Here is a 138301-nt window from a genome sequence, read left to right as displayed (position 1 = left end):
GAAACAAAACATTTAATTTACATAACATACATTGACACTTAAAACAACAAACTGTGGAATACTTCCAAGCCAGTCTCAAATTGTTTAAGAGACAGCAGACATTCATGAGACAATCATTATGGTCGCTTTGAAAGCCTCTTAATAAGTTGCATGGGAGGATTTCTTCCCAAAAAGGGCCTGCCCTAGAGTGTGGGGGGACCGACTCAATGCTAATATAGGATTGTGTTGCATATTAAACTTTTTTGGGAAGACCGACAGTGGACCGTGAACTGTGAACGGTGAACCCTAGACCGCAGTCACAAACATCTGAACCTGCGTTGCTCTGATCTGCACCGCTGTAGGGGCCCTGTCTGTTGTTCCAATCCGCACCAAACACTGTTCAGGGGTCCAACATGAGAATAGTCACACCACTGGGGCCACATCAAACATGGCACAAAGTGGTCACGGGTCTGCCATGAAAATAGTCACACAAAAAAAAGGGAAAAAAAGAAAAAGGAAATCACACCTGGGGCACTACAGCGGTGTTTGAAATTTCAAATGGCCATAACTCATTGACCATTACTCTGATCAGCGCAATATAGGGCTGGGTTTTTAGGCCACATACAGTAGCAGCCTGACAATCTAGTTTTATACAATAGCCGCGTGATGGGGGTCCTCTCTCTCAATCTCAATATAGGCCTACACTTTATAGATAGTTTAGATAAACCACAGGACTTAATGGACTACTTTATTCAAGGTTTTCTCTTTTTCCCATACACAACTGGAAACTGCTTGTGCTGAACAGGCTGTGTAAAAAACAGCATGTAGGCCCTCTATTTGTATTATTATTTTCAACCACAGACAGGTACAGAATAATCGGGTATTGTGTAGACTATCTGTGTTTGGTCGGAAACATTAAGACGTGTGCCAATTCCCTGCTAGGCGACACCCACGTACAGGACGGCTCCTACGCATCCAGTGTGTCTCTGCCCACAGGAGGAAATTGTCCAGAAACAGGCGAGCTGAGAAACAACTCGCATCTAATTGTCCGGAGGAATTATGACACCTTTGTCTTTCTGATGGTGTGTTGTTCAGGCAGGCCAAGGATCAAGTGTTTTGTCTGTCAAGTCACAAGTGTCAGTAATGATGATGAGCAAAGAAGAGAAGCCCCAGCAGATGGACTGTCCCAGACCTACTCCGCCGGGAGGCAAGATGACCACAAGAACTCTAAAGTGTTGTCGCTGCAGCAACCACACCCTGATGAAGGGACACAAGGGTGTCCCTTCATCAGGGTTTCTGTGTCCAAAATGCAAACCGATCTCACAGAGACAAAGAGTTCATTCAGCCCAGGTAACACTTTATTGTTCTACCCTTGTTTTCATTTCCTTGATTCTGTCTAGTGTTCTGTCATGTATTTGCTTTTCCTACAATGAGGGCTATACTTTGGGGAATTACAATGCCAGTTTGTGTTTACATCCTAAATTGTAATCCAGACATGCAGACACAACAGCATTGCTTGAGTCCACTTATATGGATTTATATTAATTTGGGATTTTCACGTCCTCCTATGGGGCCTAACAATTATGTCATCATACTTGAAAATGAGTAGGCATATGCCTATAATGTTAATGGTAACAATAGCAAAGCTATTGCAAAGTTGTAAACCACTTGGGATATTGTCAATCAACTGATGAATTGTAAAGTGTTGCAAGCGCTATGCTCAGTTTATACACAAACAATACAGTTGATTCAGCTATTTAGATATGTGATATTGTAGTAGCAGGAAAGGTAACACACACCAAAGGTTGTGGTGAGGTGCTGACACCCAGAAACATAAAGACAGGGGAAAGGTGTTGCAGACCCTGTGTGACGGGCGGCCCTGCACCTCTGCCTCCACTGCCTCAGTGAAGCAGGCCATCAGAGCTGGGTGAGGGGTTTTGGGAAGGTATATAAAGACTTCTTACAATCTCTCATGCTCTCTCCCTTTGAAGCAGTTCCTTAAACCTTTTTTATTTTTTACACAGAACACACACCATACATACATCCATAAACTCCATGCAGACATGACTGATTACTGACTTGCTCACATCTCATATACCAGTTTATGTTTTGATTATTGCACATTGTAGTTAATATAGATCAATAAGTTTAAATGTTTGACTTGTGTGTGTGGACTCCCTTGTTTTGCCATGTATTTCCTAGTGCATGACACCTGGCTCTATAATGGACACTTTTTCCCTCTCTTTAGACACATAATGTCAGCTCTATCTTTATTGAGTTTGCAAACTATTAAATGTTTAGTCATGCCAGTTTCTCTGATGACAGGCACGTTTATTAAAAGACAGCATGTGACTTTCTGTCAGCCATAAACAGTACTACTCAGAATATGTGAAATTATAAAACAGTCGTCTTTCTTTATTATTATTTTTTTTACAATAGTTTTATCGACATTTTCAACTTAAAAGAAAATCCAATCATGTTTTTTTTTAAATATCATACAACAAACAAATGCAAGGATTTTGCAAAACTGTGGTCTTTCTTGAACTCCATTCATAATGCCAGGTTGCCGTCCACCGCTTGATTAGACCTGTGACTCTGACTGGATCCGACGTGGCTGCCAAGAATGAAGTCTCAAACTGCTTGTTCCCTGGGGTGGGACACTTCCCCACAACTCACAGCATCTCAAACGCCAGCCTCTTTTCTCCCTCTGTCTCAGGTGAGCACTCACTCATAAAAACTACAATACTCACTCACTAATAGTCAGTCACTCTCATCATCACCTCATCATGCCACATGAGTATCTCTCGTCACCCCACTGTCAGCATGCATAAAAGTGTGTGTTTGGACAATTTCTTTTCAAGCATTATTTCAGATTGTCACAATGTCACGTGACCTTGCAATAGAACAATTATTATTAAATATTTAACAAGATGAACAATGCTCTGTAAATAGTGTTTCACCACTTAAACCCTATTATGCCTCAATGACCAGGTCCTGGTCTGCAATCTCTGGAAAATAGCAGATCTACAAGCTCACAACATGTTGCAATTTGACACAAATGTTTATCTATTTTGAAATACCCATGTCGATGCTAGGAGGACATGCAGGCATATACCCAAAATTGGATGCCAAACAATTCGTTTTATCAGGCTTAGGGTTGGAGCTTTAATCACAATGTAATGTATTAGTGAGTACTGGCAACTGTTCCCAGGCCAGTATGAATGGATGAGTAATGAAAGGGTAGGCACAGTGCACACATTCTAAACCTTTTACATTTCAAGGACTCCCAGTTGGATACAATTTGTTTTTAATCTCTGGCACAATAATGTACACTTGCAAAGCCCTCGGTGTACTGTTAATTTAACTCAGAGAGTGTCAAAATGGAACCTATTCCTCTACGTTCCATTTACACGCTCTCAGAGGTGTAGACCCACGAGGGTCCATTTGGTGGTCCACGTTGAGGAGCAGGGAGTGGTTCCAGTCTGACAGTCCTGGTTGTGACAGGCCAGACGTTTCCTGGCCCTCCTGTGATAGCTTCTTGGCACAGCAGGCATGGAGGTACATGTGAGAGAGAGACACACTGTTCTCTGCTGCTCTGATAGCATTGCGGGACTTCAATACTGACCCGGTCAAGGTTGTCAACATGTGCGTGCGTGAATACGTGCACCCGCAAAGGGGAGTTACCATACCTTAATTGGTTCTTGTAACCAAAGAAATTATAGCAACTGAAAGGGGAGTTGAGCACTGCAGCGACTCCATGATGACAAGTAGCAGGCTGAGGACAGCTGTTTTCATTATGTTTCTGTTCCATGGCCCTTGTTATCTCTTTCATGATGGGAAGAGAGTCCTTTTGATTTGGAAAGCGAAACAAAAAAAGAAAATGAAGGAAACTTTTTATTCATCTTGCAATTGTGTTGCTAATCAGCTGTTGTCTTGTGTGCAGGGAGTCGCTTCACACCTCGTGGCAGGCCTTCCGATAGTGGCCGGAGTCAGCTGACTGAGCCATCCGCAGACCTGCTGACCTACAGCTTCCACCAGCCACCCCAATACACACACATCTGGCAGCAGCACCAGGTATAACCAAATATCCAGATGGTGAATTATCAGGTCTAATTGAACTTACGTTCTAACTCATATAGTCTTCATCCTGCTGGTATAGCATTGTTCAAGGTTGGTATGAAAAAACGTTTTTGGGAAGTTGCTGACCCGCTTAGTGCAGGGAGTCTGTGTTTTACTTGACTTGTTTCAGGAGATGAACAAACCAGTGTGGGGGTGGAGAATGGCATGGTACTGCTTTAAGCTGGGTTACAATGTAATAACTCGTTTTACGTTGTAAGGGTTAGCAGCTGATTTAGTTGGCCACCCCTCTGGCACACTGTGGCACAATGTGTATTTTAATCTGGTCAGTTTCATTTCAGTATGGCTTAGGAAGCTTACTTACTTATTGATCTTGTTCAAGAAAGTGGTACTTAGTTAACTTTTGTTTAAAGTCACCTATACTTGGTGAGTAGGATTTATGTGCAATATTCTCCCTGGGCAAAATACAGTATATAGTTGACTATAGAGCAGTGGCCTAAAAACAATTATAATGAGATGTCTGGCCCTTAAATTTCTCCCGGATGGAGTATGTCAGCTGAAGTCCTTTGTGGTGTCTTTCAGGAGCTGGACAGAGTGACAGGCGAGAGAGACAATGTCCTGCCCAGCATCCAGAGCTTTTTGTCGAAATCTCAACAGATGGCAAGAGACACAGCAAAGCTGCCTTTTCCAGCCATGTACCAAGGATTTGGAACCTACATAGCAGACTGGCAACCTCTGTCGATGGCTTCAAGAGGCAGCTAAAGACCCATTTTTATGACCTTGCATTTAACTGACCTTATTTTAACTATTGTCTTACTTCTACCACTGACCAGATTTGAACATATATACCTCTGTTTTTAACCCTTGTTTCTTCTTTTAATTGTTATTTGTATGTAAAGCACTTTGAACTGCACTTGTGTCTGAAAGGTGCTCTATATAGCTTATTATTATTATTATTATTATTATTATTATTATTACAGCCAGGGGAGACCGTGGTTTGTCCAATACTCAGAGCTCTACAGCCAGGAGAGACCTCCTGTCCAGCGCTCAGAGCTCTACAACTGAGAGAGACCTTCTCCTGTCCAGCGCTCAGAGCTCTACAGCTGAGAGAGACCTTCTCCTGTCCAGCGCTCAGAGCTCTACAGCTGAGAGAGACCTTCTCCTGTCCAGCACTCAGAGCTCTACAGCTGAGAGAGACCTTCTCCTGTCCAGCGCTCAGAGTTCTAGAGCTGAGAGGGGAAGTATCCTATACAAAGCTCTGTCCCTTACAGTTATGAGGGACAATCCCGTGTCCAGAACTATGAGTTCTACAAGGAACATGGAGAAACTGGTAAGAGAAATATGATCTCTCTATGTCTCTCGGTATCATCCTGCTTCTCTACATACTTGACCTCCATGTGATCTATGATCCATGTATTGTGCGTGCGTGCGTGCGTGCGTGCGTGCGTGCGTGCGTGTGTGTGTGTGTGTCTATAGCAGATAACCATACCCAATAGTGACAGCCATCTATCCAGTCACAGCTTCTCCCCTCAAGACCACGGGCAAAGGGCTGTCTCTCCGTCTGTCTTTTCCCTGGTTGAGAATAGCAACAGCACTGAGACTAATAAGGCAGACTGTGAGTCACATGCACACACACTGTATTCTGAATTCGATATAACCATTGTTATATAGAGTGTTTAGTAGTGTACTGTAGTTGTCTCTCAAGCGTGTTATTAAACAGAAAATAAAATGTTTAGGTCGGGATACCAATTTTATCCATGCATTTGGGGGATATATCCTGACCTTTGAATGTATTTGCAGGGAGCATGAAGGTTGACAGTTATGAAGTTGTGTGGATTCTTCCCTGAAATATTAAATAATATAATAATAATAATAATAATAATAATAATAATAATAATAATAATAATAATAATAATAATAATAATAATAATAATAATAATAATAATAACAGCTGGAATAAAGCTAGGGAATAGAGAGAGAGAAATAGACAGAAAGTGAGAGAGAGAAGAAATAATAATTGAGACATGCAGAGCCAGATGTGTCCCATCATTGGAAAGTGAAAGGGGCTTTATTAGTAGACTTCGTGTTGCTAATCATCTGTTGTCTTGTGTCCAGGGAGTGGCTCTCTACACCAACATCCAACCCCTAATCATCTGTTGTCTTGTGTCCAGGGAGTGGCTCTACACCAACATCCAACCTAGCCTGGATCCAGCCCAAAGACCCCGCCCACTCTCTTAGAGGACTAAAGCTACAGTCTGATAATCAGGCTACATCCAACCCCCCAAGCAGCATCCAGAGACAGACTGAGTCCTCTGCAGGCCTGATGGGCAACTCCCAATGCAACCTCGGCTATCAGCCGTCCCAATACTCTGCCTACTACTTAAACATGCATAACTGGCAGCAGTACCAGGTAACTTAGAACACAGCTGGTTCCCAAACACTGGGTCGAGATCAAAAAAGGAAAAAATAAAATTAAGAAGTAAGATATGTGGTGCGAAGCGACACGTCGAAACTGATAAATTTTCTGCTGACATTATGCCGATCTGTATTGTAAGACATATACTGTAAGACATTGGAGGGATTTTGTGTTTATTTATTTGCACACAAAAAGTCTGAGGGGGTATGTTGTGCCCCCTCTGTTTCTATGGGCATGACACCACTGGTCTGTATGGAATATCAAAAATCAAAATGACTCCAGAGATCATGGAAAATAGTTTGTGTGAGTGAAATCTTAAACTTACACTGTGTGAACCTTTTGTGTGTGTGTGTGTGTGTGTGCGCGCGTGTGTGTATACGTACAAAGCAGATGCCGAACAGTGATGGCCATCTATCGGGTCACAACATGTCCCGTCAGGAGGAGCACTATGGCCCAGACGCAGACCTCAATCAGTCCCTGAGCTCTGTCCTGGGCTGGCCGCCCCCAATGCCTCTCTACACGCTGCAGGATGTCAGCAGCTGCACCTGCACTGAGACCAAGGCAGGCAGTGAGTAACACACGCCTGCTGTGTACCTCATTTGTCACCTATAGCTCTCAATCTGGCAAGGTGGACCAACCGATGTCCTTCACTGTGGGAGAACCTGGGAGTCAGCTTGTCCTACATTGACAGACTAATCTTGTGTAGAGTTTGTCGAGACAGATGTGCACCATCATAATACCTCTTGGAAAGTGAATGGGACTTTAGTAGACTTCGTGGTAGACTTCGTGTTGCTAATCAGCTGTTGTCCTGTGTCCAGGGAGTGGCTCTACACCAACTTCCAACCCCTCAAGCAGCATCCAGAGACAGACTGAGTCCTCTGCAGACCTGATGGGCAACTCCCAATGCAACCTCAGCTATCAGCCGTCCCAATACTCTGCCTACTACTTAAACATGCATAACTGGCAGCAGTACCAGGTAACCTAGAACACAGCTGGTTCCCAAACACTGGGTCGAGACCCATTTGTGGTTCACGGACCAATTTTGATGGATCACGACTCCAGTAAAAATCCCATTTCCTTTCCTACATTTAAACAATATAGGCTATTTTTCAAACGTTTTTTTTTTGTTTTCAAAAAATGAAAAATGTATTTATAAAATAATAATAATAATTAAGGTAAATAGTGAAAATAGCTGATCTACAAGCTTGCGCAACGCGGTGCAAAGCGACATGTCAAAACTGATAACATTTTCTGCTGACATATGCCGACATCTATGTATGACATATACTGTATTCAAAGACATTGGAGGGATTTTGTGTTTATTAATTTTTTTGCCCCCCAAAAGTCTGAGGGGGTACGTTGTGCCCCCTCTGTTTCTATGGGCATGACACCACTGGACTGTATGGAATATAAAAAATCAAAATGACTCCAGAGATCATGTATAACAGTCTGTGTGAGTGAAATCTTAAAATTACACTGTGAACATTGTGTGTGTGTGTGCGTGCGTGTGAGTGCTTGCGTGCGTGCGTGCGTGCGTGCGTGTGAGTGCGTGCGTGCGTGCGTGTGAGTGCGTGCGTGCGTGCGTGTGAGCGCGTGAGTGCGTGCGTGCGTGCGTGCGTGCGTGCGTGCGTGCGTGCGTGCGTGCGTGCGTGCGTGCGTGCGTGCGTGCGTGCGTGTGTGCGTGCGTGCGTGCGTGTGTGCGTGCCCGCATCTATCGGGTCACAACATGTCCCGTCAGGAGGAGCACAAGCATGACCCAGACGCAGACCTCAATCAGTCCCTGAGCTCGCTGGGCTGGCCGCCCCCAATGCCTCTCTTCATTCCGCAGGATCATGTCAGCAGCTGCACTGAGACCAAGACCAAGGCAGGCTGTGAGTAACACACGCCCACTGTGTACCTTTGTCACCTATAGCTGTCAATCTAGCAAGGTGGACCAACCGATGTCCTTCACTGTGGGAGGACCTGGGAGTCACCTTGTCCCACATATTGACAGACTAATCTTGTGTAGAGTTTGACGAGACAGACAGAGGTCTGGCTACGTGTGAAATTATTATTGACAGTTTCTCCTACCACTGCCATGGCGAGGAGAGATCAATAGTTTATATAACTGTGATCATTTGACAGTGGTGATGTACAGTACTGTATGCAAGTATTATAAGGTAACAGTTTGCTGGTTGCTATTAAGTATCAATTGTCTCCTATATGGCTACTTTGGTCCTTCTACTAAAGCTGAGCCTGACCCTACAGTGACAACCCAACCAGACCCATCATCACATTCCAAAGTTGTTTATGCTACTGCTGGTGAGGGAACATTTATAGTTCATATTTTATTTTATACATGTCATTGAGGGGCGCTATAGCCCCTGCTTGGCTTTTGAAATTATGTCATATGGCAGCCAAGTCTATGGACTTTTAATGTTTGTTCAGGGCACTGACACGACGACGTGAGACGTCATGTGCAAGTATACACTTCACACAAGTGTGATTTTTATTTTTATTCCATGTGTGACTATACTGATTTCATAGCTGAATGCCAGTATTAGAATGTCAAGGACCCCCAAAATGTATATGTATTTTGGTGAAAATATTATACAAGAATATAAGAGAAGATTTGTGTTAAAGACATTTTCAATATTCAAACCATTTAAAACACACACATTTTCAAGAGTATATGAACTAGTCTAGAGTTAAAGTGGCTAAACTGAATGTGGTGCTTTATTAACAAATTTTGGTGGCGACCACTTTGAGAACAACTGTTATAACCACTGTTATAAGGTAACCTTTTTTTGGCGATTATCATCAATTATTGAATCTTAAATATGTCTATACTTCCATACAGTAGGTCCTTCTACTCAAGCTGAGCCAGTGACAATCCAACCGGAACCATTATCACATTCCAAAGTTGTTCGTGCCCCTGCCGGTGAGTGAAAATGTATGCTCCATTTACACTACAATTTTTGTGTAAACTAAGCCCTATTTTAGATAACTCCATACATATCACACAAACAAATATAGGTTCTTCAGCAGTTCTTCTTTGGTCTGGTTGAGGTGCTATAACTCCTCTGCTGTACAAAGAACCTGTTAACCTGTTAATCTATTCCCTATTCTTGTGGCAAATGTTCGGCAAAAATGTGTTTGTCTTGATATTGAACAAAGGTTCAATCACAACCTTTAAATAAATAAAAGGCACAAGGGGTGATGGGCAAATAAACTTAGATTTCTGTATAGAAATACCAGAAATGTATATTTGAAAACAAAGGTGTGTGTGTGTGTGTGTGTGTGTGTGTGTGTGTGTGTGTGTGTGCGTGCGTGCGTGCGTGCGTGCGTGCGTGCGTGCGTGCGTGAGTGCGTGCGTGTATGAATAAAAATTAATGAGCTATTCTGGCCTAGTCTTGTTTATTATTATTCTTTTTAGCACTTTCAAGAAGTTAAGAATTAGGAATGGTTAAATGAAAAGAAAACAATTATAGCTGGGGTACATTTATGAAATTAAAATGGAGTCTATTTGATTGAACAATGCCTTTTCCTTCAGTGAGAAACACTAGAGGCATCCTGTGCAGATACATGAAGGCACTTCAAGCGTTCCAAGACAGACATTCCATGAAGAACGTGTTCGACGACATTGGTGTTGACCGGAGGAGCATCACCAGAACGTCTCCAGTTGCTGAGCTGAAGATTGCAGCTCCGGAAGTGTTCAAGACCGTGCGTCCCTGGAACGAGAAGGTGGAGAAGCTGTCCACTTTTGTGGACAGATGTCGGTCAGCAATGACTGCAGAGATCAAAGACAGGATCGCAAAGATGAAATGTGGTCATGAGCTGCTACCCTTTGACAGCTAATTCACTGTGAATGTGCAGGCCTGTGTTTAGGCCTGTGTGTAGGCCTGTGTTTGATTACATACAGCCATCAGACATAGCCATCACATTTTTTTCTCCCATGAAAATAACTCGAATTGAAACTTTAAATGAGACCAAGCTTGAAACATGCCTTTACATTTCTTTTTAATTTCTTTTTTAAATATTTTTTTATTAGATTTTCAACATTATAAACATTTTATTTCCCCACACCTTCCCCCCAGCATAATTACAAATTATTTCTATGTCATGATGTCATTCTGTACTGTCAGTTTCCACACACACACACACACACACAAAAAGAAAACAATATAATAAGTAGGCCTACATATATAAGTATACACAATAGCAAAAAATACAGAAAATGAAAAGGAAGATACAGCTTCGGAATAAAGAGCAAATGCACAGTTATACATAATTTTCCTACATTTTATACCCCTATGCAACACTTAGGCCTGGATCACAAGAGGAAATCGCTATGGTACCCTATACCAGACACAAAAGAGATTCACATTTCAATAATGTATTAAGTTATTGATGCGTTAAATTATCAATTAATTAATTTACCAATTAATCAACTCATCAATTTGTTATCGTAGCTTCATTTTTTTTATATTTCTTATATTGTTAATAATGTTCCCCCCATATTCTGTTTCCCTTTGACATTATACATGATTTTTTTTCTGATGTGCTTGAGATGCTCAAGGAATCAAGGATGAGAGACAATCGATACTCTTAATAATGACAGCAGCAAAACAAATTATATTAACCAATTGGAACGCAAATCAAGTGCCCACACTCAAACAATGGTGGAGAGAATTATTATCATACAGCACACAGCTGTGCCTGTGTGCATTCTGGGGTCTAGTGGTACCTCTTTTTGAAATATCTCAGATGTATATTTATGGATATTATTCCAAAAACTGTGTATTAAGTGTGTACATGTGCACTTCCAAAACATGTGTATGAGGTCCCCATTATCTCTGTGGCATCATGGGCATGTAGGTGGTGTGTTAGGGCTAAATCGATGCATCCTCTCTGGCGTGTAATACACACAATGGAGTATTTTAAATTATATGTAAGTCTATGTTTAGTATTGACCAGAGTCTTCGTGATCTCTGTAAAAGATCTTTCAACGTATATTGATATCCAACAACGTTTTCCCATTTCTGTTTGTGCCTTGACAATTTGTAATCTTTACTCCATGTCCTCATCCAAATGGTGTGCCTTCCATATTTATATACATAATGATGTGAAATACATGCATATGCATCTACATATGCATGTAGATGGTCTGGAATAAAGAAGTCAATATAACCTAACCAATATAACCACAGGTAAGAATATTTTACTCATTTTTATTCATGCTGCTGAGGGGGTTCTGTTACATAATAGTAAAAGATATGTCATTATATGACAAAATATTTAACTGATTGAATATGTGATGTGTCGAACAACATGTATTATAAGTTATAAAGTATAGATCCATACAGGTGGGTTGCGCACATCTAGTTCCTTGCTATAGTGCTGGACACAAAATGACAATATGAAAATATAAAAGTCTGCACATAACTTTGGTGGTTTATTTTAAACCACTGAGGTTTAGGTTTTCCATACAGGGTACACAATATTGTCGTGTACCCTGTAATGAAGACAGTGTTTTAAAATAAACACTGAGGAGAAAAGCTGTGTGCAGACTTTTATCTTTTCATCAAGTCAGAATAAAATGTCATTATATCAGAGATATTAGGCTATTTTCTACACAAAATCCATGGACCATTATATAAAATTCCAGTTGAGCAAAAGTATTACCATTAAATTATCCTTCTGCCCAAAAATACAAATTAAAGTCTTATAGATTTCATCATCTCATCTCTCCTGTTAAAGATTATATATGTTGTTGATTTGACTGGCTCCCCCCTCTTTCTTTAAAAGAGAGTCTGAGGTTTGTTTTACCCTCCTTTGAAAAATAAGCAGAGACATTCACAAAACAATTGCGATGACATCAAATCCTTTTAATTATTTCTTCACACATATATCATATGTCTGCTCTGCTGTGTGTGGGCGTGGTCACTTCATGCCTTTCACGTTCCGTTTCATCATGGACTGGAGAACACCCATGCCACCAATTTGATGCAGGAATCGTGGGTCCATCAACCTGGCCAACTGGTTCATGTCTATTCTGCCTTTGTTGAGACATTTGAATTTGTCTGCATGTTTGACAAACTGGGAGTACTTAGTCAGTAGCTCCTGAACAGCACTGGTCGCAACCCCTGCCCCCCGAGCAACCCTTTGGATCCTGTTGGGCTCTTTGTTGAAGAGCTTAGAACCAGTCTTGTCATCCAACTCTTGGTCACTCATACTGTCCATGATGGTCATATATTTCTTCATTGCAATCTCCGGATCATTTCCTTTGCTGTCAAAATTTGGAATCATTTGCGAAACCTGGGGAATTGAGCTGGACTCAATCAACATCTCAAACGCTTCGTACATGTTCCGTATAGTTGACGGACCATGTGTCAGAATGTTCACGTCCAGTTTCAATTCTTTACATTTGTCGACCAGTCCTTCGATGTCTCCCATTCCCAGCAGTTTTTTGATGAAGGCTTGTGGTTTAAAAGGCTCAAAATCATCTATGTGTTCCCCTGTTCCAATAAAGATGATTGGACTCTTAGTGGCAGCAACAGCACTGAGGGCCCCTCCTCCTTTAGCGTGTCCGTCCAGTTTAGTAACGATGACTGAGGCCACGTCTACTTTATCTTTAAAAGCTTTTGCCTGAGATTCACAGGCCTGGCCAATAGATGCGTCCATCACATACACTATGTTGTCTGGTTGCACAGCGTTGGAAACTTGCAGCATCTCTTCAAACAGAGATTCGTCTTGTTTGTGTCGTCCACTTGTGTCAACAATGATGATCTCAAAGTTCTCTGATTTAAACCTCTCTACTCCCTCTGCTGCAATGACGACCGGATCCACCTCTGTGTAACTTCCATAGAAAGGAATTCTGGCTTTTGTAGCATTCTGTTTCAACTGATCAAAGGCACCGGCTCTGTAGGTGTCAGCACAGATCAAGCAGGTCTTCCAGCCTTTTCTTTTGTAGAAGTATGCCATCTTAGAGCAGGTCGTAGTTTTCCCACTGCCCTGCAGACCAACAAACATGATGACGTTGTTCTTCCTTTTGGTTGGATTCCAAGCATTCACGCCTGGATCGACCAGCTGAACCAATTCTTTGAACACAGCACATTGGATCATCTTTTTCTTGTTCAGACCAGGAGGTATCTCTTCCAGGACAATGGCAGACTTGACATTCTCTCTTAGCCGTTTGACAAGTTTAATGTTGACATCAGCCTCTAACAAGGCAGCGCAAACCTCCTTCAACATGGAGTTTAACACATCCTCATTGATAACAATGGCATTACTTAGATACCTCAGTGCAGAGGTGATCTTCTGCCCCAGATCGGCTAAAACCATGGTGATGTACGGTAGGCTTAAGTCTCGTTGGAATGGTATTGGAATGGTGGTCTCTGTGATAGTCGTGCTGGAGAAATAATGGAGAGGTAGTTATAGACTCTTTTATACTGCCCTTGTCATCACAATGATGTCACGCTTTGTCAGACAGCTAGGGGCATGGGCATATTTGTCTAACCTGAATGTGTTGGCATGACATCAGCAAACAAATCAGTCATCTCTATATGGGGGCAAAGGGGGCATGCCCATATATGGGCATATACTCATGACATCAGGGGTCTCCATATATGGGCATGCATGGGCATATTTGTCTAACCTCAATGTGTTGGCATGACATCAGCAAACAAATCAGTCATCTCCATATGGGGGCAAAGGGGGCATGCCCATATATGGGCATATACTCATGACATCAGGGGTCTCCATATATGGGCATGCATGGGCATATTATGTCTAACCTCAACATGTTGGAAAGTCATCAGCAAACAAACTAGTCATCTCCATATATGAGGACAAAGGGGGCATGCCCATATATGGGAATATACTCATGACATCAGGGACCTCCATATATGGGCATATTGGTCTAACCTCAATGTGTTGGAGTGGCATCAGCAAACAAATCAGTCATCTCCACATGGTGACAAAGGGGGCATGCCCATATAGATATGGGCATACTACGCATGACATCAGGGATCTCCATATATGGGTCCCTGTTAGCCCGGTTGCTGCGAAACTGTGCACACACACTCGTTGGATGCCAAAGCCTTCTGTGCAGACTGTTTCGGCATGTTATCGCGCCACCATGAGGCCGATTTTTGCACACATTTGTTATATTGTTCCTACAGATTTTGTCCAATCATCACGCAAATCAGTAAGCTACACACACAGTATCTCTTCTCTATATAGTCATGTGATCAACACGAATCTGTCCAATTTTCCCTATGCCATCCCGACTTGACTATAAGTTTGGCTTCCAAAGTTTGCATTAAGATAGACAGGCGCGCAAGCAGACAGACAGACTGTTAGGCCATGCAGTAAATCTAGGGAGGACCTGGGAGTCAGCTTGTCCTACATTGACAGACTAATCTTGTGTAGAGTTTGACGAGACAGGCAGAGGTCTGGCTACGTGTGACATTATTATTGACAGTTTGACAGGAGTTTCTCCTACCAGCCATGGCGAGGAGAGATCAATAGTTCATATAACTGTGATCATTTGACAGTGTTTTCTGGTTGCTATTAGGTATTAATTGTCACCTATATGGCTGCTTTGGTCCTTCTACTAAAGCTGAGCCTGACCCTACAGTGACAACCCAACCAGACCCATCATCACATTCCCAAGTTGTTTATTCTTCTGCTGGTGAGGGAACATTTATAGTTCATATTTTATTACATGTCATTGAGGGGCGCTAGCCCCTCCAATGCTTGGCTTTTGCAATTATGTCATATGGCAGCCAAGTCTATGGCGTCTTAATGTTTGTTTAGAACACTTTTAACAAAAATCGAATGGCAGCCAAGTCTATGGACTTTTAATGTTTGTTTTAGGGCACTGACACGACGACGTGATAAATAATACATGATAATGATTAAATAGACAACATACAATTAATTACATATATAGCCTGTTGCGGTTTGGAACACTGTTGCCACCTTGTGGATGCATAAAGACAAGATATTTTACATGTTAGGATATTCATGTTGTCAAACGTGAACTTAATTTGTTCTTAAGACTTTCCCTTTGCTTTTTCACAGCCGCCTGTTCCCAGCAGTTACCAGCAGCCTGTCGCTTCATTGACCTTCAGTCAGTTATTGGAGGCCCCATTGACTGACCATGAGTTGTCCACCATCAGCATGGAAGAGTTTGGCCCTACTGTACTGGACTCTCCAGCTCCAGCACCTCCTCCTATTCTCTTGTATTATTTATTTCTCAATCTCACCACGGAGTAACCTTGCGTCTCGGAGGACAGTCAAGACGGGCAGTGTCAGTAGACCAATCACAGGCAGGCGGGGCGTTACCATGCCTATGCTCGGACACAAAGGAATACTTTACTTCATGGGAATAGCTTTCACCCTGGTGCACGTTATTAGGAGTCTGCCTATAAGCCAGTTCCATAGGGCCAGGAGAGTTTGCAGTTCAGATCAGAGTTATCAAAGGCAAATCAGAAGCTGATTTAACTAATAGATTTCTTACAAGGGGGTACAAACCTGAATGGATTGACACAGCAGCTAAACGTTTTGAGTCTGTCACACAGGAGGAATGTTTGAAACCCACTACACGCACTAAACCAAAAGATAATTCCCCTTTCTGTATTACTAGATACTCCTCTATGGGCTTTGAATTCAGAAGGATCCTACACAAACACTGGCATATCATTCAGACTGATCCTAAACTTAAACAAGTTTTCAAAGAACCCCCTAAGTTGGTTTTTAGACGCTCCCCTAATCTAAGAGACCAACTTGTCCATTCTTACACTCCCCCGACTACTAGTCGTACTTTTCTTTCAGACATACCTCCTGGCAATTACAAATGTTCTAATTGTGCTCAATGCAGCTTCACGTCCAAAAGCAAATGCTTTACACATCCCCACAGTGGCAAAGAGATGGCAATAAGAGGTGCCATCACATGTTCCACCACTGTTGTTGTTTATCTTATCAAATGCCCCTGTGGCTTAGCCTATGTTGGCAAAACTAGCAGAGCCCTTCGCACACGTATCAGTGAACATAGAAGTAATATCAGATGTGGCGACGAGCGAAATCCAGTCGCAGCCCATTTTTAAAAAATGGGGCACAATATCTCCACTTTAAAATACTGGAGCATTGAAAAAGTAGAGAGACCCCCTCGGGGTGGTGACCACAATGGACTCCTACTTCAACGTGAAGCTTTTTACATTTATACACTCAACACTATGAATAAGGAATTTGATGTCAAACCATTTCTGGGTTAATTAATTATTTATTTTTATGTTTTATCCTTTTAACTTGTGTGTATACTGTTGTTATTGCCATTTTTGTTGTCCTCTATGCTATGTCCTCATTATTATTTTGTACTGTAATTACAGTACCCTACTATACATTTTACTATTATATTATGGTCTCATCCTGTAGGCAGTATTTTTTATCATTTGCAATGTTTTTTATTGGTTTGCAGCTTACTTTTAACTTTGTCTGCACCTTTACACTTTCCTTTTGGGTTCTAAAGAGTTGGCCTTAGAGCCACTATTTTCAATATATATAGTCCTTAGCTTGACATGCCCTATATACTGATTGCAGCCTCATCCTTTCAGATGTGGTGGGCGTGTCTTGCTTGATTTTCCTCATTGCAACAGAGCTTGTTCCTTGTTGACCTGCTGGTGTATATAATACGCCTCTTGATGTTGTGTATTCATACCTGACGAAGACCCACAAAAACGTTGTTTATAAATAAATAATAATAATAATAATAACTTTATTTATATAGCACTTTTCTGGACGGAGTCACAAAGTGCTGTACAACACAATCAATAAAAGCAGGAAAATCGAACAAAATTAGATAGATGCAACATAGCAAATCAACAACTTACAGTCAGCTGGCCAACAGTAGAAAGCATATTTTAAAGATGCAATATAAAAAACAATGTAATAGATAAAAATAGATAATACCTGAAAAAACATTTAACGGGGCAGGGGGGGGGAATGCTTTTCTGAACAAATAAGTTTTGAGAAGAGATTTAAAAGATGTGGGGAAGGGTATTCCAAATTTTAGGGGCACGGATGGAGAAGGCTCGTTCTCCCTTGTTTACACGATGGAATTTCTCAGGAACCTTTAGGAGAGCCCCGTCTGAAGACCTAAGGGTGCGGGGAGGGTTATAGGGGTGTAGGAGATCAACAAGATATTGGGGTGCCTGGCCCATTTGTACCTTAAATGTTAATAAAAGGATTTTAAAGTCAATTCTAAAAACAACAGGAAGCCAGTGAAGTGTAGCCAGGATCGGAGTGATGTGGTCCCGTCTCCTGGTGTTTGTCAGGAGTCTGGCGGCAGCATTTTGGACAAGTTGTAAGCGGGAAATTGATTTATGGGTTAGGCCTGTGCATAGTGCATTACAATAGTCTAAGCGTGATGTGATGAATGCACGGATAACTTTTTCTAGGTCGGGAACTGTTAAAAATGGCTTGATTTTAGCTATGCTTCTTAATTGGAAGAAGCATGCTTGCACCGTTTTTTTTATTTGGATGTCAAAGCTAAGACCTGAGTCAATGAAAACCCCAAGGTTTTTGGCTACCGGTGTGATGTTCATAGCCATGTCTGCTAGGCTGTTTTTTAGAATGTCGGTGTCGCTTGGAGGGCCAAAGAGAACTATTTCGGTTTTATTTGCGTTGAGCTGGAGAACATTTTGGGACATCCAACTGTTTATGTCCAGGAGGCATGCCTTAAGGGCGACTAGACTGTCAGGGGAAGGGGACTTTATGGGGACATATATTTGGGTGTCGTCTGCATAGCAATGGAAAGTGAGGTTATGTTTATGGATAATGACGCCTAAGGAGAGCATGTAAACTGAAAACAGTAGGGGACCAAGTATGGAGCCCTGGGGGACACCACAGGTAAGTGGGGCTATGGAGGAGGAGGCATCTCCGGACGTGACAGAAAAAGACCTATTTGCCAGGTAGGATCGGAGAAGTTCCAGGGCTGTTCCCTGCAAACCAACCCATGTCTGCAGGCGGTTGAGTAAGATGGGGTGGTCCACCGTGTCAAAGGCAGCACTCAAATCCAACAGAACCAGTACTGCACAATCTCCGGTATCAGTGGTGAGGAGTATGTCATTGGTGACCTTTATGAGTGCTGTCTCTGTGCTATGATGGGCTCTGAAACCTGAGTTATTATTGTTCATGAAAGTTGTTAACTGGGAGCATATGACCTTTTCTAGAACTTTCGACAGAAATGGCAGTTTGGAGATGGGCCTGTAGTTTTGTAGCTCAGAAGGATCCAGGTTAGGCTTCTTTAAGAGGGGTTGTACTATGGCGTGTTTGAAGGCGGCGGGGAAAGTAGCAGTGGATAGGGAGGCATTTATAATGGCAAGGATGTGGGGTGAGACTGTGGTGAGCACTTCTTTGAGCAGTTTGGTTGGTATAGGGTCCAATTGTGAAGTGGAGGATTTCATTGAAAGAATAATATCTCCTAATGTGTGAGATGTGACGGGTTGAAAGTTATGTAGATAAACTGAGATGGTTGGAGTGGTGGGGGAGGTGTTATTGTTGGGGGTTATTTGGGTTCTTATTGTGTGGATCTTATCTATGAAATAATTGAGAAAGTCCTCACATTTTTCTTGGGATAGTTGAGTATTAAGAGTAGGGGCCGGATTTGTGACTGAGTCTATTACTTTAAATAGTGATCTGGGGTTATGGCTGTTGTTATTGACAATGTTAGAGAAGTATTTCTCTCTTGCAACCCTAATAGCGGATTGATAGTCCTCCATTAGGGATTTCAGGATCTCAAGGGAGACGTGCAAGTTGTCTGCTTTCCATTTTCTTTCCGCTTTTCTGCAGCGCCTCTTCAAAAGGCGGGTCTCGTCGTTTAGCCAGGGTGTCCCTGTTGTACGAGACTTAACTGCCTTGCGGGGTGCGATGCAGTCAAGAATGGCTAGGGAAGTGTTATTAAAATAATCGATCAGCGCAGCTGGATCATGGGGAAAGGAGTTAACTGTTGGGGAAGTTGCGGAGGACTGGAATAATTCTGAAAATGTGGAGGCTGTTGTAGAATCAATGACGCGTACCAGATGAGCTGGGTGATGGACGGTTGAGCTGGAGGGGGCAATCTGGATTTCGAAAACAATGGCTTTATGGTCTGATGGAGGGAAGTCTGTGATTTTGAGGATGGAAGGAGACACACCCAAGGACAGACCAAGGTCAAGGGTGTGTCCCTTATTGTGAGTGGGTTCATTTATAGATTGGATAAAGAATTTTCCTGGGAGCAGTGAATCAGTGTGCGGACATCCCTTCCTTTTTATTCTCTCACAAACAACCATAGTGAGATGGGTGAAAATACATACAATACAAAATACGAATTACAGGTTCCCAAACTCATATATTGGCATATATGTTCATATATTTAAAAGGACACCATAGCACCACCATTCATGCTTCATGAAAATTCATTGTGAGTAATACATTTTGGCTGCGGTGCCCTCTGACTGTTGCTCCAAAGGTCCACATTTGAAAAATGTACACCTCCACTGGTTTACAAATATATCAAAATGATGACGGAGGCAAAAAGGAAATAAAAGAAGGGCATGAGATGACAGCAGAGGCGGATCAGATCAGGCTCGTCTCCAAGCAGGAAGAAGAGATGGGGGATGTATACAAAGAAGAGGAGTGGAAGTACGAGGGAGGCCACCACTCTCATCAACTTTGAGTCTTTCCCTGAAGTGAAGAATGATCTGATGGTTCCAGACGAATAAGTAGAAGTCCATGTTCATCTCATCACCCTGCCCTGTCAAAGGCAGCACTCAAATCCAACAGAACCAGTACTGCACAATCTCCGGTATCAGTGGTGAGAAGTATGTCATTGGTGACCTTTATGAGTGCTGTCTCTGTGCTATGATGGGCTCTGAAACCTGACTGAAATTTTTCAAATAAGTTATTATTGTTCATGAAAGTTGTTAACTGGGAGCATATGACTTTCTAGAACTTTCGACAGAAATGGCAGTTTGGAGATGGGCCTGTAGTTTTGTAGCTCAGAAGGATCCAGGTTAGGCTTCTTTAAGAGGGGTTGTACTATGGCGTGTTTGAAGGCGGCGGGGAAAGTAGCAGTGGATAGGGAGGCATTTATAATGGCAAGGATGTGGGGTGAGACTGTGGTGAGCACTTCTTTGAGCAGTTTGGTTGGTATAGGGTCCAATTGTGAAGTGGAGGATTTCATTGAAAGAATAATATCTCCTAATGTGTGAGATGTGACGGGTTGAAAGTTATGTAGATAAACTGAGATGGTTGGAGCGGTGGGGGAGGTGTTATTGTTGGGGGTTATTTGGGTTCTTATTGTGTGGATCTTATCTATGAAATAATTGAGAAAGTCCTCACATTTTTCCTGGGATAGTTGAGTATTAAGAGTAGGGGCCGGATTTGTGACGGAGTCTATTACTTTAAATAGTGATCTGGGGTTATGGCTGTTGTTATTGACAATGTTAGATCAGTATTTCTCTCTTGCAACCCTAATAGCGGATCGATAGTCCTCCATTAGGGATTTCAGGATCTCAAGGGAGACGTGCAAGTTGTCTGCTTTCCATTTTCTTTCCGCTTTTCTGCAGCGCCTCTTCAAAAGGTGGGTCTCGTCGTTTAGCCAGGGTGTCCCTGTTGTACGAGACTTAACTGCCTTGCGGGGTGCGATGCAGTCAAGAATGGCTAGGGAAGTGTTATTAAAATAATCGATCAGTGCAGCTGGATCATGGGGAAAGGAGTTAACTGTTGGGGAAGTTGCGGAGGACTGGAATAATTCTGAAAATTTGGAGGCTGTTGTAGAATCAATGACGCGTACCAGATGAGCTGGGTGATGGACGGTTGAGCTGGAGGGGGCAATCTGGATTTCGAAAACAATGGCTTTATGGTCTGATGGCGGGAAGTCTGTGATTTTGAGGATGGAAGGAGACACACCCAAGGACAGAACAAGGTCAAGGGTGTGTCCCTTATTGTGAGTGGGTTCATTTATAGATTGGATAAAGAATTTTCCTGGGAGCAGTGAATCAGTGTGCGGACATCCCTTCCTTTTTATTCTCACAAACAACCATAGTGAGATGGGTGAAAATACATACAATACAAAATACGAATTACAGGTTCCCAAACTCATATATTGGCATATATGTTCATATATTTAAAAGGACACCATAGCACCACCATTCATGCTTCATGAAAATTCATTGTGAGTAATACATTTTGGCTGCGGTGCCCTCTGACTGTAGCTCCAAAGGTCCACATTTGAAAAATGTACACCTCCACTGGTTTACAAATATATCAAAATGATGACGGAGGCGAAAAGGAAATAAAAGAAGGGCATGAGATGACAGCAGAGGCAGATCAGATCAGGCTCGTCTCCAAGCAGGAAGAAGAGATGGGGGATGTATACAAAGAAGAGGAGTGGAAGTACGAGGGAGGCCACCACTCTCATCAACTTTCTGAGTCTTTCCCTGAAGTGAAGAATGATCTGATGGTTCCAGACGAAGAAGTAGAAGTCCATGTTCATCTCATCACCCTGCCCTGTCAAAGGCAGCACTCAAATCCAACAGAACCAGTACTGCACAATCTCCGGTATCAGTGGTGAGAAGTATGTCATTGGTGACCTTTATGAGTGCTGTCTCTGTGCTATGATGGGCTCTGAAACCTGACTGAAATTTTTCAAATAAGTTATTATTGTTCATGAAAGTTGTTAACTGGGAGCATATGACCTTTTCTAGAACTTTCGACAGAAATGGCAGTTTGGAGATGGGCCTGTAGTTTTGTAGCTCAGAAGGATCCAGGTTAGGCTTCTTTAAGAGGGGTTGTACTATGGCATGTTTGAAGGCGGCGGGGAAAGTAGCAGTGGATAGGGAGGCATTTATAATGGCAAGGATGTGGGGTGAGACTGTGGTGAGCACTTTTTTGAGCAGTTTGGTTGGTATAGGGTCCAATTGTGAAGTGGAGGATTTCATTGAAAGAATAATATCTCCTAATGTGTGAGATGTGACGGGTTGAAAGTTATGTAGATAAACTGAGATGGTTGGAGCGGTGGGGGAGGTGTTATTGTTGGGGGTTATTTGGGTTCTTATTGTGTGGATCTTATCTATGAAATAATTGAGAAAGTCCTCACATTTTTCCTGGGAAAGTTGAGTATTAAGAGTAGGGGCCGGATTTGTGACTGAGTCTATTACTTTAAATAGTGATCTGGGGTTATGGCTGTTGTTATTGACAATGTTAGAGGAGTATTTCTCTCTTGCAACCCTAATAGCGGATTGATAGTCCTCCATTAGGGATTTCAGGATCTCAAGGGAGACATTCAAGTTGTCTGCTTTCCATTTTCTTTCCGCTTTTCTGCAGCGCCTCTTCAAAAGGCGGGTCTCGTCGTTTAGCCAGGGTGTCCCTGTTGTACGAGACTTAACTGCCTTGCGGGGTGCGATGCAGTCAAGAATGGCTAGGGAAGTGTTATTAAAATAATCGATCAGCGCAGCTGGATCATGGGGAAAGGAGTTAACTGTTGGGAAAGTTGCGGAGGACTGGAATAATTCTGAAAATGTGGAGGCTGTTGTAGAATCAATGACGCGTACCAGATGAGCTGGGTGATGGACGGTTGAGCTGGAGGGGGCAATCTGGATTTCGAAAACAATGGCTTTATGGTCTGATGGCGGGAAGTCTGTGATTTTGAGGATGGAAGGAGACACACCCAAGGACAGAACAAGGTCAAGGGTGTGTCCCTTATTGTGAGTGGGTTCATTTATAGATTGGATAAAGAATTTTCCTGGGAGCAGTGAATCAGTGTGCGGACATCCCTTCCTTTTTATTCTCTCACAAACAACCATAGTGAGATGGGTGAAAATACATACAATACAAAATACGAATTACAGGTTCCCAAACTCATATATTGGCATATATGTTCATATATTTAAAAGGACACCATAGCACCACCATTCATGCTTCATGAAAATTCATTGTGAGTAATACATTTTGGCTGCGGTGCCCTCTGACTGTTGCTCCAAAGGTCCACATTTGAAAAATTTACACCTCCACTGGTTTACAAATATATCAAAATGATGACGGAGGCGAAAAGGAAATAAAAGAAGGGCATGAGATCACAGCAGAGGCGGATCAGATCAGGCTCGTCTCCAAGCAGGAAGAAGAGATGGGGGATGTATACAAAGAAGAGGAGTGGAAGTACGAGGGAGGCCACCACTCTCATCAACTTTCTGAGTCTTTCCCTGAAGTGAAGAATGATCTGATGGTTCCAGACGAAGAAGTAGAAGTCCATGTTCATCTCATCACCCTGCCCTGTCAAAGGCAGCACTCAAATCCAACAGAACCAGTACTGCACAATCTCCGGTATCAGTGGTGAGAAGTATGTCATTGGTGACCTTTATGAGTGCTGTCTCTGTGCTATGATGGGCTCTGAAACCTGACTGAAATTTTTCAAATAAGTTATTATTGTTCATGAAAGTTGTTAACTGGGAGCATATGACCTTTTCTAGAACTTTCGACAGAAATGGCAGTTTGGAGATGGGCCTGTAGTTTTGTAGCTCAGAAGGATCCAGGTTAGGCTTCTTTAAGAGGGGTTGTACTATGGCGTGTTTGAAGGCGGCGGGGAAAGTAGCAGTGGATAGGGAGGCATTTATAATGGCAAGGATGTGGGGTGAGACTGTGGTGAGCACTTCTTTGAGCAGTTTGGTTGGTATAGGGTCCAATTGTGAAGTGGAGGATTTAATTGAAAGAATAATATCTCCTAATGTGTGAGATGTGACGGGTTGAAAGTTATGTAGATAAACTGAGATGGTTGGAGCGGTGGGGGAGGTGTTATTTTTGGGGGTTATTTGGGTTCTTATTGTGTGGATCTTATCTATGAAATAATTGAGAAAGTCCTCACATTTCTCCTGGGATAGTTGAGTATTAAGAGTAGGGGCCGGATTTGTGACTGAGTCTATTACTTTAAATAGTGATCTGGGGTTATGGCTGTTGTTATTGACAATGTTAGAGAAGTATTTCTCTCTTGCAACCCTAATAGCGGATTGATAGTCCTCCATTAGGGATTTCAGGATCTCAAGGGAGACGTGCAAGTTGTCTGCTTTCCATTTTCTTTCCGCTTTTCTTCATTGTGAGTAATACATTTTGGCTGCGGTGCCCTCTGACTGTTGCTCCAAAGGTCCACATTTGAAAAATGTACACCTCCACTGGTTTACAAATATATCAAAATGATGACGGAGGCGAAAAGGACATAAAAGAAGGGCATGAGATGACAGCAGAGGCGGATCAGATCAGGCTCGTCTCCAAGCAGGAAGAAGAGATGGGGGATGTATACAAAGAAGAGGAGTGGAAGTACGAGGGAGGCCACCACTCTCATCAACTTTCGGAGTCTTTCCCTGAAGTGAAGAATGATCTGATGGTTCCAGACGAAGAAGTAGAAGTCCATGTTCATCTCATCACCCTGCCCATCACCCTGGCCATCACCATCACCCTGCCCATCACCATCACCCTGCCCATCACCATCACCCTGCCCATCACCCTGCGCATCAGCCTGGCCATGCCCATCACCCTGGCCGTGCCCAGCACCATTATCCTCTGCACCTCCATTGCCACCATTGAAGTGAATTGCCTGAATGGGGAAGAACAGAGTAAGATGAGTTGAACCACCTTCTTTATCTAGAAAACTGTGTTGTCATGTGACCTTATATCTAGTAAGCATCCATATTTTTACACCTGGCTGTGAAGCACATGGGGATTGGGAAAGTAGAAAACATTCTTTTACACAAAACAAATGTTTTTGTCGGTCAGATTTCAGATTTCGATTAGGTAAAATGACCAAAATTACCCAGTTCTAAAATGTAATATCATACATGTTGGTGGTTTGACAATGGATAGAACCACCATGTGAATAATTTAGCAAAGAAATTGTCTGAAGTATTATTCTGGTGATTGTTTGAGGGGCACTAGCCCCTCCTATGCCCAGCTTTGAGAATTACCTGTGGTGGTGGATTGTTGCAGTGGAACAGGGCCTTAAAAAGACAATACACAAACATTTGTTATAGTAGTTCATTCAGTAGCCTACGTTGAAAAGATTTGCGGGTTATTCTTTTTTTGTCTGTGTATATCTACCATCACAAATTACCTGTTGTGTCCACAGTAGTCACCCCCTTCCTAATTTTTTTGGGTGGTTCTGGATATAGGGGACCTATTAATTGACAAACATAAGATTGACAAATGCAATAAATGACTGGGTTATCAGAATTTGAACATTATGTGTAATGTTAAAAGAAAAAAGGAAACTCAGCTGATTACCTTCAACACAATCGCTGAATTTTATTTTTTTTATTACACGCGTGATTTTCCGCTGTGTCTCCATGTTCTGCAAATTGAAAAATAATTAACCTCTGATCATCATTCATGGATATTCTATACAAACTGATAAAACAAATGGCATGCAATAGCATGCATTTCCTAAATAGGTTTAAAAATCTGCATTTAAAGAAATGTGAAAGTTGCACTGTGACCCACTACAGACAAAAGCTGAAAATGTCTCAAATACATATTGAAATTGAGCTTGATTAGTTGTAAAGGCCCAGCCAAGAAAAGGGGACTTTACTGAACTTGATTTGCGATTCAGTCACTCATGACATTGTAATTGATAACATTTCACAGCGTATTCCTTTTTGGAATCATTTTTATCTGTGAAATCATAGAGAAGCCATTTCCAGTGTTCTTTTTCTCATGTATTAGTGTGCTATGTTCTATCACGATCACTAATTTATACATAATGTTGTTGTTAGTACTTTGACATGCTGTAATGTTTGGAGAACGGCGTCGGCGATGTCATACCTCCGTTTTACTATTATTGCTTTAACAGACAGTGATTGCAGGTGGGCTGCCAGTTTAGTCTGCCTTGCAAATAAGGTGGGTGTCTGCTGGGGTCTTTAATTTAGCCATATAAACTGTTCTGTGCCAATACTGGTCCGCTGCGCTGCTCGGATGAATGACCAATGTGTTCATCAGCTACTAGGCCCTTAGCCATCGGTGCAGGCTCATAGATTTCCGGTATTTTTGTCCATGATTATTTTCAACACTGACAAGTGTCCTTTGCTGCAGTTATGTTCTGCTGTGTTGCTCATTGGTTGACTGGTTGAGCCCAATTTTCCCAAACTTCTAACGTGCAGCTGAAAGGAATATTTCACTTTAAATAAACAATTGGTCATTGTATTGTCTACAACGGTTTATGTGAACATCCACCCTGAGAGTAATATTTAGATATTTGATATTCATTTTAGTGCCTCACCCCATTCCTATACAAACCAATTGTAAATAAAAACTATAATTCAATTTGAAAAACAATTAAGAACACAAGCACGTCACGTATACGTAGGGCAGTATGAGTCACCATAAATAGCACAGGTATACGATTAATTAAATTGGATAAAATAGAGTTTGAAGTTGCAATGGGTTTGTATACCGTAGTTAAAATTAATATGAACTAAATAATTAATCAAGCAACTTAAAATTTGTCTGGGGTGTTCACATAAGCCAGAGTAGATGACCAAACGTTTTTTAAGTGAAAAATACCTTTAATAGTTCAATTTACTTTGCACTTGGCCATTTAGTCAATGCTGTGCAGAAGCGGAAAAATGGCAAATCCTTCAGAATGTGCAATGCAAACTGCCTTCCTTAGCAATTGTTTCTTATCAAGCAGTCGTTGTCGTGCTTGATCCATCCGTCTGTCCACGTATGTAATGTTGAGCAGCTTGGACTTGCATGGTTTATCAAACAGATCATTAGCAGCATCCAGTGTGATGACATCAGCCACCAGCTTGCCATCGCCCCTCTTCTCCCTCACAAAAGCAATCTCATTTTCCAGGATGAAGCAACTGTCTCGAGTTCTAGCTGAGACATAGTACATCTTGAGAGATTTTTTTTTGTTTGGCTTTGCATGCTCCTCTTCTGCAATTCTTTTAGTGACCTGTGCAATTGGATTTTGGCCACTTCGAACCATTCTTTTGATCGACTGCAAATGGTTCTCAAAGGGAAAAGCTGAAATGTCATTCAAGGAGCATTTGAAACGCAACACGTCTTCATGCAGGTGCAACAAGCTGTGGATGTTGTACACACAAAAGGTGTCGCCATAAAACTCAGCAGAGTTCTCTACAAAGTGCTGCAGAAGTTCCCGGGAGTACTGCAGATATGCTTCTCTTTGCTCCAGATCTGACTCAAGCAGGATGGACATACCAACTGTCAGACACAAGAAGTGGTGATACTGGTCCTCTGACAGTATGTTTTTCAGCACAACTGGGCCTGTGTAAAGGAACTGCCGAAATTCTGTGGCTTTCCACCGATCAAGATCCACTAGAGACCTTGGTTGACGGCATTTCTCCTCTGAGTGCCAATAATCTGCGGGATAGTTCGTCTCTTGATCTTTTGGGCAATTTACACTGATCAGGACCTCTTATCAGATAAATCAAGCCTCTTTACTGCACCAAGGCAAACCACATGCATGTAGTCCAGCACAAACTGGCTGACACACCCAACTCCAGCTGTAATGAGGGGTGTAGCTTTTTTTTGGTGGACTATGTATTCAACCTTGCTAAATTTTTCATCTGTTCTTCTTTCACATGTAGTGTGGTCCGTGTAGACCATCCTGTTGTCTACACGACAGGCCAAAACATTGCAGCGTTCGCATGCCTCATACGCATTGTGACCTTTGACACACTTTACAAAAGCTCTTGCGGGAGAGTCACAGATGAAACTGTTAACCTTGAATTGGATCCCTTCGTGGTCAATGCCTTTTTCTTGAAGGTCTACTAACTCCTGAACAAAATCTTGTAGATACTCCTCTACTGGTTCTGGTTTTGTACTCCCATAAAATAGAGCAACGACAAAAGGGTCAGACTTGTGAAATTTTGCCAAAATTGGCCAAAACTGTTTCAGGCTTGATTTGAACAGGGGAACTCCATCAATATTTATGTCCAACATGACAGATCCAGTGAAAGTGGGGCATTGCTCAAGGTACCTGTGGATGCCTGACTCAAGTCCATAATAAATAGTCCCCATCACACTTCTTAATGCTGTCTACAGAACGTGGAGTCTGCAAAAGTGTGCGGACATCTTTTGGCAAAATGTGGCCGTGTTTGCGGAGGATCGCTAGCATCTTATTCGTACTGTTGTGCGTCTGATTTGTTTCAGTGGCCCATGATGCCAAATCCTGTCTAAGACTAAACTGTTCCTCTTCGGATGGTGAATCTACATCAACAAGTTCCGTTTCTTCGTCACTTGTATCTGGGGTCTCTGTGTATCCATAGTCCTCCTGTCTATCCGGCGCTTCATCCAGACTTGTATTGAACGATATACTTTGTAATGTCTCATCTCCATGCTGGCCAGATTGAGTTGCACCACCCTCCTCCTGCGCGTCCCGCATATCCTGTGTTTCAACATTCTCCTGTGACACGTCTTCATCACTTTCAAATTGTTCTAAAAAGGCATCCGTTCTAGTGCGTTTTCTCCTCCAATCCTTTAAGTAGTTAGCCATCTTAAACTTGGCTTGAAAAAAAAAACAATATTAAAGATACAAAATTGCTGGAGATTTATAGTTCTATGGCATCTGTTTTAGTTGCACTCTATTGATTGGACAGTATTGATTTCATATACTAAAAATAAATTGTTCGTCAACTGAGGAAAACTGATTAAAATTAAATGAATAAAAAATAAGCCACGACTGAATCTATGATTAAATATATAGGCCTAGCCAATATCAAGAAATAAAAACTAGACTAAAATGAGAGAATAGTGGAGAACTAAAAGACAAGTCATATAATGCATGGTTCTGGTTGCATGCTGAAAATGGCAGATCTACAAGCTCACGTTTTGAGAGACTGTAGATCTGATATTTTGAAATACACATTTTTCAAATAACACCATACCACACATAATGAAAAAAACAAAAACAAATGCAATTCCCATGCTTAGACACAGGTAGCCAGCCAGCCACCCAGGAACACAAAGCTACTTAAGTGGTTGCACCACTTAAAAACTACATAGGCCTACAAAAATTGTCAATGGGCTGTATGCATAATGTACTTCCTTCACAGGTCTTACCGATTATATTTAAACCTCTGATCCCTATAGTGTACAGTGGTTCTCAAACTTTTTAATTCCAATGAATCCATAACTCTGAGAATGTACAAAAAAAATAACCAAATGGACCAGTTTTGGTTCCGTTTGCACACTCTCAAGACTTACACATGAGCACAGGCCCATTTTGAACCCACTTTGACCAGAATGGAACAAAGCTGTCATTAGTATCAATAACATTGACTCTGTTTGCCCAGAATGGAACAGAGCCTTAATTAGTATAATTAACAGACTTTGTGTGACTATAATGGGCAGAGCCTTAATTAATATCAATAACACCTGTTCCATCAGGGCTATTAAGTAATAAGCCAGTCAATACAAGCTAAAAAGGGGCATGACCCAAAATAAATTTCAATATTAATCGCTCAAGCTGTTTAAAAAAAAAGATCCTTAGGGTCATACAAATAACATTAAAAATAGATTGTGGATCAAGGTAAAGCTAAATTAGGCCATAGGCACTTGCCCAAATGTGCTGACCATTACATTTGTGAGGACGACTATGGACGTTTTTAGCCCAAAGATATATTATATAATAATTAATTTTTAATATGTTATTTGGATGACCCTCACCCTAGGGATCAGGAAAAAAAACCTTTAACGATTACAATTGCAATTTATTTTGGGTCAAAACTTGGCTATATGTTCTCTCAATCCATCATTTATTTTCTTTCATTCCAATTAGGCCCCATCGCCCATGTGACTCACAATTATTATTTTTAGAAAACTACTGTAGGTAGTAAAAGTATTCTTAAACTTTGAAAAACATTTATTTTTACTAACTAACTAAGAGTTAATGGACCACTGATTATTCTGGCATCTAAACGGGCATTTCATGTAAATTAATCTTTTTGTTGTGCTCCATATCCAAGCATGCTGCATGCTTCATTAACATTACACGTGTGGACGTCTAATTAGCAAACATGCAGTGCGAAGTGACCCATTTGAATTATGCTTGAGTCACAAGGACATTTATTTTCTTCCAAATTAGATCAATCAAGTAGTAATTCAAACGTAATTCAAAGTAATTCAAGAAGGCCTAACTGCAGGCGCTGGTGGAAAGACCATAGCAAGCAAATCAGTTTTTACCAATTTTACCAGCTAAGCTAGTTTACCAGCTAGCTGGTAAAATACTAACGGATTAATCACAGTAAAATGAACAAAGACGATGACAAAACAACTTTTCAATAACCACATCCGTTAGCACTCACCTATGGTGTACAGTCTTGGTTGATGTGAAGTACTTATCTGTGTTATTTTAACTTCAAAGCTCCCGACGATACTTCTTCTGCTTGTCTGACTGTTACATAGAGTATATGGTCTGTTAGCGGTAGCACGCTGACGCTGGACGCCCGCGCATGCGCAGTAGAGACGCCAGTTTACACCAACAGGAAACATATGTTACGCAAACTTCATGCCTAGCAGCCAATGGGGGTGACTTGGAGGTGGGACTTCCGGGACTAGGGAGTGAGTGCCACTCTATGAGTGAGTGACGTGCGCTGTGTGGAATGTGGTTGTGTTGGTGTTCTACAAGATTGATTGATTGATTGAAGAATTTATTAACAGTTTGCAGAATTACAGTACATTTCAAGCACAAACTCAATACAAAGGCTGTTAACTGCATGTGAGTGGACGACCCAATTAAGCATTACACTTGTTTCCAATAGGGTCCACCATGTTCAAATCATCAAAACATTTAGAGACGTACAAATAGACACTTCTATAGACAGAACAGGAATTCATCATAAAGGAGGTAAAAAGGGAAAATAAATATATACAGTGAGGGGAAAAAGGGGGGGGCGGTGGGGGGGGATTCAGATTTTACGGGGGCCAGTTTCGAATTGCAGCCATCCGTAGGTGCCCTTTGAGAGCGGTTTTGAAGGAGTCAAGGGATTCGCATGTCTTAATGACAGTTGGTAGGGCGTTCCACATTTTGGTGGCATAGGAGCGAAAATAATTTAGTCCCTTGTTTGTGCCGAATCTGGGTTGTACATGGTTCGTTGCACTCCCTCTGGTGTTGTGGGTGTGGACTTCGTTAACATTAAGGAAGTATCTAGACAGGTACATGGGTATCTTGGTGGTGTATCGAATCTTGTGGACCAGACCCATTGCAAGATGCTGTACTCTGTCGTCGACCCTAAGCCATTCCAGCCTGTCGAAGTGGGCAGGGGTGAGGTGGGTTCGGGGGGCTAGATCAAGTAGGAGCCTGACCAGTTTGTTTTGGGAAGTCTGGAGCCTGGTTTTAAGGGCCTTTGAGGTGCTGTGGTACCAGGAGGTGCATGCATAGTCAAAGAAACACTGTACAAGGGCTCCTGTTAAGGTCTTCAAGGTGTTTTTGTTGACCAGTGAGGAGATCCTGTAGAGGAATCTTGTTCTATGGTTGACTTTTTTGATTACGTTGGTGACCATTTTAGCACCGGAAAGATTAGCCTCCAGGATGGAACGTAGGTAGGTAATTTCATCTTTACGTGTGATAACATTGTCACCCACTCTAACCAAGAAGCCATTTGCCTTGCTGAGATTACTAATAGAGCCAAAGAGAATGGATTCAGTTTTTCCCAGGTGTAAAGATAGTTTGTTATCAGCGAGCCAGGTGCAGATTCTACCGAGTTCAGAGCTGAGGGCATTTTCAACCTGCAGTTTGTCCCTGTCCGAGACCAGCAGTGCTGAGTCATCTGCGAACAGGAACAAGTTGCAGTCACAAGCTGAAGTCATGTCGTTTACATATATTAGGAACAGTAGAGGCCCTAGTATGCTTCCTTGTGGAACGCCACAGCTCACTGGGAGGGGGGGGGGGGGACAGTGTTCCGTTCACTTCCACCATCTGTTCTCTCCCCTCCAGGTAGGATTGCATCCAGCTCACTGATGTGCTATCGAAACCAATTGCTTTTAGCTTGTTAACCAGTATGGAGTGGTTCACGGTGTCAAAAGCCTTTTGGAGGTCCAGCATGACCATGCCGCAGTATTTGCCAGCGTCCACCTCTTGTTTGATGTGGTCGCTCAAATAGAGAAGGCATGTGTCAGTGGAGTGGGATGTTCTGAAGCCAGATTGGAACTCGTACAATAATTTATTAGTGGCAAGATACTTTTCAACCTGTTCATAGACTATTTTTTCCATTACTTTCGAGATGGAACTAAGAATAGAAATAGAAGTTAGGAGGAGCACAAACGTTGCTATTGTACTGTCCGTAAATAAGTAATAAAGAGAGAATCCTATCCTGTGCATTACGTCTCTGCCTCCGGTTCCTGGGATCGGGAAAAAGCATCATAAATATAAAAAACATAACTTGTATTGTCTTAGAAATAGACGTCGATAACATGTCTAAATGGAAGCTAAACGTAAACTTATCTTATGTTGATCAAATAGCTATTAAAATGTTTTTATACAATATGTGGAGATAAGTTATGGAACTTTACAGTTGTTTCTTTAATCAAAATGTATTGAAAAAGGAATTAAATGCAATAGTCTAAAATTGGAATAAGAAAATACGGTTAATATACGTTTTGAAATATACGTATAAAACGTGGCTAAATATAAACTAAAGCTAATTATAGATTAATGACTCTTAAAATGATCTTAGGCAATAGTTGGAGATCAGTTGTGCAACGTACGGTTGTTTTTTTAAACATATTTATTGAATAATGGATTACATTAACTAGGTCTAAAAGAAAATGGACAGTATTAGACCCAATCTAGATGGGCTAATCCAAGTGCGGAAATTAGACAGACGTCTAAAATACGGATAGTGCTCAGTGGGATGTTATGTCATGCCTCAATACTAGCATTGCAAATTTGAGATTGGGAAAAACTTTTCCTTCTTGTTTCTAGCTTCTTAGTTGGGACAGCAGTGAATCTTCACTAATAACTTATATCCTAACTAATGTACTTGTGTTCCTTCCCACAGATAAAATATCCACCGTTTTCAAAACAAAAAGGCACCTTCTTACACAGGCACAGCTACAGTACTCACCATTAAACACATCTGCTCCAACCCAGATTTGGGGGCCAGGACAAGACCTTCTATCTCTCATGTCTGTCTAGAAGGACAATGTATTGAACCATTCCAGGGCAGACCGAAAAAAACCCCATCAGAATCAGGTTGCAAAAAAGGTAATACAAATGGAAAGGCTGATATCTCCAGCTGACAGAAACACAGGTGTTTACACAGAACATGTCCTTTTTATTTTACATGTCTTAATTCCTTAAAACCATAAACACAGTATTGAATAACTTGAAGAATTATATTACATCTTGAAGAAACATCTTATAGTACATAGTCATCCGATTGTATTTCTGTTCAAAGTGAAAAATATAATCCACAATGGGAACAAAACGGTTCTTTCAATTGCAGTTGAAATGTGAAAATGCCTCATGGCCATCACCATTTTCCTCCTTTCAGAAACACTCCATTGAGTTTCACTAATGTTGCTGTACTATTGTCATTATTTCCAATTCCAAATTTTCACAAATATTTGTCATAAAGAGCATAATAAGGGAGAAACAAAGGGGTAGGGCGTTGTAGACTGCCTCGTTGAGGAGTGATACAGATTGAGGAAAGAAGCTGTCCTGGAGTCAGGTGTACAGACGAGGGACCGGCCTGACATCTTAATGAGCCTGTAATCCTTTTACAGAGGTTACAGAGGTAGGCATTACCATCCAACTGGGTGAGTTGGTGCCATAATGTATGCAATAACATCTTTCTTTGTCATCTTTGTATATCCGTTTATTGTTGGAGAGACGTGTGTGTTTTGAAATGTCAAACACGTTTATTTTTCGTCCCAAGGAACAATGGAAGACTATCTGAAGATAGAGAAGATCGGAGAGGGTAACTGTTTTGGATGTTTACTGTTTATTTTGATTCTCAACTGTCCCTAGCAACACATTTACACGGTCATTTAGACTTATTTAGAATTGAAACTGCTGTTACAGCCACAGCCTAGGGGAACTGGACTGCAACATGAATGCGATGGACCCCTCTTAAAACCTCTCGAATGAACCACCAGCAAACAGGAGCACAGTCTTTCCACAGGTTTTATTTCATCTTTAGGAAGGGGGGAATCTGAGCAGCAAAACAACATAAACCCAACACTAACTATTCTAACCCCAACTAAACTGTCCGGAATCAACAAAGGAAAATACAATCACAATACAATCAAATACAAATCACTACCCTAACTCCTACTCAACAAAACATCAGAAAACGGGGCCCCAAAATAAAGACCCCCCCCCCCCACTCTTAGCAATACCCGACTGGTTAGATCATTGTGATTGTTATCTTATCATTAGGTGATACACAGTGGCACTAGAGGAATACATTATAGAGCACAGGGTGAGTAGTGCATTTGCTGGTAGTCCACATGAGAGTGAAGAGAGGACGCCTGGCACTGAACAGTAGCCTGGCTAATAAGCCAGACTAATATCACACAACACTGTCGCGGTATATTAGTCTGGGCTGGCTCCACTTGGATTTCATTTCCCGGGGGGCGGGTTCAAACATTTTATCTTTGACGCAATTGGTCAGAGCTACTGTCAGTCAAAGGTCTCAAGCATTGAACGTCACTGTACCAAAGCCCGCCCATATTGCATACCGTGTCCCGATTGGTCCGACCTGTTCGCGGTTGTAGGAAAGAGGCGTGCTACTGAGCCTCGCCAGACCGTAATCCGCTGGTAGGCAAAAAAAAATTGCCAACGGCTGATTCGGTCTGGTTTATTAACCAGGCTAACTGAACAGAGGTGGCCTTTTATCCTCCTCCACCACCCGCCGAAGACCAATCACCGCCTCCAGGCTCCAAGTCGCCACCTACTTTCCAAAGCAGTCACTTAACTCTCTCACTCTCTGCCCACCTCCACAGACACACCTGGCACACATCACTCTCTCATCAAGCCACCACATACCAGGGAAAAGAAGGTTATATTGGAGTAAGGAATATTGATATTCCAACCTCCCATACACATATAGACCCGGGGTCGTAACACCTCCCCCCTCAAGACTGAGCATTTCTGCCCCAACAGAAAGGCCCAATCCTTTACAATCTACACATCATAACACCTCGAAAGTGCATCAGCCATCACATTTTCCACCCCTTTTTTATGATGGATCTCGATATTAAAATCCTGCAACTCCAAAGACCAGCGCATCAGGCGCTGGTTGTGGTTACGCATCTGTGCCAGAAATACTAGCGGGTTATGATCCGTGTACACATGTACTGGCACTGACGCAGAACCGACATATACCTCAAAATGTCGCAGAGCCATAACCAATGCCAACGCTTCCTTCTCAATAGTACTATAATTAACTTGGTGCTTATCGAATTTCTTAGAAAAAAAACACACAGGGTGGTCAACGCCTCCAGCATCCTCCTGCAGCAACACAGCCCCCGCGCCCAGACCACTAGCATCCACTTCTAGTTTAAAAGCTCTCTCAAAATCAGGGGATGCAAGGACTGGAGTGCTACAAAGAAGTGCCTTTGCAGCCTCAAACGATTTTGTCTCCGTGGCATTACACTACTTATTAAACAATGTGAATGAAATGAAATGAAATGATTACTATATTTACCCAGGGTATCTGGGCTAAGCTCAAGAACTTGTTTCCAGCCAGGCCCTGCTCATAGAACACATTTCATAGTAGTGGTTCAATGCCTTGTTCAAGGGCACTTCAGCGGTGGTAATTTGAACGTGTCGGACCACTGATTCGAACTGGCGACCTTCCGGTATCAAGACCGCTCCGCTATCCGTTCGGCCACCGCTGCCACTAATGCGTTTTACATGTGCAAATTCCACATGCGACTGGGCACCAGCTTTTCTACTTTCCCTAAACTTCAACCTATATAGTACAGGAAATCTATGGAAAATACAGGATCAACCTCTAACTAATTGCAAAAAAAAACGAACTCAGCTGATTTTGCATCTTCAATATATCCTGAATAACAGAAAAAAAAGTTGCCTGGAATTGTCTGAGGGGAAAGTGTTGAAAATAGCCTGTACAGTGTGGCCACCATTGACATCCTATTATAAGGTAATATTTTCTAAATGTCCTATGCTTTAAGTAGCATGTGACATGTCAAACTAGGGGGTTTTCATGATGCTGAATCCATTCCAAGCATTAGTTTTGCATAAAAACACTCATTGGGCTAAATCTGGCCATAGCAACTTGCCCAAAAGTGCTGACCTCATTACATTTTGGCAAGTTGCTATGGCCAAATTTAGCCCAATGAGTGTTTTTATGCAAAACTAATGCTTGGAATGGCTTCAGCATCATGACAACAACCTAGTTTGATATGTCACATGCTACTTAAAGCATAAGGAAATTTAGAAAATATTGCCTTATAATAGGATGTCAATGGTGGCCATACTGTACAGGCCATTTTCAACACTTTCCCCTCAGACAATTCCAGGCAACTTTCTTTCTGTTATTCAGGATATATTGAAGATGCAAAATCAGTTGAGTTTGTTTTTTTTGCAATTAGTTAGAGGTCAAATTACATTATTACTGGACTAATATGCTTCAGGGATGAGCTGATAGGCGCGAAGCACAGTTTCCTTCACTATTTCATAGTCTAAGCCCTGCTCCAACGACAGGCTGTTACACACTTCCTGTGCTTTTCCTACAAATTTACTTTGGACCAAAATAGCCCATACCTCTCGTGACCAGCGCAAAGCACTTGCAACTCTTTCAAACGCACTGAAATACGCGTCTACCTCCGCTTCTCGAAACGGTGAGACCAGTGCAACGTGTCTGCTAATATTCAAGCTATGTTGAGGGGAGGAGGTCGCTCCCTGGGCAAGGGTGGATGTTGATGCTGACTCAAGTTCTAACGCACGCACTTTCAGAAGTAGCGTCTCTTTCTCCAACTCCTTGCTTTTCACTTCCATCTCTTTAATACGGAGCACCAGTTCAAGCTCCGCAGCCGACATGCCTAACCATAGATGTGCCTAACGGGGTAATACCGGGCAATACCGGATCTTTTATTGGTGTAGGAGGCTCTTGCTCCTTATTCTCCACATCCTCCGCACCCCCACCCGATACGGGCAGCACCCCCTTCTCCCCCAGCTTGGTTATGAGATGCTGCTTTATGTCTGCTTTCTTTTCACTTACAGACACACTCCAGCCATAATGCTTTGCCACCTCAACCAGGTCACATTTTCGCAGTTGTTCTACCTTTTGCCATGAGGGACTTTTCACAAATTCACTTGCCCTACCCTCCATCATGAAAAATAAAAAAGCAGGTAACCAAGCGATGAGAAACAAACACACGCACGGCCTATACATCACCTGCACCGCCGACACGAACCACAAGATGGCAGTAGACGAGCCCCCAATTCCTGTTACAGCCACAGCCTAGGGGAACTGGACTGCAACATGAATGCGATGGACCCCTCTTAAAACCTCTCGAATGAACCACCAGCAAACAGGAGCACAGTCTTTCCACGGGTTTTATTTCATCTTTAGGAAGGGGGGAATCTGAGCAGCAAAACAACATAAACCCAACACTAACTATTCTAACCCTAACTAAACTGTCCGGAATCAACAAAGGAAAATACAATCACTACCCTAACTCCTACTCAACAAAACATCAGAAAACGGGGCCCCAAAATAAAGACCCCCCGCCCACCCTTAGCAATACCCGACTGGTTAGATCATTGTGATTGTTATCTTATCATTAGGTGATACACAGTGGCACTAGAGGAATACATTATAGAGCACAGGGTGAGTAGTGCATTTGCTGGTAGTCCACATGAGAGTGAAGCGAGGACGCCTGGCACTGAACAGAGGTGGCCTTTTATCCTCCTCCACCACCCGCCGAAGACCAATCACCGCCTCCAGGCTCCAAGTCGCCACCTACTTTCCAAAGCAGTCACTTAACTCTCTCACTCTCTGCCCACCTCCACAGACACACCTGGCACACATCACTCTCTCATCAAGCCACCACATACCAGGGAAAAGAAGGTTATATTGGAGTAAGGAATATTGATATTCCAACCTCCCATACACATATAGACCCGGGGTCGTAACACTGCTAATAATGATTATTATTATTAAATTGGTTTTATTGGTTTTTTCTAGACATACCTACATACACCACTAGACTACACATGAGCATATAACACCTTGAGAAATAAAAAAAATAAAGGTAGCTGTAATGTATTTTGTTGTTTATGAGGGACACATCATGCTTATTTTATGTTTCGAAGTGCTTTTCTCTGACATGTTGCTCAAGGGCAGAATCTGTTCTTAGTAGTAGCCTATTTTAGGGCAGTCTCCACCATTTGACCTAACATTTGATGCTTTGTGTGTATATACAACCATTTAAAGGTGTCGGTGTGGCATCCATTCCAGACTGCTGCATGTTCTGATGCAGGAATCCTGTTTCTACCTCATCTTTGAGTTTCTGTCCATGGATCTGAAGATTCTTGGGGGAGAATCTCCTCCTTTGTTAACAAGAGAGCTCTCAGGACTTATTCAGCCATTATTTGACGAAGCTTCAAATCTACCAGAACAAACTAATCCGACTCCTTCTAGGCATAGGGCCCATGAACCACCTATATGCAACACATTTTGGACAGAGTCAAGCAGTTGAAAATGGGACTGACATTCAAAATTGTAAATACAGCTCTGCCCTCTATGCCCTCTCTCTCTACGTCGTCCTCAGACAAGCCCTCCATCGGCGTCTCCAGTCATCTTGGTTCTCCATACATCTGGCCAGCTCATTTGTGCTTTCTGCACCAGCATCTTTCTTTAGTACGTCCACATAGGTAGGTGTGGGACGTCCTCTCGATCAATGCCCGTGTGTTGGTTCCCACAGTACAAGCTTTTTGGCCGGGAGTTATGAAATGGTCCTTACGTTCCGTAACATAATCAATTACTTCTGTAGCTTTAGCAGATTTCAGCTTCAACACTGAGCTAAAAATCTAATAAGTCCTTTAAGTAGCCTGGTCTAGATCAGTGGTTTTCAAGTTAACCCTTCATGGATCAGGGCCCACTTGAACAACTTGAAGGCGTTCGCGGCCCCACTCATCTGACCACTTAACACGTCAAGAGGTCATGGGCATGTTTAGTATAGATTGTGTTCCAGCTTGGATCAATGTAGGCTACTTAAAACTATATTTTATATAAATATTTTTACATTATGAAATCCATGTCCATTAATGCTTGTATTCTCTATCTGGTCGACAACTGACTGACTGTTCTTGCCTTAGTCACAAATCCTTTCCCACGATTTTACAAACTTCCAGGGACACTGTATACAAATTAGGACGCCATGTGTTTGATATTTCTGTTTATTTTCAATATACATTTCATTTGAAAAATATAAATTCTAAAATAAACCATTTCACCTGTTCTATAAAGTCACAAAAAGTTAATTCAAATGGTATAATTATTTCATATACTAATATTAACCTTTAGTTTCTCATATTTTATGTTATATAATTTTGTCCAACATGCTTATGCAATTCACTTGGAACTTGCAACTTCCAGAAAATATATCCCAGACATAAGTCACACTTTTCTGTTTGTGGCTAAAACATTGATGTTCATAAGAGTATAAATTACATCTTTTATGCTGATGTTTTGATATCTGACCCCCAGATATCTGAAAAACAAAAAAACAACGAACAATAATAATCACAATGATCATGATGGTGAAAGGAACGTCTTGCATTTTGGTGTGTTCCAACATGCAACTATGTACATGATTTACAGGTGAAAGAAGGGGGCAAATTGTATACAGCATTCATTTTGCTCTCACTTCATACTAGGGGTGCAACATTTATTTACTATTTGATTTAATCGATTATAAAAAAAAGAACTGATAACCGATAATTTAATAAAATAATCTATTTATAATCTATCCTTACTTTGGACACAAAAATAATTGAAATAGCGGTAATATTTTTGCAAGTGTGTTAACAATTTGCTTAAGTGGTTAATCGATTAGTTGATATATTGTTTTTATATACAAACACACTTTTTGATTATTCAATTAATCGAAGAAATCAATAGAATAGCTACGATAATTATCAACAGTTTCAGCCCTATATGAATTAAGAGCAAATGGGCTGCTACTGTATGCACACACCCACACCATTTTGGAAAGAACTTGGGCCTCTTCCCTACTTCCTTCACAGGTGTTACCGTTGATACTAATGAAGGCTCTGTTCCAATCTGGTCAAACAGAGCAGCGTTCTGCTGTTGGCTCACTCGAAACACTGCTACACCAGTGACCAGTGGGTCTCAAAGTGTCCTTGAGTGGGTTCCAAATGTCCCCGTATAAGTGTACAATGTGTACAATCTCAGAGTTATGGGGGTCCTTGAAATTTTAAATAAATGTAAAAGTCTGAGAACCACTGCACACTAAATAGAACAGACTCTTAATTAATATCATCGGTAACACCTTAGAATATACTCTAAGGGTAACACCTGTGAAGGAAGTAGGGAAGCAGCCCGGAAGTAGGAAGTTATTCTGTGTGCATAGAGCCCATTGGCTGCTGTGTGAATGTGGTCTGAAGATCATACAGAGAGTTCTTAGTGGTGCTGAGCAAAGTGTACACATTCAAATGTGTTTGGCCACACCCCTGAAAGAAGAAGGCATGTTACACAAAAATCTATAAATAAATTAATCTTTTATATCATCGTTGTTGGGCGGAAACCTTGTTATGTCCAAAAGGAAAAAGACGAAAAAGGAGAGAAAAAAGGGGGGGAAAAATAAATAGCCTGTGAGTCAATGGATTTAAAGTTTGGTTATTATATATTTATAAAAGCCACAGACTGTATTTGTGTATTTTCTTTGTGAATATGTTTATTTAAACTGTACAATGATATATAGATATGTGAAGGTTGTTCTAGGTGAGTATGTGAATACAATACAGCATGTATTTATACAGTCACTACTGGTAAATGTTTATATGTACACTTGTGTGTGTGTGTGTGTGTGTGTGTGTGTGTGTGTGTGTGTGTCGTAAAAAAAATACACAACCAAGTATAAAATACAACATTGATTCATGAAAACAAAAAACAAGATGACAAATATGGAGATACAAGGTTTCTGCCCGACAGTGACCATATCCAAGTGTGAAAGTGCATTTGTGTGGCTTTTAGGAGGAAGGTTGTCACGACACCAAACACATAGCCAAAGCACGAGAGCCATTTCCTCAATTTGCAATACAGACCATTCCAAAACACTTGCAACCACAACTGTACATCTTGAGGTGAAATGAATGTGGACAGCAATGGGGGTCGAACTCTTTCGCGTGGTTGTGGATAGGCCACAGTGGGACATGCAAGTTAACAGTACACAGTACAATGCAGTGTTCATTTAACTCTGAGTGCACACACGGAACCAAAAGGACGCATGAGAGTCCATTTGGTTCCATTTGTGAGTTACAAATACATAAATTAACACTTATTATGTGGATTTTTTACTGTGAAGTAAAAACATAAGCAAATCTGGAGGAGCACATTATGGAAGAAAAAAAACATAACAGAAGAGGACAGGTGATGCACATTGTCACATTCAGCAATTCCCAACAGCATTCCATATCATAACTGTGACACAAGGATTAAGGATTGCTGACTTGCCTGAAATAGTGACACTGTCCGATTCAAAGAATCTGACATGGATTTGATATTATTCCTAACCTTTTGTCAGATTCACATGGAATTCAGTCTAGAATTCTCTTATAAGCCACTTAGGTAAATCATTTTGTGCAGCACAAGCAATTTACATGATACATATGCATTCCTAGCAGGGTTCAATTTTGTAAAACAAAAACAAGAAGAAGAATATATACAGTAAATACATAAAAAACAGAGGCAGGGCCTTTTCTATTTTCACTCTTTTTGCATTATTGATTTGGACAAAGTTTGACAAGGTTTTCCAAAATGGGGACATCAGAGTTAGTGTAATGAAGTATTTCATTATTGTGATATTATCAAACATAAATGTCTAACGTATCAGACAGTCTACATTAACCACAATGAAATGCATGTATTTAGTGGGACTAGAAGCAAGGATAAAACATAATGTCCACACCGGCCATAAAAACGGACCAGAGGGGGGCATATCAAACACAGTGGCATGGAACCCCATCCCTCCAGTGGCATGGAACCCCATCCCTCCAGTGGCATGGAACCCCATCCCTCCAGTGGCATGGAACCCCATCCCCCCAGTGGCATGGAACCCCATCCCCCCAGTGGCATGGAACCCCATCCCTCCAGTGGCATGGAACCCCATCCCTCCAGTGGCATGGAACCCCATCCCCCCAGTGGCATGGAACCCCATCCCCCCAGTGGCATGGAACCCCATCCCCCCAGTGGCATGGAACCCCATCCCTCCAGTGGCATGGAACCCCATCACTCCAGCGAATCCAACCCTGATTCCTAGTATTGTGAAGTTTGGCTGAAGACCATGGGACGGTTACGTAATAGGACTGTATTCTATTCATCAAACAAACACACAACAAGAACAAAGGATAACCAAAAAAATATGCAAAAAAAACACACACAAAAAAACATTGCCGTGTATGATTTTAGTTTAACAAGTAATAAAAGCTTTAGAAACTTAAAGAAAGATTCACAAAGAATATACATTGTTTCAATTTTAAAAACAAAATGAAAAAAGATAATGACCTCCCAACCAGACAACATGCTGTGTTAATTAACTGTTAATTAACTAGCAACATTAATAGATACACTATTTTGTACATTTCTATCTCTTTAGTAATACAACAAATGTCCTGAAATAAAAGTACTTGAAAAGTAAAGGACAGGCAGTAGTAGCGATATCAAAAACCTCATGCTGCATCAAAAATCAACATGTAGCATTTCTTTATTTTTCATATAAGCCTTTAATCTAGAACAAGAGGTAGACCTACAAAAATTATTACTTTCCTGCTACAGGAAAATGTAATTAATTACAATAATAAAATCTTATATAAAAATTCAAACAGAGTATTCTATACTCTGTATGCAGTTAAAGTATGATTGGAAAACCAGTCAGATTTAAAAAAGGAGTGCTCGTTTTCTTCGAGTTCACCTCCTGCGGGGCGAGGCGGGGTGTGGCAGCAGCCCCCCCGTCTCTGAGGTACTGGGACTAGGGGGGGACCTATCGGGATATAACTCGGACGACGCTAAGTCGGTTGAAGGTGACTTCACAAGGCTCGAAACATCGACTCACTCGACTAAGCTCGCTCGGAGGTGCATCTCGCGGCTCAAGTCGCCTTCAGACGGCGCACCTCCGTCGGTGAAAACGAGTGCACCTTTTTCAATCTGACTGGTTTTCTAATAATACTGTGACATACTGTGTGTGTGTGTGTATGTATATATATATATATATATATATATATATGTATATACACACACACTGTATATATTATACCAGGGAGGGGAATCCATAGGAGACCCGGGTTCGAATCCCGGGTGTTACACATGCATGGTCAGAGATGGCTGCAGCATTTTCTATCAATCTGTGATATGTGGGAGACATTGCATAGAACAGCAGTAAGGATCCTATATCCAGTGTTTAAGTAAGCAAGATAACGTAGATGGTGAGGAAGAGAGGAAAAAAGCAGGCTTCCTTTATTGGAAAAAAAAAATCTCTTCATTATTATTATTCCTTTATACCTGTCCTTTCAATCACTATTTACTCTTTGTTGACACTAGTTCAGAACAATGTCTTTGTGATCATGGAAGAAATGAAGAAACTCTTGTTATGTGGTTCACAATCTGCCAGGCAGGGAGGAGGCAGTATATGTGTGTGTGTACATGTACATGTATGTGTGTGTACATGTACATGTACGTGTGTGTGTGTGTGTGTGTGTGTGTGTGTGCGTGTGTGCGTGCGTGCGTGCGTGTGTGCGTGCGTGCGTGGGGGGGTCAGGGGGCTTCACTACAGAGAGGTCTCGGACCCTCTGCCCTTCCAGAGGAACCTGTGGTCATCATTACTGTCGGGGTCCATGTCTATTCTAATCTGAGGCACAGATTTCAATGGACTCAGCTCAGGGCTGGAAAACAAAGGAGAAATATTGTTACCACATATTGCAGTCAAACACAGGATGTTAGAGTTGGCTTTAAATGGTGACCATTCATGATCATTATACTAGTGATTCTCAAACGTTTCAATTTCAAGGACCCCCAGGTTGATATGCATCAGTCCGCCTTGAGTCCCCTCCTTGAGTCTTAATCTGTCTCTGCTAGGGACTGCTCGTTAGGAGCACCTTATCGATCAGGCTTATGGTGCATTCACATGGAATCAGGCAAGCGGTAGACGGCAAACGGCAAAACCTGTTGGATGGCACGGAACGGTAAAAAGATTTGAATGCCGTCTGCCGTTACCGTCGTGGGTTCTGGCTGCCGGGCTGATGTGCCGTCCTGTTCCGTTTACCGTCCTGCTCTCGTCCACTAAAATGACTTCTGGTTTGCTGTCTACCGCTTGCCTGATCCCATGTGAATGCAGCATTATTGTAGGAAACGTTGAAGAAAGGTATATTTGTTCGCAATCCTTAAAAACAGGCTTCTTGTTTGGGAAACACCGACCAAGTACATCAATAAGAGGTGGTTGTCGACCCCAGGTGTACAGTAGGCCTATGTACTGCATGTCGCTCTGTCCACCAGAGGGTGCTGAAAACTTGCATGGTTCTACAACACTGTCAGAACACTAGAACAGACGTTCTCCAAGTGTAAGAAAAGGTTACAGGGTGTTCTAGGCGGTCCCCAGCAAAATGATGAACAGTTTAATTTCACTATTATTATTTAGAGAATGGATGACTATTCAGATCATCTGTTTAACCCTGTATTCAGAAAAGAATAAGAAGAAATGAAGGGCTTAGCTACAAGCTCACAACGTGTCATGTGATGAGCTGTGACCTTGCAGATCGGCTATTTCTGAAAATGTTTGGAAATGTTTTAGATAATTTGATTAATCAACAACGTTCTGATAGGAAAATAATCAGCCTTAAACTTTAGCTATATAAGAGACCATGGATGATGAGTACAAGATGTTTTATGTTTAGTTCCTTTTGTCTGAATGCAATAAACATACTTATGTTTCTACACTGCCAGGAGATCAAGTTGTGAGATTATAGGATAAATACAATCTAAATATATCCGTAAAAATCACTTTGACACGCTATGTGAAGTCCATACTGAATATACGGTAATATCAGGATGTAATCTGAGCTCTTAATCTTAGCTAAGTATATTATTTTAAGATGTCATGCCATATACACCCCTACACTTATGTTCGTATGCATGCATAGACAAAAGCATTTACTCCTGGAACTTAATTATTATTAATAACTACCGGTATAATACATTAACAACCTTGTATGTACAAAACTGTTCATTTCAATGGAAAAATAAGCTGTGTGTCACAAGCTCTTATTCATACTTTCCATTGGTTCAATATTTATAAAAGCCACAGACAGACTTAACCACTTTCAATGTAACGTTCAAAAAGTTTCAAATTAGTAGCAAAAATAGCAGATCTACCACCTCATGACGTGTCATGATGCGGCGCGTCACAAAACGTTTTCTGCCCGAGAGTGACGACATGTGGTCTAAATGCACATGAAGTGAGTGTGTATGGCCAAAACAAAGTTTAAAAACATGCTTGAGCAATAGGGTGGCCTGTCCCCAGGTCCAATACACTAGTCCCCAGGTCCAACACACTAGTCCCCAGGTCCAACACACTAGTCCCCAGGTACAACACACTAGTCCCCAGGTCCAATATAGTCCCCAGGTCCAACACACTAGTCCCCAGGTCCAACACACTAGTCCCCAGGTCCAACACACTAGTCCCCAGGTCCAACACACTAGTCCACAGGTCCAACACACTAGTCCCCAGGTCCAATACACTAGTCCCCAGGTCCAACACACTAGTCCCCAGGTCCAACACACTAGTCCCCAGGTCCAACACACTAGTCCCCAGGTCCAATATAGTCCCCAGGTCCAACACACTAGTCCCCAGGTCCAACACACTAGTCCCCAGGTCCAACACACTAGTCCACAGGTCCAACACACTAGTCCCCAGGTCCAACACACTATGCAGGTCTCACCTGGACAAGCAGTGATCCTGGTAGTAGTGGAGCTGCTCAGCACGATGTGTGTCTGTCGAGGAAGGATAGGGGCTTCTCTCCTGTGGATAGAATGACAAATGTGACTTCCATGCATCAGTGCTTCTCAAAGTGGGGTCCACGGACCCCCAGCCAGGTGTCCTTGGGGGGTTCCAGGGGGTCCCCAGCGAAATGTATTAATGCAGCATCACAATCATTTTAACCACTATATCCACACTGTACTGTACTCTATCTACACTTCTCTTTTCTATAATAGCTGCCTGTGCCTAACAGAGTTAGAAATATCCTTATTATTATTAATTTCTACAAAATCTGGTAGCCACCTCGTAGCAGCAGAGTAGTAGTTAGCCAGAGAAAGAGATATTATTAATGAACTAAACACAGTATGAAGATACACAGCAAATTCCTGTGTTAATTCAACTCAGAGTTAAATTAAAACTCAGGATTTTGTGTATATCTCAGATACACTGTAATAAGAAGAGTCCCTTGTAAAAAATGGGAAAATATATTAAAAAAAGGCTATCGACAACACAACACTGCAGGTCGGTGAACAGAGAAAGAATGTTAGTGACACATCAAACGGTTTCAAAAGGGATCAGAGAAATCATGAATGAGATGAACCGACAATATTCATTCAAATGCAGAGTCAGGAACACAGTGTAGGCCTGATATAAAAGGAAGGAAAAAGAGAAGAGAGAGAGAGAGAAAGAGAGAGAAGGAGGGGAGAAATAAACCCTGTTAGTATCATGCAGTTAAAGGCAAGCGGTGAAGGAAAGAGTCAAAGAGTCACTGGCCATCGAGGTGGAACAGAGCCACCACACGGCCAGCGAGAACAGGAAGGGAGGAAGAGGAGGAGCTTGAAGGTGGCTCCTCCATTGCGCAGAGGCCGGCGGCGCGCGTCTACTCACTGTCGGACGCCTTATCACCTAAGAAGGGCTCTTGCTCCATCATGTCCATGGGGATTTTAATGCTGGCCGCTTTCTCATTGTAAGGGTAGTCAGACTGTTGGGGAAGACAGCAGAGAACAGAGATGTACGGTACTGTACACGACACGTGCTGGACCTGGGTGTAGCCAGTGGCACATTCCAAGGTGCCTTCATTTATACACCTCTTTTACACTGGCCTCACAGTTCTCGGACAGGGTCTGTACTGTAAATATTAGGGGTTCGCTATTTTCTGCACATCACCATTGTATAACCCTGTATAATGCAGGGCTCAAGTGGTTAATCGATTTCATCAATTATACAATAAATTGTCAATTCATACATAAGAAATCCAAACTATTTTCAGTTTTGGTTTTGCCGGTTAGAGGTCTAAATCAATTTCAATATATTTGGGGTTATTTGCTCAGCCCTGTGCGATGCAAACTCCATACAGAAAGACCCTAGCAGAACTGTATTTACACCAAATGTACACTCAAAATCATCAGAATAGATGCAATCATTCCATCCTCATCATCGCAAACAACCTGTAAAATCCAAGTAGGGTTTATAGTATACGTTCAACAGGTGCTTATTGACCATAATTCACACAGCGGCCATGTTTCTCTTACATCACACTTGAGTGAATTATGGTCAATTATTAGACCAATGGATCCCAACATCATGGGGTCCTGTTTGGAGGCAGTGCAACATTTTATAACTTGCATTTTTAGGTAACCTTTTTTCATTCACTGGAAAAGTGACACAAAATGGTTTCCACTGTGTGCTTGTGTGCACGTTTGGGGGTACCAAGGAGAAAAGGTTAGGAACCACTGAATGAGACATTATGGCATGAGAGGTTTCACATCATATGGTGTTCTTACATCGTCCACGTCGCTGTCTATGCTTCCCCTCTTTTTGTTCTTCTTCTGCTTATCGTCCTCCTTCTTCTTCTTGTCCTTCTCTGGGATGACGTCGTCCAGAAAGCTCAGCTCCTTTTGGGAGAACATCCAGTCCATGGCCTTCCTCACCGCCACCAGAGCGAGGATCTGAACAGAGACAACAGAACAGAAACCTTTTTTACACTTTTTGGGGTTTTCTTTTCGTAAATTTGATACCTACTTCATCGTGCAAGAGCAGATCTATAGCAGTTCTACAAGTTCACAACACCCCACAATGTGAAATCTGCTATTTAACTATTTTTGTATTCTTTGTATTTATTTTTTAACAGTTTCGAAAAAACATTTTGCCGATAGCGGCATGACCAAAATAGAGATTAACTAGAAAAAGTGCCCTTCTGGGCACAGGTCTCCACCAGGAGGATAGGACTGTGTGAGATGTTTGGCAAAATGTTTAGGATTAATATAAACATGTTTTTGAGGCATTTTGTTCCAAAAATGTGTTTTGCAAAAATCAACCTGTTGGTGGCGCTATAACAGGCCAATGTGAAAAGGGTGGGATATATTCCTCAGCCTAGTAAGAAAATGTGTGAAAGATTTCACGTAAATTGCATGCTGCGTTCATGATTTGAGGCTTTTGTTCAAAACGGGGCAATCTTGCAAACTGTGAAAGCTAATTATAGCCAATTAGGATGGAATATGAAATATGGGACAGATCCGACTTGAGCACATGACCATAGAGATAGTGTGTAACGATTTGTGAGATTTTTGGACAGAATCTGGAGGAGTAATATCAAAAAATGTGTTTTACAAAAGTCGGCCTCCTGGTGGCGCTATAAAAGGCAGATGCGGAAAATGCAGGTCAACGGTTTGTCCTTGGCCTCTAGGGAGTATGCATGCAACGTTTCACGCAGATCGGTGCAGTTTCAGGTAAAAATGTGAAAAGCTGCCTCATGGTGGCGCTATAACAGGCCGTTCTGGAAAATGTGGGGCAGAGGTTCATCGTTGGCATCCAGGGAGTGTGTGTGCAAAGTTTGGCACCGGGTTAACGGTGCCGGAGATTAGCTGGTAACAGACGGACGGAAGGAAGGACGGAAGGAAGGACGGACGCACACACGCACACACACACACACACGGACGGAGTGCAAAACATACTCTCTCCCCATGCCTTCGGCCTGGTGGAGACAATAACTATTTAAATTGTTGATTATAGATTAGTGTTTTATAATCATATCAATTAAATCGTTATACCCCTACCTGTAAAACACTGAAGGTCAGGAAGCACCTCCAACAATTATTGTCCTACATGCAACGACTCTTAAACATATTAAAAGCTTCTTGAAAATGTTAACATTGAATTAGAAAGATTAAGCTTTTCTGTCGCATTCTGGATAAATTCAATCTTTTTAATAAATTAAAATAACACATTTGTTATTGCAGCTCTAAAGGTTTAGGCTGGAATCAATATTGGCAACAGACCTGTCAGTGCTGAATAAAGGACCAAGTGATGACTCAATATGAGAATGCAAATTATATGGACCAATTATATGAGAATTTCAATTTTGCCAGAGTTAAATTAGAATAAATAATTAACTAAAGAGGACACCTTATTAATAAGATTGTTGGGCTTCACTGGGAAGGTGAAGCACAAGGAAAAAAGGAACCTCACAAGTTAGGAAATTGATACAGAAAACCTACTATTTTTAGACCACTGCAAAAGCAGACTATTGACAAGAATGTTTACAATGGTGTCAAATGTAGTATTGAAATGATACTGACCATAAATTATCCTGTCCCTGACCCATAAATATGCAAAAGATTATTACCACCGTCATTGGTCCATGTATCATATCAGCACACGGAGGACACAAGATAATGTTTAACAAGTGTAATATGATTAACAGAGCGTACGTCACTGCCCTGGATGATCACGCCGGCGCCCCACACGTCATTCGTGCCCCGACCATCCAAGCCGCACACTTCACGCTAGCGTGAGGTGACGGGCCTTGGATGATCATACCGGCACCGTTAATGGCATCCCCTGCCCCTGGCCATCTAAGCCATTTAAGTCCTGGTGACCTTAGACGACCATGCTGGCTTCCCCCATGTCTTCCATGCCATGGCTGTTTATGCCGTACGTCCCATGCTCGCATGCGACGTACCCATAAACGACCATACTCCACGTCTATTCAATAAACCGTCTAACCGTTCTTATGTCTGATGCTTGGTCTTTCCTTGTGAAATGGGGCTTACTGTTTATCGGGTTCTCATGCTTTATATGAGAATTATTGAAAATGGCCTATCTACAAACCCATTGTTTTAAATTAGTACCATGACAATGTTTTATTTGATTTCATTTTCATATTTGAAAGATACTTGAATGAACACATATAATGAGATGCCCAAAATAGGAACACCAGGGTTAATGTGGTTAAAACAGCTATCGTGTGTGTGTGTGTGTGTGTGTGTGTGTGTGTGTGTGTGTGTGTGTGTGTGTGTGTGTGTGTGTGTGTGTGTGTGTGTGTGTGTGTGTGTGTGTGTGTGTGTGTGTGTGTGTGTGTGTGTGTGTGTGTGTACATGTATAATTAATTACTATAGATGTTCCTTACCATGACTGGGAATATAATGGCAGCCACGGTGGACTTGAGGATCCAGAGCATAGCAAGGCATAAGACCTGGATGAAGGTGAAGAGGTGGACCTTCCTAAGGGGAACGTGACGCAGATACACCAGGTCTGGCTGATGCTTGGCAGGCATCATCATCAGCATGATGCGGTCCATGAACTAGAGGAAAAGGGGAAAAGCACATACAGTAAGCATGAAACAATGGAGTAACAATGGACTAACTCAAACTAAAATTAACTAAAATTAAATTGAATTGCAAATCATTATCCTATATCTGATGCCATGCATTTTTTCCACCAGCTTTTCTTTCAGCTTTGATGAATCAAGGCTTTCCTCATAATACCTTGAAAGACTAAAACTAAATAAAACGTATCAAACGTATAATGTATAAAATCTAGTAAATTCCTAATTTCTTTAAAAAAAAAACGATGTCAAAACTTTAGTTGAACTGTTGAACTTGAGGGTAGTGTTAAGACCTCTCTGGTTTCTCTGGTGTCCTATACTGTCTATAGCGTGGTTTACAAGTAAGCCCCAGACAGGGAAATGGTTTTCACACTTCAGCTTTGGCTGCAACAGACACTAGCACTAAAAAATAAACCTTTTTGCACCATTGAATCCTCAGAGGCCTTCTTTTAGTTCCCACTTACAAAGAGGCAGGGGAGAATCATTCAAAAACATGCAGCATTCATTTCTAGGGTTGTTGCTGTCGATAATATTCTTAGCAATTAATCCTTTTCAATTAATCAAATAATCGAGAAGCATGTATCATATATGTATGCATGTTTTTTATATCAAGGTCACAGCGCGTAAAGATGCATTGTGAATGTTTAGATCCCTCTTTTCACTTATATTATTAATCAATTAATTTATTAAATTATCAATATATTTTACTATAATTAAACCAATTCGTTTAATAACTTTCGCAGAATGCCTATTATAACGAATAGAGTGCCGAAGTCCTGATGTCACTCGCTCATCCCCTGGTTCCAAGGATTTTGCGGATGTTTTCCTCTATGGAGAATAACATTGGGTCATCTTAAGAATTGTGATCCAAAAAACTGTCTCAACGATATTGTCGGGGAGGTGTCTCTGTATCGTCAGTCACTGATATTTGATACAGTCTGTTTCTAGCAAAAGTTTAACTAATTCTTCAGCAGTAACATTAGCGTTTTCTCTCAGTCAGTTGATTCTTCATATCCATATGAGTGAAACCGCTGGGAAGTTTATTTTTCAACACAGTTTTTATATGAGGCGATCTATGGGGATTATAATACAAATACAAATAAATAAATACACAAACCCGTGGACTTATCGCCTTCTAGCGATATTGACGTCAGACTTCGGTGCTCTATAGGGACGCTACAGTTATGTGGTTAATATAATGGAGTCTAACCAGGTGAGCACTTCCACTAAAGCCAGAAGTCTGAGGACAGCGTTCAGCACCATGGCCAGTGTCGGTTCCTTGGTCAAGTGCTATCACTAATCAGTTTGACTTGATGACACCTGCACTCTGGCTGACAAGCTGCTCACAGCTGCACTGAATTGGTTCTGATGAAGCTTCTAATATGTAATTTATATTATATTTATATTAGTGGTCAGCGTTTCTCGTACTAGCATACTCAGACACTAGCTGGGAGGGATTTCGTTAAGTTTGTGCACTTGGTGACTAGTTTTAGATTATTCAAAATAACATACTAAAAATGAAGGAACAAATTACTTCTGGAAAGGCATAATTTTCAAGATGGCATCCACGATGGTCCACGATTGCTAGTGGGAGCTTAAAAGGCCTATAAACTGGGATTTAATATGTGAAAACAATTATGCACTTGGTAACTAGTTTTAGAATTTTGGCATGGTGTTAGGTATGGGCATAATGTTTTCAAAAACCATCATAAATAAGTTGGGCTCGCCCCCTAGTGGTCGGTTTGCAAATAATCCAATAGCCTACTAGATACAGTAGGTCAGCTATGGTTGAAACCCAAAATAATTGATAGAAAAGATACAAACCCATTGTAACTCAAACTCCATTTTAACCATGATAGACTCATTGAAAACACCCATCCTTTTTTCTGGAGACTGATATAGTCCTTCTAATACGTAAAGTGCCCGTGTTTTTTCAATTATTTTTAATTAATTATTTTATTATTTTTAGAAAAAAATAAAGATCCATAAAAACATCCCAAAAAATTATTAAAAATAAATTAAAAAAGTAATTGAAAGAAAAACACGGGCACCTCACGTACTGTATTAGGATATCTAACTACTGAATCGAGCAACTTAAAAACTGTCTGGGGTGTTGAAAGTGAAATAATATCCCTTTAATGAAATGCCACCCCGTTGCCACCCTGCCTTTACAATGCAAATGTCAACATGGCCACCGTGTGAATATAATATCATTTTGACCTCCCTCTTCCCGCTATTGTAAAAAGGAAAGAAAAAAACAACCACTGAATAAGCTGTCGGAACTGCCTTTGTGTTGACTATCTGTGTTGGTAACAATTAGTCTTCTACCTGTACTCCATTGAGAGACGCCACTCCCATGTAGAGGAATACTCCATACAGCACAGGCATAGGGATGAACTGGAAGGCAAAGAAATGGCTCAGCATTTGTCACAGTAATATTTGGGCTACAATAACATGTACTTAGTTAAAAAGCATCTATTGAAATGATAAGAGATGCGTTCACTTTCAAAATGCGTAAGTCGAGTGTCACATATCGTCCAAACATTTAAACACTTGACCCATTTTAGGCTACCTACAGATAGGCCTACTGTAATTGGATGAGGAGATGTCCGCACACTGTTTAGTAGCTCCCAATGCAATTTTATTTAGTTAAGGATGACAACGTTTCAACCCCAACTGGGTCTTCGTCAGGTATGACGTATCTTCTTGTTCAGCACCTGAAAGTTTTTTTTAGAGATGTGCGTACTTTCTTTTGGACTGTACTTTCTACTGTAATTGGTTCTCACTAATGGCCCCATTTATGTCTACTCATTCACTGTCTCAGAGGGAGGCTGTGGACAGTTCAGAAACCTGCCTACCAGTGACATCATCGGTAGGCAGATTTGGTCGTTTCAAACAAGATTTGAAACATCAAACTTAACAAAAGATATATTTAATGCAATAGCTTATATGTCAGTGTGCTAATTTTCCAGGAAGAGGGCAGGTTTATGAAATGTTCATGCATAGGCTATCCCACCAATGAGATGCAGAGTGAGTAGACAGAAATCTTATAATGAGCATTAGGGAGGACCAATTATATGATATAGGTTGAAAATAGGTGAAGTGCTCCTTTAACACATCCATTTCCCCCCAAGCCTTACCTTGAGAATAGGAGACATGAAGACAGACAATCCTGTCAGAAGGAAGACCACCACCCCAGTGACCCTCTGCTCTCTAGAACGACAGAAAAACAAAGTACAAATTATATATGCGTCTTTAACAGTCAATGACAAACCTTTCCACCTAGTGGACAGTGACACTGGCAGTAATGGTGTACATTTACAGTACTATATTTCTAGGAAATCACCAGTACCCCCGGGAGTAAAACATAATATGTTTCATATCATGTATCATTATAATTTTCTTTCTTTTCTTTTTTTTTAAAATAATTTTTATCCCACGACTTTCTTTCTTTTCAATACAGCAATACATTGTCATCAAAAAGGAAATGTACTTTTGAATACTTGTGTATTTATAAATGCAATTGCCCCACAATTCCACCCCAGTACTTTAACTCAAGTACAAACCTGCTCATACAGTATTATGTTATAGCTGGTTAATTCTCAATGAGCCTCAGCCTACAGTAAGACACAAGCAAGCGTGCCTCCTGGTGTTGCTCTGTGTCTTACCAATGTATGTAATGTTGGAGGGCAACTATTCCTGTGTTGAACATGTTGGGGGAAATGTTAATGTTTGACAAAGGTTCATTAAGCTACAGTGACATTTACAGATCTTCAGCCAGTATGCGGGCAAAGCGAAGACAAGCACTGCAGCTGTTCCAGACTCTGTACACCAGGGGTTTCCAAACTTTTCTGAAACAGGGCCCACTTGATAATCTGGAGAGCATTTTGAGCATGATTAGTTTTAATCAATCAATTGTGTTCCGCTTGGATCAATGGAATTATCATCCTATTCATGTTTTGACAATATTATTTGGGGGCCCACTTGCAATCTACCCACCAGTGAGTGGGCCCTGGCCCACAGGTTGGGAATCTACACCATACTGTCCTCATTCCCTCCAGCAGAACATGAGAGGTTGTTGGTTCAGCTTACAGCTGCAACAATCAGGAGGCTCATCAGGTGGCTCGTAAACAAACCAAAAATATATTTTAAAAGTGTCTTTGCAAGTGTATGCATGTGCAGTAACTTGCAGTAATTTAGTGTTTTAATTTAATTATGCAAGTACCGGTAATACATTTAATCCAATAAAGTCCTACATACTTATTCATACGAGGAATAGCAAACATATCTGCCACTGTATTTTCACAATTTCAGAAAGTTTTCTTTGTTGTTCTTTTTAAGCCCAAAATAGGGATGCCATGGTTAATGGAGTTAACTTATTCAATTCAAATTACTTAATTTAGCTTTTCATTAGTTTTTCATGAGCAGAGGATCTTATGCATGTGTCTCTACTTATGATCTTGGACTGCTACTGCTACTAATCTCTTATGATGGTGACAGGGTCAGTTTAACTCATATTCAACATGGGGACTGATGGATAGACTAATAATTTCCTCCCTTTATATTTCACCCTAAAATGTAAGCCAGGTTATCAGCAGGAGGAACACTCTCAAAACAAACAGAGCCATGTGAGAGAGGGAAGCCAAGACAAGGGCTGGATAGACAGAAAGCCCACACTGCAGTGTTAACTCATAAGGTATATTATTACACTCTTTTTGTTTTGTTTTTAAAATATTTGGGGGTTTTTCTGACTTTTATGCGGAGGACACAGGAAAACACAGGAAACAGGAACCCCGGAATGGTTTCCCCCCGCCGCGCGCAAGCATGGCCACTGGTGAAAACAGCCCAAACTGCGCTTTGGTTTATAAACAGAGGGGCAGTAGTTGTGAACGTAGTGAACGTACCTGCCACGATTGTGAACAGACGCTGAGCTACTGTACGCCCTCTGCACCCTCGCCTCTTCTGACCACGTTATTACACACCAGAGCTGTTGGGGGGCGGGGCACTTGTGTGCTAGCAGCAGCCACTACCGGGCTCCGGTCAACTCTGGTCAACTCAACTGTCATTGCATCTCTGTATGTATTTATAATTGTATTTTACCGACGGCACGGGTGGGCAGCCGTGGGTCCCAAATGCCTGCGTCTGCGTCACGCTAGTGACTCCCCCTGGCTCAGTCCCATGTACCGTATATTGTCTCCTGCTATTGTCTCTTACCTCACACCCAGGAATTTAGGCTGCTCTCCAGGGGCTGATGTCTCCGTCTCCATTTTCAGACTGTCGATGTGAGCTATGGAGATGACGGTGGCGGCCACGTACCACGGCAGACCCATGAAAGAGCACACTATCATCAGAATAGCCACCCAGAACAGGTCCAGGTGGTATCCTGCCCCTTTCTGAAACACACCACAAACACACACAAGTGGACAGTTGGTTTGGGTGCATCTTGCTCAGGCATGGATATAAAATACTGCATAAACAATAATGCAATTAAAAATTAGGAATTTAGAAGACGCTCTTATGCAGAGCCACTTATACAAACATTTATTGAACTTTAGTCAATAAACAAGGTAAACAAGCACGTGAATAGAGAACCGGTAGGGCCTCAAAGAGACTGATTCCTAAGTGGTAACAAACCTAACATCTGTCTTAAAAAACATGCTATCTAAAAAGCATTCTGTACATTTTAAACTATACGATGCGAGGTAATCAAGGAGCTTGTGTAGAGATCCCGCATAACTAGCTCTTCTTGTACGCTCATTAGGGCTGGGATCCTTTAGGGTTTTAACGGTTACGGTTCCTTAATGATTCCCTCTTAACAGTCCGATCCTTAACGATTCCTATAAGGGGTTACAATGGACCCTTACAGGTCTGTAACTCTGAGAGTTTACAAATGGAGCCAAATGGACCTGTACCATTTGTAGAGTTATGGTGGTCCATGAGAACCAGCAGTATTAATTGTACAGCAGACGTGAAGTCCACATATCAGCTCTGACAGTGTGATAAAACCGGTTCCTCCGATTCCTCCGGTTCCGGAAACCCAACCCTAACCCTCATACGGAGCATACATTAATCATTAGAACGTTGCGTTGTGGAAGAACACACACCCTCAGTTTGTGTTCCTTTCTGTTGACGATCACAGCGGTAATCTGTTGGTCCATGAAGAGCAGGATGGTGACCAGCAAGGCAGGCAGAGCTGACGCTAGGTAAACCCACCAGGGGTTAATTCCTCCAAACGGGGGAACGAACCAGCCCCGGTTAGGACTTGTCGGCTATAGGCGTGGAACACACATCGATATGGTTAGTGGATCAACGAGATGGAAGGAATTAAGGGCTGATTTATACTACCAAAAAGTAGTATTACGTATCTACAAGTGCATCTAGACATGATATTTCCTTCATGGTGTCGATGTTATCAAATCACATGCATCATGTCTTTTGCGCATACTAAAATCCACTGTGTCAATTAAACTTGTAACCAAATGGAACCACAAGGGACATTTGTACTCGCTCAGACTCACAAATGGATCACTGAGGATTGTACTGTGCAGCTGAATAAAATAAATAACACAGCTAAAAGTATTTGTACCGTTCATCCAATCACACACAAACACATTTTCCTTTCTTTTCAACAAGTAGAGAAAACCTTGGGCATTAGTTTTCGTCTACAGTTCATGAAACATTTTAATGTAGACACAAGTTATAATTATGGAATCAATATTATTCCACAGCAAATAATGTGTAGACACTGACCTTGAATTCAGTTGGCACAATGAGTTTAGGGGTGTCCACTCCTATGAGGATATCAACACCACAGAAGATAAGAATGGCCAAGATAATGGCAAAGTCACTGATGAGCTTCCTCACCTAGAAAAAAAAAGACCAACCCATAATTATATGTGTTACATTTTGTGTATGTAATATTCATAATACAAATCATACAGTACTAAACATAATTTTATTTTAGAAATTTTAAATCCTGTCCCAACAAAGAGAGGTAAGCTTGAGCTTATGAGCTTCAGGCAACTAGTACTACTGTTTTTAAATCCTGTCCCAACAAAGAGAGGTAATTGCAACTGTAAGCTTGAGCTTATGAGCTTCAGGCAACTAGTACTACTGTTTTTAAATCCTGTCCCAACAAAGAGAGGTAATTGCAACTGTAAGCTTGAGCTTATGAGCTTCAGGCAACTAGTACTACTGTTTACAATCGATGACTAATCTCTGCAGATGTATTCATTCAAATAAATCCTGGATTGCAGCTTGTTTTTGCTGTTTTCTTTTTTCTTTTTTTGAGTTTGTCTTGTCTTCATCATGACAAAATCATGATTCTGTAATTCATTGTTTTAAATGATGATGTCTGCATTATCATTAAATAAATCTTTAAAAAAAAATAGTTCAACTAGCCGATCTACATCTACATGTTGTGAGCTTGTAGATCAGCTATTTGAACTACTTTAAAAGTAAAAAAAAAAAAAAAAAAAAAAGGCAAAATAAGTTAGGGATAAGGGTTAAGATATAGCCCTTAATGTATAACTACTGTGCCTCTGTAGTTTTTTGCAACGTGTTAATAAAGTATTCAAGTAAGAAAACAGATTTGTCCTTACAGTGGTGGGGAAGAAACTGCTGAACTTGAACTTCTTCAGACACATGGAGGTAGTGTAGGTGCCGAAGAACAGGATGAAGGACATCAGGGCGATGTCGGGGACAAAGTGACAGGCCTGGCCCACCAGCTCGCCTCCGTACTTCACACATTCATGCTTGGTCAGAGATGACCATGAGGCATTCTCCGGCTGTAACAAAAAACAAGCAGCAAGCAATAACGCATTGGGCCAATAGGGGTCACTGAAGAGTAATGAGGTAGGTCTTTATTTGACCTTACTGGTATTAGAACAGCGTTTCACAAACTTCTCACCCAATATAGAAATGTATCTCTCCCCAGAAATGTAATTACATAAGCTCACAACGTGTTGCAATAGAACAGCTATTTTCACTATTTTTGAACATTCTGAAGGGGGGGGGGGGGGGGGTCCAAATACGATTGTGGGGCCCTTGACATGAACATGTTGCAACAGAACCACGGAGCAATAGAAGGACTTACTAAATCAGTGTTGTTCCAGAACCAGACCGAGGTTCCTTCCAGAGGATCACCAATGACGTCTGTACTGTTCTCTGTAAAAAAAAACACACAACAGACAACAGCTCTTAGCACACACTGTACGACCCTATGACAACAGTACACACGAAACAAGACACACTCTAATAATAGCACGGCTTCCGTGTGGTACAGTCATCATGTTGATATGAATAATGTAACGGTCCCCACTCCTTTGGGGTATTTGTTTTGGTCACATGTAGATTTGCAAATACGTGGAATTTGTCCATTGGATTTAACCCATCCTAACTATTAGGAACAATTGCCATTTACTACAGCACCCATTTAAGTGTGTTGCTTGGGGACACTTTGACACATAGACCAGGGCCAGGGGGCAAACTGGAGACACCTCTGGCTCTCAGACGGTCTCCTTACTCATTCAGCTATGGCCTCCATATTGCTATGATGCCATGCTGACCAAATATGCTGTGTATTAGTTATTTGCAGAGGAAATCTTGAAAAAACAAGAAGGTGGCCGCACACGCCAATAGCCAGAGTGCCAATATTTTATTAGGACGTAGCAGGTAAGACAAATGAATCCAACGTTTCGGCGGTTAAGCCTTCATCAGGGAATGTGTCTTACCTGCTATGTCCTAATAAAATATTTGCACTCTGGCTATTGGCGTGTGCGGCCACCTTCTTGTTTTTTCAAGATTTCCTCTGCAGTTCTCTCCCGTGTGCCGGCACCGCTACAAGGACTTTGGTGTGCGTTAGCATCTTTGTACAGAGTGTATTAGTTATTTGCCTCGCCATTGACTTTCAGTATAAATGTAAGTAAATGAAAGAAGAAAAAATATATTTTGAGGTTTGGAGATTTCCCTGTTATTTGCCATTCCGTTAACTTCCAGAAGGCTATACGGAGTTGGAACAACAGATGTTCAGGAGGCGGAGGAACAACACACCCTGATCCTGCCTTTCACACCACTCTCCAGTCTCCACACCAATATACCTAACCTTATTTATACCCGCCCAAAACCACCCAGAATCCTCTATGCTTTTCGTATCCGCCCCTGTCACCACCTCAGCCGCGTTCCCTGCCACTCCATCCCGTTTTCTCTCCTGCTCTCTCCCCATCACTCCCCCTCCTTCCACAGGTTCCTGCAGGGGCGTCGAGTCCATGCGTGCCGCGAGACAATCGCCACACGGGTGCAGTACTTAGTTTAGACAGTTATTGGTTTAGACTAGTCATTGGTTAGACCAGTCATTAGTCCTACAACTACAACCTATCTCAAACCCTCACCCTAAACCTAACCTCCCACGGGGCAGCACACCTAAACCTAACCTTAACCCATGTCTAACCAATGGCTAGTCTAAATAAAATCCCTTAAACTATCTCAATGGTGTGTTCATTCCGACTAGTGAAGTATTGTTCAATAATATGTTTATTGATTCTTCTTCATCAAACAACATTTAAGAACATTACATTACAGTCAGCCGGTGTGCTTGGTGGAGGGGAAAGGAACTGGTTGGAATAACGTTCCTTCCACGCACTACGTCCTACCGGGTAAACTCCCTCACTCACTCCTCATGCATTGAAGGAAGCATGAGCTCAGTTCGTGGCTCTCCCCAGGTTGCCAGAGGGAGAGTAGCGCCCAGTATTACAGCTTAGGCAATTGGCGTGAAAAATTGGGTGAAAAAATGGTTTACAAAATCATGGGATAAGAATTTAGAAAAATATATATATTTGAAACCATCAATTTAACTTGTACAAATGTACAAATGTATGTTGCTTTACTCAGTTTACTGTATATGTACCAATGTACAAAGAAAGCTATTCCAGTGTGAAATTTGATTTGATTTGATTTTAAGAGCATTTAGTTTAATATACATTTTTAAACCTGAAATGTTTGTGATATAATTGTATATGTAGCTTGATTATCTGATTTACTACCCAGAGTATATCAAGGACTGGGTTCATGCCTGATCTTTTGACTTTGCTGTTTCACTAGCAGGGTGGTTTGTTGTGTCAGATGCTCCCCAGTCCCCACACCACAAGAGGCCACTGATGACTTTTTCACAAACTCAATATTTAAAGACTCAGCTCAGTGGTCAGCAGCCTTTCAGAGTTTACTCTGCACTGGCATGTTGACAGCTGTCCTCTCCCCTAGTTCACTACGTGTGTGTGTGTGTGTGTGTGTGTGTGTGTGTGTGTGTGTGTGTGTGTGTGTGTGTGTGTGTGTGTGTGTGTGTGTGTGTGTGTGTGTGTGTGTGCGTGCGTGCGTGCGTGCGTGCGTGCGTGCGTGCGTGCGTGCGTGCGTGCGTGCGTGCGTGCGTGCGTGCGTGCGTGTGCTAAGAGACCCTTTGGTTATACAGATAAAGAAAGAAAAAACAGGTGCGCTTCCTCAGGAAACTGCCCTTTGGTTAAGGCAGTGGGTGCTCAGCTTTGAAAATAACTTAAAGACCCAGTGAAATAAAAGACCATATCCGTGGTCATCATATGAACATACAGTATAACAATCATCATCATCATTTTTCGACCGCGGTCGATATCATGGATTCCACAATGCTACGCCAGACTTCCCGGTCCTTCATTGCCACTGCCAGTAACTGCCTACTGAAGCACCGGTCCTTCATTGCCACCCCCAGTTCCTGCCTACTGAAGCATGTGTCCCTAGCGATGACATCAGGGAACGACAGCTTTCTACCTCTGGTCCGCCCTGAGGCAGGACTGCAGAGAAGAAGGGAAGATTGTCAGCTCTGTAGCAGTGGCCGGCAAACTGCGCTCTTCTGGATCGGACCAGTGAAGAAACACGGGGAAGGTTGCCGTATATTAGATTAGTCGATGGGTGGCTCTTCTAAGACAGATTTTGCGCTCTCATTAGAAGGCGGGTGTAAATGCCATCCAACAATGGATGCCAAAACATTTTCATTTTTGTGTATTTTACTATTTTTATATCAAAAGTCCATAAAAATGTACTTCCTTTGAACGAAAACGTGCTGTGTGATGATGACATGTCGATGCTCACATGCATATTAATGAATCTTGATTTCATTCACCGGTTTGATTCCCATTGCTGTGTCGTCCTCCAAACACAGGTGGTTTTGATTACAGAAATACTTTTTAATCTCATTCAAGATGACATCCAGACAGTGTATTTCTCGTTTTAAACTTAATCATCACGCTAAAATATCTGAAAACATTGTAGGTTAGAACTAATCCATGAGCTTTGCTGCACGTCTCTATGTCACTTTGTAAACAAACACTCTGCATGAGCGTGCATGTGTCCGTGCATGAGATGGAGCTACGTCCCATAGCCTGAAGGTATGGGACACTCTGATTGGTCCAGAGTGTTCAGACCTGGCGTTTGAGGCTGAAACTTCAAAATATAATGACCAAATTAACCATTTCACCCCGTCTTTAACTCATAAACCAACTAAGAGAGCAGACTTTTTAGTCTTCTCTGAATTAGGCTACTGCCTCAAATAAACATGAGAAATTGCATCAGCCAGTCTTGCATCTTTTATTTTGGAGTGCCGCTTTTGCCTTTGGTTACAGTTTGCAGCAAAACTTGTAGATAAGCTATAAGAGACGTTTTGGTTGTACCGTTTGTGGCAAATTAAAGCTTGTAAATTGACCCACACAGAAGAAATCCCTTTACCTGTACTTTTTGTGGTAAAAGCTTTCAAACTTTCTCTATTTTCCTGCCTTGATCTCGTTAGCTCCGCGCGGCGTGTGTGTGTATGTGTGTTTCTGAAGCAGCAGGGGTATAAAAGTGATCCTAGGGTCTAAGTTTGTGGGTCCCCCAAACTTGACATTTCACCATTGCATCAAACCAATGGCTTTGAGACGCATCTGGAAGGGCTGGCTCTGTTTCATCACTTATTCCACTTAGGACAGACAGGCTGTTGTAAAACCCAATTACTGTCATAAAATTCCCTGATCTGGATCAAAGAAGTGCCAGGGCCAGGCCTGAGCCACGTCAAACCACTTAAACCCTATGAAGTTTTGCTTTTGTTTGTTCTGCTACCTTTAGGGTACATGCTGTTTTTCAGCAACGCCATGCACAATCATCCATATTAAAACCTTGGAGCTGACCACTACAACCAGTCTCATAGTGTTGGCCACTAAGCAGCTCTTGGGGATACAGTGCCTTGCTCAAGAGCACTTCAGCTGCAGTGGTGTGCACTGTAGCTGAAGTGCAAAAAAGGGCACCTTGTACAGCGCGTGGAACCGGCCGGTTGCCTTAATAGTGTGAGATTTATAGATTTTGGGGCCTAAATAATATATTAGAAGCTTTTTATCAAGAATTGATCAATGTCACCATGGTCCACATACTGTACAGTACTGTACACTGTAAAAAAATAAATAAAAATAAAAATCTAGTGTCTATCTGTGCATGCCACTGTTCAGCTGTGTAGGGGTATAGGGATGAGTGGTGCATGGTCATGCGGCACTGGGGTATCAACCCTGGAACCCTGGCAACAACCACAACCATTTAGGCCACCACTGCCCTAATTGACCATAGGCTACACTAAATAGCTTCGCCGAAAATGGTTGATCCACAAGCTCACAATGCATTACGTTGCAATGTATTGTGGGGCTTGTAGATGCGCTATTTTCGGCGAATGTTCCCCCAACAATAGGGATGCCAGGTTGTGGCTAAAAGATTTGCGGTCTTACCTAAAATGGCCGGGGCCATACAGAGGCAGTCATAACTCGTCACGAGGTCCTCCCTAAAGTCTGGATTGATGGGGTAGTGGTGAGAGAGTTTGATCATCTTCTTGAAGGCATCGTAGATGAATATGAAGCTGATGAGCGAGGAGAAACCTTCCTCCGTGAAGCGGGTGAAGTACTGCACCAGGAAGCTGGCGTCGGTGGCCACCAGAACCAGGCAGAAGAAGGCTGACCACAGGCCAATCCACAGACGGAACTCCATGTAGTCATACTGATTGTCTCTTTAGGAGCAAGCAGAAAACGTCATCTACTGTTAAGCCTCAAAATGTCTTCTAAATCATTTTAAAAACAGTTTTTTAAAATAATGTATGTTGCTATATCAGTGGTTCTTAAACTGTTTCATGTCAAAGAGCCCCAAAATTATATGTATTTAGCCGTGCACTCCCATGTCAAAATATATTGTTCCATGGACCTCCAGAAGCAAAGATTCGAGTAAAAGGTATTCAAAGGTTTGCACACATTTTTATGATTTTTCAAACGCGATATGAACTTGTATATTTGCTATTTTTGATTAGCCAAATAAATATAAAATGACACAGATGCTTTCCCACTTTTAATGTTTAAAGGCCATATATATATATACAGTATATACAGTATGGTGCCCGGCTGTAGAGCACTGAGTCAGTAACGATGGAAGTTGGAGATCCATGCCCCACCCGGCTATGGAATACCCGTTGTACCCGTGTCAGAGTACCCATATATGGAGATTGCTGTATCTGTCTCTCTGTGTCCCTTTATTCCTATATATGGAGTTCTGTGTCAGGCATGCCCAAATATGAAGTGTTGTGATGTCAGAACAGGCCAGCTCCATATATGGAGATATAGGGGTGATCAGGTACAAAGACCGGGCAGAGGCTTTTGTGCGACAACGGGCACTCCACTCCCTGTGGTGGTGTGGAACGTGTGTCGAATTTGAAGTCGGTGGGGTGAACGGATTTCGAGTTATGTGGATTACAGACGTACAGTAGACACATCATGTATAGATAGTTTTTCTTGGAAAAATGACATTATGGGAAATTTCACCCACTTTTTTACCTGTAAAACTGTGATGTGACAATAAAACGAAATGATTCTGATTCTAGTTATTTTAGAAAGTCGTTTAAAAGTCGTTCTAGCTCAACACAAGCCGACACCACAACTATAACAAGACAATGGTGAATCTGCATGAATCATATACTTTTAGTTAATAAATAATGCAGCAGCCTCCTGCAAACATACGTACTTGCTGAAATTGAAGAGCAGCCTTTCAAAGACCAGAACTGGGCCTGTGCTACTGAGGATGGTGAGAGGCTGTCCACCCAGAAGGCAGAAGAGACCACCAGCTATCGCAGTTCCCAAGAAGCTCTCCAACACTCCCTGCACACATAGAGGGACATTATTCCATCACATGCAAACCGCAATGGTGATCACTGTAAAGCCCTGTACCTTTTTCTCCACCATTTGGTTGTGCTGCTGAGCAGAGGATTCATTTTTTAAGCTTGGCTGGTGGCAGACATTCAACACAAAAGTCCCTTAGTGACCACTATAACGAGTGAGGGACTATTATTTCCTTAACTAATGCCGAAGAGTGAAGACATTATTTTGGCTTGCAAACATTTGCTTGATGTTTTGTTCAGTTTTCAAAAGCAAATTATGATTTGCTAGCTTGCACTATATTTAACTCTTACATGGAGAAAGCATTACCCATTTCCAGAAGGGAGTATACAAAGATCCCAGGAATGACCAGGAACCACACAGAAACATTGTTCCCTAACCTAATCTACAAGATGGGACACCGTCGTACGATGGAGTATAGATTAGGCATAACCTGAAATATAATCAGCCATTATCAAACATGTCAGATACACGACTGACCTGCATGTTATCTGTAGCATCTCCCAGCAGACCACCAAAGGTGATGGCATTTGTCACCGTTCCCAGGTAAATAAACAAAATGGTTGACAGGGCTTGGATGTGAAATGCATCTGTGAAGTCACTGACAAAAAACGGTATTTTCCTTTTGATATCAAGTATGAGACCACCGCAAAACCTGGAATGACAGAAGCAGACAACACATTTTGTTTATCAACATCCTGCAACAGCATAGACCACAAGAACACAAAAAGAGCCTTCCGAAATATAAAGTGATGTTTTCCATAGTTACAGGGCTGAAGATTATTTTCTTTACGATTATTCAGATTTTTTGTATTTCTTTTATACATTTTGTTATTGTACGTCACCGAATTGATTAACCTCTTAAGGAGTATTTTATACTTTGTTGCACATTGTTTTAAAAAAGAATGATTTTTTTTTAACTTTCCGCCTGTAATGACATAGGGTTATTACAATTATGTATCAATAATTGTATTAAATGATTGATTATTTTTTAAATCCATCCATCCATCCATCTTCCGGACCGGATAACCACTTATCCGGTCCAGTCGCGGGGAAACAGTTCCAGGAGAAAGCTCCAGACTTCCATCTCCAGAGCAACATTAGCAAGGTCTCCTCCCAGTGGGACAGTATATCAGTATGTTTAGTTTGATGTCATACAGTCATACCTGCCAGTCTTCTTTAACTCGTCTCCTATTTCATGACCCCCTCCACCCCCTCCATCATGTGGCATGTCACCATTCATCTGTGAGCTGTCACCCCCCTTCTTTCTGAAACACACACACACACACACACACACACACACACACACACACACACACACGGTTTATAGAAGGGAGCTGTTTCACCATCGATTACATACTGTAGATATAGATTACTACATTACTGTAGCTACTGTAATTAAGTAGTGGGTTCTGGTTCTGGTGATTGATAGAGAGATAACTAAACATGAATGTTCTTGAATGTCCTCACACTGAACGAATATCACAACTGTTACGTGTCATCACCCTAAACATGAATGTTCTTGAATGTCCTCACACTGAACCAATATCACAACTGTTACGTGTCATCACCCTAAACAAAAATCTTTGATCGGCTATTATTTTGAAATGGCCGGAATGTATTATAGGGCTGAAGTTGCTAATGCATGTTTTGTAATAATAATCAACATCTACAAAGTAACTAGTAACTAAAGTTTTCAAATAATTGTAGTGGAGTAAACAATAATAATAATATTTGTGTATGTAGTCGAGTAGACGTAAAATAATACTGAAAATTGGAAATACTACAGTAAAGTAAAAAATACCTCAAAATTGTAGTTAAGTACAGTACTTGAGTAAATGTACTTTACACCACTGGTCAAACAAAAACATAGAACTGCAGATGACAACATAAGAGCCACGTGTGACTATACAAAGAGGCGCTCTGTGTGTCCATGAATAAAGACCTTTTGTCAGCGGAGGGAACGGATTTTGGAGGTTCTATCCTGATGGCAGGGTCCCACTCTCCAGGGGGCAGCACAATCACCTCGTCCAGGAACTCATCGATGCCGGCCAGCAGGTCATGTCGATCCCTGGCCTTATACGCTATGTCATGGAAGACCTTAACGGAGACAGATGGAAGCACAGCATTGTATTAATGGCCTCTCAACTGTGGTCAATCCACTTCTAATCCAATGCAATGTGAAAGGGCAATTCGTTTTATATTGGCAAGCCAAGTCTTTTCCCCCCCTTTTTTCACATATTGAAAATGAAGAGGCCCTCGATCCAGACAGATCGTCTGTCCAGTCCTGAAATTGTCACTTTTATCTGCACAAGGGAAGACAATCAAGTGAGACAATTCTTTTAGTACATTCTACATTGTAATGCTTAATCTACTCTTAATTGCATTTCCGCGTGTCTCATGTGGAAAACAGCTGAAGCTCACAACAGGTCGTCGTGAGCATGTAGATTGACTATTTTCAGTGTGCGAGACACTGGTGCACAAATAAGTATACATCAGGTTTATTAAGTCCTACCTCATCTGTCATGAGGGTGGCAATGGCTCTCCTTACCTCATCTGTCATGAGGGTGGCAATGGCTCTCCCGATTTCTTTATATGACTTTCCTTTGCCTTTGGGTCCCAGAAGGATGAATAGAAATCTGAAAATGGCAAGAGGGGGGGGGATATTATTATATTAATCAACAGGTGCACCTTGGACACGGAGTAGAGTAATGCATTTCCTACCTAATTTGAAGCTCCCAAAATCTGAAAAGCATTGGATGACGTCCAAGTTCTACCACATATGTCTGTCTCCTTAAATACATTCAAAGTGTGTCAATTATTGACCTTATCTTTCTGTGGCCTATACTGCCCTACAGAGCCAAAGTAAGGGAACAAAGGCTGATATTGAGTTTAAAGGTGTTTCAAGGTAAATTTTTCATCCCCCAAAATCACAAAGGCAAATTTGACCTTTGGGATACACAAATAAGTCTGTGTCCAAAAATGTAGTGACTGCACTTTGACTTTGTAGGGCAATATACTACACATGCAGGATACAGAGCTTGACCTGACCTTATCTCTACTTTGCATCATGACACAACAATTATGACATTTTCAACCCACAACATACCCAACAGCAGTAGTAGAGGGACACAAGATTAACTGAAATTAAGATTATTAATACTATATTCCTCTTAAACAAATAAAGTCAACATTACTTTCTTTATTAATTAAGTCAAGTATTTATTATTTGTTTCCCCTCACAGGTTTACATTGTAGCTTATTATGTCTCCTGTTGCTTGAATATCTGATTTGAATGAAAATGTATGCAAAGTCCCATTGTCCAAAATCTATAGGCCAAATTAAAGTGTATTGAAAATATTTTCACATCATGTACGAATTACACAGTACTGTATCATATCATCATGATAGTCATAGCCTATATGTTTTTGGAGCTACCTGAAATTATGGTGTTCATTTTGCTCGTACTCGGGGGTATGGTGTATGAATATGGCTTTATGTAAGACACTAAACCCCTGGAATAAAGCCCCTTCCTATAGACCAGTGATTCTCAAAATAGGGTCCATGGACCCCCAGTGGTCTTTGGTTTCAAGGGGGGTCCAGAATAACCACTTTAACCCTAGTATTATATCTTCCAAAAAGAGAATCTACAAGGTCAAAACAGAATCGCTATGCATCGCAATACGTTGTGAGCTTGTACGTATATCTACTATTTTTAAAACATTTAGTATATGTTTTTTTAACATTTAACAACATGAATCTTATATGCATCATGGTCCCGGGCACCAGATAATTTCAGATGGGCGTCCATGGCCAATACTAATTTATTATTATTATTATTATTATTATTATTATTATTATTATTATTATTATTATTATTATTATTATTATTATTACATTTATCAAGTTTTGTGTGCATGAAACATAGTGACTATGGCCAGTGCACCAGGCCAAATTTCCGGTCCCCACCGTGCGGCCCATGGGGGCGTGAAAATTCAGGGGGGGGACTCTACATGTCCTCTGGGCCCGACTCTTCGCGTGGACACCACTTGTTCGCCCATCAGTCCAACGGATGACCCACACTGATTTGTTTCTCTTTGTTTATTATTAATACATTTTTAGGGCCCTATCTTGCAGTTCAAGCATAATTCCACAGGGTGGCAAAAACTATTAGAACAGTGCTCTGTGTACACCTCCCACAGTATGCTATGGGAAACAGTGTTTCTGATATAGTGACCTCCCGTGGACCCTGGATCTGGCTGGGAAAGGCTAGAATAGGGTCTACTAGGCTCTTGTCAGCCCTGTAGGTCCTCACGCTTGAGATGAACCACTGTAGTGTGTACACAGGCCATAGTTTTTACATGAGTTTGGGTGCACGGCCAATAGTTTTACATAGACTATAGTACAGTAATGTCCTGTAGGGCCACAGTATGCTATGGGAAACAGTGTTTCTGATATAGTGACCTCCCGTGGACCCGCACGCACGCACGCACGCACGCACGCACGCACGCACGCACGCACGCACGCACGCACGCACGCACGCACGCACGCACGCACGCACGCACAGTTAGATGGCTATACTAGGCTGGATCTGGCTGGGAAAGGCTAGAATAGGGTCTACTAGGCTCTTGTCAGCCCTGTAGGTCCTCACGCTTCAGATGAACCACTGTAGTGTGTACAAAGGCCATAGTTTTTACATGAGTTTGGGTGCACGGCCAATAGTTTTACATAGACTATAGTACAGTAATGTCCTGTAGGTCCACAGTATGCTATGGGAAACAGTGTTTCTGGTATAGTGACCTCCCGTGGACCCTCACGCACGCACGCACGCACGCACGCACGCACGCACGCACGCACGCACGCACGCACGCATGCACGCACGCACGCACAGTTAGATGGCTATACTAGGCTGGATCTGGCTGGGAAAGGCTAGAATAGGGTCTACTAGGCTGTACTAGGCTCTTGTCAACCCTGTAGGTCCTCACGCTTGAGATGAACCACTGTGTACACAGGCCATAGTTTTTACATGAGTTTGGGTGCACGGCCAATAGTTTTACATAGGCTATAGTACAGTAATGTCTCGTACAGCCTAGTCCAGCCTAGTACATCCTAGTCCAGCCTAGTCCAGCCTAGTACAGCCTAGTACAGCCTAGTACAGCCTAGTGCAGCCTAGTACAGCCTAGTCCATCTTAGTACAGCCTAGTCCACCCTAGTACAGCCTAGTGCAGCCTAGTGCAGCCTAGGCCAGCCTAGTCCAGCCTAGTCCAGCCTAGTACAGCCTAGTCCACCCTAGTCCAGCCTAGTGCAGCCTAGTCCAGCCTAGACCAGCCTAGTCCAGCCTAGTCCAGACTTGAGAAGCCTAGTCCAGCCTAGAGCAGCCTAGTCCAGCCTGGGAAAGGCTAGAATAGGGTCTACTAGGCTCTTGTCAGCCCTGTAGGTCCTCACGCTTGAGATGAACCACTGTAGTGTGTACACAGGCCATAGTTTTTACATGAGTTTGGGTGCACGGCCAATAGTTTTACATAGACTATAGTACAGTAATGTCCTGTAGGGCCACAGTATGCTATGGGAAACAGTGTTTCTGATATAGTGACCTCCCGCCTAGTACAGCCTAGTACAGCCTAGTGCAGCCTAGTACAGCCTAGTCCATCTTAGTACAGCCTAGTCCACCCTAGTACAGCCTAGTGCAGCCTAGGCCAGCCTAGTCCAGCCTAGTACAGCCTAGTCCACCCTAGTACAGCCTAGTCCAGCCTAGTGCAGCCTAGTCCAGCCTAGACCAGCCTAGTCCAGCCTAGTCCAGACTTGAGAAGCCTAGTCCAGCCTAGAGCAGCCTAGTCCAGCCTGGGAAAGGCTAGAATAGGGTCTACTAGGCTCTTGTCAGCCCTGTAGGTCCTCACGCTTGAGATGAACCACTGTAGTGTGTACACAGGCCATAGTACAGCCTAGTCCACCCTAGTACAGCCTAGTCCAGCCTAGTGCAGCCTAGTCCAGCCTAGTGCAGCCTAGTCCAGCCTAGTCCAGCCTAGTCCAGACTTGAGAAGCCTAGTCCAGCCTAGAGCAGCCTAGTCCAGCCTGGGAAAGGCTAGAATAGGCACGCACGCACGCACAGTTAGATGGCTATACTAGGCTGGATCTGGCTGGGAAAGGCTAGAATAGGGTCTACTAGGCTCTTGTCAGCCCTGTAGGTCCTCACGCTTCAGATGAACCACTGTAGTGTGTACACAGGCCATAGTTTTTACATGAGTTTGGGTGCACGGCCAATAGTTTTACATAGACTATAGTACAGTAATGTCCTGTAGGTCCACAGTATGCTATGGGAAACAGTGTTTCTGGTATAGTGACCTCCCGTGGACCCTCACGCACGCACGCACGCATGCACGCACGCACGCACGCACGCACGCACGCACGCACGCACGCACGCACGCACGCACGCACGCACGCACGCATGCACGCACGCACGCACAGTTAGATGGCTATACTAGGCTGGATCTGGCTGGGAAAGGCTAGAATAGGGTCTACTAGGCTGTACTAGGCTCTTGTCAACCCTGTAGGTCCTCACGCTTGAGATGAACCACTGTGTACACAGGCCATAGTTTTTACATGAGTTTGGGTGCACGGCCAATAGTTTTACATAGGCTATAGTACAGTAATGTCTCGTACAGCCTAGTCCAGCCTAGTACATCCTAGTCCAGCCTAGTCCAGCCTAGTACAGCCTAGTACAGCCTAGTACAGCCTAGTGCAGCCTAGTACAGCCTAGTCCATCTTAGTACAGCCTAGTCCACCCTAGTACAGCCTAGTGCAGCCTAGTGCAGCCTAGGCCAGCCTAGTCCAGCCTAGTACAGCCTAGTCCACCCTAGTCCAGCCTAGTGCAGCCTAGTCCAGCCTAGACCAGCCTAGTCCAGCCTAGTCCAGACTTGAGAAGCCTAGTCCAGCCTAGAGCAGCCTAGTCCAGCCTGGGAAAGGCTAGAATAGGGTCTACTAGGCTCTTGTCAGCCCTGTAGGTCCTCACGCTTGAGATGAACCACTGTAGTGTGTACACAGGCCATAGTTTTTACATGAGTTTGGGTGCACGGCCAATAGTTTTACATAGACTATAGTACAGTAATGTCCTGTAGGGCCACAGTATGCTATGGGAAACAGTGTTTCTGATATAGTGACCTCCCGCCTAGTACAGCCTAGTACAGCCTAGTGCAGCCTAGTGCAGCCTAGTACAGCCTAGTCCATCTTAGTACAGCCTAGTCCACCCTAGTACAGCCTAGTGCAGCCTAGTGCAGCCTAGGCCAGCCTAGTACAGCCTAGTCCACCCTAGTACAGCCTAGTCCAGCCTAGTGCAGCCTAGTCCAGCCTAGACCAGCCTAGTCCAGCCTAGTCCAGACTTGAGAAGCCTAGTCCAGCCTAGAGCAGCCTAGTCCAGCCTGGGAAAGGCTAGAATAGGGTCTACTAGGCTCTTGTCAGCCCTGTAGGTCCTCACGCTTGAGATGAACCACTGTAGTGTGTACACAGGCCATAGTACAGCCTAGTCCACCCTAGTACAGCCTAGTCCAGCCTAGTGCAGCCTAGTCCAGCCTAGACCAGCCTAGTCCAGCCTAGTCCAGACTTGAGAAGCCTAGTCCAGTCTAGAGCAGCCTAGTCCAGCCTGGGAAAGGCTAGAATAGGGTCTACTAGGCTCTTGTCAGCCCTGTAGGTCCTCACGCTTGAGATGAACCACTGTAGTGTACAGCCTAGTGCAGCCTAGTGCAGCCTAGGCCAGCCTAGTCCAGCCTAGTACAGCCTAGTCCACCCTAGTACAGCCTAGTCCACCCTAGTACAGCCTAGTCCAGCCTAGTGCAGCCTAGTCCAGCCTAGACCAGCCTAGTCCAGCCTAGTCCAGATTTGAGAAGCCTAGTCCAGCCTAGAGCAGCCTAGTCCAGCCTGGGAAAGGCTAGAATAGGGTCTACTAGGCTCTTGTCAGCCCTGTAGGTCCTCACGCTTGAGATGAACCACTGTAGTGTGTACACAGGCCATAGTTTTTACATGAGTTTGGGTGCACGGCCAATAGTTTTACATAGACTATAGTACAGTAATGTCCTGTAGGGCCACAGTATGCTATGGGAAACAGTGTTTCTGATATAGTGACCTCCCGTGGACCCGCACGCACGCACGCACGCACGCACGCACGCACGCACGCACGCACGCACGCAGAGCAGCCTAGTCCAGCCTAGTTCAGCCTAGTCCAGCATATTTTGTTGGTCTATTGGTAAACTATTGGTCGTGCACACACATGTAAAAACTATTGCCTGTGTACACAGTGGTTATTCCCAAGTGCGAAAAGGTTCAGGACTCACAAGAGCCTATAGTACAGCTTAATAGAGTCTATTAGAGTACAGTACAGCCTAGTACACCCTATTCTAGCCTATTCCAGCCTGATCCAGCCTAGTATAGCTTAGTATAGCCATCTAAATACCCCCCCTCCTAGTCTATTCTCCCACTAGGCTGGACTAGGCTAGACGTGGGTGTACATGGCTGTACCAGACCCTACTGGCCTCTAATAGGCTGTTTTCGGCTCTAGTAGACTGTGCTAGGCTGTACTAGGGTCTATTAGGCTGTACGAGGCAGTAAAGTACTATAGCCTAGAAATGTTCATGTAAAACTATTGGCCGTGCACACAAACTCCTGTAAAAACTATTGCCCGTGTACACAGTGGTTATTTCAAGTGCGAGGAACTACAGGGCTGACAAGAGTCTAGTACAGCCTAGTACACCCTATTCTAGCCCTTTCCAGCCCGATCCAACCTAGTATAGCCTAGTACAGCCATCTAAATACCCCTCTCTCCAAGTCTATTCTCCCACTAGGCTGGACTAAGCTAAACTTGTGTGTACAAGGCTGTACTAGACTCTACTGGGCTCCAATAGGCTGTTTTCGGCTCTAGCAGACTGTACTAGGCTCTATTAGGCTGTACGAGGCAGTAAAGTACTATATCCTAGAAATGTTCATGTAAAACTATTGGCCGTGCACACAAACTCCTGTAAAAACTATTGCCTGTGTACACAGTGGTTATTTCAAGTGCGAGGAACTGCAGGGCTGACAAGAGTCTAGTACAACCTATTCTAGCCTATTCCAGCCTGATGTAGCCTAGTATAGCCTAGTACAGCCATCTAAATACCCCCCCTCCTAGTCTATTCTCCCACTAGGCTGGATTAAGCTAAACGTGGATGTACAAGGCTGTACTAGACTCTACTGGGCTCCAATAGGCTGTTTCCGTCTCTAGCAGACTGTACTAGGCTCTATTAGGCTGTACGAGGCAGTAAAGTACTATAGCGTAGAAATGTTCATGTAAAACTATTGGCCGTGCACACAAACTCCTGTAAAAACTATTGCCCGTGTACACAGTGGTTATTCCCAAGTGCGAGGAACTACAGGGCTGACAAGAGCCTAGTACAGCCTAATAGAGGCTATTAGAGTCTAGCACAGCCTAGTACACCCCATTCTAGCCTTTTCCAGCCTGATCCAACCTAGTATAATCTAGTACAGCCACCAAAATACCCCCCTCTCCTAGTATATTCTCCCACTAGGCTGGACTAGGCTAGACGTGGGTGTACATGGCTGTACCAGACCCTACTGGCCTCTAATAGGCTGTTTTCGGCTCTAGTAGACTGTGCTAGGCTGTACTAGGGTCTATTAGGCTGTACGAGGCAGTAAAGTACTATAGCCTAGAAATGTTCATGTAAAACTATTGGCCGTGCACACAAACTCCTGTAAAAACTATTGCCCGTGTACACAGTGGTTATTTCAAGTGCGAGGAACTACAGGGCTGACAAGAGTCTAGTACAGCCTAGTACACCCTATTCTAGCCCTTTCCAGCCCGATCCAACCTAGTATAGCCTAGTACAGCCATCTCAATACCCCTCTCTCCAAGTCTATTCTCCCACTAGGCTGGACTAAGCTAAACTTGGGTGTACAAGGCTGTACTAGACTCTACTGGGCTCCAATAGGCTGTTTTCGGCTCTAGCAGACTGTACTAGGCTCTATTAGGCTGTACGAGGCAGTAAAGTACTATAGCCTAGAAATGTTCATGTAAAACTATTGGCCGTGCACACAAACTCCTGTAAAAACTATTGCCCGTGTACACAGTGGTTATTTCAAGTGCGAGGAACTGCAGGGCTGACAAGAGTCTAGTACACCCTATTCTAGCCTATTCCAGCCTGATGTAGCCTAGTATAGCCTAGTACAGCCATCTAAATACCCCCCCCCCCCTCCTAGTCTATTCTCCCACTAGGCTGGATTAAGCTAAACGTGGGTGTACAAGGCTGTACTAGACTCTACTGGGCTCCAATAGGCTGTTTCCGGCTCTGGCAGACTGTACTAGGCTCTATTAGGCTGTACGAGGCAGTAAAGTACTATAGCCTAGAAATGTTCATGTAAAACTATTGGCCGTGCACACAAACTCCTGTAAAAACTATTGCCCGTGTACACAGTGGTTATTCCCAAGTGCGAGGAACTACAGGGCTGACAAGAGCCTAGTACAGCCTAATAGAGGCTATTAGAGTCTAGCACAGCCTAGTACACCCCATTCTAGCCTTTTCCAGCCTGATCCAACCTAGTATAGCCTAGTACAGCCACCAAAATACCCCCCCCCTCCAAGTCTATTCTCCCACTAGGCTGGACTAGGCTAGACGTGGGTGTACATGGCTGTACTAGACTCTACTGGCCTCTAATAGGCTGTTTTCCGGCTCTAGTAGACTGTGCTAGGCTGTACTAGGGTCTATTAGGCTGTACGAGGCAGTAAAGTACTATAGCCTAGAAATGTTCATGTAAAACTATTGGCCGTGCACACAAACTCCTGTAAAAACTATTGCCCGTGTACACAGTGGTTATTCCCAAGTGCGAGGAACTACAGGGCTGACAAGAGCCTAGTACAGCCTAATAGAGGCTATTAGAGTCTAGCACAGCCTACTACACCCCATTCTAGCCTTTTCCAGCCTGATCCAACCTAGTATAGCCTATTACAGCCACCAAAATACCCCCCTCTCCAAGTCTATTCTCCCACTAGGCTGGACTAGGCAGGACGTGTGTGTACAAGGCTGTACTAGACTCTACTGGCCTCTAATAGGCTGTTTTCGGCTCTAGTAGACTGTGCTAGGCTGTATTAGGGTCTATTATGCTGTACAAGCCACAGTACTATAGCGTAGAAATGTTCATGTCAAACTATTGGCCGTGCACACAAACTCCTGTAAAAACTATTGCCCGTGTACACAGTGGTTATTTCAAGTGCGAGGAACTGCAGGGCTGACAAGAGTCTAGTACACCCTATTCTAGCCTATTCCAGCCTGATGTAGCCTAGTATAGCCTAGTACAGCCATCTAAATACCCCCCCTCCTAGTCTATTCTCCCACTAGGCTGGATTAAGCTAAACGTGGGTGTACAAGGCTGTACTAGACTCTACTGGGCTCCAATAGGCTGTTTCCAGCTCTAGCAGACTGTACTAGGCTCTATTAGGCTGTACGAGGCAGTAAAGTACTATAGCCTAGAAATGTTCATGTAAAACTATTGGCCGTGCACACAAACTCCTGTAAAAACTATTGCCTGTGTACACAGTGGTTATTCCCAAGTGCGAGGAACTACAGGGCTGACAAAAGCCTAGTACAGCCTAATAGAGGCTATTAGAGTCTAGCACAGCCTAGTACACCCCATTCTAGCCTTTTCCAGCCTGATCCAACCTAGTATAGCCTAGTACAGCCACCAAAATACCCCCCTCTCCAAGTCTATTCTCCCACTAGGCTGGACGTGTGTGTACAAGGCTGTACTAGACTCTACTGGCCTCTAATAGGCTGTTTTCGGCTCTAGTAGACTGTGCTAGGCTGTACTAGGGTCTATTCAGCTGTACGAGGCACAGTACTATAGCGTAGAAATGTTCATGTAAAACTATTGGCCGTGCACACAAAGTCATGTAAAAACTATTGCCCGTGTACACAGTGGTTATTTCAAGTGCGAGGAACTACAGGGCTGACAAGAGCCTAGTACAGCCTAATAGAGGCTATTAGAGTCTAGCACAGCCTAGTACACCCCATTCTAGCCTGATCCAACCTAGTATAGCCTATAGTACAGACACAAATACCCCACTCTCCAAGTCTATTCTCCCACTAGGCTGGACTAGGCTAGACGTGGGTGTACATGGCTGTACTAGACTACTAGGCTCTAATAGGCTGTTTTCGGTTCTAGTAGACTGTGCTAGGCTGTACTAGGGTCTATTAGGCTGTACGAGGCAATAAAGTACCCTAGTAGACCCTTGACGATCCTTCATTAACTGTGTGTGTGTGTGTTTGTTTGTTTGTTTGTTTGTTTGTTTGTTTGTTTGTTTGTTTGTTTGTGTGTGTGTGTGTGTGTGTGTGTGTGTGTGTGTGTGTGTGTGCCATGCACACAAACTCCTGTAAAAACTATTGTCCGTGTACACAGTGGTTATTTCAAGTGCGAGGAACTACAGGGCTGACAAGAGCCTAGTACACCCTATTCTAGCCCTTTCCAGCCTGATCCAGCCTAGTATATCTTAGTATAGCCATCTAAATACCCCTCTCCCCTAGTCTATTCTCCCACTAGGTTGGACTAGGCTAGACGTGGGTGTACTAGACTCTACTGGCCTCTAATAGGCTGTTTTCGGCTCAAGTAGACTGTGCTAGGCTGTACTAGGGTATATTAGGCTGTACAACGCAGTACAGTATAACAATCAGGCCTATTGGCGTATAAGTCTGAGTTATATAAAATAAAATAAATAAATAAAGGTCCTGTACCTGCGACAGTAAATCTAGATACTGGAAATGAACAGTAGTATAGAGCACAAGGAAAACGCAAAACTATTTCCCTTTAGGTGAAATGGCTGGTCTTTATAATATTTACAGATCGAATCAAACCAAAATCATACAAACTGGGCAATCAATCCCTTCAAAATGTAAATTAAATGTTCCAGTCCCTTCACATTATCCCCTGCAATGTCCCTTTAAAGGTGCCCCCAAAGTCAGTGTTCCAAAAGTAATCCCGAAAAAAGTAATCAGAGTATCCAGATTAATCCAACTGCTGTAGATCCTCTTCTGTTCAATTTAGACAGTCCAAAAAACGTACAAAACAAAAAGGCAAAGCCTTGCTTACCGGAAAAATGAAAAAGTATCTGCTGCTCACCCCACCTTTAAGTCGGGCGTGGTCCGCTGGGTCCTTTGTTCACCAGCTCTGTTTGTTTGACAGAGCTCCAAGCCTCAGAAGCTGGCCTACCAAACTTTATTTCCTTCCCTTGGCAAAGTTCTTCGGTCAGACCGGCATTTGTTGCGTTTTACCTCTGAATTGGCATAGTATTGGCCTTTAAAAGAGTCTGTTTGGCAAAGAAAACTAGCAACACCAAACTCTCTCCTTACTGCCCAAAATGGAACCCAGGCTCGGCGCCTCACTTCCTGGTCTTTTATAGTTTCCTGGCAATATTTCTCACACACCTTTCCCCACAGCTCCCCTTGTGATCAACCCTTGTCATAACAGAACATTGATGACCATGGTTCAATTACACACAACACATTATCTTGTATATCCGTACACTACATTTCAGTGTTAAATATTCAACCTTGGTTTCACAAACATATTCCCCTGTTATTCCCCCAGTATGTTTAATTTTCTTTCATACTCATACCAGGCCAGGAAATACATTGTTTCACATTTCACATTTTATGTGGCAGTGTCACAACAGTACTATAGCATAGAAATGTTCATGTAAAACTATTGGCCATGCACACAAACTCCTGTAAAAACTATTGTCCGTGTACACAGTGGTTATTTCAAGTGCGAGGAACTACAGGGCTGACAAGAGCCTAGTACAGCCTAGTACACCCTATTCTAGTATATACTCCTAGTATATCCTAGTATACCCATCTAAATACCCCTCTCTCCTAGTCTATTCTCCCACTAGGTTGGACTAGGCTAGACGTGGGTGTACATGGCTGTACTAGACTCTACTGGGCTTTAATAGGCTGTTTTCGGCTCTAGTAGACTGTGCTAGGCTGTACTAGGGTCTATTAAGCTGTATGAGGCAGTAAAGTACTATACCTAGAAATGTTCATGTAAAACTTTTGGCCGTGCACACTAACTCCTTTAAAAACGATTGCCCGTGTACATAGTGGTTATTCCCAAGTGCGAGGAAATACAGGGCTGACAAGAGCCTAGTACAGCCTAATAGAGGCTATTAGAGTCTAGCACAGCCTAGTACACCCCATTCTAGCCTGATCCAACCTAGTATAGCCTAGTACAGACACAAATACCCCACTCTCCAAGTCTATTCTCCCACTAGGCTGGACTAGGCTAGACGTGGGTGTACATGGCTGTACTAGACTACTAGGCTCTAATAGGCTGTTTTCGGTTCTAGTAGACTGTGCTAGGCTGTACTAGGGTCTATTAGGCTGTACGAGGCAGTAAAGTACCCTAGTAGACCCTTGACGATCCTTCATTAACTGTGTGTGTGTGTGTGTGTGTGTGTGTGTGTGTGTGTGTGTGTGTGTGTGTGTGTGTGTGTGTGTGTGTGTGTGTGTGTGTGTGTGTGTGTGTGTGTGCCAAATGGACCCTTACACCTGTAAGCGTCCAATTGGTTCCATTCGTACCCTCTCAGAGTTAAGGGGGTGCTTACAAATAAAACATTTGAGAACCACTTGTACTTATTGGACTCATAATGTATATGGAGATCTCTGTATCTGCCTGTCTGCCTGTGTCTAGTGAAAACTGACTGTGAAAAGTGTACTGGTTAAGTAATCAACCAGGCAGGGTGGGGTTGCCATGGCAATCAATTGGCTGAGGCAGAGGCTGGGAATTCTACAGGTGAGGGGACTTAAGCTAATTAGGTCCACTGGCAGAGCCTGACCAAAGCCTTTTGTGGTGTTTCTCCAGCTGGAATAGGCTAGACTACTAGACTAGGGTGTACGGCTGTACTAGACTATATTTTACACGCACGCACGCACGCACGCACGCACGCACGCACGCACGCACACACGCACAGTTACATGGCTATACTAGGCTGGATCTGGTTGGGAAAGGCTAGAATAGGGTCTACTAGGCTGTACTGGACTATAATAGGCTCCATTAGGCTGTACTAGGCTCTTGTCAGCCCTGTAGGTCCTCACGCTTGAGATGAACCACTGTGTACACAGGCCATAGTTTTTACATGAGTTTGGGTGCACGGCCAATAGTATTACATAGGCTATAGTACAGTAATGTATCCTACAGCCTAATAGAGCCTAGTACAGGCTGTATTAGGCTATACTATGCTTGATCCTGCTGGAATAGGCTAGACTAGGGTGTACTACGCTGTACTGGACTCTAATAGGCTGTACTAGGCTCTTGTCAGCCCTGTAGCTCCTCACACTTGAAATTAACCACTGTGTACACAGGCAATAGATTTTACATGAGTTTGTGTGCACGGCCAATAGTTTTGAACGTGTGCGCGTGTGTGTGTGTGTGTTTAAGTGTGTGCGTGCGTGCGTGCGTGCGTGCGTGCGTGCGTGCGAGGAGTAGAGTAGCTTTGCCCTTACACCTGTAAGCGTCCATTTGGTTCCATTCGTACCCTCTCAGAGTTAAGGGGGTGCTTACAAATAAAACATTTGAGAACCACTTGTACTTATTGGACTCATAATGTATATGGAGATCTCTGTATCTGCCTGTCTGCCTGTGTCTAGTGAAAACTGACTGTGAAAAGTGTACTGGTTAAGTAATCAACCAGGCAGGTGTGGGGTTGCCATGGCAATCAATTGGCTGAGGCAGAGGCTGGGAATTCTACAGGTGAGGGGACTTAGGCTAATTAGGTCCACTGGCAGAACCTGACCAAAGCCTTTTGTGGTGTTTCTCCAGCTGGAATAGGCTAGACTACTAGACTAGGGTGTACGGCTGTACTAGACTATATTTTACACGCACGCACGCACGCACAGTTAGATGGCTATACTAGGCTGGATCTGGTTGGGAAAGGCTAGAATAGGGTCTACTAGGCTGTACTGGACTATAATAGGCTCCATTAGGCCCTCACGCTTGAGATGAACCACTGTGTACACAGGCCATAGTTTTTACATGAGTTTGGGTGCACGGCCAATAGTTTTACATAGGCTATAGTACAGTAATGTCTCCTACAGCCTAATAGAGCCTAGTACAGGCTGTATGTATTAGGCTATACTATGCTTGATCCTGCTGGAATAGGCTAGACTAGGGTGTACTACGCTGTACTGGACTCTAATAGGCTGTACTAGGCTCTTGTCAGCCCTGTAGCTCCTCACACTTGAAATTAACCACTGTGTACACAGGCAATAGATTTTACATGAGTTTGTGTGCACGGCCAATAGTTTTGAACGTGTGCGTGTGTGTGTGTGTGTGTGTGTAAGTGTGTGTGTGTGTGCGTGCGTGCGTGCGTGCGTGCGTGCGAGGAGTAGAGTAGCTTTGCCCTTACACCTGTAAGCGTCCAATTGGTTCCATTCGTACCCTCTCAGAGTTAAGGGGGTGCTTACAAATAAAACATTTGAGAACCACTTGTACTTATTGGACTCATAATGTATATGGAGATCTCTGTATCTGCCTGTCTGCCTGTGTCTAGTGAAAACTGACTGTGTAAAGTGTACTGGTTAAGTTATCAACCAGGCAGGTGTGGGGTTGCCATGGCAATCAATTGGCTGAGGCAGAGGCTGGGAATTCTACAGGTGAGGGGACTTAGGCTAATTAGGTCCACTGGCAGAGCCTGACCAAAGCCTTTTGTGGTGTTTCTCCAGCTGGAATAGGCTAGACTACTAGACTAGGGTGTACGGCTGTACTAGACTATATTTTACACGCACGCACGCACGCACAGTTAGATGGCTATACTAGGCTGGATCTGGTTGGGAAAGGCTAGAATAGGGTCTACTAGGCTGTACTGGACTATAATAGGCTCCATTAGGCCCTCACGCTTGAGATGAACCACTGTGTACACAGGCCATAGTTTTTACATGAGTTTGGGTGCACGGCCAATAGTTTTACATAGGCTATAGTACAGTAATGTCTCCTACAGCCTAATAGAGCCTAGTACAGGCTGTATGTATTAGGCTATACTATGCTTGATCCTGCTGGAATAGGCTAGACTAGGGTGTACTACGCTGTACTGGACTCTAATAGGCTGTACTAGGCTCTTGTCAGCCCTGTAGCTCCTCACACTTGAAATTAACCACTGTGTACACAGGCAATAGATTTTACATGAGTTTGTGTGCACGGCCAATAGTTTTGAACGTGTGCGTGTGTGTGTGTGTGTGTGTATGTGTGTATGTGTGTGTGTGCGTGTGTGCGTGTGTGCGTGTGTGCGTGCGTGCGTGCGTGCGTGCGTGCGTGCGTGCGAGGAGTAGAGTAGCTTTGCCCTTACACCTGTAAGCGTCCATTTGGTTCCATTCGTACCCTCTCAGAGTTAAGGGGGTGCTTACAAATAAAACATTTGAGAACCACTTGTACTTATTGGACTCATAATGTATATGGAGATCTCTGTATCTGCCTGTCTGCCTGTGTCTAGTGAAAACTGACTGTGAAAAGTGTACTGGTTAAGTAATCAACCAGGCAGGGTGGGGTTGCCATGGCAATCAATTGGCTGAGGCAGAGGCTGGGAATTCTACAGGTGAGGGGACTTAAGCTAATTAGGTCCACTGGCAGAGCCTGACCAAAGCCTTTTGTGGTGTTTCTCCAGCTGGAATAGGCTAGACTACTAGACTAGGGTGTACGGCTGTACTAGACTATATTTTACACGCACGCACGCACGCCCGCACGCACGCACGCACGCACGCACGCATGCACGCACAGTTAGATGGCTATACTAGGCTGGATCTGGTTGGGAAAGGCTAGAATAGGGTCTACTAGGCTGTACTGGACTATAATAGGCTCCATTAGGCTGTACTAGGCTCTTGTCAGCCCTGTAGGTCCTCACGCTTGAGATGAACCACTGTGTACACAGGCCATAGTTTTTACATGAGTTTGGGTGCACGGCCAATAGTTTTACATAGGCTATAGTACAGTAATGTCTCCTACAGCCTAATAGAGCCTAGTACAGGCTGTATTAGGCTATACTATGCTTGATCCTGCTGGAATAGGCTAGACTAGGGTGTACTACGCTGTACTGGACTCTAATAGGCTGTACTAGGCTCTTGTCAGCCCTGTAGCTCCTCACACTTGAAATGAACCACTGTGTACACGGGCAATAGTTTTTACATATGTTTGTGTGCACGGCCAATAGGCTATAGTACAGTAATGTCTCGTACAGCCTAATAGAGCCTAGTCCAGCCTACTAGAGCTGAATACAGCCTATTAGAGCCCAGTAGTCTAGTACAGCCTAGTATACCCACGTCTAGCCTAGTGTGGAGAATAGACTAGGAGAGGGGGGGAAGTTATATGGCTGTACTAGGCTATACTACGCTTGATCCGGCTAGACTAGGGTGTACTAGGCTCTTGTCAGCCCTGTAGTTCCTCACACTTGGGAATAACCACTGTGTACACGGCCAATAGTTTTTACAGGAGTGTGTGTGCATGGCCAATAGTTTTACATGAACATTTCTAGGATATAGTACTCTACTGCCTCGTACAGCCTAATAGACCCTAGTACAAACTAGCACAGTCTACTAGAGCCAAAAACAGCATATTAGAGCCCAGTAGAGTCTAGGACAGTCATGTACACCCACATCTAGCCTAGTCCAGCCTGGAGAGGGGGGATTTTGGTGGCTGTACTAGGCTATACTAGGCTGGATCAGGCTGGAATAGGCTAGAATGCAGTGTACTAGGCTGCACTGGACTCTAATTGGCCCTATTAGGCTGTACCAGGCTCTTGTCAGCCCTGTAGTTCCACGCACTTGAGGTTAACCACTGCGTACACAGGCAATAGTTTTTACATGAGTTTGTGTGCTCGGACAATAGTTGTACATGGAACATTTCTAGGCTTTTGTACTTTACTGCCTTGTAAAGCCTAATATACCCGAGTACAGCCTAGCACAGTCTACTAGAGTCAAAAACAGCCTATTAGAGCCTTGTAGAGTCTAGTACAGCCATGTACACCCACGTCTAGCCTAGTCCAACCTAGTGGGAGAATAGACTTGGAGAGAGGGGTATTTAGATGGCTGTACTAGGCTATACTAGGCTGGATCAGGCCGGAATAGGCTAGAATAGGGTGTACTAGGCTGTACTAGGCTCTTGTCAGCCCTGTATTTCCTTGCACTTGGGAATAACCACTGTGTACACGGGCAATAGTTTTTACAGGAGTTAGTGTGCACGGCCAATAGTTTTACATGAACATTTCTAGGTATAGTACTTTACTGCCTCGTACAGCCTAATAGACCCTAGTACAGTCTACTAGAGCCAAAAACAGCCTATTAGAGCCCAGCAGAGCCTAGTCCAGCCTAGTGGGAGAATAGACTTGGAGAGAGGGGTATTTTGGTGGCTGTACTAGGCTATACTAGACTGGATCAGGCTGGAATAGGCTAGAATGCGGTGTCTAATAGGCCCTATTAGGCTGTACCAGGCTCTTGTCAGCCATGTAGTTCACGCACTTGAGGTTAACCACTGCGTAAGCAGGCAATAGTTTGTACATGAGTTTGTGTGCACGGACAATAGTTGTACATGGAACATTTCTAGGCTTTTGTAAAGCCTAATATACCCTAGTACAGCCTAGTACAGTCTACTAGAGCCAAAAACAACATTAGAGCCCAGTAGAGTCTAGGACAGCCATGTACACCCACGTCTAGCCTAGTCCAACCTAGTGGGAGAATAGACTAGGATGGGGGGGGGGGGGGGGGGGTATTTAGATGGCTGTACTAGGCTGGAACAGGCTGGAATAGGCTAGAATAGGGTGTACTAGGCTGTACTAGACTTTAATAGGCTCCATTAAGCTGTACTAGGCACTTGGGAATAGCCACTGTGTGCACGGCCAATAGTTTTACATGAACATTTCTAGACTTTAATGGCTGTAATAGACTTGTCCGTGATAAGAGCTTCTCTTCACACGGGTGGGATTGTTTTCTATTAGCCTGCCGTGTACACCATTCTTTTTCTGTGTGACTGCCATGCAGGCAAACACGTGTGGCTCAGCCAGGAATGGTGTGCTTATCAAAATATTTCCATTATGCGTTACCATGGCGAGGTATTTCGCAATAAACGATGTCCAAAACCCATCAAGGACCCCAGGGGGTCCCCAAACCACACTTTGATAACCATTGAAGGACCCCATCGAGACCCATCAAGGACCCCATGGGGTCCCCGAACCACACTTTGATAACCAGTGAAGGACCCCATCGAGACCCATCAAGGACCCCATGGGGTCCCCGAACCACACTTTGATAACCAGTGTTGGACCTCATCGAAACCTATCAAGGACCCCAAGGGGTCCCCGAACCACACTTTGATAACCAGTGTTGGACCTCATCGAAACCTATCAAGGACCCCAGGGGGTCCCCGGACCACACTTTGATAACCAGTGTTGGACCTCATCGAAACCTATCAAGGACCCCAAGGGGTCCCCGAACCACACTTTGATAACCAGTGAAGGACCCCATCGAGACCCATCAAGGACCCCATGGGGTCCCCGAACCACACTTTGATAACCAGTGTTGGACCTCATCGAGACCCATCAAGGACCCCATGGGGTCCCCGAACCACACTTTGCTAACCAGTGTTGGACCCCATCGAGACCCATCAAGGACCCCATGGAGTCCCCGAACCACACTTTGATAACCAGCGTTGGACCCCATCAAGGACCCCATGGGGTCCCCGAACCACACTTTGATAACCAGCGTTGGACCCCATCGAGACCCATCAAGGACCCCATGGGGTCCCCGAACCACACTTTGATAACCAGCGTTGGACCCCATCGAGACCCATCAAGGACCCCATGGGGTCCCCGAACCACACTTTGATAACCAGTGTTGGACCTCATCGAAACCTATCAAGGACCCCAAGGGGTCCCCGAACCACACTTTGATAACCAGTGAAGGACCCCATCGAGACCCATCAAGGACCCCATGGGGTCCCCGAACCACACTTTGATAACCAGTGTTGGACCTCATCGAGACCCATCAAGGACCCCAGGGGGTCCCCGGACCACACTTTGATAACCAGTGTTGGACCTCATCGAAACCTATCAAGGACCCCAAGGGGTCCCCGAACCACACTTTGATAACCAGTGAAGGACCCCATCGAGACCCATCAAGAACCCCATGGGGTCCCCGAACCACACTTTGATAACCAGTGTTGGACCTCATCGAGACCCATCAAGGACCCCATGGGGTCCCCGAACCACACTTTGCTAACCAGTGTTGGACCCCATCGAGACCCATCAAGGACCCCATGGAGTCCCCGAACCACACTTTGATAACCAGCGTTGGACCCCATCAAGGACCCCATGGGGTCCCCGAACCACACTTTGATAACCAGCGTTGGACCCCATCGAGACCCATCAAGGACCCCATGGGGTCCCCGAACCACACTTTGATAACCAGCGTTGGACCCCATCGAGACCCATCAAGGACCCCATGGGGTCCCCGAACCACACTTTGATAACCAGTGTTGGACCTCATCGAAACCCATCAAGGACCCCAAGGGGTCCCCGAACCACACTTTGATAACCAGTGTTGGACCTCATCGAAATCCATCAAGGACCCCAGGGGGTCCCCGAACCACACTTTGATAACCAATGTTGGACCTCATCGAGACCCATCAAGGACCCCATGGGGTCCCCGAACCACACTTTGATACCCAGTGTTGGACCTCATCGAGACCCATCAAGGACCCCATGGGGTCCCCGAACCACACTTTGATAACCAGTGTTGGACCTCATCGAGACCCATCAAGAACCCCATGGGGTCCCCAAACCACACTTTGATAACCAGTGTTGGACCTCATCGAGACCCATCAAGGACCCCAAGGGGTCCCCGAACCACACTTTGATAACCAGTGTTGGACCTGATCGAAACCTATCAAGGACCCCAGGGGGTTTCCGGACCACACTTTGATAACCAGTGTTGGACCCCATCGAGACCCATCAAGGACCCCATGGGGTCCCCGGACCACACTTTGATAACCAGTGTTGGACCTCATCGAGACCCATCAAGGACCCCATGGGGTCCCCGAACCACACTTTGCTAACCAGTGTTGGACCCCATCGAGACCCATCAAGGACCCCATGGGGTCCCCGAACCACACTTTGATAACCAGCGTTGGACCCCATCGAGACCCATCAAGGACCCCATGGGGTCCCCGAACCACACTTTGATAACCAGCGTTGGACCCCATCGAGACCCATCAAGGACCCCATGGGGTCCCCGAACCACACTTTGATAACCAGCGTTGGACCCCATCGAGACCCATCAAGGACCCCATGGGGTCCCCGAACCACACTTTGATAACCAGCGTTGGACCTCATCGAAACCCATCAAGGACCCCAAGGGGTCCCCGAACCACACTTTGATAACCAGTGAAGGACCCCATCGAGACCCATCAAGGACCCCAGGGGATCCCCGGACCACACTTTGATAACCAGTGTTGGACCTCATCGAGACCCATCAAGGACCCCATGGGGTCCCCGAACCACACTTTGATAACCAGTGTTGGACCTCATCGAGACCCATCAAGGACCCCATGGGGTCCCCGAACCACACTTTGATAACCAGTGTTGGACCCCATCGAGACCCATCAAGGACCCCATGGGGTCCCCGAACCACACTTTGATAACCAGTGAAGGACCCCATCGAGACCCATCAAGGACCCCAGGGGGTCCCCGAACCACACTTTGATAACCAGCGTTGGACCCCATCGAGACCCATCAAGGACCCCAGGGGGTCCCCGAACCACACTTTGATAACCAGCGTTGGACCCCATCGAGACCCATCAAGGACCCCATGGGGTCCCCGAACCACACTTTGATAACCAGCGTTGGACCCCATCGAGACCCATCAAGGACCCCAGGGGGTCCCCGTACCACACTTTGATAACCAGCGTTGGACCCCATCGAGACCCATCAAGGACCCCATGGGGTCCCCGAACCACACTTTGTTAACCAGCGTTGGACCCCACCGAGACCCATCAAGGACCCCATGGGGTCCCCGAACCACACTTTGATAACCAGCGTTGGACCCCATCGAGACCCATCAAGGACCCCATGGGGTAACCGAACCACACTTTGATAACCAGCGTTGGACCCCATCGAGACCCATCAAGGACCCCTGGGGGTCCCCGAACCACACTTTGATAACCAGCGTTGGACCCCATCGAGACCCATCAAGGACCCCATGGGGGTCCCCGAACCACACTTTGATAACCAGCGTTGGACCCCATCGAGACCCATCAAGGACCCCATGGGGGTCCCCGAACCACACTTTGATAACCAGCGTTGGACCCCATCGAGACCCATCAAGGACCCCATGGGGGTCCCCGAACCACACTTTGATAACCAGTGTTGGACCACATCGAAACCTATCAAGGATCCCAGGGGGTCCCCGAACCACACTTAAGTGTTGGACCCCATAGAAAGTCCTTTCTAGGCTGGAGTAGGCTAGACTATGGCTCTCTGCTGCCCCCCGTTGACAAAATGTTGTAAACACAGACAGGTTCACGAAAAGCAGTGGCGCGTGTTCACGCTCCGGATGAACTATGGGAAGTGTTCCCTGCCGGGTGCACCGGCACTAGTTTGTATACGGGCCATAGTTTCTTACCATTGAAACAACCTGCTGTGAACACCACTTTAATTGTTATTATTATTATTATTATCATAATTTTTCGACAGTGGTCGAGATCTTGGATTTCCCAATGCCACGCCAGACTTGTGGCTCTTCCCAAAGAGATTTTGCACTCTCATTAGAAGGCGGGTGCATGTGCCATCCAGCCGTTTCTCTAATTTCTTTGAAAGTCTCCATGTCTCGGAGCCATAGAGTAGAATCGGCTCAACGGTCATATTCATTTATAGGTGTCCTTGACATGACAAGGTCTGTGAGAACCAGTGCCACAGGGAGAGCACATTGCATGCTGGCTGAGTTCCTATGTTTCAGAGAACCAGTGCCACAGGGAGAGCACACTGCATGCTGGCTGAGTTCCTATGTTTCAGAGAACCAGTGCCACAGGGAGAGCACACTGCATGCTGACTGAGTTCCTATGTTTCACTGTGCATGCTGGTTGGTTACCTGGTGGGAACAGGAACCTCTGTCAGGGCCCCAAGCATCACAGCTTCCTTCAGACGAACCAACGCCACAAACGGTGCGTCCAGGAAATCCACCTCCCCCACCAAGATGTTGGAGGCCTCAGCGTCTCTGGGTAACTTCTTCATGAACTTGTTCCTCAGCTGAAAAACACAGAAAGAAGGGGTGGGGGGGTAGGGAGGTGGGGGGCATAGGGGAGGGAGGCGTTAAATGTTACGTTCACACCAGCAAGCTACCTTTCCCTGGAATTAGGCAAGCTTTATATCAAACATGACAATCAGTCTTTGGAATTTGAAACCTTCCCATTCAAGCCAAATACCAAACCAGGAGGCACCCGAGGAAAGGAGGTAAATGATTAGTGGTAACAAATCAGGGGTGGAAGATATACTCAGATTTTTAACTTAAGTAAAGGTCGCAATACCACAATGTAGAAATACTGTTACAACAACTTACAAGTAAAACTTTATTAAAAATGTTACTCGAGTAAAAGTACAAAAGTATTGTCATTCAAATATATAAAATAAAAGTACTCATTATGATTATTATTATTTATTTATTTTCAAAAGTTTTCAAAATGTTTAAAAAATAACCGATCTACAAACTCACAATGCTCACTTACAAACATGTAAGCTTGTAGATCGGCTATATTATAATACACAAAGTAAAATAAGCCTAAAAAAAAAATATGTTGTATATGTTCTTCTAATAATAAATACTACGAAATAACTTTTCAAATGATTGTAGTGGAGTGAAAAAAAAAGAAAAAAGTGAATATTTGCTTCTGTGGAGTAGAATTACAAAGTATTGAAAATGTAAAATGACTCAAAGTACCTCAAAATCTGTACTTAAGTGCAGTACTTTTACTTAAGTAAATGTACTTAGTTTGTGTCATGTTTGTGTCAAGGATCCCTAAATTACGCACGCGTAAATAATGATGTTTGGTCGTTCTGTTAAATGATGGTTGAAAAACTCAGATTCCAGTAGTCATTGAACCACAATAAATTCAATAAGTGTCATGTGACCTTGACACTTATTGAATGCACAACTTGAACTTCCACTTTTATCACAATCAACCACGTTACACTTTGATCCATCATAATATTATGCCCCTCATCATATTTTCTCTAATGATAACAACTGTAGGATGCCTGTGTCCACATTTAAGTCATTAATATATAGACTTCAAAGACTACAAATCATAAACATTAAGATAAGACTGCCATGGAACACTGCTGTGTTACAAATTAACTTGAAAACACCAGAAGCAGAGTGGAAAATATTTACAACGGAGCACCCAAGGACAACTATGGAATAAAGAGGACGGAAGGTTGTGCAGTGTGCAATGCTTTTTGTAATAATTTGCATGCCCCACACATGCATGCCCCACACAGTGAAGTGGGGCATGCATTCGCAACTTGCATAGTTCCCTGGATGCGTGGTCCCAGAGAAGGCCGGTTAATTAAGCATCTACCAAGGAAAGGACACCGGGTTAAAAGTGGTCCTACTCCTGTCAGTTCTCACAACCTAAAAGTGGCCTTACACTAGCCGATAATCAGGCATTTTTGACGCTCGGGGGGTGCCCGACCGCTCAAAGCACGATCGGGATCGGCCCGATCAACATCAAGAATGTTTGATATTTGCTCTGCCCCGCTCCGATTATCCTGTAGTGTGTGGTGCTATCAGATTTCAGATTGAAAAAAATCGGCTAGTGTAAGGCCACCTTTAATGTGATGTTGACCATGATCACTAAAGATTTGAATCCTTCCATTGGCCCAAAAATAGGGTTAATAGTATGAGACCTCAGGTGTTTGTACTTGCGTCCTATTCCCTCTATAGCCAATCTCTTTGCCAAAAATAGCCAATCTACAATTGCAAGGCAATGTGAGCTTGTAGATGGGGTGGCATTGGCTCTGGAGGTAGAGCGGCAGCTTTGGAATCGGAAGGTTCCCGGTTTGATATCCGGCTCCCCGAGTTAGTGTCCTTGAGCAAGACACTGCACCCCTAACTGCTCCCAATGAGCAGGTTGGTGCCTTGAATGGCTTTCTCTGTGTGTGAATGGGTGAATGTAATTCACATTGTAAAGCAATTTGGATAGAGGCGCTACATAAATCTTTGCCTATTTCGCGTTGTGATCATGGCATGATCAGCATAGGGATGCTAGGTGGTTAAGGCGAAGTGCTAAACCTGTTGAATTACATGTCCTGATCTGTCCAGTCACTGCTAATCCAATCAACACAGTCCTCTGCCATGGATTTCTTATTCTGATGAGCTTCGTGTGCCATTTGGTGTTGGGTTTCTTGCTACAGGGAGTACAGTAGTGTAGAATACTGTATTTTTGAGGGGCGCTAGCCCCTCCTATATACAGGTTTAATGTTTGTCTTAGTTCAATGTTTGTTTAATAAACGTCATTGACAATGAAGGGAAAACTTACGTAATTTTGTAAGTCATTACGTCATATTGTCTATTTATTGTTAATGGCATTTAATGTTTGTGTTGGCACCGTTTGTTTTACATCACCATTACATCACCTAATCAGCATGAGTTAGACTTTAATATATTAGCGCCCCTCACTTCACACGGGTGTGATTTTTATTTATGTCCAAATTTGGCTAAATAATAGCGGAATTGTTGCTTGGACTGTTATTCGTCCCACAATAATTTATATTAATTAACATTATTGAGTGGTGTAAACCACTCCTACAACTGGCTTTTGTGTGCATAAAAAAATGACCATGGTTGCTATGTTCAAAATAATTTCTGACGTAATTAAATCACACCCGGGTGAACTGGATGACCGTAGCAACCGTGGTCATTTTCTCTGCACAGAAATAGCCAGTTGTGAAATCACATCCAGGTGTGATTTCAATACGTCAGATCAGAGCTGATCAGGCTATATAATACCTTACCTTATTTCATTACGTCAGACATTACGTCAGACCACAGCTGATCATGCTATATAAAACCTTACACCACTCAGTTCACACGGGTGTGATTTTTTTTAAATACATTATAGAGGCAAGAACTTTTATGTTTCTTACATATTATGTCAAAAGACAATAACTATAGGCACCTGTGCTTGGAGAATTATTAGGTTACCTGATATGGAATCTAGCCTATATTAAAAAGGGTTTGAAAAACAAAGAAAAGGTCCCTGTCAGACACCAAAATGTTGCTCTTTATTAGGTTGACGTTTCGGTCGATTAGACCTTCATCAGGACAGACAATCCATGTCACTAGCCTTCTGAGGTGTGCATCGGCCTTTCGCTAAAAAAATGGAATCTAGCCTGACATGGTGCAGACTTCAGGTAATTAGAAAAGAGCCAAATTAATAACTGAGATAAATCCCCATGACTGGTCCTCAAATATACCGTCTGCAATGAGGTGATAAATTATTTTGGAAGAGAAAGGCGCTACAGTCTGCCACATGAGGCCAGTTTGAAACAGGTTAGTCAGTGTGTGCCAAGTCCCAACAGTGATACAACTCACTGAACCGCGCACAGTGGATGTTTTATAGGTCAGTGAGTGATAGGGGTTCTACCTTGTTCTCCAATCTGTCTCCCACTCATTCTGTAACACAGCACCTCATACTAGACCACTTAGACCCAATTCCGTTGTCCCAGCGGTATATCCTGTATGAGGTCATTTGGAAGCTGTGGACAAATGCCAACTGTGAATTGCAGTTTGAACTGTGTCTATGTGGAAAAGAGCAATGAGCTAAGAGTGGTGTGAAACCCTTACCCACCCGCTCTTAGTTAGAGCAGGACCGTTGTGGGATACAGTAGCTCTACAGTTGCCAGAGCAGCAGCATCCTCATGCTTGATTTAAATACACGGTAGCGCCGTGTAGCACACCGAAAATAGCAGATGTTCAAGCTCACAATGAATTGTGTGAGCCTGTACATGTTATCTTTTTGGTGTGCAACTGATATAAAAAAGGTCTTTAAGGCCAACCAAATTCAGGTATGATACAGTTTAAGTGGTTAAAACAGAGAAGTCAATCGTGTACATTGATCCAATGCAAAGCAGCTCAAACCACTAAAGAGATCAGCCAGCCAGCCTGCCTGCGCTTGTAGGGGTGTGATGGTAAAATGTAGACCTTTGGAACCACATGTGTATGTGGTCCAATTGAAATGCGAGGCCACAGACAAGCTCCGTTTTGATATTGTGTGCTGGAAAAGTTCTCTCCGGTACAGCCAGCAAATGACTCTACCGTCTTTGGGGCGCGCCCAGACGATCTGCTGTGGAGCGAATTAATTTGTGAAATAACAGGCTTGTATTTATTTTAATCATATTCTTTTGCTGTTCATATTCATATCGCAGACCTTTTCCCATTGTATTTTCAAAATAAATATGGCATGCTTTAGGCTCCATGGGATCACTGTGTATTGCCTCATAATTTGACTTTAGAATAACTGAACAAGAAGACAATTTGGGCTCCTTCTAATCTCTGTGTATTGTTTCATAACTGGACTTCAGGATAAACTGAACAACAGATAAACGCATCAGGTGGTTGTGGTCCTGTCCAAGTACCCTTTATCAACCCCCCTCCTGTCTTGATCCAGTCTACACTGTCCACCACTGCTCTCCAATAAACGTCACACCAGGGTGGTGTGATGCCCAAACATGCACAGTTTGATGGATGAGTGACTGGTTGCACACTCATTGAATGTACAGGAGGCTGAGGCGAGGAGAGGGCACGCATCCCCGCTGTGCTAAAGCTTTGTTCAAAGCATGGGGGAGGGGTATATTAGGGGGAGGGTTAAGTTAGGGAATCCTGCAGCACAGACACTGTGTCCCAGTGTATCTGTCAGTTCGCTTGGTATGCATGCAGGACTGTACAGAAGCATCACTGTCCAAATGCTTATGAGGCTCATTGTACATTCATTGTGGCGTTCTTATCGGTCCATTATTTGGCATTATGAAGTAATGATTAAGAAAGCGATATTAGGCCTGGGCCGTGGCTCAGCGGTCCAGGCACCTTGGCTGGTAATCCAGTCTGGCAGTGTGCCGCGGGTTCGACTCCCGATCCCGACGGCCCTTACTGCATGTCATCCCCCCATCTCTCCCCCCATTTCCTGTCAGCCTACTGTCTGTCCCTCCATAAAAAAATATAAAATAAAGGCGAAAAAAAAACATTTAGAAAAAAAGCGATATTAATGACTTTCTGTAAGCCATACTTGGATCTTGTAGAGAGTGACATAATAAATTGCAGAAACAGGCTGGATAAGATTATGGAGGCATGCTTTGAGTGCCAAAGACAAATAGAGGGGGGGTGTTGCACTCTCTTATCTTTACCCGGCAGATAAAATAAGACCTAAGACAAGACTTTGGATAGGGCCACAACCACCCCTAAGCAGCAGGCTGGCTGACTGATCTCTTGAGTTGCTTTGCATTGGATTGGATCATTGAATCTACAACTGACTTTCAATCGGTTTTTAACCACTTAAAACCTATACTGTGTTGCCGATCTACAAGCCCACAATGTGTCACACTGCAATGTGTTGTAGGCATGTACATGCGCTATTTCTCAGGTAAAAGTACGGAAAATATATGCTTCTAAATTAAAACTGGATAATATTTGAAGACGTTATTTAAATGTAGTTAGAATTTTCTGAATTGCGGACTTGCTGCACTATTTGTTAGCATCAGTCATATTTTTGTGTATATATGAATATGTAGCTGAACATTCGGCAGAATGTTCGCCTGTATTCAGTGAATGTTCACCTAATATGACATGCCCAGAACAGGGACGGTAGGGTTCATGTGGTTAACACCTTCCTGTCGGGTTTAAGGTCAAGTTTAGTCGCGTCTCTGCCACGCTTCAGCCGCGAGGTCTTATTTTGAAGCCCAAAAGCTGATTTGGTGAACCGGAAGTAAAAATCTTTAATTTCCGGGGCAGCTGCTAGATACTTTCGTTTTCGTCAGAAGCGCTAATATAGTACCACGAGGTCGCATGGGATTTTCTATTGAGCTTCTAAAACATTGATGTTCTGCATGATCACCTCCATCTGAGCTTCAATTCCGAGAAAAACGCTGCTAAAGATCGTCGCTAAAGATAATGTGGACGGAGGGAAAATATTCAATTACGTCACAACGCGGAAGCAAAGCGTTGCCAGGCGACGGAGACGCCAAGAACCGATAAAAATAATACTAGCGATGCTGGATGCATTATATACACTAAAACCTTATCCAATGTCGATCTAGGCGATCTGTGACTTTTAATAAAACTCATCCAATGTCGTCCTTAGCAGAGAGTGAGTACAACGAGTTCACTCACCTGTTCTTTATCTGGTTTGTCAGAGATGTCGTTCATGCTGCTGGAGGTCAGATTACGATGTGTCATGGCAGGACTACCTGTTTAAAAGACAGCGAGCCAAGTGGTTATGCTGGACTCAGAACCACCTGCCTGATGCATGAACTGAATAGATGGAAGTAACCCAAAGAAAAGACAGTGGCCCAGTTTGCCCTTCATGCAGTAGGCTACGCAGTACGCACACCAAAGGGATAAGAGGAGGAATATTCTTCATGCAATCCAATGTCAGAAGAAAACTACATTTAGGACTATCTGAAATTAAAGGCTATGACAGTAGTCCCTGAGACAATCTAATTAACTACATTCACTGTCTCAACCTTTCAGGACCAAGGAATTGTATACAAAATGTCATGCCTGAAACTATCAGAGTCTGCACCCTTCTGCTAAAAAAATAAACTATTGCACTGAGAACATTTGGGACTTGATCAGCCTAAGGGACAAGAAATAAATGAATAGATTTGGACAAGAGCATTATTCTGATGCCACTGTAGCCTTTCAAATGGCTCCCCACCCCCCAAGCAAAACGAGCAACATGGTAATAACATAGTTGTCAGTATGATGCAGCCAACAAAAACGGTCCGTCGTTTATGAAATCAGACAAACAAAAAAGTAGATTTATTAATTAGAGTTCTTATTTGAGGGAGTAAGTATATTGTAAAGACCAATTTTAGTTTTTCCCTTATTGAATAGCACTCACTCGTGCTTTGTGGGCTGCAACACAGCACAATTTAAAGTTAGATCTGAGGCGGAGTTCAAAGTAAATCTAAAGTTCTTGATGAGACTTTCTTTAGTTGCTTCGAACTTAAAAACTCCCCCCCTCCAGGGCTCAATACTAAGCCCCCTCCTTTTCCCCCCTTCTTTGTCGTATGTAAGCCAATCTACAAGCTTGAGCTTGTAGTTCTGTTATTGTCACCAAATGTCCGCCTATGTTCGCCAAATGTTCACCTATACAACATGCTCAGAGTAGGGGCGCTAGGATTCACGTGACGTGAGGGTGGCTAAGTTGTTACTGTAGTGTCTAGGTCTGGTGGTGAACTTACTAAGCCGATCCATACTGGAACAACTCCTTTGGTCCTCCTCCATAGAGGTGCGACCCGACAGGCAAGTCATGGAGTTGTCAAGAGGACTACGGGCTTTTAGTGGTAGCAACGGTGCATCAAAGTCAATCCCAGGAAGGAAACAAAGATGGAAAAATGGAAAGAATGGAATGCGAGGAAGGATGAAGAGAAAGAGTTGACAGATAGCAGCCATTAAGCAAAAGCAAGTGGTTGTTAGAAGCAGTAAAAACAGAATTAACGTTGTTAATATAAGCAGCATAGTGTATAGCTGGATATTATGGGTATTATTTAAAACAAAAAATACCAAGAGCCTTTGGAAAAAATATTTTGCTTTCAAATGCATTTCACTAATTTGATGAAATAACAGCATGAATAACGTCCGTATCCAACGACTCACATGTAGATACTGGGCTTTTCATATCGGAAATAATGGTGATCAAGTTTCCATTTGAACTTTGAATGGGTCAAACAAAGGGAACTTGCTTTTGATGCAGTCATTCACCCGGCAGTTTTATAAATCTGATTACAGGTAATAAATCGTTGGAAATTTTCCAAAAACCCAGGGTAGATGTCGGATTAATCACCATGTTAACACAGTGAAATGTTAACATGTACATGTATTGAAACAACTTGCATGCACATGTATTGAAACAACTTGCTTTATCAAAAAGAAATAATAATAAAGATCACAAAATAGGCAGATCATTGTGTTATAAAGAAGTCCATTTTATGATACTGGAAAATATTTCAAATCTACCTACATGGAGACGTTCTGTGAAGGGAAATACTACTGTATATTCAAAATGGGTTTATTTTAAAAGTGTATATATATATATATATATATATATATATATATATAGGGAAGTTTTACAACAATGAACGTCTCCAAGTAAGATTTGTTTTTCTTTGTTTCTGTGTTTTTTCACAATACAAAGTGTTTCATCCGTAGAAATAAAAAGCAGTTAAATAAGCAAAAAAGAAAGAAAGAATTATACAAAATAGGTTATGCAAATAAACACAAATCTGAGCTTTGTACAGCAATTCTCGATTTCTGTATTTGGTCAACCATTATTTGTCATTTCAAATATTGTCACTGGCGTCTCAATGAATTACATTTGATTTATATGACATCATGTATAGATCAATTTAATTTGTATCTTTGCAATTCATTATATTATGAGCTTGAGGTATTGGCATTTGGCTTCATCTCAGCTGTCAGATGAATCTGCATATGAATGTGATTAGTACGGTTAGTCAATTATAAGTGCATTGTGAAAGTGCATTGTGAGGGATCAACATTAAGACACCCTACACATGATGTGCATGTCTGTAGGCCTATGGCATAGTGGTGTCATTAAGGATATAGTCTCTTGGAGGGCACTGGTTTTCCTTTATTTTCTGCCGATGGGTTCTCAGATTGTTAAGGATGTGGCCAGGAACGAGTTGTTCTCTTTCTGTACCAATGACCAATTAATTTATATCTAATCTGCTATCTCTCGCAAAACACAATGTATAAAGTGCAACTGAAGAGTTCCTTATAACCTATAGTGTCGTTTCATACTGTGGCTTATTAATATTCCCTGTGCTCAAAAAGAAAACACATCAATTGTGGCGAGTAAATACTTTTGTCTTATTTTCTTAACGAAGATGCTATCATTAATTACTAAAATGTTTATTTTGTATTTTAGGCTATACATTATTTTTTAAAACGAAACTATTTTATAAAAAAAATAATAATAATAAACAGTTCCTTCCCAAATAAAAATGAAGACTGCACCAAACTGGCATCTGTATTACCGTTCTCCTGGTTGGTAAACAGCCTACTTGCACTGGAGACCGTCTTGCCGATGTCAGCCAGTGAGCGCAGGTTGGACTTCTTGGTCTGGTGGCGATGCCTCCTCAGCAGCGTGTACATCACCTTGTCCTTCAGCTCTGGTTTCAGCTGGCCGTTGGCTATCTGGTTGTCTGTGATCATCTCTGCATGTGGACAGAGCAGAGGAGCGGTGCAACAGTTGATCACACAAATTGATATATTAATCGATTATTTAAAAAATCACACCCGTGAACTGAGCGGTGCAACTATACTTGTATTGTGGTAGTTACTGTACTGTACTGTAGTCTGTACTGTACCGTACGGTGTTCTGTACTGTGTACTGTACTGTACTCAGAGTACTGTACTCCTGTACTGTACTCTGTACTATACTGTACACTGTATTGTACTCACTGTACTGTTCTGTACTGTGCTATTGTAATAGTTATAGTGCACAGTGTGAAGCTCAACAGCGCCACTTGAAGGTAGGTCACCCAGTGGTATTGCAGCTGTTCCTACTCCAAACAGACATACATAGGAACAAAGGGACATAGGGACACACACGCCCAGCGGTGTGCACCGCTAAAAACAGTATCAATAATTGATCATAAATTTAATAAATTAATCAATTAGTAATCGATTCCTATTTACAATAAGCCTATCTCACAGCCCGCTTTCCACGCCCACTTCCGGTAAATAGTGGTGACTTTAACATGGGCATTTACACGTTTTTTTCTCTGGAGAATCTAAGTACATTTTCTAATGTAAAAATGTGACAGACCAATATTATTATGAAGCAAACAAGATGGTAAATCAGCTCGAACAGATAGAACAAACCTTACCTTGAGAAAACAAAAGTTGTAGACTTCTTAAATTACCTTTGTTAACATGTAGCGTCTATGGAGTGACGTCACGCTATCACCACTAACCCCGAAAGGGGGCGTATTAAGGGGGGCGGGGAAATTCTGTGAGATAGGCTTATTGCTAAGAAGATAATCAATATTTAAAACCCAGAGAAAGAGACATGAAAGAAGGCCATCGAAAACAACGAGCAGTTTGTTGAATCATAATTTGCCTTGAGTGTAAAAAATAAATGGACTATTTCCGAGCTATCCTGGGATTTTTTGGTTGTTGTTTTTTACAAAAACACTTTGTTTCGGTGACAAAGACAGTGAGTAAAAGCTGCATCTGAAATGTCAAACCACAGCATCACTCAAAGGAGTCATGTCACCATAAAATGTCTTTTCATGTCTTGTGAGGACAACATTAATGACCAGACTGGAATGCTCCTAGCAGTGATGGAAAAAGTACTCACATATTTTACTTAAGTAAAAGTACCGCAAAAATACTGCAATATAGAAATACTCTGTTACAAGTAAAAGTCCAGAATTCAAATTGTACTTGCATAAAAGTACAAAAGTATTGGTATCAAAATGTACTTAAAGTACCAAAAGTAGAAAGTACTCATTACGCAGAATGTCCTATTTAAAGTTTTCAAATTAATTTAAAAAATCTTTTGAAAATAGCCGATCTACTGTAGATCGGCTATTTTCAAATTGCCGAAATGTATACAGGGCTGAAGTGGTTAATGTATGTGTCGTATATAAGACACTACATATGTTTTGTAACAATAATCAAAATCTACATGACTAGTAACTAAAGTTTTCAAATAAATGTAGTTGAGTAAAACTACTAAATTTGGATCCGAGATGTAGTGGACTAGAAGTCAAAGTATTGGAAATTAGAAATACTCAAGTAAAGTACATGCAAATACCTCAAAATTGTATAGTACTTAAGTAAATGTACTTTACTTTAGTAAATGTTACTTTCCACCACTGGCTCCTCCTAGACATAATGCCTGTACGCTGGTGTCGCAGACCAAAATGTAGCAGATCTACAAGCTCACAATGTGTCGCAATGCAACACGTTGTGAGTTTGTATATCGGCTGTTTTCGTTGCACGACACTGGCACAAGTATAAATAGCCTCCCAGTCTTCCATAACATCATGAATGGCTCAATCAAAAGGTCTATTAAAAAAAAAAATAAGGTCAGAAGCCTTAACATAAAGTTAGCTGCCTCAGGGTCTGTCTGTCTGTCTGTCTGTCTGTCTGTCTGTCTGTCTGTCTGTCTGTCTGTCTGTCTGTCTGTCTTTCTCTCTCTCATGGAACGGTGGCGCTGCTAATGACCCATCAATCAAATCAGCTGGCCTCAAAGCAAGGCGCCTAGCTCAGCTCAGTCCATGTAGCACAACCAATTACATCACATTAATCATTCCAAGTGATAAGTCTTCCCCTGGCTCCATCATGCAGGGAAAACCGGCATGCATGGTGTCCTGAGCTGGAAGCGATATGACTTCAAATCAATATCACCATTATTTCAAAGTTTTGCCTCAATTTCGATTAATGAATGATTATTGCGTTTTATTTATTTTGGTACGGCTCTATTGTACAATAAGTATGATACAGTGTTAGTGGCTAATCAGAATAATTGATTTAGTCGACTATAAAAAAAGATTTGTTGATATATGACATTAAAAAAACTGCTTAGTATACGAGCAAGATTAAGTTGGTTAGTGGTTCTAAATGTCTGTGATATTTGGGTTATATATAATTCGGAGAAGGGGGGAGACATGGCTGGTTGAAGACCAAGCTGCAGCATTTAGGATCAGTTGGAGAGGCTTAAGTGTGCATGCCGGTAGGCCAGTAAAGAGGGAGTTATAGTCAAATCCAGACAACAGTCTTGTCAAAACTTGACTATTGTAACTCCCTTCTTACTGGCCTACCGGCATGCGCACTTAAGCCTCTCCAACTGATCCAAAATGCTGCAGCTCGCTTGGTCTTCAACCAGCCAACATTTTCACATGTCTCCCCCCTTCTCCGCTCCCTCCATTGGCCAGTCGCTGCCCACACAGAATACAAAACTCTTTGATGCTGGCATTCAAAGCAACCAAAGGTATGGCTCCACCATATCTTGCAAGTCTGATCGAACCCCTCCCGCGCACTCAGATCAGCCAACGCAGGGAAGCTGGAAGTACCATCACTAAAAACGCAGGGACAACGATCCACACGTCCCAAACTCTTCTCCCTTCTGGCTCCAAAACTATGGAATGCACTTCCCATTACAATCAGAACTGCAGCCTCACTCCCAATCTTCCGCCGTAGTCTGAGAACCCACCTCTTCAGACTCCATCATGGCCCGTAGCACTTGCCCTAGCCCCGACGACCTTACAGGCGTATGCCCCACATTTATGTAGATAGCATTTTATGTAGACTTATAGCATTTTATGTAGACTTATAGCATTTTATGCAGACATAGCACTAAAAAGTATACATGCATAGATTGCATAGTTTCATTATATAGATATTCCACTGTTACGTTCTTAGCTTACGTATGATTCATGATAACTACCTTTTTATGTATGTGATGTATTGCCATGCTTTTTGTTCTTGCTTAATGAAAATTATTGCACAAGGCACCCTTTCTATGTCAATCACAACTACATGCTTTTTTAAATCAAATAAACACTTGACAATCGCTTGAGTTTGGCTCTCTTTAAATGAATCATCAATGAGATCCAGGCTGATTCGCTCCCATCAGGTGATTTTTTTATTATAATTTTTTTGCTTCTCAGTCTGGTACTGATCCTATTTCCGAAAGGTGGGACGGGCATCTGCGAGTACCCAGCATGCCGTGGCTTCTGATTGGTCAGTGTGGGGGACCAGGCTTCCAATGTTCCAGCCACTTCCTGACTTGCCAACATAATTGGTGATATTTTTGGTTTCCAAATGATTTGGAAATAGGTCAAATAGGACCAGTCACCAGACTGAGAAGCAAAGTGTGGGGGGGGAAAAAGTATTCGGAACGGAGTGAATCAAGACTGAATTCCAGGCTATATGCAGGCGCTCAATTTAAATGTAATGCGCTATAGTAAACACAATGATATGACCCACATCTCTGAGGGGAAAATGCTATCTGACGACTTTGGTAATGATTAAGTATACTACACAACCAACTTATTCTGCTGGCTCTGTGCAACGAATAGCTTCTATGAAGTAGCAATTAGAACCAAGAGGATTTATTTGTCATTAAACATGTACTGCATGTACTGTACTACTTATACAGACACTGCTTATGTAGTGTAGGTATATTACAAGTAATACCTGTAAGTCCCTTGAAACAGCTACAACAGTGTGGCTTAATTAGGGCCCTATCTTGCGCTACCCCCCTTACCTCTTATATACCCTAAACTAACATTTTAAAATAGTTATAGCCAATCTGCATCGACACATATTATTACTATTTAAAAAAGGTTTAGGGATAAGGGGCACAAGATATAGCCCCTAAGAATGAGTGTTGTGCATCACATGCATCCATCATCAAACTGTGCTGTGCCCACAACTGTTCTGTTATAAAACGTAATGACACGCTCAAGATCATCACAACATATTTTATAAAATAAGGATTTAAAATATTCCATTTTCCACCTTCAAATCTAAAGTTGCTATGGTGGAGTTATGGTGAAGGAATGTTCCACTGATCTGGACAGGATCAACAACACTTTAGAGACGATAAAAAAGGCAGATTTACCCGGCCGGCTGTGATTATCGTTGAATATAAAAGTGCGCCAGACTCAAGACTTTTATCCCCCCCTTGGTGTTGATGTGTGCTTAGGTTTTACAGCTGAGTGAACCTGGATTTCTTTCTTATTACGATATAGTGAAAGACTCGTCATTATGTTGGTATTCCCACTCGGCATGTCTAAACCCTTACTAGACCAGAGAATTATTAATTGTTTTTCTGGGGGTTTTTTGTCTGCCTGTAATTCATTATTTTCCGAGGACTGACAGAAAACAATTCCCTGGAAAAGAATTAAAGCATTTGAAATGATGACCTGAATCACGTCTGCACAGTGGGAAAAATGGCTTTAAACTATTTATACTCCTCTGATGGGCAGCTTACTGCTAATCATAGCTCAGACATTTTTCTTTTTACAATTACAGTGAACTAAAATAAGCACAGGCCAGAGTCGAAACCTCCGATGCCATCACATTGTTGCCGCTAATTGACCTAGTGGGAAGACTGGGAGCGGTTGAAAAGAAGCCAGTAAAAAAGCATGCTGGTGTGGTGGTGTACTGGTGCATCACACTGGTTCTCAAGCGGTAGGTATATGCAGGGCCGCTTTAAGGGTAGTGCGAGTGGTGCGGCCGCACAGGGCCTCGCGCATGCGAGGCCCTGTGTTGTCCCCCTTTGCGCTGCGCAGTGCCGTGCTAGCTTGCGCTGCAGAATTAGAGCAGATCTACAAGCTCACAATGCGTTGCAGCGCGACGCGTTGTGAGCTTGTAGATCGGCCGCGCGACCGCGCAACGCAGTCGAATTATACACTGAAGTATGTATTAATGAATTAATTAATTCAAAAATGTGCGCTAACGCGCGCGCACATTGTTCCCCCAAAACATATCGCACAGGGCCTCGCATTTCTCCCAGACGCCTCTGGGTATATGAAGGGACATTGGTCCAGCTGTGCCATGGGATTTTATGACAGACACATTGTTATTGCAATACAATACCACTATATATAAGACTTTAGTTTTGGGCATTGGTAAAAATTGTAAATTATATTTATTTTATTTCTTTCCCACAAGATGGGTCACGTACCTATATGCTTCCACCGTGTACAGTCACGTTGATGACCCTATTTATAAGACCCAATTATTGCAATCCCAAACACAGCATTGGCTTTGGACTATGCTGCACCGACGCCAGTATAAAGCCAGTATACACAGTGGCTGACATTCCAGTCTTCAGGTTTTCTTTCTTAGGTAGGAAACTTGTTTGATCATTTCAAAACATGTAGCACATTGAAATATACACTATGGCACAAATTGAGTTCACTAGCACACATTTAGGGCTAGGTCTATGTGTATCTGGTAATATCACAGCTACATTATCATGGCTGGTGCATACAGTTGGAGGCCATCGATATTGTCCTTTTCTTTTTGCTGAGGTTTGCGTGATCTGCCACCGAGTGGCGCGCTACGAGCTTGTAGGTCTGCTATTTTTGAAAAATCGTGAAAATATTTATTTCAGAAAACTGGAGGATTTAGAAGGATTTTTTTAAATGTTGAGGTCAGGCCTAAATGGGTCAAATGATAAGGGACAATATCGGTGGCACCCAACTGTATGTCTGCGCTGGTCATTGACCAATATGGGACTACTTACCAACAACCTGTGGCAGGGTGGTTGCCTCCATGTCCAGCATGATGGTGCCTTTCTCTATGCATGTCCTCAGCTCAAACAGGCTGTGTAAGGAGAGCGTGGCCACGTGAGGTTTGCTCCAGCGCTCGCCACCTTTCTCCACCTTCTCCTCAAACTTGATCCACCTGGAGGAGCAAGGGAGAATTAACATTCAGTCAGCTCTGAGATGTACAGTACACACGTCTGCAAGTTATATGCACCTATACTGTATATCTACAGATTGATTGTATGTTTACATTACAACTTGTGTGTTCTAACCCTTTTTTTAAGCTTCTGCACCACTAGTATATTTCAAACAAGCCACAATGACCACCCACAAGCCACAACAATATAGCTGATGGAAACGAGTGCCATGGCTTTTGGCCAAACGAGGCATGAGTTATGCCTGTTCAAAGGTTTCATTTTCGATTGCTACAGTATAGCGCCAATTTAGCCAATTTGACTCTGCATGTATGTATTAGGGGCAGGAGAAGAATTTTCATAAAACTGCCATTTTCATTGGCTCATAAAACCTTCAGATGTTGATATAGGTCCAAAGTTCACGTGTAGAATCTTTCATGCATTTTGATCAAAGATCCCGGGAGGAGATCGATTTGAACTGTTTTTCATATAATTCAAAATGGTGGGTGATCAGAGGTCAGAGGTCAAAACTAAAGTCAGAACACGAAAGTTGTTAGGCATGAGGAGACACATATGTGTATCGAAGTTGTATGACGGTCAAATGGTTCATGAGCTATGCCTGTTCAAAGTTTGCAATTTCAATTGAGTGCTATATAGCACTACCCTTTGGCCAATGGTCGTGGGCTTCCTCAATGTTTGTGAAAAGAGAGGGAACCCGCACACTCGTATGCTCCAAAAGATAAATTTATTGACGACGTTTCGAGCCAAGGCTCTTCATCTGGTGAGTTTTTGACCAGATGAAGAGCCTTGGCTCGAAACGTCGTCAATAAATGTATCTTTTGGAGCATACGAGTGTGCGGGTTCCCTCTCTTTTCACATGTAATTTTTCGAACCCAGCACCTCCACAAAGTGATGTGCGTATTTTACTATACTTCCTCAATGTTTGGCATGGCCCTCTACCATATTGCCAAGTTTGGCGAAAAATGACTGCACGGTTAAGCCAGAACTGCTATTTTTGGCGGAAGAAGAAGAAGAAGAAGAAGAAGAAGAAGAAGAAACAAACAAACAGACAAATGGGCTGGCCCGGACCGCTGGCCTAGGCTTTTTTGTAAAGTTGTATATATTGCAATAATAATGTGCAGTGGTCACAACATCCCAATGCACTACCTGACTTATCTCATGGCACACTGTTTGACAACCACTGACCTACAGTACAGCTTTGACATTATTAACCCAGGATCCTCGACAGGCTTACGCTGAGAGGAGATCAAGTGTTGACTACTGTACTGCAGGTGGATTAATCCCTACTACGACTGAGGTGCTGGACAGTAACATGGAAATTTATGACATTCACTCCACTATATTTCAAAGATAAATATTGTACTTTTGACTCTTACATTTCTAGGAAGGGACCCTCGACACCCAAACTTACAAACAATTGATTATTAAGCAAACAATCAATTAAGCTCTATTTCAAAAATTGTGAAACTAGTAAACGCCCATCTAGCTCACAAAATGTCAAAATGTTGTGAGCTTTATTTATTTTTCTTAGTCTCCTTGTCCCCCCTCCCTTCTTCTTCCCTTTCTTTTCTATGAAAAGAAAAGATACGATAAGAACTATAAGAAGATACGATAAGAACTATGCACATGAACTATGCACATGAACTATGCACATGAACTATGCACAAACACCAATTTCACCTGTCACATCTGTGATGTGACAGCTATTTTCATTATTTTTGAAAATGTTCGCATGCACTTTTGATTTCTTGAGAATTTGTAAAAGCATAAGCAAGTACCCTATACTAAAAAGCATAAGCAAGTACCCTATACTATTTGACTGACCAATTTCACTTATTCGATAAAGTATTTATCTACGCTCTTAGTAGGCCTACTGTGATTGAGTATTTTGTGTTTAGAAAAAAGAAACTAGCTACTCAAACTTGACAGCTATGGGTGATCACCAAAAAACATTGGAAAGGAGGTGGTCAATAAGGTGTAAGATATGCTCCAAAAGTGTCCTCCTCTAATTCTAAACAAAAAAATTGTTTTATCAAATGTTTATCAGTATTCTAATGCAACATTGGGCCAGAACATTTTCCTAGTGCTTATTCATTAATTGTTCTTCTTATTGAAAGGTTGAAAATGTTTTGCCTATTTTGACATCTGGAATACAGTATAGATTCTCACAGAAGTCCAGAACATGGCACATAATCATGTTTCTGCACAGTAAGAGCAAGAACAAGGCTTGTGAATGACTCACTGCCTCAGTGTGTCATTCACAAGCCTTGTTCTTGCTAAGCCATGGGTTTTCTTTGGCCATATTGGCAGCAAAGAGAGTCCATTTGGCAGAGAGCCAGCACCACCATGCAATCGCGAAATGTTTTATTCATACTTGAATCCAAGAGTCCCATGTCTCAGCAGTTCATGAACAGGATAGTGGGTTAAGTTTGACATTCAAATTGATTTATGAATAGTCAAGTGGTTCTCAAGCATTTTTTGGCTTCAGTACCCACTTTCCCTATAGCCTCTCAAAACTGCAAGAGAAACCCATACAGTAGATAGCATATTCTACTATACTTAATTCATCATTACAAATGGAGGTAAAGAGTTGCAATCAAAATAAAACAGCATCATGGAAAATGCATATTGCTTTCTATTCTATAACAGGTTTTTGAATTAATTTGATTAACATTTCACAGATCAGCATTTCACACAAATTCTGTCAATGTTGTTACATTAAAATGAAAGTGAAAACATTTATTTATGTATTTATTTCCCACTCTCACACTAGGGTTAAATGTACCTCATTTGAGAAACACTGGAATGGAATATACTATCAACTATTATCAACTAACGATTTTAAAGCATTTGAAGCGTTGAAACTTTTCTGAAAAAAATATAGTAGGAAGTGAAATATTTGATGCAGTATAAAACCAAGGTACGGTTTCGCTCAAGTATTATGGCACTTAACAGTTTATGCGCGTCCTAAGAATCAGACATTCATATTGGTATTTGGTACGATCTCATAAATACGCAATACATGATAAACACAGCATAACTTGGCGTCTTATATCACAGCAGTGGATCAGCCTTTTCTGGATCAGGGCCCACGTGAAAAATCGGCCACTCATGCCCAGCCATCTGAGCACATAACATGGCATCCATTCGGCTACCGTGTTAAGTGGTCAGCTGGGTGCGCTGCGTACATGTTCAGTTATGATCAATCAATCGTTTTGTTTTGTTCCACCTTGGATCAATGGAACTAACCTAATATATACTTTAAGTAATTATTTATTGGTATCACTATTGGTATCACTTCCTTACTATGAAAACTTGCAAAACCCGTCAGTCGTTCGGTCGGATTCGTCTCCATATATGGTTGCCAGTCCATTACGCCTTGTGAGGTCACGCCTTGTGACCATATATGGAGATCCCTGATGTCATCAATATTAAGCCCATATATGGGAATGTCGTGAGTCACCTCGTGACATCAATATATTACATGACCATATTGTGACAGTCTCATGATAACCACTGTGGTTGCTGCGACGCAACTCAGACTTGCAAATGAACCAAGTTGGTACAACACATGGATCTCCATACCTGGAGTTCCATATATGAAGATCACGACACTGACCTCATCAAACACTGGATAGCCATACATGGAGAAGACTGGATCATCACCTACATCTGCATATATGGAGCCAGCCAGCAACTCTACATCTGACCTCACTGACACCAGATTAATAGTTTAACATCCTGTTTCTCAACTGTGTCGTATTAAGCAGCTCTGTTGTTTCAGTCTTCTCGGCCTCAATGTGTTGTATTGGTATTAATCACACAATTTTATTATCAATAATTATGAGTATAATTATTATCATTGCCAATTATCCGGGGGCCCACTTGCAATACCCTCGCGGCCACCACAGTGGGCCCTGGCCCACAGGTTGGTCGATTCCCAGTTAACAGGATGTGGGAGGGATTAACCTACAACTCACTTGTCTGTCAGCATGATCTACTGTAGGCTTGTTGTCGTGACTTTCATTTGTAGCAGCTTAATGACCGCACTGTTTATGTTCATCCAGACGGTTCAAGTGAACGGCAGGAGTGTGAGCGATGGTGAAGTGGTGGTAAAAAAAGTTTTGGCAATACCACAAACCTTCTTACAAGAAAAAAGTCCTGGCCTCAAACTATACTTCAAGTACTCATTATAGTACTCATTATATAGTATGTCCAATTAATGCTCTACCAAAATAGAGAAAATAACAGATCTACAAGCTCACAACACATCAAATCGTGACGTTTATAGTAAAACAAAAGGAGCGGGCTGATACTAAGCCCCCTCCTGTTTATGCTCAACGTATCTTCACTGCCGATCTACAAACGCACAACGAGTCACAAGCTTGTAGATCTGCTATGTTCTCTGAATATTAGCCTCAGAATAGGGAGGCTATATGGCAGTGGTGGAAAATAACTAAAAGTGCATTTACTCATTTACTTTAGTAACATTTTTAGGTACTTTTACTTTACTTGAGTACTGGTATGTCCATTTTTCAATATTCATACTGGGCCTATTCTACTTTTGACTCCACTACAATAATTCGAAAACTTTAGTTACTGTACTAGCTACTTTGCATAATAGATTATTATTACAAAAAACATTTGGAACCGGAGTTGGAACCGGAGACCAATTGGGAGCGCTGTTCAGAGGTGGACAGCCGCTGCCCCCGCCGGCGGGGGCAATGGGGCTCAAGAGGTTAAGCCCTATTTTATACTTTAGCTATTCGAAAAAAATAACTGATCTACAAGCTCACAGCTCGTCGCAGATCTGCTATTTGTGGAAGATTTTGACAAACTTTGCAAACTTGAAAAAACGTGTGAAATGGAACATTCTGCATTCTTTTACTTTTGGAACCTTTTTTTAACACACTTTTTTGACAGTAAATAAACATATATTATGTACTGTACGTTTTATTGTAACTGACATGTTAACCTCCCATCAAGGTCATAAAAAGACAAATACATTTTGATGACAATATTTTGAATACAGGACTTTTACTGGACTTTTACTTAAAGGGGCATTCCACTCATTTTCAACATTTTACTATGTCATTAATATACCTTAGAGCTGTTGTGTGGAAATAATAAAAAAGTCCCCCCATTCTGTGTTTCCTAGAACTGTAAGTATGGGAAAAAAAATCAGATCTCCAGTTCTAGGAAACACAGAATGGGGGGGACGTTTTTTATTATTTTCACACAACAGCTCTAAGGTATATTAATGACATAGTAAAATGTTGAAAATGAGTGGAATGCCCCTTTAAGTAAAAAAGCATAATACTTCGCCCACCACTGACGCTAGGGTCTAAGGCAGTGGTTTTCAACCAGTGGTCTGAGGACCACCATAGTGGTCCTTGAGGGGGTTCCAGGTGGTCCCCAGCTAAATGATGGAGAGTTGGTAACCACGGGTCCATTTGGTTTCATGTTACGCTCTCAAGAGTTAAATTATTGTAAAACATCTACATTACAATTTACAAGAAGTCTAGACAATTGGAGAATGTAGGAGAATGGTTATCTCTCCTATGGTACGAAATCAATACGCCAAAATCTTATCCAATGATTAAAAAATATATTTTGTTTTGGTTCTGAATGTTTGGCTTGATGTCATGAAATGGTGGTCCGTGGCTCAAATGCAGAATAAATAATGGGTCTTGAGATGAAAAGGGTTGAAAACCAATGGTCAAATGGTTAAACAGCCCCCCCCCCATTTCCCCCCCTGTAGAGAGGTCCATTCAGTCAGTCAGTCAGTCATTCATTCATTCAGTACTAATGGTGCATAAACAACCATCTCCCTCCTCCCAGGCCGTCCCATCCTGCTTCATCCCACATTGCAATACACAGGACAGACATGCCATCTTTGTTTTGACAGCGTTCTCCTCTTTTGATGTGACATTCTATTGTACAGCAGATGAACTCTTCAAAGTGAAATTATTATTATTATTATTATTATTACTATTATTACCCTTATTATTATTATTATTATTATTATTATTATTATTATTGTTATTGTTGTTATAAAAGAGGGTTAGAGTGTGTGTCTTGTTAAAAAAAGAATAAAAATAAAAATAAGGTTAAAACTACCTTAATTTTATTTTATCGTCTTTTTTCCAGTAGTATATCACTATTTTATCTTGTTGTATATTGTAGCCTATTACTGAACATGTCTCACCAACACTTCAATGCTGGCACCTGTATGAGTGAGTGACTTTGTACGTACAGTGAACGGTGTGTGTTGAAGCTCTTACCTGGCCGTCTCCTTCCACTCCATCTCCTGTCCGTCCACTGACAGCAGCTCGTCCAGCTCGGTGAAGAGCTGCGGGGGCGCCGGGCCATCATCGTCCTCCCCAAGGATGAAGCGGATCCTCTCGGCCGCCGGTGAGACTGCGGACAGAAGGAAAACGCTGCGGTTCACAGGAGGTTGACACTGCTGGTGCCCATTGGGCAAGGGCTCGGGCGACGAGGGCTTCACCTCTTCCTCCTTCTTGCCCTCAGGGGCAGACACGGGAGGAGGGGGCGGTGGTGGGATCTTCACCCCCTCCAGCGACTCCTCTTTCCCCCTGTCGTCCACCACGTCCTCTTGCTTCTCTTCCTTCTCTTCCTTCCCCTCTTCGTTGTTGTTGTTGTTTGACATCTTCACCACTCGCTGACCCCCCCAACTATGAATCTCGGGTGGTCTTCACTCGAGAGGTGGGTGTGTAGATAACAGCTGGTAAGCAACACAAGCTCACCAGCAACAACCCGTCGGCCACTCTCAGTTAGCCGCTCCAGCGCTCTGAGAGCCAGGTAGAAGGGGGTCCGAGGGGGTTTAGGGGTGACAGTGTCCCCACTACAAGCCCATTCACCCCCCCACACCACACTGTTCAAACAGGCCTCCTCCCATTGGCCCTCCAAACCTTGGCATGCTGCCCTGGAGCCCCTCATTAACAATTAGGAAATGCTTCACAAACTGCCCTATTCTTTACAAGCCAGGCTTTGCTTTCCTTCCCCTTGTCTTCTCATTTGAATACTTATACAAGCATCAGTGCTCTTACAGGGAAAAAAGGAGCCATTCCAACATTCAAAGGGGCTGATATATAATTAACACAAATATGTGTACAGTACTGCAGTACAGTAAATCATCGCACATAGCAAACAACCACAGAACAAATGCTCATACCGCCAGCCACACTACATCATTAGAGGAACCGCACTCTGAGTACTGGGTGCATTTTCACACTGTGCAGGAATTAAATACATTTTGTTGAAATTAATTGAAGGTGTTTGTTTGAAGGATCACGATTATTTGATAATAGATACAGTATCCTGTAAGTATAAGTGTCTCTTTATCTGACAAATATGTTAAAACAAAATATAGTACGAAATGTGAGCTCCAGTGTATAACGTATGACCATGGACATAGTAAAACATGTTTGTGATTGGACAGAGGAGCCCAACCAATCACAGCATTCATTGAATCCATTGAATTGACTTGGGTTCTGTTCAATCACAAACAAGAACTATTGTCCTACCCCTTCTGTCATCTGAAATGACCTTGTGCTTTCCAAATGTCGGGTTTTCCCAAATGCCATGTTTTCTCAAATGTTGTATTTTCTGAAATGTTTTGTTTTGTGAAAGGTTATGTTTTCTCAAATGTCATGTTAATTGAACTGTTGTTTTGTGAATTGTCTTGTTTTCTGAAATGTCGTTTGGTTTGATGAAATGTGTGCTCAGGACCATCGTATCGTCACCCCCATTTCAGGACATGAATCAGATTCCTCCACAGTAGCGGCCCATAGCCAGCCACGGATGACGTCACCACCCACCGGTCGTGCACAGTCACAGTTGGTTGCATAACATGCACAATGACACCAAGAGCCAGTTCATTGTATGAACTCAGATCTCAGAATTCCTGAATCCACTGAATGGTGTTCTAAGGAGGTTATTGTATTGCATAAAATGCCATTAATAAATCTTGACCTGACTTTACATGATTATGTATTGCTACTTTTACTCAAGTAAAAAAGCAGAATACTTCGCCCACCACTGACGCTAGGGTGGTAGGCAGTGGTTTTCAACCAGTGGTCCGAGGACCACCAGTGGTCCTTGAGGGGGTTCCAGGTGGTCTCCAGCTAAATGATGGAGAGAAATTGCAAAGTCACACTTTGCAATTTCGCTGGCTCGAAGGCACAGACGCCTTCGGAAATATAGGCCCCTCCCACTGAATTAGCTAGTCAAGTCACCCCTGTGATCATGTGTAAGTAATTAGGAAAAAAACATGTTTTTGCAACAACAAAAAAAACTCAACATGTGATTAAAATGTGGGTGGATTGGACATTCTGTTCGTGATTTGTGGCTTTTTTTAAAAATAGGCCCCTCCCACTAACTTTGGGAGCCGATTAGGGCTGAACGATACAGACTATCAAAATTCTGCCTGTGGTGTTTTAATCGGATAGGTCCAGAGATAATGTGTATCAATTCATTCAAAATTCAAAATGTCGGAAAATCTATCCTGACGCAAATGGGCGTGGTCTATATGGAGAGATGCGTCATGACAGAATCCAGGGAAAGATCATTTTTGATTTTACGACCTACAGTTCAAGAGTTATAAGAGTTATAATTGTAACTGTAGCCCTTACGGTTTCTGTGAGAAAAATATCTGAATGTGAGTTTTCACATTTTCCCATTAAGTCTATGGAGAAAATGTATTCACTAATAAATTCAATTAACAGCGTTAAATTTGTTAAATTGAAAAAAGGGCTTCGTTAAGACCTCCATAATATAATGGTCAATGTGAGGAGCAGCGACAGTGTTTCAGACAGACAGACAGCCAGCCAGACAGACAGACAGACAGACAGACAGACAGACAGACAGACAGACAGACAGACAGACAGACAGACAGACAGACAGACAGACAGATAGCCAGACAGCCAGCCAGCCAGCCAGACAGACAGACAGACAGACAGACAGACAGACAGACAGACAGACAGACAGACAGACAGACAGACAGACAGACAGACAGACAGACAGACAGACATTCCGTTAATTATATACTGTATATGCACTCACACACACACACACACACACACACACACACACACACACACACACACACACACACACACACACACACACACACACACACACACACACACACACACACACACACACACACACACACAATGAGTAGTCACAATGTATTTCTTGTTGTCATACCATGCACGCCACATTGGAACAAATTGCCTAACATAGATTGTCAATCACAGAACGCTATAGGCGACACTATATTGTACCTGTAAGTGATATTTCTTATTGTCTGCCATCTGGTTAATGTATAAAATGTGCATATTAGTCAAATACTTGTTACAGCTTTGATGTGTGTCTGTGTCTGTGCAAACGTGTGTGTGTGTGTGTGTGTGTGTGTGTGTGTGTGTGTGTGTGTGTGTGTGTGTGTGTGTGTGTGTGTGTGTGTGTGTGTGTGTGTGTGTGTGTGTGTGTGTGTGTGTGTGTGTGTGCGTGCGCATGTGTGCTCACGCATGCACATGTCACAATGAATCTGATGTTAGAAAAATCTGCTGCACGCACGTCCTGTGGCGCACACAACAAGTGCGTCTACAATGCCTGACATTGTTGACTTCAGAAGAGCCATTTAGATCGCTATGTAAACTTGTCTTTAGCTACCAAGCATAATTATTGCCCTGTAACATTACATTAACTGCCGTGTTTAGCCATTCACTCAGTCAGTCAGCACATAGTAAATGAGGTGAGGGCTTATAGCACTGCAGGTGCAAGCTAGATGAGTAGCCGTGAGATTGCTAGGTGCACGACAAATTAAATGCTTGGACACAGCAATGACCGCAAGCTGTAACTAGCTGCAAGCACTCTGTGTTAAATAATGCCCGGAGTACAATAATTTACATATACAGTGCATGTACATGTCACACATTTAGCTGACTCTCCTATCCAGAGTACTTTATAGCAAGTACAGTAAACAGTACAGAAGCTTAACCACTTTCAACCTGGCATCTCTATTTTGGGCATGTCATTATAGACGAATATTTTCTTTTTGAAAAAGACGGAGGAGCATTTTCTAAACCTTTGAAGCCCAATATAACCTACTTTACGTCATTGTACAACAAATAGGAAGAATAGCGAAAATAGTGATTATTTCGGAAAATGCTCACAATTCATCGTAGCTTATAGATTTTCTATTCATTTGTTTTTTTAAATACAAAAGGGAAAATCCTCTAAAATACGGATGTTAGGGTTAATATACATTTCTAATTATTGTTCAATTGTGATACTATAAAACATAAATACAACATACGTATGTAAGCATGTATTAAATAGAGAAGCGCCAGGGTCAAGTAAGAGCCAGACAAGAAAGCTGACATTTTAGCAGAACACGCGTGGCAAAGATCATTTGAATGCAAAAGTACAGAAACACATAAAGTACAGTACAAGTGACCACACTGTCACAGGAGTGGCTGAGAAGGGGCGTGGCACAGATTAGAGTTTTGGTCATGCTGTTATTACAGTTGAGTCATTACAGTTATTCATTAACTGCATGAACCCTAGCATCCTTATTCTGAGCATGTCGTAACAAGCGAACACTCTGAGAAAATAGCAGATCTACAAGCTCACACACTTGTAGATCTGCCATTTTTGGTTAGGAGATGGTGTGGAGGCAATAAAGGAAGGAGTCAAGTATAGACCCTTGGGGGACCCCCGGTCAATTAGGGTTTAAGTGGTTAAACTGCCTCAGGACATAATGTAGAAACAATGTGTGTGAACTCTTGACATCCTTTCTGACCCAGTAACAAAATAAAAAGCAATACAAATGTTTATAGATTCTGAATTGAAGAGCGTTTTATGACTTGCTTAATTTTTTTGAATTCTTAGATTTGATTTTATCAACACCGTTGTAAACCATTTGTCCTTGAGACCAAACAGTATTCCTGTGCCATCTTCTATCCAAAGACCAAGGTGCTATCAAGTGGCAGTGTCGATTCAGTGGAACAGTTGCTAAGGGGAGGGGGGTGGAGTCGGGGTCCGGACTACGGAGCACAGTGAAAGCAAAGAGGGGGTGAGCAGGCGCGAGAAGGAGGGATGGAAATGAAAATCCCGTCGTTCAAATGCAATTTCAAAGCTCTGTGAGCTCTAGCCAAGAGCCATGGGCGCACAAAGGGGACTTTGTCCGAGCAGCGGAGGCTCATGGGATAGGGGGACGAAGGAAGAATGCCCGCTGCCCGGCAGAAAGCTCAGTGGGACTGGCTGCCACTAAAGGCCTGTTTAGTCCCACTCTTGACATGCATCCTACACAAAATACCTTCTGTCTCCTCCGACCATTTTTTGTTGTTGTTAAATTACGCTGCACTATAAGAAAACAAAAGGGAAAAAAGAAGAAAAGAAGAAGAAGATGAACAAGCTCCATGGCATCTAATTGCAGGATTTTTTGTTCACCACTGTACACACAGTGACAGTGCAACTCTACACCATCTAATTCAACGCAATGGGAGGAACACAACAACAGACAATGTTTGTCCATGACATTCAGTATGCAGGACAGCCAGTGCACAGTGCCGTGGGGAGGGAGCAGAACTTAGGGTTGAATGCAGAGTGACCCCCTGAGGAGGACTCACTGAGAGCACAGTATTTATGCCAGGACAATGTAGCTCTGGAGATTTGTTATGATAGCTGATAGGGGCAAGCCTTCCAAGAGTTGCAAACAAGAGTTGAGAATGCTATACAGCCAGCGACGAGTGTAGCACCTGAGGGCCATGGTGTGGTCACACCAGGTCAGGTGGTCTGAATGCAATGATCACATCAAACCCCTATTTTGGACATGTCATTATAGGCAACAACAAAAATAAGTTCAAGCATTTAAAAAAAGGTGGTGGCTCAAGTGGTTAAAAGCTGCAGAACTCTCAATGCAAATGTCAGTTGACATGAATTAGCCACCCCTTCACGACATGTTAGTGTTTTTCATCATGTCCCAACTGAGTGTTGTTGTTCCGACTATCTGTCAGGACTGACCTTCTAATCCAATATGAGCAGCCTAACGTTAGAGATCCCTACCAGAGCTACATTACGCTGCCATCAGCGTTGTGCTTATCTTACCTGCTCCACAGGGAGCGTGGGTGCATTTGTGTCAGATGTGATGACCTGTGACATGTTCACAACGAAAATATAGCCTTATTTTATGGAGGGACAGACAGTACGCTGATAGGAAATGGGGAGAGAGATGGGGGAAAGACATGCAGTTAAGGCCGTCGGGATCGGGAGTCGAACCCGCGGCACACTGCCAGACTGGATTACCAGCCAAGGTGCCCAATCCACTGACTGATCTGACACGGATATAGTAGGTTAGAATCATCTGTTTGACTGTCACTTGGAAAGTTCGTGGCTGAGCATGGAAGCATAAACATCAAGGGTTGGTAAATATTGCTCTGATGTTTTCACATCCTATTTTTCAATTGATCATAACCTATGCAGATGAATATGATTGAAAACTTTATTCCTCTTAACTGTTAGTAAAGTTGGGGGAGACGAGCAGGAGCAGGAGCTTTGACGTTCTGATGTTGTTGATGTTATTTAATAGAATATATAGAGACCTGTGGGGCTCTGGTTTAAGTGGTTAATTTAAATGTGGTTGAACCGCATGTCAGTATAAAACATGTAAAAAATTGAAGTCTGCACACTGTAAGGGCCGATTCATACTCTTATTTTAGAGCCGAATAAAAGTCGGTTCGGCTCTGTAGAGCCTACAATGTGACGTCATTTGAGGTTCGGGGGGGCGGGTACCGTCCTAAAGTCGGCTCTTCGGTGCTACTGAAATTTTCTGACGAGCCGAAATCATTTCGGCACTACAGCGCCGAAACAGCGGTAAAATAGGAGTATGAATCAGCCCTAACTTTGTAAGGCTCCCAGTTACGCCTTGACTAGGAGCTTTACAAAGTTACAGTGTGCGGACTTCTATTTTTTTATATTGCCTTCTCCACTGTTGGTCCTGCACCTGCCATCCAGTAGATGTGCCAGTTCTATTCTTTCTCTAGTGAACCACATGTCAGCCCTCCAGTATTGGATGGTAGCAAAACAATTGTGTTAGTTTGGACGAATGCAGTGCAACAGGGACGCGGGGAGTCAAGCATCTTTCAGTACCTTCAAAGGAAGCATTACTTCAACTGCTGACGGCCCAATGGAGCCGTCATTGGGTCCATTATGTCCAAGTCTAGAGAGGAGACTGATGGTTATAGGCAGGGTTCAGTTTGTAAAAAAGAAAAGAAAAAAAAAAGACGAAGAAGAAGAAAGGAAAAAAAAGACAATGGCTAACTGCTTAGTATGTAAGATGATCTATTCACAACTGCCAACCAAGGCTCTACAGCAGGTGCTTAAAACAGCTCAGCACATCACCAACACTTAGCTGCCAGTTTAGCTTGGGACCTTTATACCTAGATTCTGTCATGTTTTCTCAATCACCATCAACAAAGGTCAGGGTTGGCATCTACAGTATCTGCCTCATGGCCAACTCTACACAGCCTTAATGCGAAGGTTTTTTTTATTATGAGCAATGAGTGATTGAGTCATTGATTCAAAAACATTGCCTTCATAACTAATTCTCTAATCACAGGAATGAAAATCACACCCGTGTGAAGTGAGGGGCGCAAATATATTAAAGTCTAACTCATGTTGATTAGGTGATGTAATGGTGATGTAAAACAAACGGTGCCAACACAAACATTAAACGCCATTAACAATAAAGAGACAATATGACGTAATGAAGTGCATTATGATGTAAATTTTCCCTTCATTGTCAATGGCGTTTACAAAACAAACATTGAACTAAAGACAAACATTAAACCTGTGTATAGGAGGGGCTCAAAAATACATGCTAGATACATGATCAGTATCATAGATTACACTCGATGGTGATTGGGACAGCTGGGAGGCGGCCTGGCAGTATCAGGGCCAGGGTGGGGGTACAGGTCCACAGGTCATGTTCTTGTTATCAAGATTAGTTTTTTGAGTGGTGCAACCACTCCTATACGGAGCTTTGTGTGTAGCTGTGTCCCTGGGTCCCTGGCTGTGTCCGAGCACGAAAATAGCGTTTGGTTGGTTTTCACCACCAATTATCACTGTTGCTCAGCATAACACACACACACACACACACACACACACACACACACACACACACACACACACACACACACACACACACACACACACACACACACACACACATATTAACTGTATATGATGATTGTGTATAGGAGGGGCTCAAAAATACATGCTAGATACATGATCAGTATCATAGATTACACTCGATGGTGATTGGGACAGCTGGGAGGCGGCCTGGCAGTATCAGGGCCAGGGTGGGGGTACAGGTCTGGGAGCTTTCAGGTAGGATGGGCCAAATGCCAGAAGGGTGCTTCTTGGCTGAAAACAACGTTTTGACAATTTTTTTTAAAGTTTTGAAAATAGGGATGCCAGGGTTAATCATTGTTAACATGTTTTTAATTAATTCTACATTTAAGTCTACATTTCCCAAAAGGAAGTTCAGTCTGGCCAACTACAGGGATAAAACATCCCCACCAGCCATGAAAATGAAGGAACAGGGCTATTGAAGTTTGTGAAAATATGAATATTCAAAATATGGCTGTGCGTACACATTTAGATCCTATGTTGACATTTGTAATGAAGTGGTAATACCCCAGAGGGAGATTGATATTAAAACATCCCATAGCTCAATTTATCAGGGTTTCATTTCCTTCAAATGTCCACAGGGAAATAACAAACATATTAAAACATAAAGCCCTGCATCATGCAAGAGTATAGTATCATCTAATGTAGTAATGTCACATACATATACGCTTAGGGTGACCAGATCCAAACTGTTCATTTGAGGGACAGACGTATCGCTTCACTTGACCCCGTCCCCCCATCCCACTTGTCCCACACAAGCCATACTGGAGTACCGGGTTAGCAACTTACTACTTGAGTTGCTATTAAATGCCTTGATGTCATACAGGTATTCGACCATTGGCTATCATTGATAAACTCCTCTGGTGTCTCACATTTTGTTTTAAAATCATGCTTTATTTTTATGCTATTTTATTAGGGCATTTTGAACACTGATGCAATTGCCTGCCAGTCACAATGTGGGACAGGGTCTCAATTTGTGGGACGCCTGAAAAGTCTTGGAAATGAGGGACTGTCCCACGCAAAGAGGGACATCTGGTCACCCTGTATACGCTCAGTGTCTCGTATACCTAAAGTCTATAGTATCATCTAATGTAGTAATGTCACATACATATACGCTCACAGTGTCTCTTATAGTATCATCTAATGTAGTAATGTCACATACATATACGCTCACAGTGTCTCTTATAGTATCATCTAATGTAGTAATGTCACATACATATACGCTCAGTGTCTCTTATAGTATCATCTAATGTAGTAATGTCACATACATATACGCTCAGTGTCTCTTATAGTATCATCTAATGTAGTAATGTCACATACATATACGCTCAGTGTCTCTTATAGTATCATCTAATGTAGTAATGTCACATACATATACGCTCACAGTGTCTCTTATAGTATCATCTAATGTAGTAATGTCACATACATATACGCTCAGTGTCTCTTATAGTATCATCTAATGTAGTAATGTCACATACATATACGCTCAGTGTCTCTTATAGTATCATCTAATATAGTAATGTCACATACATATACGCTCAGTGTCTCTTATAGTATCATCTAATATAGTAATGTCACATACATATACGCTCAGTGTCTCTTATAGTATCATCTAATGTAGTATGTCACATACATATACGCTCAGTGTCTCTTATAGTATCATCTAATATAGTAATGTCACATACATATACGCTCAGTGTCTGGTAAATGGTAAATTTATATAGCGCCTTTTATCCAAGGCGCTTTACATAGATTGTGCATTACATTCACCCATTCATACACCGATTGCGGCGGAAGCCATGCAAGGTACCAACCAGCACATCAGGAGCAATTTGGGGTTCAGTGTCTTGCCCAAGGACACTTCGACATGTAGACAGGAGGAGCCGGGATTCGAACCGCTGACACATGGATCATTGGACGACCTGCTCTACCTCCTGAGCCACAGCCGCCGTGTCTCTTATAGTATCATGTAATGTAGTAATGTCACATACACATACGCTCAGTGTCTCTTATACCTAAAGTCTTTCTTGATCGACTCACTTCAGTAGTCAGATACGGTAACCATAACATGGGTTACATCATTCTAAAAGGAGGTGAGAATGATTCATTGTCATTTCATCATTTGAGGTGAAGTGACCTTGTGGAAGTGATAACTATGACAGGATCATTAGTCAATATAACCTGCTTTCACTGCCGGAAGATGATCAGTAATAATTTAGAGTTTAGACCATGTTTTAGTCCAGTTTACTATCCGTTTATATGTTGGTTATTGTTCTCATGTTCTTGTTATCAAGATTAGTTTTTTGAGTGGTGCAACCACTCCTATACGGAGCTTTGTGTGTAGCTGTGTCCCTGGCTGTGTCCGAGCACGAAAATAGCGTTTGGTTGGTTTTCACCAGCAATTATCACTGTTGCTCAGCATAACACACACACACACACACACACACACACACACACACACACACACACACACACACACACACACACACACACACACACACACACACACACATATTAACTGTATATGATGATTTCAGGTGTGACAGTACAGTACAGTGACAGTACAGTACAGTACAGTAGAGGGACCCCCTGGGGACCCCCACACAGTAACTCTGTCATTTCTCAACCGTTTCGGACGGTTTTTTGGCTTGCGCAAGTAACTAGAAATGCACTCTGTTGCGGTGCCAACTTTGCACACAAGTAGGCCTACATAGCACGCAAGTACTGCTACTAACTAATGTCTATTACAACTGCTGTTCTAAATCCTTAGGACTGTTATTGACCTTATACCTACCTTGAAGCGTACCTTAGTTACGTCACACACACACACACACACACACACACACACACACACACACACACACACACACACACACACACACACACACACACACACACACACACACACACACACACACACACACAATAAGAATAGCTATCGAAGTAATATTCAAAATCTACTTTGAATCTACCTAGAAAAGGGGGGGGGTTAGGAAACTGGTTCTCAAAGTGGGGTCCAGAGACCTCCGGAGGTCCTTAAAGAGGTTCCAAGCGGTCCCCAGCAAAATGAGTTGATATAGCATCACAATCAGTTTATCATCACCATTAAGCACTATTTTATACTTACAGTAGGCTATTCAAAAATAAGCGATCTGCAAGCAAAAACAAATCTTCTCTTCTGGAAGTCCCTGGAACATCATCTTTTCAGGTGGGGAGAGGGGGGGTCCATGGTCAAATTTGGGGGCAATTTGGGGGTCCTTGACGTAAAAATGTTTGAGAACGACTGGGTTAGGACATGCAGTCTCTGCCGTGTCCATCTGACCAAACAAGAGGATCTTTTTAGGCCAGACAGCAGACAAGGCCGTCCCCTGGGGGCACGCACATTTCTCAGACAGAGAGAGAGGGACAAGGAGGGCAGAGAACAACAGAAAGAAGGTACAGTACATGCTTGCGTGCCAGGCTCCTCACACTGCAGCTGCTCTCAGACAGACCTCTGGCTTGCCTCTGGCCTATTCACAGGGGGCTTGTTGCCTCTGCTGGAGTTAAACCTAAACCTTTAGTTTGATTTTATGGAGCTTTTTAAGGACAACTTTGGGTTTTTTCAACCAAGGTTGATGTTTTACATTGTTATTAGAGAAAGTAAAAGATGAGTGGTTTTTTTTGTTACTTTCTTTCGTTTTAACGATTTTAGCTATTTTTGACAGGGGGCAGGGGCATTCGAACAAGTGGCTAAAGTAAATATATATATATATATTACAAAGTTTTATGGTGATTTCTTTATTATTACTTACTATAGTACTGTCCTACTAGACCCCAGGAAATTACATCTGGCCACAGTAGTTGTTTTCCATGTGTCTGAACGAACAACTGACTACTAGGGGGCCATATTGTGTGTCATAGGCTCAATATGTCAGTTTGTCACCTCCCTCTTCACATTAAATAGATCCTGTGATCTTTTGTGGCCAGATGTAATTTCCCGAGGTACCGTCAAATTTCATCAAAAAATACATATTTAGCCACTTAAAATCCCGCTAAAATCGTTACAATTAAAGAAAGCAGCAAATGAAAAAAATGAACACTCATTTACTTTCTCTAATAACAACCTAAAACATGAACCTTGGTTAAAAAAACAAAAACAAAGTTGTCCTTTAACATGGTTGGTGTCATTGCTATTCTGTTTAAAGAATCAAAGAAGAAAAAAGACAAAGGGTTTGCTCTCCTGACAGTAATACATTATATCGGGGCGCCCGCTGGCCTAGTGGTCCAGGCACATGCCACATATAGGCTCTGGCCTTTGCTGCCTGTCTCCCTCTTCACTGTAACTATCAATAAAGGCACAAAAGCCAAAAAGAATTAATAATAATACATTATATTATATTGTGTGTGTGTGTGTGTGTGTGTGTGTGTGTGTGTGTGTGTGTGTGTGTGTGTGTGTGTGTGTGTGTGTGTGTGTGTGTGTGTGTGCGTGTGTAATGACTGCCCTACCTCACCATAGAAACCGACAGTGACGTTATGTGACAGAATAGCCCTGCCTGACGCCCAGAAGCCTTAATCTGTCCTTGATCGGTGGCTGATTGGTTTCCAGTGCCAGAGACCAGTGTTATGTGGTCACATTGGGGGCTCGGCCCTGCCTGAATCCCTAATATTCAGCCTAAAGCCTAATGTCTCTCTTGGACAAGGGGGGGGGGGGTGATTCCCATTTGAGTGAGTGACAGATGTTTGGTTTCCAATCCAGGAGGTTTCACTAACTGATGACTTGAGTGATGACATAAAGGAACCCTGTCCCACATGATAAAAGCAAACAAACCCCGGTCAGTAAATTATACAGGGTTATCGTCGAGACGATACAATATCTCCACGATATGCCTTTTCACAAATATCTTACATGTTGTGATACAGTGAATGCACATTCTATGATTTGCAGTTCTATACCTTAATTTAGACTTCTGTAGAATGCCGGTTTCATTCACAAAAAACAAGTATTTTGGTCTAAATGTTCTCTTACTCCTTTTTCTTTTATTTATTTTTCTTTTCGCATGAAATAATATCGTGATAATATCGTGTATCGTGATACTGCTTGAGGAAATATCGTGATATTATATTTTTCCATATCGCCCATCCCTAACAGTGTATGTTTTCCTGTTTGTGTTGTAATTACAGTTCTTTGGTGCACGCCGTGCACTCCATTAACACCATTGCTTTTCCATGACAATCTTTTACATAACATCAACAGCATTTACACTACGTTACCCCTATGGACCGCAGTGTCTCAGTGTGGACTGTAAATAAAATATGGTGCCAACAGAAGCACTGTTTTCCATGAATGGAGAAATACAACCGAGGCCATCATCAAACCCTGATTTGTAAGGTGTCTATTACCTCAACCGGACTCCACAGCTTTTAACTACCAGTTAAACCCTATACAGCTCAGTGGCCTTGTGGTTAGAGTGTCCGCCCTGAGACTGGGAGGTCGGGGTTCGATCCCCGGCCGGGTCATACCACCAAAGACTAACCCTATACACTTGACAGGACCCCTGTTTTCTTCACCAAAATCAGCAGCAATGCAACTCGTGAAACAATGCAGCAATATGCAAATCAGCTGTTTTTGCCAAATGTTTAGCTTATGTTTGCTGAATGTTTGTCAAATATGACATGCACAGAGTAGAGATTCTAGGATCCAAGTGGTTAATTATTTTGGGGCGATAATAAACGGCAATTCTTTATCTTTAGCGTCGCGTTATAATCATCGACAGCAAACATTGCGATTATGGGATCAAGTGATACCAAGTAAAACACTCATTCAACCCTTCACTCCCTCATTGTACCCACCTGCTCATGCATGCACAACATCAGTGGCGTGCACAGACATTTAGAGGGGCAGGTGCTCAAGTGAAAAAAGGGCACCTTGTGCAGCGCGTGGAACCGTCCGTTTTTTTTTCTTCAAAAGGGCACATTGCCAAAAGGGCAGGGGGTGCTCTAGCACCCCCTAGTGTCTATCTGTGCACACCACTGCACAACATGGTGCAGTGGTGCACCCACCCTGGCAGGGTGAACGGTTAACTCTAAGAGAATGCAAAAACCCACACATCCAATAATGGACTTCAAGAATCTATGAAGTGAAGACCCCAACCACCACAGTGCATGTTGTACGCACAGTAAAATTGTCAGTGTGCATGAGCAGTGGTTCTCAAAGTGGGGTCCAGGGACACTATAGTGTTAACACCCAGCATTTTGCTGTGCAGCGTTCGACCCACTTCTGCACGCCCTTCCCTTGACTTATAGTCCATTGCCTGAGCCAAGGTCAACGCATTATCCAGGGCACACACAGGATCACTGGGCATGCCCCTCCCCCAACCCCCTACCACCAGGACTACATGACTCCAGGGTCTTGCAGACACACACACACACACACACACACACACACACACACACACACACACACACACACACACACACACACACACACACACACACACACACACACACACACACACACACACACACACACACACGTGCACGTACGCACTATGCACACACACATACTGTGCTAGGGCTGCAACTATTGATTATTTACTTAGCTATTATTCAATAAATAACTTGGTTAATCAGATAATCGATTAAGCATTAACTTGTACTTTGCCATACAAATGTGGCGTGAACAAATTGTGAAAATAGCAGGTCTCCAAGATCACACAATCCATTGTAAGATTGTAGATCAACTATTTCGATTTTTCACTTTTTTTTATGTTTTTGATATTTTCTTGCTTGTAAATGACATGCCCAAAATAGGGATCAATTCCGAATAGATTATTGTATTAATCTATTGAATATCAATTAGGCCTACTGCTTATAATCAATCAATTCAATTAGTTAGATTTAGTGTTGCACCCCTAACACACACACACACACACACACACACACACAACGCACGCACGCACGCACGCACGCACGCACGCACGCACGCACGCACGCACGCACGCACGCACGCACGCACGCACGCACGCACGCACGCACGCACGCACGCACGCACGCACGCACGCACACGCGTCCATTGGGCAAATGGCATCAGTCAATCTGAACTAAATCATAGACGAATGCTTGCCCCAATGCCCCATGCTGTGGCTGTCACTTGCTGGCCGCGTGTCCGTTTGGTCGTGTCTGTGTGTCTGTGTGTACGTGTGTACGTGTGTCTGTGTGGCTGTGTGTCTGTGTGTCTGTGTGTCTGTGTGTGTGTGTGTGTGTGTGTGTGTGTGTGTGTGTGTGTGTGTGTGTGTGTGTGTGTGTGTGTGTGTGTGTGTGTGTGTGTGTGTGGTGAGAACAACTTTATAACTGTCCTGTAATTATTGTTTTAGTGAAGTCTGTCTTGGAGAGACGTGGTGTTAAGTAGAACCTATATAGAACCCATGTCGCAGTACTATTATAGCTGCCGTTGTGGCGGTTTGAAGAAGTAATAATAACAGTTGGATTGCACTGTCGATCCACTTCCCACAGCACACAGTTTGGGACATGACATGTCAGTCCGGAACCAGACAAAGGAACAGTTTGATTATTATTGTTTTTTTATGTTGAGTTAACCATTTGTAACTCTGAGAGACTCTCATTCTTACACCCTTTGTTAAATGAACTCTCGTACTAGTTTGTTGTGAATGGCCCCAAACAATGACGCAACAGCAGCCAACTACATTATATGTAGTACATGCACGCATGTGGGTACAAACATGCCCGTGGGTTCCGCCACACATGCGGAACCCACAGGCTACACACGCTCGCACACACGTGCACAGTGAAATCCTGTGTTCATACATTTGTAACTCAGAGAGTATACAAATGTCCATAAGGGACAGAGTTAAAGGTGGTGTAAGTGATAGTTTTGGGGTTAAAACAAAAAGTTTAATGTTAAGTTCTATATTGTGATTTGTGATGATAGTAATCATCGCTATAGAATAGTATCCCTATCTCTCCAGCTCTTTAGTAAACAGAAAATACATTTCAGGTGAGTTACACATTTCAGTGATTTCACCCATTCAGGAGAGAGAACCCCACTATAAGTTCCAGTTTCAATTTTGTATGCTCATCTATTTGTTTCATAACATCCCCTTTCGCTTGTCTAACCGTTTTATCTTGCATGAGTTCTCTCTCCTAATTTATCCTGAAAATGTATTTTCTGTTTACCTCAAGATCTGTAGAGACGGGGAGAACCCTGTCACTGAACAAACACTCAGCAGCAGAGATTACAATCAGAATATCGAGCTACTTAACACTTATTCCAAAATCACTATACAGCACCATTAAAAAAAACACTCAGGATTTTACTGCGTGCCCTTTCACTCTGACACCCATATCATCGGTCAGTTCACTCCTATCTGAACGCCAATTACTTCCACACCAAGTCCTCACCCCTGTCTGTCCAAACAAACTCGTCACTTGGTCGAGGGAAGCGCGGCTATTTCCTGCCACTAAGTGGAGTCAGCAAAGTCCCCTGGGTGACAGTAAGTCGCGCGAGGCGTTTTCCGTTTCCTGGGAGAGGGAGGGGGGGTTATCAGACTAATCGGCCCTGACGTGGGCTGCGTCGGTACTCACTGAGAGGTTTGAGGATGCTGCTGGCCTCGTCGTTGTTTTCTGCATCCGACTTGTCATAGGCGTTCTCCATCAACCTCTCCTTTCTGTCCTTGTGGCCCCCCGCTTTCCGGCGATGACGTCGCCGGCGGCGGTAGCTCTTGGGCACGTGCACGCCAATGTAAATGGTGTGGTGTCCTGTTCAGGGGAGGGTGGAGAAAGGAACAGTGAGGTTATAACACTCACATACACACACACGCACGCTGTGTCATTACATTTGTTGCCCAAACAATGGGTTTCCCATTGTTATGGGTCGTGAGTAAATGTCCCTTTTTTAACGTTTCTAGATGTTCAGGCCACCCGAACATCTAGAGGTCGGTCCGCAAGACCGTTCCATCACACCAATGTTGCCGATCAGACTCATGACGACACGGTTTGTTTAGGTCTGATGTCATGCTGTCACAGTCAGCATGCCATATTTGGGTGTAGCTGCAGTGGGAACTCCATATATGGTTATGTCTGCTCCATGGTGAACTCTTTAGTGAACTCTATTATGTGTCTGAGTGCATCGTAGTGAAGTCTATATATGGTTATATCTGAGCCAACTCAACTCAACTACATTTTTATTTATAGAGCACATTTTAAATGACTGAAGGCCAACACAATACAACGCAGCAGGAGAAACAATGATGCAAAATGATGTACAGTACTAGTTTATGCAACAATTGAAAAACTGGTTAAAATATACATAAAAAGAATGAGGTGAAATAAATATTATTATTATCAAATGTAGCTGTAATCAAAAACCACAAATAAAAGAATCTGTTTTCAGTAGTGATTTAAAGATGGAGTGCAGTGATTTTTGTATTTTTTCCAGTTTATCATGTGTTTATGAGGTGACAGTACTTCATTAGACCCCTTGGTGTGGTTTTTATGTGCAATGATTTCTTCCCTTTGTATTTAGGGTTTCTTCCTGGAGGCTGAAACCATGACAAAAACAGTGATATAGTGACATCACAATATCCCCTCCCCTAACCCCTCCCCCCTATATCATACAACAGCTGTGGGTGCTGCTTCAGTTCAGGTGGATCACCACCCTTCACCACCCACCAGGCAAACCAGGTATACTGGTGGGCGTGTTCCCATAAAACATAATTTTAACAAATACTGTAGGCCTACACTTTTTTGAAAAATAATCTTCCTCCTTACATATAATACATATTACAATAATAATACCTTATGATCATGTTTTTTTTGGGGGGGGGGGCTATTCATATTCAGAGTTCATAGTTAACTCTATATATGGTTATGTCTGAGTGGTAGTGAATTCTATATTATATCTGAGTCATATCTGAGCTCCAGAGGCAAATTCAAAGGAAACAAACAGCAGAGGGCGCTGTTTTTCCCACTTCCCAGATTGTAGTGAACTCAGATATCATATAACCCACCCTTTAGCCAATTTTAATATAGGAAGAAAACAAAATCATGCTCTGAGGTCCACATTGCCAATGACGAAAAAGAAAAACAAATATTATTCACCACTGTATGAATAGCTCTCGGTTGCTGGGCGATAAATCGATCAATAAAACAGTTTTATTCACGGCCCATAACTAAGGTGTCGATTACACATTTTATGTTTCGGGTGAATAAAATGAGATTACACAGGCATTTTTACTTCCGGTTCACGGGCCGGGAGTTTCTGGTCAAAATAAGAGTATGTTGCACTGGAAAAAGACTGTGGCATTGGCGGAATAATTCATTAATTAATTAATCAATAGAGACAGTCAATGAGTTAAGAGATAGTGAAAATAGCAGACCCTCATTTGGTTCCTAACTATCAATCAATCATTTAGCTGAGGACCCTGTGGGCGTCCTTGAACATGACTTTGAGAACCTACTAACCTACAGTAGCATTAAGTCAGTCCTTCATCGACCGGTGGTAACACAATTTATTGTCAGTGGTGGAAAGTAACTAAGTACATTTACTTAAGTACTGTACTTAAGTACAATTTTGAGTATCAATTGAGTTGATTGAGTATTTCCAATTTCCAATACTGTTATTTGTACTCCACTACATCTCAGAGGCACTATACTTACTCCACTATATTTATTGAAAACTTATTTACAACTTACTTTGATTATTATTACAAAACACATATAAAACACTTCAGCCCTATACATTTTGGCCATTTGAAAATAGCCGATCTACAAGCTCACAAAAAATGGGAAATGGGGCATTCTGCATAGTGACTACTGACTACTTTTGGTATACTTTAACTAAGTACATTTTGATGCCAATACTTTCATATTTTTATTCAAGAATTTTCCACCACTGCACAATTGTTTCCAGGTGAACTTTGACACAAGACTCTGTGTACCGAGTTGAAGGATGACGTAGGTTGATGACAGCACAAGATGAGGGCCCTAAACATCTACACAGACGACGTGACCATGATAGAGTAACACTGTTTACATGATATTTTCATCTTTTTATGTTTTCTTTTGTAAATCAAGCCACCACTTCATTGTACCGTGCAAAAGTAGTGACAGGCTCACGAGCTCACAACATATCGTATCATGTGTTCTAAGCTTGTACATCTGCTATTTTTTTTAAGTAAAAGGGTGTCACAGTGTGTCTGTGGCTTTTAGAAATATTTAACCAATAAAACACACATTCAAACAAAGGTATTTTCTCCCCCTGAAAAGTAACCGTTTTGGACATTACACCTGACAGCGACGATATACTGCAATGATGGCATTTCTCAATACAATGAAACCAGGATTTTTTTCATCCCGTGGCCCCAAGAATACAACCAAATGAGAGAAAGACTTGTGGGTTCTGGGCTGTAGAATTTGCAGTACACTGTCAAACTAAATATTTGGAGTGGAAAAGATGTAGCAGGTAGCAGTGAAGTCTTCACGACTACTTGCAGGCCTCCACAGTTGTGGAAAATAAGTATTCTTATTCAAGTACTGTAACATTTTTAGGCACCTTTATTTGACTGTAGTATGTCCATTTTTTAATACTTTATACTTCTACTTCACTACATGTCAGAGTATATACTTACTATTTGATCGCTTTATTTACTTTGCTCACAAGCTTGTAGATCTGTTATTTTCAAAAAATGTTAAATATATGAGTACTTTTAACGTTTGCACTTTTATTTAGTACCTTTACTCAATTAAAATGTTGAATACAGGCATACTTGTAACAGATTATTTTTTTGTATTGTGGTAATGCTACTTTTACTTTTTACTTGTTCTTTGTTTTAAGTGAGTACTTCCAGCATCGTGTCACCGCGCAGACCCAGCAGGACCAGCGCTCTCACACATCGCTGGTAGGCTTGGGGTCAGTAAGAACAAGCAGACTGGACTGTTTCATAATACACACAACGGCTATGCTTCACCGCCTTCACTCCAACAATGTGTATACATTCTGAAAACTCTTGGTTATTTATTTATTTATTTGTTTATGTATTATGATCAAAAGAAACCAAACCATACTCAAAATAAAAGTATTCACTTTTTTTGTTTTGTTTTTGTAAGGTGACCAGTTACAGCTCCCCCCCCCCCCCCCCCCCCCCGCCATTTGGGTCGCCCAAGGATATTACTTCAATTTCCCCCACGTGGAATTGTCTTTACGTAATAGGGTTTCAGCTGTGCAACCAAGACCAGCTGACAATGCTGGTTCATAAACCAGTTGAATGGTTGCTGTGGATAAAGGGTCACACTGGCAGTGAAAGTGAAATTGTTTAGCTATTTGCTTGAAAAACTGCTAGCTTTATGGTGATGGTAATCACTGACAAGCAGAATACAATACACCAAAACAAACAAACATAATAATAATAATTATAATAATAATTGTTTTAGAAGTTCTTCTTAGCTCTGTTAAAACGGTTCAGTTAGCTAGTTTTGCAGACCCTTGAGCCTTTTACTGTTGTTTTGTATTGCCATTATCAAGCATTGTAAGAATGAGGATTCTCATAGACAGCATGTGTAGATGGTAATGATTATTCAAGAATCACAATTTAGTGGCATGTTACTGATGATTAGAACTATACTATGACTGTGAGAAAAGAGTCAGGTTGTATTTTATTCTCAGTGTAGACATCAGCAGCTGTCCTGTACAAAGGCTCCATGATATCAGTGTAAAATGATGCCCTTTGAAGGGACTCTGGGAAGCTCTGGACCACACACTGCACATGACACTACCAGGATGCGGCTGAGCCCCTCAAAACAACAGACAATGATACTGTATCCATCTAAGCACAACGGCACTCTTTATTCACTTCCATCACAAACACAATGCCTTGTGTTTGGGGGTTCATCTAAATTCACTGACGTTGACGGACCTTTGGTGAGAATCTAGAAAAGATGCAAAACCCTGAACAATTTGAGGAAAGGGAACAACAGAAGTGAATCTAATTTGATTTAATAAAGTATTTTTTTATACGATACTCAGAGATTCTTTGGCCTGAGAGTTGCGTAGGTTATCTATCGATCGACCGACCGACAGACAGACAGACAGACACACAGACACACAAGCATACTGTAGCCAGCCAACCAGCCAGCCAGACAGACAGACAGACAGACAGACAGACAGACAGACAGACAGACAGACACACAGACACACAGACACACAGACACACAGACACACAGACACACAGACACACAGACATACTGTAGCCACTAGCCAGCCAGCCAGCCAGACAGACAGACAGACAGACAGACAGACAGACAGACAGACAGACAGACAGACAGACAGACAGACATGCACAGACAGACAGACAGACAGACAGACAGACAGACGGAGACAGAGAGTTGGAGACAGAACCGGCACAACCAAAACATGGCACGTTTACAGTGTTTATGCCATAACATAAAAACACCAGATCAATCGCGCATGATTGATGCACTGCCTGCACTGGCAAAGTCATGTAGGCTACTAAACTTTAGGCTTACTTTGCAGTAAGCTCAATGGAGAGGCGACATTGATTACGACAGTAATTACGCCAAATTAAATTTGGTTCTGCCTGTGTGCTGCTCCACAGACTGTAAATGGGTCATTGAGGACTTTTACTGTGACGCTGTTGGGTCTGAAACACAAAATGTTCTCCAAGATAATGACTGGGTATCATCAGAGTGACCTTTTTACTGGTTGCCAAGTCATTCTTAATTCAAAGTCATTCTTAATGTAGCCCATACACAGTAAAATCCTTGGGCCATTTTTACACTCGCACATAAATTAACAGAACACAGTGTATTTTTGCTGTGTAGATGGGGAAGAGATTACACTACAGATTATATTTTCTCACCATGGTAGACATTGATGGGTAATAAAGATTAACGTTTAAAATGCTTTTGGACTAAATGGTAAATGGCAACATTAATTGACCCAAATGATACACCACCGTATGTATGATCCACTGGCATTGTGATCACTGGAGTGATAGATATGACAAGAGAGAGAGAGAGAGAGAGAGAGAGAGAGAGAGAGAGAGAGAGAGAGAGAGAGAGAGAAGAGTGATGGATGAGGAAACAAAAACGAATCGAGGGAGCTGGAAAGTAAGATTTGCGTACTGCCAGTAACAGCTTTGTTAAAAGACTTCCGCTTCTTTCTCGTTTGGAAGAGGAACTTCTATTGGAGAATGAGATCACAGCCTTGTGTTTGCTGGGAGGTTTGTTTAGTTCGATGGATTGCTGCGAAGCAGCGACACCGATGCCAGTTTCCCCAGTAACCAGGCCACTGGAAATGACCCAGGCCAATGGGGAAGGTGCATGGCAACTTGCCACACAGTGCCCACAGCATGCTAATAGTGTTGTGGCTTTAAACTACTGTTAGATTGGGAGGGAGGGAGGGAGGGAGAGAGAGGGGGAGAGAGAGAGAGAGAGAGAGAGAGAGAGAGAGAGAGAGAGAGAAGGTGAGCAAGGTGCAAATTGTTTTACTTTTTTTCTACCATTCAGTAACTTTTTTCTACCCCAGAATGAACTATGGTATTTTGGGTGGTCTTTTCTGACAGATATGGAAGATGCACATCTCAACCTATTGGACTGTAAAATGTCATTTTATGATCAGGATCATACTAGGATCATACTGGTGATCTGGCATGTTCAGCCTAACCATGACTCTCAGTATACATTTATTTACAGACTACAGATTTTCCAATTTTTCATCATCATATGGTGGTTTGTTTGATTTTCAAGGAAGCTATTGGATTCAGTTAATTTCAGTATGGTATGTAAATCAACTTGAAGACAGACTCAAAGTGTAGTTTTTGCTGTGTTTTAATCCACTGATCTGAAAAGTCTCGCTGGAAATAGTCCCTGAAGAAAAGAGAATATTTAGCAAAAAATGTTCGGTGAAGTATAAATGACTTTGGCAAAAATGTGTATGCAAATCTGAAAATAAAGACAGTAATGGAAAAATGTACTGCCTATGTTTATGCATGACATAGCTGTGAATAGAGCACCGGTATGGTCCTTTAAGAATGCTATTGCTTTCATATGTCATGTCTTCAGTTCACAAAACACACATGGCCTGCATGCTGTGTTGTCCCTTGACAATCTGTGACAGGTCAGGTGAGTCAGCCATGCATGAATTCATCTACTGCACTACTGAGTATTATCACCATAGCTCTGGGACATGATTCAAATACCCAAAGATTAGCTGATAACGTCTGAACACTGTACGAGGCAATATCACAGGCTAATCAGTGTAAAATATATAATATAATAGTCTGATCACGCACAAGGCTCCCGTAGCCAAACGATAAGAGATCTCTGTACATCTAAATTCGCTAAAAACTGAGTGAATTTAGTTTTTCCCAGACATAGCAGTATGTGCAGATCTCTGATCATCTGCAGCTACATGAGACTAGTCAAACACTAGCAGGCCTGTCCCTTGCACAATGTGAGAAAAGTAAAGTACTGTACTGCACTTTCTTTTTCCTTTTTTTGTTATCAGGCTTTCCTTCAGTCAACATATCTGCTTGGGGTCAGCACAATGAGGGACTGAACAAGAGTGAGTCTCCAAGGAGGCTTCAAAAGCCCCCGGCCACACTCACACGGCCACACGCACGCACACACGCACACACACACACACACACACACACATTGAGGGCGTTAGGACACTGCTTACTTGCAGGAGGTGAGAGATATTACCGCAGGGTTCAGGGTAAGGTGAATAGTTAAAGGAACCTGATAAAAGAACACTTCTTGAGGATGGCTACTAACTACTAGTAGGTTACATTCCATGACTCGGCTATAAGTAAGCATTGCCGAGCCATGAGGCCCATAGGGCAAGAGCCTATCTGCTGTTTCTGTAGCATGAGGCAGCTTGATGTACAAGTACAACCCCTGGACATGATGTACTCCCCCTGGACATGACGCTAGTATGTCGCAGGGACTTACCCCCAATCAAAGCCTTGATAGTGAGTGCCAAGCAGGGAGGCACTGGGTCCCATTTTTCAGAGCATGATCGTACCCCAGTCCCAGGGCAGACAGCCAGACACTCTAACCACAACGCCACTGACTCTATCAATCAATCATAGTTAAAGGCAGTCCGTTTACAGACTTAAACAAAAGAAATGGGTCACCTCAATACCAAAAATATAAAATACCAGAGGAGGATTTTTTAACCTCTAGGTCCAAGAGGTGAACATTTGTAATCTCTATCCGAGTGGTCCAGAATAGGATTTTGAATACCGGGAGTTAAAACAATTATAATAATAATAATACAAAAAAGAAAAGAGATTGAGATCATAGAGTTGGCTCAGCAAACTGTGTCAATAATAAACTTTGATAAGTGAGTTTGATTGATCAAAAATCTATATGTGATCCACTCGGATAGGGGATACAAGTTTTTAACTCTTGGGTCCGTGATTAGCTCTTGATATAAGGACTAAGGTGCTTTCCACACGAGGACGTCTCGGGCTGTTCCCCGCGCAAGTTTGTGAACGATATAAAACTTTCCGCATTTCTACACACCCCTTTACGTAAGTGCTTTACAATGTGTGTGTTGCAATTACATTCACACATACATTCACACATGGGGATAGTGGAGGAAACCATGAAAGGCACCACCCTCATCATCTTACTCAAGCAGTGTCTTTGCTTGACACAAAGCTAAGCAGGGTTGAACCAGGAAACAGTGTTTTTACAGTGTCATAGTTTTTTTTTTTTTTTTTTACACGGCTAATGTTTGTAAACATTGGAGTAAAACAGACCTACAGTATATTTTAATATCTAAGTTAAAAACACAATTTCACAGCAGGTGTCAGCTTTTTCTCTATGAGAACTATAAATATACAGTATATGCTTTTAAATAGTTGTAAGTTTGCATGAGGTTTACTCCTGACCTGCTGTGAGTTGGCAGAATAAGTTAACCACTTTCAACTTAGTGTCCCTACATTGGACATGTCAGTTGAGTATAGGCGAGAAATCTTCAAAAATGTAAATAATTAAGCTCACAGGGTGTCATGGTGCGACACAGTGTGAGCTTGAAAATGGGCTGTTTTTGCTCCTGGAAACCATTGTACAGTAGGCCATACAGTTGGGTGCCACCGATATTGTCCCTTATCATTTGACCCATTTAGGCCTGACCTCAAAATTTAAAAAAATCCTTCTAAATCCTCCAGATTTTTTAAAGATAGCAGACCTACAAGCTCGTAGCGCGCCACTCGGTGGCGCGCTATGAGCTTGTAGATCTGCTATTTTTCAATAGCTAAATTATAACATAATTATAACGAAAGGGGTTCCCGCCCAAAATGGGTTAACTGTCCTTTTGCGCAGATCACGCAAACCTCAGCAAAAAGAAAAGGACAATATCGATGGCCTCCAACTGTAAGTACAAAATAGGGCTTAAGTGGCCATTTTTGCATCAAAAGAAGTTCTATCTTTGTTGTTGTTGGAGAAGTTAGAGAAATAAACACACGTAGAACTCCTAATTATGTTCTAAATAAACTATCTAAAAGCTCACAATGCGTAACATTTTGACGCACCATTATGTCATGAGGTGATGCGTTGAGTCTACAATAACATGCCTAAGATATGATATGGACGCCAGAGATGCTTAAAATATACCTTATTTGGGTTGACCTATAGAATTTGCCTCTGTATTGGGAAATGAAGGTGCACTATTGATAGATAAAAATAATTAGAAATAACGTAGTTGTATATTATATATATATATTGTGTAAATTGCAATAATATGTGTGGTTGTCACAAAATCTTAAGACACATCTGGACTCAAGGCACAATAACACTGACATAGAGGAAGTGCATTGAAATCTGGTATGAACCCATTTCTGAATACTTGGTCCATCATGGACTTGAGCTGATAGTGTGCCTAGTCCATTTTCATACAATGTCCATCTCCTCAAATTGGCTTACGTAATTAAATATTTAAATACGTTACTAATACTACTAATAGGAAAACTTCCTAATAAGAAAATAGGGGGGAGAAAATTACAGGACAGTGTTGTAGATAAAGAGGGTGGGGTTTGAACAACTTTGAAGGAAACTTTAACCTTGGTAAATGTTTTCAATTCACTACATTGGAGTGACTTCCTTTGACTTTTATGGAACACTTTAGTGACAGAATTACATTATACCTGCGTTGAGTGATCCCTGAACCCAGATGAAAAAAATAAACATCTCAGCACTCCTACTAGCTTCAGAGCAGTAGGTTATATATACAGTATTAGCAGCAGAAATATTACAAGAATGCTTTTCACTTCAGTACCCAAGTACAGCATATGCTTGGAGTTTTCTTTGTTGTTTCATTTCAATTTCTCCTGGGCCTAGATCTGTACCTCACAAACTGCAGGATGTCTGAACGATATGAAGGCATGAGGTGCTTGTGGCTTAGGGACACGGCGTCGTAATTATTCCTCAATGGGGAGGGACAGGCAGGCATACAACAACAAGTGCATTGTAATAGGTGGGAAGGGAGTGCTCTTACCTTCTACCTCCTCCTCATCGCAGACGTGCTTGACGAAGGATGCCCCACGGTCCAGCACGGCCTCGTCCTCCATCCTGTAGTAGTAGAAGAGAAAGAATGACTGCTCACACCTTTGCTCCCGTGACAGAGTGGAAGTGGAGCCATAGCTCTTAGGCTGGTTCACCTGCAGCGTGTTAGGACTGGGACTGAGTCTGGTACTGCTGGAGATGCTCATTTCCACCCATTAAAGAATCATTGACAAATACCTCTCCCAACTCCCCTTAAGCTGAGAAATGGAAACGGTACACCACACAACAACAACAGATTTGCTATGGGGGAAGACCACCCAGCGCTTG

The 138301-nt window shown here is 42.6% G+C and overlaps 2 protein-coding genes across 2 annotated transcripts; both read right to left on the bottom strand.

Annotated features, from left to right (window-relative positions):
- Positions 1–12394: 12394 nt before the first annotated feature.
- Positions 12395–13795, bottom strand: LOC306934330 (signal recognition particle subunit SRP54-like; the record flags this gene model as incomplete). Its single annotated transcript, XM_079516900.1, has 1 exon — positions 12395–13795. The coding sequence occupies one exon, from the start codon at positions 13793–13795 to the stop codon at positions 12395–12397; it is 1401 nt and encodes a 466-aa protein (XP_079373026.1).
- A 30189-nt stretch (positions 13796–43984) lies between these two features.
- slc4a4a (solute carrier family 4 member 4a) lies at positions 43985–138056 on the bottom strand. Its single transcript, XM_079517186.1, has 24 exons — positions 137967–138056; positions 128030–128203; positions 111517–111652; positions 105056–105216; positions 98850–99002; positions 95932–96008; positions 89641–89798; positions 68043–68130; positions 67437–67591; positions 66658–66759; positions 65972–66146; positions 65340–65473; positions 64064–64338; positions 59389–59459; positions 58895–59080; positions 58044–58157; positions 57398–57562; positions 56508–56686; positions 54434–54506; positions 53622–53690; positions 51096–51269; positions 48472–48636; positions 46650–46729; positions 43985–44597 (listed from the first exon to the last, which is right to left on the bottom strand). Exons 1-24 carry the CDS (start codon positions 138037–138039, stop codon positions 44483–44485), a joined length of 3252 nt encoding a protein of 1083 aa, XP_079373312.1. The 5' UTR covers positions 138040–138056; the 3' UTR covers positions 43985–44482.
- Positions 138057–138301: the final 245 nt, after the last annotated feature.

This window comes from Electrona antarctica (genome assembly GCF_951216825.1).
Source record: "Electrona antarctica genome assembly, chromosome: 12".
NCBI classification, from domain to species: domain Eukaryota; kingdom Metazoa; phylum Chordata; class Actinopteri; order Myctophiformes; family Myctophidae; genus Electrona; species Electrona antarctica.
The sequence above is the reverse complement of the archived record's forward strand: the minus strand, read 5'-3'. Positions and strand labels throughout refer to the sequence as shown.

Bases quoted from the DNA above. Each gene is read 5' to 3' on its own strand.
- slc4a4a (XM_079517186.1), bottom strand. From the start codon at position 138,039: ATGGAGGACGAGGCCGTGCTGGACCGTGGGGCATCCTTCGTCAAGCAC. The intron at 64,339-65,339 runs GTACGTATGTTT...TTGCTCCTAAAG, and splicing joins CTGCTCTTCAATTTCAGCAA to AGACAATCAGTATGACTACA. The intron at 58,158-58,894 runs GTAAGGACAAAT...TTTTTTTTCTAG, and splicing joins GCAGTTTCTTCCCCACCACT to GTGAGGAAGCTCATCAGTGA.